Raw genomic sequence first — 144,179 nt, forward strand, 5'->3', positions numbered from 1 at the left:
AGCTAAAGTGCCGTCGTAGTCAGTGGGATGTTAAACTCTACATTTGCTTTCTTCGTATTTTAAGAGCAAATCTGAACCTGGAGGCAGGTCGTTAAATTCGATGCGGCGTATGTCGATGGATCTTGTTACAGAATTAATAGAAGATCGACAGAGACAGTCAGCTCTTAGGCGGTGGACGAAGTGTACATATTTTATGTTAAATACGCTGCAGATTAGACGAATGAATTGGATGACGACTGAAGATATACTAAATTACATCGGAGAGTAAACAGTTTAATGGCACGACTTTATCAAAAGAGACGTAGGTTGATAGGACACAAATGAGGCATCAAGGAATAGTTGATTTGCTAACCTACAATAAAAAGTGCAGAGAGACCAAGCCCTGAATATTGTAAGCACTTTCGAAAGGATGTAAATTTCAGTATTCCGTTGGAAATGAAGAGACGTGTCTAGGATGGACAAGCACGGAGAGCTGCATCAAAACCAACTTCGGAGTGAACACTGCAGTAGATGGCTACGAAATCTATGACACATCTGATGTTAAAACTACTTCCCTTTTTAAATTTACACAAATCAAAAAAAGTTTTGCATCATCCCGGTTCCCAGAACTCATGACGATAGACGTTGACTGTGGATATTGTATCACAAACACAGCCCCTTTGACTGTTCAGAGATGTCACTAAACCCACCTAAAGCTGTAAACAACGATGCATGAGCAGCGCCTATTAGACGGAGAGGGTCCGACAGATGATCTGTTCCAGTCATTCCACCGGGAAGGAGGTACACGGCTCGTGTTGTCTGTAGTTCAACCACGCCTAGACGGCCTATACCGCGGTTCGATCGCGTCCGCATTGTTACTTTGTGCCAGGAAAGACTCTCAACAAGGGAATTGTGCAGGTGTCTCTGAGTGAACCAAAGCGATGCGCAATAGGCTGCATGATGCGCAACTTCACTCCCGACGAGGTCCATCATTGCAACCACGACACCATGCAGCACGGTAAAGATGGGCCCAAAAACATGACGAATGAACCGCTCAGGATTGGCATCACGTTCTCGTCACCGATGAGTGTCGGATGTGCCTTCAACCAGACAATCATCGGGAACGTGTTTGGAGGCAACCCGGTCAGGCTGAACGCGTTAGACACACTGTCCAGCGAGTGCGGCAAGGTGTAGGTTCCCTGCTATTTTGGGGTGGCGTTATGTGGGGCTGACGTACGCCGCTGGTAGTCACGGAAGGCCCCGTAACGGCTGTACGATACGTGAATGTCATCCTCCGACCGAAAGTGCAACCATATCGACAGCATATTGACGAGGCATTCGTCTTCATGGACAACAATTCGCGCCCCCATCGTGCACATATTGTGAATGACTTCCTTCACGGTAATGACATCGCTCGACTAGAGTGGCCAGCATGTTCTGCAGACGTGAACCCTATCGAACATGCCTGGGATAGATTGAAAAGCCGCGCGGGATTAGCCGAGCGATCTGAGGCGCTGCAGTCATAGACTGTGAGGCTGATCCCGGCGGAGGTTCGAGTCTTCCCTCGGGCATGGGTGTGTGTGTTTGTCCTTAGGATAATTTAGGTTAAGTAGTGTGTAAGCTTAGGGACTGATGACCTTAGCAGTTAAGTCCCATAAGATTTCACATACATATTTTTTAGACTTAAAAGGGCTGTTTATGGATGACGTGACCCACCAATCCCTCTGAGAGATTTATGCCGAATCGCGGTTGAGGAGTGGGACAATCTGGACCAACAGTGCGTTGATGAACTTGTGGACAGTATGACACAACGAATACAGGCATGTGTCAAGGCAAGAGGACGTGCTACTGGGAATTAGGGGTACCGGTGTGTACAGCAATCTGGATCACCACCTCTCAAGGTCGCGCTATATCATGGGACAACATGCAATGTGTGGATTTCAAGAGCAATAAACAGGACGGAAATGATGTTTCTGTTGATCTCTAATCCAATTTTCTGTACAGGTTCCGGAACCCTCGGAACCGAGGTGATGAAAAACTTTTTTTGATTTGTGTATTTTGTCTTCTGACGTATAGCCGAACACCTATCAGCTCAGTCTTGCCATCCCGCTCAATCCCCCTCCCCCCCCCTCCCATATACACACAAACACGTGTGTTGGGGTGGTAGGAGGGGGGGGGGGAGGGTAGGGGTGAGAGTGTTCGTTTGTCGTTTCGTGGCAACAATAAGTTAATAGCTGCTGGTCTACAAAGCGGAAGTCATTATATACAAGGAAATAGTTGTAACCACAGTACTTTTGCAGACTGTGCAATATTTTCTGATTATATGTCCTTAACGAAAAATTCACGCATATCGACTGAAGCTTTCGCAAGATAGGGGCCTAATGCCATGAACGCTAAAGAGTGGCTATCAGCGCAAAAAACTGCAGAACTTTTGATAAATGAAAACTTTCATGCTTTTAGATTGCACTATTAAAGCTGGTTCAAATGGTTCTAAGCACTACGGGACTTAACATATGAGGTCATCAGTCCCCTAGACTTAGAACTACTTAAACCTAACTAACCTAAGTACATCACTCACACACATCCATGCCGAAGGCAGGATTCGAATCTGCGACCGTAACAGCAGTGCGGTTCCGGACTGAAGCGCATAAAACCGCTCGGCCACAGCGGCCGGCGATTGCACTATTAACGGCCCACAAGTAGAATCATTTTCTCTACATAAATTTTCTGTGTGTAACATAGCAACGTGGAATGATCACGTAGTTTCAGTTTCGGTGCATTCACTATACTTTTAATGATAAGTACACTGTTCCTGTTGCTTCACATAATCCACATAATACATATGTATACGAAAACATGCAAACGGTTTCACATTGAACAGATAAAACATAGGCGGTTGGATACATATTACAAAAACGGCTTTTGTGGTAAATGAAGCACAGCTTTTAAAATTGTGACAGAGTTCTGTAATCAGGACGTCGCTCGAAACAACTTTAGCGTCCTGACCGTCTGCTGTGGTGACGCTGGAACAGACCACATGACTGGCAGAATGCAAGAGCCCGTCTCAGCCGAAAGTGAAAGCGGCACAAGGTTGGACTAAGCTCGGCCGGCGGGGGTAACGGTGCGCAAGCTACGGAGTTTATACAGTGAGCTGGCTCATTCACATCCCAGCGTACCACATAACAAGCAGGGCTGAGTGCCGCTGTTATTTCCCTGGCTACTTGTCAAAGGCTGAGCAGAAACGTGAAAGCCGGGCCATCGACTTAGCATACTTTTCTGATTCCATCCTCAGTTCATACTGTTTCTGTACCACATTATACGGTCGTAAGATATATAAAAGTGTTACAAGTCAGTTTCAAAATTCATTAGATTCTGTGTTTATGATCTCTCTATGTGCTGTGTAACTAATTATATCTTCCCGGATCTATCTTTTCTGGAACTTGTGATGTTAACACTTGACTCATTCATTGCTGAAATAACGCAAATGACGAGATGAAGGTATGGATATAGCGGTGCAGGTAAGAAGTTAACTTTTTCACACCTTAGTCTACTCCACTGTGGAAATCAAATTCGGAGATATCTTTTCAAGGGGATGATAACTATCGGTTACACATGTTGAGTTCTTATGGCAAATTTAGTAATCGCCAAATCTTTGCTCGAACTGTATATTTTAGCTACATTGTTATGGTTCAATTGCTTTCACTGTCACTCAGGACAACTGTGACGAATCATACTTCATAGTCGATTCGGGAGATCGCTTGTGAGAATATCTGAGACCACGAAAGTGGTGCGAATATATGTAGCTCATCTGAGAATGTTCCTCAGACGCCAAATCAATGCTTTTTTCATATTCTAAATACTGTGTGAATAAAATGTTTAGTTAAATATGTTTGGGAACACACTATTAAAAATTTTAGAAAAAGTTGTGTAAATATTTTGACATATGCGTTGTAACCAACAAGAATAAAGTTCTCTTCCACGAAGCATTCTCTATCCTTGATGCTGTCCCAGGTAGACGTGTAATTGAAAGAACACTCGCGGTTTCCTTGCCGCGTTAAATTTGAATTTTAAAAGGACAAACTCCTACTTATTTACTGAAAAATCTTCGTCTGGGAGAATTCAATGTCACAAACGCACATGACATCGGCGAAATGGAAGTGATTTACATTTCATGTGCTGATGAATAGGGACAGCTTCTTCCCATGTGTATGTTAATCACGTCGATACTCGCAACGCATGCTTGCTTGTTGCGTCACCTCAGACATCAGAATGTAAACTGCTGGGTGTGCTCTTCTCAGACCTCAGTTCACGCATTCTCTCTTGAAGGTATTACTGCATTTTCTATGCAGATGGCCTCTTCTACAGCAAACTACTTCTCAATAATTTGATATTACATTCACAATTGTCGTTAGGTGTAATAATTAGTTGATCCGTACTAAGGCTGATATTTTTTGTCTACATATGAGAACAAGTGAAAATCACATAATGCAGTTAACAAACTACTGGTTACTAAGGGTAATAATTATTAGGACTTCCAAATGATTCACGAATGAACAAAAATTAAAGTCACATTTCATTTTGGCTTCCCGTGGAGAGAGATACAACCGAAACTGCCCCAATAAGGTTATTTTAAATAAGGAGGAAACACTATGCTGTAATATATGCAGAGCTTGATCCAGTTTGTCGTCTAGGTGACTTTTTCAATCATTCAGATAAATTTAGGTGGAATCCCTTCCTCTTTCCTACTCGATGGCTCAAATGCCTGTCCAGCCATCCAGATTGGGGTATTCCGTGATTTTCCTAAATCGCGTAAGGCAAATGCCGATATGATTCCTTTGAAGGAATACGGCCGATTTCCTTCTCTATCCTTCCCATATCCAAAGCTTCGTCTCTAATAACCTCGTTATGGACGGGAAGTTAACAAATAATATTTTTCCCCCAAGTAAGAAGCAGTAAATATAAAATACGCCGGCCGTTGTGGCCGAGCGGTTCTAGGCGCTTCAGTCCGGAACCGCGCGGCTGCTACTGTCGCAGGTTCGAATCCTGCCTCGGGCATGGATGTGTGTGATGTCCTTAGGTTAGTTAGGCTTAAGTAGCTCTAAGTCTAGGGGACTGATGACCTCAGATGTTAAGTCCCATTGTGCTTAGAGCCATTTTTCTAAAATACGTCTCAAGTTGCTTTATGTGGATCATGTGATTCACATGGAGAAGGGTCAACCAAAGTCAGTTATGTTCCATGTAGTGCGTATCATATTGATTTCTATACGTCTTTTGAAAAAAATACAGATACATCTTATAAGTCGGAAAAATGTAGGGCAATGTACGTGAAATTTCAGTGTTGCTCCAAATTAATTACTCCACATACCTACCACTTGCAAAATAAGGACACTGTAACCCACCAATCAACATTCGTCATTGGCTCACAGCATCAATAACGTGGCTGAGAATTCAGTGGAAGATGAAGCTATGGGAATTAGGAAAGGAGAACAGAGATGGCCAACGTGGACTACGAACTTCTAATCATTATTTGACATGACATGGAGGGCGTCGCTTCACGTTAGAGGCAGATGAAGCATACTGGAAGTATACTGTGGTGTTCAGACGGCTAAATGCTGGCCCTTGTGCTGTTCATAGTTTGTGGAAACACTTTCTGGCCGCAGGTTCGACATCCAGATGTTCCGTCCAAAGCCGATAATGAGATACAATTTGTTACGATGATGATAAAATTGCTGAAAGGTTCAAAGAAAATTTGAGTTTAATTTCTAACACGTACCCGACTCATACAGTTTTAGTTGGTGGTGACTCACGTTTGCGAAAATACATGTTTAAATCCGGTAGTAAGCATGAAGCATCATCCGAAATTGTGCTAAACGCAGTCTCAGAAAATTATTTCGAACACGCGAATACTAAACGGTTGTGAAAATACACTTGGCAACAAATAGTCCTGAGCTAATAACGAGCATCAAAACGGGTACAGCGATTAGTGAACACAGGGCTGCCGTAGTGAGATTGAATATTGTAACCCCCACATCCTCCAAAAATGAACGAAAAATATACCTATTCAAAAAAGCAGATAAAAATTCACTTGACGCCTTCTTGACAGACACTCTCCACTCCTTCCAAACTAAAAATGTAAGTGTAGACCAGATGAAGTTAGAATTCAAAGAAATAGTCTCGACAGCAATTGAGAGATTTATTCCAAATACATTAACAAACGATGGAGCTGAGCTCCCATGGTACACAACATGGATCAGAACACTGTTGCAGAAATAACGAAGAAAGCATGCCAAATTTAAAAGGACGTAAAATCTCAAAGACTGGCGATCCTTTACAGAAGCTACAAATTTAGTCCTGGCTTCAATGCGAGATGCTTCTAATAGTTTCCACAATGAAACTTTGTCTCGAAACCTAGCAGAATATCCAAAGAGTTTCTGGTCGTATGTAGAGTATGAGAGCAGCAAGACGCAATCAATCTCTTCTCTGTGCGATAGCAATGGAATTACTATCGACTACAGAGCTGCCAAAGCAGAGTTATTAAACACAGCCTTCAGAAGTTCTTTCACAAAAAAAGACGAAGTAAATATTCCGCAATTCGAATCAAGAACAGCTGCCAACATGAGTAACTTAGAAGTGGATATCCTTGGGGTAGTGAAGCAACTTAAATTATTTAATGAAAACAAGTCTTCCGGTCCAGACTGCATACCAATTAGGTTGCTTTCAGAGTATGTTGGTGTATTAGATCCATACTTCACAATCATATACAATCGTTCGCTCGACGAAACATCCGTAACCAAACACTGGAAAGTTGCACAGGTCACACCAATATTCAAGAAAGGCAATAGGAGTAATCCATCAAATTACAGGCCCATATCATTAAGGTCGATATGCAGCAGAATTTTGGAGCATATATTGTGTTCTAACATTATGAAGCACCTCGAAGGGGACGGTCTATTGAGTCATAGTCAACACGGATTTAGAGAACATTGTTCTTTTGAAACACATCTAGCTCTTTACTCACACGAAGTGTTATGTGCTATCGACAAGGGATTTAAAGCTGATTCCGTATTTCTAGATTTTCAGAGGGCTTTTGACACCGTACCTCACTAGCAGCATGTAATCAAATTTTGTGCTTATGGAATATCGTTTCAGTTATACGACTGGATTTGTGATTTCCTGCAGAGAGGTTACAGTTTGTAGTAACTGACGTAAAGTCATCGAGTCAAACAGAATGATTTCTGGCGTACCTTAAGGTAGTGTTATGTACCCTCTAATGTTTCTTATGTATATAAACGATTTAGGCGACAATGTGAGCAGCAGTCTTCGGTTGTTTGTAGATGATGGTGTCGTCAATCGTCTAGTAAAGTCGTCAGAAGATCGAAAGAAATAGCAAAACGATTTCGAAAAGATATCCGTATGGTGCGAAAATCGGCAAAAGGAATCCGTTAAATTTCGGTTACACGATAAAACTATCAAATCTAAAGGCCGTAAATTCAACTAAATACCTAGGAATTACAATTAAGAACAACTTAAATTGGAAAGAACACATAGAAAATGTTTTGGGGAAGGTGAATTAAAAACTGCGTTTTATTGGTAGAACACTTATAAGATACAACAGGTCTACTGAAGAGACTGCGTACACTACAGTTGTCCGTCCTCTTTTGGAGTACTGCTGCACGGTTGGGGATCCTTACCAGATCGGATTAACGGAGAACATCGACAAAGTTCAAAGAAGAGCAGCACGTTTTGTATTATCTCGAAATAGGGGAGAGAGTGTCACTGACATGATATAGGTCTTCGGTGGACATCATTAAAACAAAGGCGTTTTTCATAGTGGCGGAATCCTCTCACGAAATTTCAATCACCAACCTTCTCCTCCGAATGTGATAATATATACTGACGACGCTCTACATAGAGAGAAGCGATCATCACAATAAAATAAGCGTAATCAGAGCTCGCACGGAAGGATACAGGTGTTCGTTTTTTCCGCGTGCTGTTCGAGACTAGAATAATACTGAATTATAATGAAGGTGGTTCAAGAAAACCTCTGCCAGACATTTAAGTGTGATTTGCGGAGTACCCATTTAGATGTAGATGTAGTTGTAGACGATAGTCATTGTGTATTCGATGAAACAGATTAAAACATCCTTTCATCTACGTTCAGGCTATGCTGCAGCTACCGTAACGATGGTATAATTGAGTACGATGCGTTGAAGTCTTGATGGACGTGATATATATGTGAGACTACCAGCCACAACGGTATCTGTCGCCTTTCGAAGTAGATGATGGCATTTTCAATTGTCACTGGACTCTAGATCATCACAGTTGGATTCTATTCACGAATGATTCCCGTTTTAGCTTGCAAATTAACAACACGCCTGCTTTTCCTTTTGGCGAGAATGCAGAATGTATGAAATATCTCATTCCGAGATGTCTCAGGATGAAACAGTGTCTGCGTGTTCGTTGCTATATAGTAAGGTGAGATTTTGAGAGTACAGAATTACAAGTATAATATCCTTGATGCTCATGTTGGTTCCTAACCCAGTGAATAGGTATCAACACTACCCTCTCTCGACTTTATTCAACAAATGTTTGCGATCTTGTCGGGAGCCATGCTGCTGTTCCCAGTTATCCTCTCCAGATCTTCACACGTGACGAACAGTTCCCGAGAAGACCTGTAATCAAGTTCTACGAAGCTCATAGAATCCATCGACAGCAGCTTTTATCTCAGTTCGTACTGTGTTGCCTGTTGGGTAGTTATCCTATTTCATGGTATTGCTCGTGCTTTATCTAACTGAAAATTCGTTTAGAACATTTATTAAGTGTTCTGGGTTCGCATATAAATACTTTCTCTGGATTATGTTTCTGTTTTTTATTTATACCGTGTTGTTGGTTTCACATATTGGCCAAGTTGCGACACTTCACCTACATAAAAGTTTAATCTGTTGATTTTTGTGATTTTCTTTTATTTACGAAACCATTGTAAATTAGATAAAATGTTTATGGAAGAAAGTTAAATTTCGGTACTCCCAACCATTCCACAGTGTGATATGGACATGTCACAAACGAGCGGAGGTAAAGAAGGAAGATTAGCGTTTAACGCCCCATTGACATCGAGGTCATTAGAGACGGAGCACAAGTTCGGATCACGGAACGATGGGGAAGGAAATCGACCGCGTCCTATCCAAAAGAACAGTCCCGGCATGTGTCTCGAGCGATTTAGGGACCTCACGGAAAACTTAATTCTGGATGATAAGACGGAGATTTGAGCTGTCGTCGACTCAAAAGCGAGTCCAGTGTGCTAACTACTGCGTCGCCTCGCTCTGTCAAAACGTCCGGAGGTAAAAACTATGACACCCAACACTATCTGAGAGGTGATAAAGTGGCAAATACTCTGCTGTAAAACTATGCAATGGCGTAATTGATGGCCTTACTCAGCACAATGCTGTCGACTGTATTGCCTCTAATTTGCGTTACTCACACAGAAAATCGCTTTACCAGCTCATTCTAATATGGACAGCATCTAACTGACGAGGCCAAGTACTCAGTACTATTCTTGTAAGGAAACTGCCTCATAATACAAGATCTTTGATTTCCAAAGGGTTTCTTCCAAATCGCAGCACACATTCCGAAATTTTGCAAAGTCCCTGTCCACTTAAGTACAGCATTACATATGATTACAACAAAAATTCCCAGTAGTTTGCGTCATGTGACATAAATGGACCTTGGATGTTGGATCTTGTTTGAGTTTCTTCCATTTGGGACATCAGATCGTACTTGTGTGCTTCAGACAGGATAACCCCCTTCAGTGGGCAGATGGCGCCAACATGTGAGTGGCAGTTGGCAGATCTAGTCATCCGCATTTAAAACACTGAGCGAGAAGCATGTGATATCAGGAACCGAACCAGATATCAGTAATAAGTATATTGGTCAACTACAGGTGCACAGCGATTAAGTGGGAGGGAAGAGGAAGGGTGCTAGAGGTCCATGCTAATGACTACTGTAAAAAGCCTGTGATAGTAATGGCTGCATCGCTGCTATGGGAATCGTTTGCTACAGTCTTTGGATCTACAGCTACATCTATGTTCGGCAAACCACTATACGGTGTTTGGTACTACAATCACCCGCCTCCCTCCCACCCTCCCCCACACCCCGACCCTGAACTTTTCTCTATGTTAGTTAACGTCGTGTATGAAGAACAATTACAGCTAAACCCAGTATTAGTCTTCATTTCTCTGATTTTCTCAATGTGGTCATTTCTAGAGGTATATGTGGAAGGAAGTAATATGTTGCGAGACTTACTGGAATGCAGGCTCTCAAGAATAAACGTCATGTAGCATATGCCACTGGAATTTTTTGAACATCTCCGTACAGCTCTCGTGCCGATTAAAAACTCCCGGAACGAAAGGCACCTCTCTTCATTGTGTAAGATGCATAACTTTACATGAACGTTGTTTATCCTCGTGTAAGTGCCAGATTGTCAGTGCATCTCTCGACAGACCAAAACTGGTTAACCAGCTTAATACTGGAAAAATAATAGTGGCAGGAAACGTGAAACACGAGTTCAGTAGCTACATTTCCGGGTTCCACATCAGACCCGGTGGAAGTTTTGGCAGTTGATATAATCGTTCAGTTTGCGATGGTATTCTGGCAGACGTATGAGAGAGGCGAAACACCCTCAGAGTTCAAAAAGTGTGTAATCAGCGAAAAAATGCTCCTATTAGAGCTCAAAAAAGGGGATACGCTGCTGTTAAAAGACTGACTGAAATATGGGGTACCAGCTGCCTCATTCTACCTTCTTAAGCAGTTCTGACAGGTGTGATTACAAAATACTGAGACTAATTATTTCCAGAGGAATGGAAAAACTAATAGAAGCTGGCGTCAGAGAAGATCAGTTTTGGTTCCTGAGAAATGCAGGAACATGAGAGGCTATACTTCCCTTGCGATTTATCTTAGAAGATGCTTCGAAGAAAGGCAAACTTCATTTGTAGCATTAGTAGATTCAGAGAAAGCTTTTTACATTGTTGATTGAACTACACTTTTAGAAATTTTGAAGATAACAGGGATTCATTGCAGGGAACGAAAGGCTATTTATAACTTGTGTTGAGATCAAGTCGTACTTACAAGAGCCGAAGCACATGGAAGGTAAGCTGTGGTGGAGAAGGGGATGAGACAGTGCTGTAGCCTGTCGGCTGTGTTATTGAATCTGTACATTACGGAAGCAATAAAGGAAACCAAGGAGGAATCGGAGAAGGAATTAATGTGCAGGGACCAGAAATAAAATCTTTGAAGTTTACCGATGACACTGTAGTGGTGTTGAAAGAGCAGCTGAACGGAAAGGGCAGTATCTTGAAAAAAGGTTATAAGAGAAGCTTCAACAAAAGTAAAACAAGGATATTCGAATGTAGCGAATTAAGTCAGGCGAGGAATTAGGTTGGGAACTAAGACACTAAAACTAGTAGGTTACTTTTGCTACTTCGGGGGCAAAATAACTGATGATGGCTGAAGCTTTTCAGTTTCGGTGCCAAATAGGAATGCTGAAGATTAGACGGGCAGATCGAATAAGTAATGAGGAGGTACTAAACCGAATTGTGGGAAAAAACTATGACACGACTTTACTGAGACAGGACTCATCTTGGGCATTGTCGAACAGGTAGTTCGGTAACGCAGAGAAGTGTAGCGGTGGAAATATCGTAGAGAGACGTCTAGGCCTTTCAATGTTTCTATGCTTACGAGTCCTACGTATTCTCATAACCGGTTCAAAGTTCTAGCTGACTCCTCTCTTGGCCCAAGGATTGATGATATCGCTGTTTAGTCACTTAACCGCAGCCAACAAACCAGTCAACCGAGCAACCAGTAATTACTGAACTATATAAAAAAATTACATTAGTTACAAACTATGGCGTGCACATACTTTATTCAACATGTAAACGTCTCTACCGATATGCTTGCCGTCATGGGCGATAACGTGGCGCAGACGAATAGCGAAATTCTGCGTGACGCTCTGAAGCGACGGAAAACCGATGCCGTCGATTACGTACTGAATAGCTGTTTTCAACTCTGCAATGTTTTGGGGTTATTGCTGTACGTCTTGTCTTTAATATAACGCTAAAAACAGAGTATCATGGGTTCAGATCCGGAGAATATGGCGGCTAGTCGAGGACAATGGCAGTGGCCTCTGGGGAACCTCAGAGCCAGGATGCGGTCCCCAGAGTGCTCCTCCAGTACATCACCCTCTTGTTTCGATGGGTTGAAATGGCTCTGAGCACTATGGGACTTAACATCTGAGGTCATCAGTCCCGTAGAACTTAGAACTACTTGAACTTAACTAACCTAAAGACATCACACACATCCATGCCCGAGGCAGGATTCGAACCTGCGACCGTAGCGATCTCGCGGTTCTAGACTGAAGCGCCTAGAACCGCTCGGCCACAAGAGCTGGCTTGTTTCGGTGGAGTCAAGATCCGTCTTACATGAACCGTATCTTGTCAAAATCATGGTCACTTTGGATAATGGTGACGAAACCATCTTCCAAAACCTTCACATACCGTTCGGTAGTCACCGTGCCATCAAGGAATATCGCACCGATTATTCCGTGACTGGACATTGCACACCACACAGCCACCCGTTGAGGGTAAGAGACTTCCCGATCGCGAAATCCGGATTCTCAGTCACCCAAATGCACCAATTTCGACTACTGCCGAGTCCAACCAAATGAAAGTGGGCTTCGTTGCTAAACCGAACCGTGTATGCGCATACGAATTCCCGTCATGCCACGCTACCAGCCGTGCAGTTTGTACAACCGTTGAGAAGTTATAACAATTTTATTTCATATAGTTCAATAATGGTCACCCACTGTATTCTAATGACCGTTATTTGAGTAGTTATTCAGAGATGAAACGGCCTGCACAAGACTGATTGGCGTGGAGAGCACTGTCAAACCACTCTTCGGTCTGAAGAGCATTAGATTAGATTAGATTAGTTTTTCGTCCCATAGATCTGTGTTGAGGAGATCCTCGTGGATGTGGAACATGTCAATTTTTTTTAAGCTGAAATAACAATACTAATAGTATGAATATATACAATACATCATTTGTTTCTATTAAAAAATTCGTCAGTGGAGTAGAAGGAGTTGGCCACTAGTAAGTCTTTCAGGCTCCTTTTAAACTGATCTTTATTTGTAACTAAATTTTTTATGTTTGCTGGCAAATTATTTAAGATGAGTGTTCCTGAGAAGTGGACCCCTTTTTGAACTAAAGTAAGTGCTTTTAAGTCCCTGTGCAGATCATTTTTGTTCCTGGTATTGTATGTATGAACTGAGCTGTTTGTTGGAAAGGCCGGCCGAAGTGGCCGTGCGGTTAAAGGCGCTGCAGTCTGGAACCGTAAGACCGCTACGGTCGCAGGTTCGAGTCCTGCCTCGGGCATGGATGTTTGTGATGTCCTTAGGTTAGTTAGGTTTAACTAGTTCTAAGTTCTAGGGGACTAATGACCTCAGCAGTTGAGTCCCATAGTGCTCAGAGCCATTTTTTTGTTTGTTGGAAAAAGAGATATATTATTTAGGACAAATTTCATTAAGGAATAAATATACTGAGAGGCAGTATTTAGTATACCCAGTTCTTTGAAGAGGTTTCTACAAGACGGCCGTGAGTTTACTCCACAAATAATACGTATTACACGCTTTTGGGCTCTGAAAACTTTTGTTTGACTTGAAGAGTTACCCCAAAATATTATACCATATGACATTATGGAATGAAAGTAGGCAAAGTATGCAAGCTTTTTCACTTTCATGTCACCTATGTCTGCTAACACTCGAATTGCAAATACAGATTTGTTAAGGCGTTTCTGCAGTTCTGTGGTTTACTCCTCCCAACTGAATTTGTTATCAAGTTGTAATCCCAGGAATTTAAGACTGTCAACCTCTCCTATCTGCTCTTCTTCTTACTTTATGCATATGCTGGGTGGAAACCTCTTACAGGTTCTGAATTGCACATAGTGAGTCTTTTCGAAGTTTAATGTCAGTGAGTTGGCTTTAAACCATTTATTAATTTCCACGAAAATATCATTAGCAGATCTTTCTAGAACTACACTCGACACACTATTTATTGCAATACTTGTGTCATCTGCAAACAAAACGAATTCTTCTTCTGGCAGTGTAACTGATGAGAGATCATTAATGTACACAAGAAAAAGCAATGGCCCTAAGATGGATCCTTGTGGGACACCACATGTAATTCTGATGATGACAGATGACTTAATTCACTAGTCCCTTGCACTGACACACTTTGTTTCCTGTTAGCTAGGTATGACTTGAACCATATTGCAGCACTGCCCCTGACACCATAGAATTCAAATTTATTTAAAAGGATGTTGTGGTTTACACAATCGAATGCCTTTGACAAATCACAGAAAATACCTGCTGCTTGTAACTTGTTATTTAATGAATTAAGTACATTTTCACTGTAGGTGTAAATAGCCTTTTCGATATCAGAACCCTTCAGAAATCCAAATTGTGTTCTTGATAATATGTTATTTGTGGTCAGATGGTTGAGAAGCTGCCTGTACATTACTTCTTCTAAAATTTTTGAGAATGCTGGCGAAAGTGAAGTCGGTCTGTAGTTAGCTACGTTTTAATGAGAAACGCAAATCTTGGGGCATCCCGTGGCAGGCGATGGTTCGAAAGGGAAGTGGTACAGCAGCAGTGGTTAGCGCGACGGCTTAAGCAGCAGAGCGCGAGAGGCGGGTGCGGGGCGGCGGCGGCGCGAGACGGCGGCCGGCGGCTTTCACCGCGCCGGGTAGTCGGTGTCCAGCGCTCAGCCATGGAGGCCGGCGTGCTGCGCGTCGTGGTGCTCGTCGCGCTCTTCCTGCTGCTGACGGCGGACTACTCGACGCTGCTGGCGCAGCTGCTCACCGTGCTCGGATCCCCCGCCGTGCCCGCCTTCGACACCAAGCCTGCCGAAACGGCGCTTGCCGCAGAACACGAGTCCTGGGAACTTTATCGTGAGTACAGCTCGTCAGCTGTCACAATGTCAGCAAACAGAAACCGTTCTCCCGAACAATCACATTATTCCTCCGTCGTTGACGTCGGGGATCAGGTAAATATGTCGAGAAAAGCTGACTCGACCGAGACTTTTTCAAATCCTAAGGACCAAAAATCTCGCTTCATTATTAATGCATTTAATAAATTATTTTGGCGTTGGAAACTTCGCCTTTACGGCCGTCACTAAGTGGTCAACGCTATTACTGAACAGACTTTAAAGGGAAGTAATAAAATTTTTTTCTTCTTCTTTGTTGTAACCTTACGACACCGAGGGCACACGGAAACTAATTTAGCAGCTCTTCCGTACTTTTCGCATCTACGTGTGTATCGAGAATTGTTCAGCAGTCCATTATTTCTGTCCGTCATACACGAGTCAGTAGCCTAAATAAAGTATCAGAACAGTCAGCCAACAAATATTTTACTCTCATTTTAATTTTGTTAAGAGCAAAAGCCACATTCGCGTTTTATATTTAAAAAGTAAAGCGTTCCTAAAAACGCTCTCGGATTCGAACCTTTTCCGTCCTTAGCATTCAGTTGTAGTGGTTTAACTAAACTTTAAGTGAAGATGGTCCTACAAGAAATCAATTGCATTGCCACTTCACACGACGCGTAAGTTCTAGGTGTCGTTAATTTTTTCATATGTTTATTGCAGTAGTGATAACGCCTTTGTTATGCTCTTCCAACGTCAAGCAATGATACTAGCCACTGAATCGATTTAATGCTAAACAGCGAAGTGAAACAATACTGTTGTCTTTGACAGTATGTACTTTAAAGACGCTGAAGACCGGCCCGCAGCGTTTATTAATCTCACATGACTTCAAAATGTGTCTGAAATGAATTCCTATAATTCAGTTTCACTATCGACAAATGTATTACAGGTAATTATTTTCGCCTTCTAGACACCGAAATGAGAGTAAGTGACGACATACTTAACATCTACTCACCGCATTGAATGACTGAAAATTAGTCATTTGTGGAAATCGGGCCGGCCGAAGTGGCCGTGCGGTTAAAGGCGCTGCAGTCTGGAACCGCAAGACCGCTACGGTCGCAGGTTCGAATCCTGCCTCGGGCATGGATGTTTGTGATGTCCTTAGGTTAGTTAGGTTTAACTAGTTCTAAGTTCTAGGGGACTAATGACCTCAGCAGTTGAGTCCCATAGTGCTCAGAGCCATTTGAACCATTTGTGGAAATCGAGGCCATGTTGTATTTGTCCACAGTAAATACAGCCTGGAGAAAAATTTTCTTCAGATCGTCCTTCCAAACTTCGCGAATACTCAAAGACAAGACTCGAAAGTAACTAAGTAAAGTACCGAAATTATAATTTATTTCAAAATGTGACTGCCAGATGCAATCGTAACGCATTCGCTGTTTTAATTAACCGATGTTCGCTGCTTCAGTCATCTAGTGACACTTGAAATACGTCTCTTAAATAAAACTAATTAGTTAGGGGGTGTTGTACTAAATTCTCTCTCAGGTGCTTCTGAATTTCAAACTGGGAAAATATATTTGTTGATGCGTCACCAGTCTATACGAAATATTACGATAGTTTTGTAATTAAATCCAAATAACTCTCAAAAATATCAAAACTAAACAGAAACTGTTTTTGTGATGATGTAAGAATATTACTGTTTTAAGTTACAAGGTCTTTCTCTTTTTCTCTTAGTTTCACTTTACACTCAAGTTCAGGACAAAATTGTACGAAGTTATCTAAGACATGCAATATAAAGCTGCACGTAATACATGTTTATACACAGTTTATGTCTGAGACACGCAGAGTTACAGACGGTAGTGAAGTGTCAGATCGATCTCACTGCCCAGTGATTTTTTTCTCTTTTTTTGTGGCCACGATATACGAGACATGTGCAAAACAAAGTGAAGTTTCGATTTCAGTAAGAACATGGCCGCCTTATTGCTATTCCCCGGGAGTGGAATCGCCGACCTTGACGATGTTGTTGAACAGGATCAGGCAGTGGAAGGTCGGCATCGCAGGCTGTCTCAGCAGACAGAGTGGCCTGCTTGGCTTGCTGCGTATTCACTAACCAATCTTTCATCAACAGACCTACTTAACGAACGAAAAATTTGGATGGTACTAACTGCGGTATCGAAAATCGGTTTAGATTATGTTTGGTACATAGAACACAGAAGAAACTCTGAGTTTAGCGGTGTGTATAACCATATGCCATAATATAACAATTCTTGAAAAATTCATTTCTCACATTAAATTAGAATAGCACTTTCAGCATACCCATAGTCAGCTACTTAAATCATATGTGTGATTTTATTCTATCATACAATGGAGCAAGAACCTTCTGTCCACAAACTAAGTGTTCAAATGTAACAACATTTATTTCTTCCAAATAAAGTAATCTCTATAATTTCAACATCTGCGTTTCTAACACGTGTAATTGGTTTTAGTAAACGAAATAAGACAGCTGTGTTGAGAACTTTTCCATATTAAAGTGGATAAATGCGTTGTCGTTTTGGAAGCTATAAGGAAAGTATCATTACCTATATTAGCCGCGCTCGATGTAGCGCTCCAAAAATTTGGGTGATATATTTCTTGGCCACCTAAATTTTAAATTGAATATCAGCTGTTGCTTTGCGTATTTGTTTAATCCGCACAGATATTATATTTTCACGGAATACCTGCGCTCTGTAGTTTGCAACTGTTCACCATAAATTAATTATTAGCTTCCACAATAGCCATGGAATATATACTGGTAGTAGTAACATATGTAGTAGACAATTATAGAAATTTTGTTCTGGTCAAGCTTCATGAAGTAAAAATTTCGTCGGTAAACCTTTAAAGGAAATTGTGGGCACACTTCTTGCAACATTCACCACTGATATATATTAATTACACGTTGTCTGGTACCTAACCTCCACGTTCAGTGTCCCCTTAAATTTAAGTTATGAGCACAGAATCTAGGAATCATCAGAATAAAAAAATTTAAAAAAATATGGTTGTGCAATGGTTTCATTCAACTTTAAGGAAATAAAATTTTCTGTTATACAGGGTGAGGCAACTAAGTCATAACACCCCTTGTATCCCCCCAACAGTAATAGATACAAAGATGCATTTTGGAAAGTGAATTTCAGGGACAAGGGCTACTTGAATACATCACATTTCATGTTTGTGCTATTTTTATTACAGAGATATGAGGCCATCTTTGGTTTTTTTAAATGAAACCCTAAGTTAAATTTTAGCGTAAGATGATGGGCTAGAAAAGACGGTTTCAAATATGTGTATATCATAATATTTTGGCGAACAGTTTTTGAGACATAGATATGTTCCCGTTTCGTATTCGTCTTTCGAAGCGGCATTGTCCAATGCGACCTTTCCTGTTGACCACTGAGGAACTTAACAGGGAAGGTGTTGTTTTCCTGCTTCTCGATAACGCCGCAAGGTGACGCACGAGGTAGCTGGAGAGAAGGCCATAAACGTGCTACTGGGGTAATGAGACATCGCATTTCTGTCACAGTTTCTTTGAGCAGACATGTACAACAACGAAAAAAAGTTAGATATGCTTCTAGTGTATGATGAAATGCAGAAGAAATGCTATTAGAACAACAAAGCGATATGAAGAGCTTTATCCTGATCGTGAGCGTCCTACGCGCCAACTTCTTGCACGTATTTGCAAGTAACTACTTGAATCGGGATCATGGGAAGCCATACAGAGGACAAGGCAGAAAACTGCAACTGGCGAGGTACATGAAGAGGGCGTTCTAGCATTGGCGCAGAACGATCCTACTATTTCGTCGCGACGTACCGCCTCGGAATGTGATATAAGTCAAAGAAGTGTTTCATTGCAGCGGCCTAGATTTCACCCGTTTCACCTCTTATTACATCAAGCAGTCTCCGGTGTGGATTTCGAACGGCGCCTGGAATTTTTCCGGTTTGCTCTTCAGCGCGTACAAGATGATCCAACGCTTTTTCAACGGGAACTTTTAACGATGAAGCGACTTTCACTAACCACGGTAATGTGAATTTGCATAATATGCATTACTGGTCAGTAGATAACCCTCATTGGCTTCGACAGGTACAGTATCAGCAACCGCGGAGTGTTAACGTGTGGTGCGGCATCGCCGGAAATGCCATTGTGGGGCCGTACGTCATGCCGGGTACACTAAATGGCAATAACTATGCACAGTTCCTGCGAAACGTTCAGCCCATTTTGCTGGAAGAGGTACCACTAACTACGCGTCAGTGCATGTGGTTCCATCATGACGGCTATCCTGCTCACTCTTCCCGTGTGGCTACAGAGCCCGGTCTTCTGATTTGACCCCTCTTGATTTTTTTCTGTGGACAGCAATCAAACATAAAGTGTATGCTCAAATACCAACTACGTCAGACGATAGGAAGCAACGTATCATCGAAGCGTGCGCTGATATCTCACGTGACACCCTGGCAGCCGTTCACAAGTCATTCGAAAGGCGACTACAGATATGCATTTGCAGCAGAGGGGAAGCATATTGAGTGCATGCTTCAGTAAAGTTTTGTATCGTGTACAGTATGTATTTTGCATCTTTCTATTTGTTTCGTATTGTGATCAATAGTAAATATTTTCAAGTAAATAACAAATACGTACGAAATAATTGTGACCAATAAGGGCCTCCTCATTTACATTTATATTTCAGTTACTTCAAATGTATTAACATCTTTTAGTATGTTATTAAAACCAAAGATGGCCTCATATCTCTGCAATAGCAAATAGCACAAATACGAAATGTGATGTGTTCAAGTAGCCCCTGTCCCTGCAATTCACTGTCCAAACGGCATCTTTGTATCTATTACTGTTGCGGAGATACAAGGGGTGTTATAACTTAGTTGCCTCACCCTGTATGTTTGCCTTCACTATCACACAGCCGGCCATAGTGGCCGAGCGATTCTAGGCACTACAGTCTGGAACCGCGAGACCGCTATGGTCGCAGGCTCGAATCCTGCCTCGTGCATGGGTGTGTGTGGTATCCTTAGGTTAGTCAGGTTTAAGTAGTTCTAAGTTCTAGGGGACTGTGACCTCAGACGTTAAGTCCCATAGTGCTCAAAGCCATTTGAACCACTATCACACTAGTCGATCTATAAGGGATAATTCTGAGAAGTCTGTGCACGATACAAGCGAAATCCCTCGATCTAATATACACTCCTGGAAATTGAAATAAGAACACCGTGAATTCATTGTCCCAGGAAGGGGAAACTTTATTGACACATTCCTGGGGTCAGATACATCCCATGATCACACTGACAGAACCACAGGCACATAGACACAGGCAACAGAGCATGCACAATGTCGGCACTAGTACAGTGTATATCCACCTTTCGCACCAATGCAGGCTGCTATTCTCCCATGGAGACGATCGTAGAGATGCTGGATGTAGTCCTGTGGAACGGCTTGCCATGCCATTTCCACCTGGCGCCTCAGTTGGACCAGCGTTCGTGCTGGACGTGCAGACCGCGTGAGACGACGCTTCATCCAGTGCCAAATATGCTCAATGGGGGACAGATCCGGAGATCTTGCTGGCCAGGGTAGTTGACTTACACCTTCTAGAGCACGTTGGGTGGCACGGGATACATGCGGACGTGCATTGTCCTGTTGGAACAGCAAGCTCCTTGCCGGTCTAGGAATGGTAGAACGATGGGTTCGATGACGGTTTGGATGTACCGTGCACTATTCAGTATCCCCTCGACGATCACCAGTGGTGTACGGCCAGTGTAGGAGATCGCTCCCCACACCATGATGCCGGGTGTTGGCCCTGTGTGCCTCGGTCGTATGCAGTCCTGATTGTGGCGCTCACCTGCACGGCGCCAAACACGCATACGACCATCATTGGCACCAAGGCAGAAGCGACTCTCATCGCTGAAGACGACACGTCTCCATTCGTCCCTCCATTCACGCCTGTCGCGACACCACTGGAGGCGGGCTGCACGAGGTTGGGGCGTGAGCGGAAGACGGCCTAACGGTGTGCGGGACCGTAGCCCAGCTTCATGGAGACGGTTGCGAATGGTCCTCGCCGATACCCCAGGAGCAACAGCGTCCCTAATTTGCTGGGAAGTGGCGGTGCGGTCCCCTACGGCACTGCGTAGGATCCTACGGTCTTGGCGTGCATCCGTGCGTCGCTGCGGTCCGGTCCCAGGTCGACGGGCACGTGCACCTTCCGCCGACCACTGGCGACAACATCGATGTACTGTGGAGACCTCACTCCCCACGTGTTGAGCAATTCGGCGGTACGTCCACCCGGCCTCCCGCATGCCCACTATACGCCCTCGCTCAAAGTCCGTCAACTGCACATACGGTTCACGTCCACGCTGTCGCGGCATGCTACCAGTGTTAAAGACTGCGATGGAGCTCCGTATGCTACGGCAAACTGGCTGACACTGACGGCGGCGGTGCACAAATGCTGCGCAGCTAGCGCCATTCGACGGCCAACACCGCGGTTCCTGGTGTGTCCGCTGTGCCGTGCGTGTGATCATTGCTTGCACAGCCCTCTCGCAGTGTCCGGAGCAAGTATGGTGGGTCTGACACACCGGTGTCAATGTGTTCTTTTTTCCATTTCCAGGAGTGTAATTTATTTGTATTAATTTCATGTATTCTAAGGGCAAGCGCTGTAACAGCAAAAAATTTATTCACATCGGAGGATTAGCCGAGCGGTCTTAGGCGCTGCAGTCATGGACTGTGCGGCTGGTCCCGGCGGAGGTTCGAGTCCTTCCTTGGGCATGGGTGTGTGTGTTTGTCCTTAGGATAATTTAGGTTAAGTAGTGTGTAAGCTTAGGGGCTGATGACCTTAGCAGTTAAGTCCCATAAGCTTTCAGACACATTTGAACATTTTTTGATTCAGATCGGAAGTTGACGTATGTGTTGAACATGTTTAGTGCAAATGGAAATTTGCCAGTGTTTTTCCAAAGAACGCATCCATACATGAACGGCGATTATGGAAGTATTTCGTATCGATATTTGTCGTGCGAGTTCGCCCCCAGTGCTTCCTTCGAAGTCATATATGTGCACCACTTTATACTGTACCGCAGTCTAGGAAGAGGACTGTCATTAGTCTAGTCCTTTAGTACGCCTCCAAATTACTGTAACACAGTGTACTGAAAGGGGGAAGCTCCACTCTTTGTTAGCAACAGTTACGGTCATATTTATCAAAAGACTTTTCGTTCTGAGTTTGAGATGCTGAACTTCTTAACCTATTTAGTGTTCCGTAACGTGTAGATGAGGATGTAATTTACCAATGCTAACTAACAGTGGCAAGAATGCATGAATCTACTGTAGTTCCGTTGAGAAAGATTTGTTGAGGCCGACCTCTCCAGCCCTGCTGCATGTTACGTGAATTGCGTAAATACTCTGATAAACCAAAACATTACGACCACTGCCCACTGCCAGGTTGTATGCTCCCGATGACGCTGGGGGGACGTGACGCGGTAAGAGAAGTATATGAGCGGAGCAGAGACGAATGGGGAATCATTCTAGAGACGGCAAGTTGCAGAAATTCGGAAATCCACGGGCTTAAGCGACTTTGACAAAAGCCAGATTGTTGTGGCCCTGCGCCTGGGAGAGAGTATCTCGGAAAAGGCGAAGATTGCTGTCTGTCCACGTGCTACTGTCGTGAGCATCTACGGAAAGTGGTTGAAGACTGCTGAAACCAGGAGTAGGCGACAAGAAGTTGAACCTCCATACCTCATCACAGAACATAGGGACCGCAGGCTTGCCCCCTCTCTAATGCAGGATAGACGCTGATCTGTGGCAGATTCTACGACACTGTACAGTGAAGGCGCGGGCACAAGCGTTTTGGAACACACCGTTCAGAGCACAGTGTTGAACATGGTGTTCGGCAGCAGAGGATCCCTACGTGTGTTCCCATATTGACCCAACAACAACGTCAGTTGTGATTACAGTGGGTAGGAGATCATCGAGACTGGACTGCGGATCAATCAAATCATGTAAATGGTCAGATGAAATCAGTTCATTGTTAAACCAGGCCGATGGTCGTGTCCACATACTCTGTCATCCAGACAAACGGCTGCTCGAAACATTCAGCGCGTCACGGACGAAGGCCGGTGGGAACAGTTTTATGTTATCAGGGACATTCAACTGGACTTCCATATGATCTTCGGTAGTAGTGGAAGGCATCATGACTGCACTGGACTACGTGAACCTATCAGGTACCGCCTGTATCCCCCTATGCTTGATGTCTTCCCCAACAGTGATGGCATTTTCGTGCACGATAACTGTCCGTCTCACAAGACCAGAATCGTGCGGCAATAGTTTGAGGAGCTTGATAGTGAACTGACTTTGATGTCTTGGGCATCAAATTCACCTTATCTGAATCCGATGAAACCCAGATGGGACGCTATTGGGGCGCCTGCTCGGCGCTCACAAACCAACCGCCCGTGAATTACAGGAGGTCTGTGACCTGTGCGTAGGCATCTGGTGCCAAAAACCTCTGGAAACCTATCGAGTACTTGACGAATGCATGACACGCAGTATCACTGCTGAATTGCGTTACAGATGTGAACGAACACACTTTTAAGTAGGTGTTCATAATGTTTTGGCTCGTCAGTGTATATTGTTTGGACAACTCTAAAGGGTAGCAGGTATAGTTTCAGTTGGAGTGTAGTCCTGTCTTACTGTTACTACGTATGAGTTTGGAAACGAAAAGTATTGCTTGAAACCCATGTACCTTAATTCTCATAGAAAATACCGAAGGAGCCAAAAACCTTAACTTCATTCAGTAGATTGGACATTAGCCACTTCTTAATTCCACACTTCTGCAACAGCTGCAGTCCACAATATGGCCTTGACTTTCACAAGAATCCCTTTAAGTGCGAGGTCACAAATTCAGTCTTTAGTATAGCTCATTTGAAAGTTTTGTGTTAACAGTTTTGAGAAGAAAAATATTAGCTGCCGATGGGATTCAGGAGTGCGACAGAAACTGAGTGTAAGGGAGGTGCAGAGATCAACCTTTTATGGGATGGATGTATTACACTTAGCAAAATTGACATTGTCGAGATTCAACAAATGTTCAAAAGAAACCACTAATTTGCGCCATGAACACCGAATGAAAAGCGATGCGCCACAATGACCACGAAGGTTCGCTCCACCAAGATCGAAGACGAACTGCTTACGAGTTACAAACCATGCAGGACGTTCAGCGAGGTATTCATTCTTAAAGAATACATTCAGAGTGATGACTGGGTGTTGTGTGATGTCCTTAGGTTAGTTAGGTTTAAGTAGTTCTAAGTTCTAGGGGACTGATGACCATAGCTGTTAAGTCCCATAGTGCTCAGAGCCAATACATTCAGAATCATATTGATGTCGCGGTGTGATGAAAACTGATGGGATGTGGTGGCTTGCAACCTTATGTGAAACAATCTGTCGCAGAGTTTGTCGTGAAACACCGTATATCCATCATTTTAGCGATGGTTGCAGGACTCGGCTGTTCGATAGAGGATCTCAAATTGAACACCTTTGAGCCGTTAATTTTCAACCTTATTTTATTGGGCAACCAGTTTCAGCGTTTTACTACTCCATCTTCAGTCCTCTGACAGACATGTGAGAATAATCTACCTCGCTTGTGATCAAAGCAGGGGCCAGCAATACTGGTATTATTAGATACTTGTTGCAGTGACCACTTCAACCTTCACCTGATATTCCTGACGAAATGTCAACTTCGGCTACTTTTGTTGCTGATATAATGCAATGTTTGCCTTGTTTATCGTTGCTATTTCTCTGTTTTGTGTTAACACCAGGGGCCAGCAATACTGGTATTATTAGATATTTGTTGCAGTGACCACTTCAGCCACCAACTGCCATGGGCAGGTGATGGTTGAAGTGGTCACTGCAACAAATATCAACTAATACCAGTATTGCTGGCCCCTGTTTTGATCACAAGCTAGGTAGATTATTCCTAAACATCGGTCAGGGGCCTGAAGATGGCGTAGTAAAACGCTAAAAGTGGTTTCCCAATAAAATAAGGTTGAAAATTGACGGCTGAAGGGCGTTTAATTTGACATCCTCTATCGTGAAACTGGCTATCCTTTAAGGCGTTGCTGCAGATAGTGTCATAATATGTTTTATAGACACAGAGGAAAGAAAAATCCAAATGCCGAATTTGTTCAGTGATTGCAATATCACAAACTTTTCGTGAGGGATAGTTTGACTAAAGGTGTATGATTTTTATACGAAGACCAGAAATCAAGCACAAATATGTTATTTTGATCACCTATTGGCAGAGGCATACCGTAGTTGCCCACTTTCCCTTGCTGTGACGTAAATATTCCCTACTGCCCTTGCAGGATCACCACACGAGAAAGAATCGTAGTAGGCACAGTATCTCCAGCTTTTCGCAGCATCATAAATAACTTTCCAGCCATTTTACCATCCTGATTGAAAGTCGGAATAATTGTATATGGATGCGTTAAAGCACTGATGTTAGTTGATCTTGATACAACACTCTTAGTATCTCTAATTTCAAAGGTTCTGTTCATATCCATTTCATCTTCAAATTCCGATTGGTCGGAGTTGATAACAAATTCCTTGCTGAACTATGGCGTAAGTTTGTTTATTTCATCTACAAATTTTCGGGCCTAGTCCGCAGTTTGCTGCGCGTTGTTCAGTTGACGTTTTGTTTGAAATTTCGTTATGTGACCTCTTCCAGTTCTGTAGCACTGTTTGAAGTTGTGCAACCATCCACTGCTTCCCTTCAAATCTCTGTAATTTATGTCGCGTGGATTGTAATGTGCATAACGTAGTAGGTGATACACATCCTGTAAATTATACCGAGCATCCTTGAAATGCAAAAACACCACTTTCTGCAACAAGTGCTCCTTGCCCCCTTCGAATATCCTTAGTTTTCCTTGTGCACTACACGGTTGTATTGCTGAGGACTTAACTGAAATCTGTTCGTAATTGCGTTTTTACTATGCTCCGGATGATTTTCCACGTACGTAATTCTGTTTAGTACCCGCTGCTAGGACAGCAATTGTGCTTTACTGCGTTTCACCGGTGACGGAGGATGATGAGCTGCATGTTTCAGTATCAGTTTCACTTGTTAAGCACGTATCGCCATCATTGTACTCCTCATGTACATTGTCCGCACAGTCGAGCGTATACTACACTGCACATTCCACTGACTCATCTTGCGGAAACGTTAATATTTCATTTGCCTGTTCTTTTTCACTTTACGAAATTCCTTGGCTTCCTTTCTGACGAAATGTTGACTTCGGCAACTCTTGTTGCAAATATAATGCAATGTTTGCTTTGTTTGTCGTGGCTCTTTCTCTCTTTTGTGTTAACACCAATCACTAGCACTGTAGCACTGGTGTGAGTTACTCGTACTCGTCGACCAAGCAGTTCAACTACGCTCCGTCACCTCATACTGCGCTGACCACTGGATACGTCCAGTCCCGACACCTGTTGCCATTAGCATCCAATATTGTAGTTGTATGGTAGACAATATGTGGCCGTTGAATGCTGTAAACATCACTGCCCTTTTGTGACCTAGCACTGAAGGGGTTCCTTGTCAGTGCATCGATCAGCAACTAAATGCAACATAACCTCCTCTTCTTTGAGACCTAATCCCACCAAATGGAACGTACTCTATTATCGAGATGCGACTTCATCGAATCCACTGGTATCGCGGCATATAGTTTTCCTACCTATTCACAGAGAAAGTACACGATCTCAAGAGCTTGGCTGAGATTCCCTTAATACCATCTGACTGTCTGACTGCCAGCCGTGGTGGCCGTGCGGTTCTAGGCGCTACAGTCCGGAACCGCGGGACTGCTACGGTCGCAGGTTCGAATCCTGCCTCGGGCATGGATGTCTGTGGTGTCCTTAGGTTAGTTAGGTGTAAGTAGTTCTAAGTTCTAGGGGACTGATGACCTAAGATGTTAAGTCCCATAGTGCTCAGAGCCATTTTTGACTGTCTGACTGGAAACCTGTTTACTTCCCCTCTCTTGTTACATTTATTTTTTACCGTATGTACGGCCTTCCACTTAGTATTCAACTGCCGCCTCTACGTCCTAAATAAGCAATTACGCTGAGAGCATCACTGGCCTATATTCAGGGTTGTAGAGCAGCCTCTAGAATTGTCTGTCACCGACAACCGCCTTGTTCTTTTATTTTGTGCTATTTGTAAGTTAGTAATATTACTAAGACTTCTGTTTCGGCTCCACCCCGATGAAGCACAAACTTTTTAACTGTATGGAGATACAGGTCACAGATGCTTCTAAAGTTTATGCGCGTTATGAATGATATTTATGAAATAGTAGAGGGTTCGTTGGTGCAGCGTCTTAGCTGTCCTCAGGACCTTTGAGTCAAGGGTATTTAACTGATTTCCTGCCTTACACTGGGTATTTCAACGCTTCATATGCGTCATGAAACGTGTGTCCTCACGAATACACTTTTCATGGGACGAAATGCTGTCAGCGGCTTTGCTGCCGCACGCCCCCAGAGTTAAGTTATTTAGCATTAGTCATATACATCTACATCTGCACTCCGCAAGCCACCTTGCGGCGTTTGGAGGATGGTCCTTCGTGCACCAGTGTCACTTCCCCATTCCCGGTTCGTCACGAAGTGTTTGCGGTAAGAACAATTGCTGGTACGCATCTGTGTGGGCTCAGATCTCTCTAATTATATCTTCGTGGCCTTTTCCAATATATATGTTGGAGGTAACAAAATACTGACCGACTCTCTTGTATACGTACGCTCTCGGAACTCTAACAGCAGACCATACCATGATGCAGAGCTCGTCTGTTGCAGCGACTGACAACGGTGTTGGCTGAACATCTCCGTGCCGATTTCGTGCTTACTAACTGAACCTGTAACGAAACGTTTCGCTGTTCTTTGGATCTTCTGTATCTCCTCTATCGCTCCAACCTGGTACGGATCCCAGATTTGCGAACAATATTCAAGTATTGGTCGAACGAATGTTTTGAAAGCTACCTCTATTGTTGATGGACTACATTTCTTGAGGATCCTTCCATTGAATATGTCTGGCATCTGCCTTACCCGTGATTAATTTTATGTGATCGTTCGACGATCCGTACAAATATTCCTAGAAAAAGAATGGAAATGAGCGTATGGCATCGTTGGCCGGGAGGCCCCTATTCGGAGTAGTTCGGCCGCCAAGTGCAAGTCTTATTTCATTCGACGCCACATTGTGCGACTTGCGCGTCGGGGATGGGGATACAATGATGATGAGGACAACGTAACACCCAGTCCACGAGCGGAGGAAATCTCCAACCCTGGCGGGAATCGAACCCGGGCCCGCTTGCATGGGAGGCGAGCACGTTACCACCCAGCTAAGCAGGCGCACGTATTCCTAGATATTCCGTGGAAGACACTGCTCCCAGTTTCTGTTCCGTAATGTGTTAATCATACAGTAGAGATCCTTTCTGTCTGTGAATTCGCATTACGTTACATTTCTTTATGTTGAGCGTCAAGTGTTAGTCAGTGCACCAAGTGTCGATCCTCTGCAGGTCTCCTCAACTTCACTATAATATTCTAGCATTGCGACTGCTCTGTACACAGCGTCATCCGTGAAAAGTGCAAGCAAAGTGCAAGGAAGACACACAAACCCATGAAGAAAATCGAACTACTTGAGATCAGAAAAGCAAAACAGGAATCCAACAGCATCAGAAGCACACCTACAATACCATGTCCGTGTGGAAAGGCTTTGTAAGAAAGATGATCCATCAACACAAGGGTTTTTAAACGTAATGAGCATTCCTCGAAGGATACACGAAGATATCTAGCGTGCATGCGTACGTACTATCAACGACCACAAGCATAATGTAATGAAGCTACAGTCAAATGCTTGCTAGAAGAGGAACTGTCACGCACATTTATTCAGACAAGGAATTGAGTTTCACAGGTAGCAGTTCCATCATGAAAAAGGAAAGTCTGAAAATAAAATAAATAAGAGTAGATATTACCCTCCCTAATTAGGGCGAACTTAGGTCGCAGGTCATAATAAATCGGAAACGACGCAAGCATTGGCAGTGAAAAATCCCATGGAGAATGCAACTGTGGGTACCTGTACACTAAGGTAGCGTTCTCGATACCAGTAAGCCACTATTAATAATGGGTTAACCTTAGACGTAATCCACTTGTGCTGCCAAAAGCACAAGGAAACAGTGAAACTCCTATTGGCCGAAAATACCGACAACAATGCCAACAATGAATATTAAACCTGCGTTTCCTGCATGTAAAGTGTCCCCCCTCCCTCCCCCAAAAGAAAACAACAAACTTGATGGACAGATTCCTTATGTCGTGTCTAGACAAGACAGCCCAGACACAATGAGAGGAAGCCGAAAGGCACGCGCTACGCTCACGCAGATGGGCGTGAGGTCTGAAACAGGATACGTAATGAATGCTATAAAGAAAAGTACGTAGCTTCTGGAATACTCAACTTTAATCCATCCTTTTGGTACATCTGGAGATTGTGGCGATACAAGTGAGACTCTTTAGATACATGCAATGTTACTAATGGCGCCTTGCTAGGTCGTAGCCATTGACTTAGCTGAAGGCTATTCTAACTATCTGCTCGGCAAAGGAGCGAGGCTTCGTCAGTGTAGTCGCTAGCTACGTCCTCCGTACAACTGGGGCGAGTGCTAGTCCGTATCTCGAGACCTGCCTTGTGGTGGCGCTCGGTCTGCGATCACACAGTGGCGACACGCGGGTCCGACATGTACTAATGGACAGCGGCCGATTTAAAACTACCACCTAGCAAGTGTGGTGTCTGGCGGTGACACCACACCTTATGCAGAAATAAGTAAAAAATATTTAATAAACGTGGGCTCTAAAATGTATACCTTAAGAGCTGTGAGCACTTGTTCATCTTCGCTCGTGTGAAACACATTTCTTCTACCGAGCAAGTGCTCGTATCTTTTTAGATATGCGCTTTAGAGCCCTTAGCCCTTGTTTACTAAACATTATTTTCTTGTTTTGGTGGAAGGATCCTGTCCCTAAAGTATTTTTTTTTCCATTACGGTCGCAGGAAGGCAATGGCAAACCACCTCCCCTAGGACCTTGCCTAGTACAGCGGTGAGGGTCTTCCTCATCGTCCCCTACGCTCCTCAGAGTATGGGACCCCATCATCATCATCATGTATGTGCTTAGTCGTCTCCACTGATAGTCTGTGGCTTAAATATATTCGTTTGTAAATCATTTATTGAATGTAGTCATTAAGAAGTCGAGTACACATATACCATTGTTCTTCTAAATACGGTTACTTGAAACTATCATAAACTGTGCACTAGTATACAGCGTCTTTCTTTAACATTTGACCATATTAGGTGTCAATGTTTCACCTTTTTTTTTTTTTTTTTTTTTTTTTGTGGTATGAGGGTGGAGATGAATACGGAAAATACACTCCTGGAAATGGAAAAAAGAACACATTGACACCGGTGTGTCAGACCCACCATACTTGCTCCGGACACTGCGAGAGGGCTGTACCAGCAATGATCACACGCACGGCACAGCGGACACACCAGGAACCGCGGTGTTGGCCGTCGAATGGCGCTAGCTGCGCAGCATTTGTGCACCGCCGCCGTCAGTGTCAGCCAGTTTGCCGTGGCATACGGAGCTCCATCGCAGTCTTTAACACTGGTAGCATGCCGCGACAGCGTGGACGTGAACCGTATGTGCAGTTGACGGACTTTGAGCGAGGGCGTATAGTGGGCATGCGGGAGGCCGGGTGGACGTACCGCCGAATTGCTCAACACGTGGGGCGTGAGGTCTCCACAGTACATCGGTGTTGTCGCCAGTGGTCGGCGGAAGGTGCACGTGCCCGTCGACCTGGGACCGGACCGCAGCGACGCACGGATGCACGCCAAGACCGTAGGATCCTACGCAGTGCCGTAGGGGACCGCACCGCCACTTCCCAGCAAATTAGCGACACTGTTGCTCCTGGGGTATCGGCGAGGACCATTCGCAACCGTCTCCATGAAGCTGGGCTACGGTCCCGCACACCGTTAGGCCATCTTCCGCTCACGCCCCAACATCGTGCAGCCCGCCTCCAGTGGTGTCGCGACAGGCGTGAATGGAGGGACGAATGGAGACGTGTCGTCTTCAGCGATGAGAGTCGCTTCTGCCTTGGTGCCAATGATGGTCGCATGCGTGTTTGGCGCCGTGCAGGTGAGCGCCACAATCAGGACTGCATACGACCGAGGCACACAGGGCCAACACCCGGCATCATGGTGTGGGGAGCGATCTCCTACACTGGCCGTACACCACTGGTGATCGTCGAGGGGACACTGAATAGTGCACGGTACATCCAAACCGTCATCGAACCCATCGTTCTACCATTCCTAGACCGGCAAGGGAACTTGCTGTTCCAACAGGACAATGCACGTCCGCATGTATCCCGTGCCACCCAACGTGCTCTAGAAGGTGTAAGTCAACTACCCTGGCCAGCAAGATCTCCGGATCTGTCCCCCATTGAGCATGTTTGGGACTGGATGAAGCGTCGTCTCACGCGGTCTGCACGTCCAGCACGAACGCTGGTCCAACTGAGGCGCCAGGTGGAAATGGCATGGCAAGCCGTTCCACAGGACTACATCCAGCATCTCTACGATCGTCTCCATGGGAGAATAGCAGCCTGCATTGGTGCGAAAGGTGGATATACACTGTACTAGTGCCGACATTGTGCATGCTCTGTTGCCTGTGTCTATGTGCCTGTGGTTCTGTCAGTGTGATCATGTGATGTATCTGACCCCAGGAATGTGTCAATAAAGTTTCCCCTTCCTGGGACAATGAATTCACGGTGTTCTTATTTCAATTTCCAGGAGTGTAGTATATGGTGGTATGATGAAGATAAGTTTTGCAATACACAATTTCCAGTTTCAGAATTCCTGAGTTACAACTACAAGTATTAAAACATCAAATCCAATATGGTAGTCAAGTTAGAATCGAATCATTGCTACAAACGATCCGCGTAGAAAGCTTACTAACGTCGTGTATTAATCAACGAAAAACCCTCGCCGCAGCACACGTAAAGTAGAAGCGTAAGTTAATAAATCGTTGAATGGTAAAGTTTACAATGGCTTACTAGCAAAGAAGCAATGTATTTGTGAGGTCAATAGCAAGAAAAGATTAGATTCCGAAGGAAGCTGCGTTTATAAAGAGGGATGGATGGGTATAAAATATTTGAGGAGTGGACGAAGGTAAATTTAATGTCTGCAGATCCGATGGCAATGTAAATGTGTGGAGCAGCGTCAACAAATACCTGCAAAAGAAAACCATTCAGCCCACAATAACGAACGGTGAGGAAAATATAATGGAGACGTGCTCTTCAGCTTACGTTGGTGACGATGCTGTGACTAATAATAGTTACAAAAGGATTTTCATAGGAAGTGCTGAAATTCTCAGTGACATGTAAATATACGTATTACAATGAATTACGTCCGAAACAGAAGGAGGATATAACCCCTTTTGTGGCTACTATATAATTACCCTGACATTGCTGAAATAACTTCAAAATATTCGGATCTATACTTACTTGAGAATTCATGGAAAACTCTGAACAGAAGCATTGGCCAGTTTGCTCATGAGCGCATATGAAGAAGTTAAGAAACATTGTTGTGGATTGGCAAGACCGCCAACCCACTATGAGGAAGCCGAAAGGCACGCGTTTAAACTCACGCAGGCTGGCGTGAGGTCTGGAACAGGACAAGGAATTGAGACTAGCAAAAAACGTACGTATCTTCTGGAATACGTAACTTTAATCCATAATTGGTGAACATCGCTCTTGACGGTACAGGTTTTACAGCATCAATAGTAACTGGTAATGGCGCCTTGCTAGGTCGTAGCAAATGACGTAGCTGAAGGCTATGCTAACTATCGTCTCGGCAAATGAGAGCGTAATTTGTCAGCGAACCATCGCTAGCAAAGTCGGCTGTACAACTAGGGCGAGTGCTAGGAAGACTCTCTAGACCTGCCGTGTGGCGGCGCTCGGTCTGCAATCACTGATAGTGGCGACACGCGGGTCCGACGTATACTAACGGACCGCGGCCGATTTAAAGGCTACCACCTAGCAAGTGTGGTGCCTGGCTGTGACACCACAGTTTGCACTTCTGTCACGTCAATGTATAAGAAAAGTTACAGAAAAGTGTAGAATGTTTAAAAATAGTCATAACAAGAGTATGGTCAGACTTGCCACGTCTAAATCTGCCGTAATTTTTTTGTCACTGGGAGAATGCCACTAAAATACACAATCCAAACTTCAGCTACTAATACGCACTGCAAGTTAGCTAAGAAAAATCGCGAGAACTGAGGCCTGTGATCAAGAGATGGATATCCCCGGATGTCGCTAGCTGATGTTACGGCGCGTAGTTGGAAAAAAGCGGCCTGCCTGGAAGTGCCCTTTCAAAAGGAATCTTGGTTTAAGGCTTTGTTAAAAACTAAAGCTGAAATTCAATTTCTTCGTCTTACTTTCTGGTAACTGTTAATTTACTTTTTGGTAAATATTTGGAATCATTTCCTATAACCAAATTTTTAAATTCCAATACATTTCATTTGCGATCAATTTCGCTGTCTAGGTGATAGAAACAGTGAGTATTTCTTTCTGTGCACCATGGAGATCTATTAGATATGCCAGCTGAAGCCATCAACAGAAAACGAGTGAAGATTTTCATGTACTAAATGGTGGCTAAACTTTCAGACGGACGTTTAAATAGTGCACACTTGCGCATAGAAAGAACTGAAGCATTCAATGTTACAGACTGCAAGTCCACTAGCGGCGAAGAACTAAATATAGTTATACGCCTGAAGAATTAGTCAGTGATATTGCCACTTATAATGAATTATTATCTCCAGAAGGGAAATCTGAAACAAAAATTACCGCGTTCGACAAAGATAAAGCGGTGGTGTAATGGATGAACTACGGTGGTTGCTACAGATGCAAAGAGCACTATTGCTGATTTTAATTAATCTTGCGGGTTCACAGCAGACAAGCCTAAATTTGAGAATGAAATGCAGACTACAACAACTTTCACATTAAAAGGTGGAAAAACACGCAAAGATGACTGCAGGGTACATGTCTGCACCTACCCATTCACACACAATAATATCCATGATCGATATGGATGGTTCATTGTTATCTGTGTTCAAGAATCGACCGGAAACTTTGCGATTCGTGTGAAAAGAGCGTTTTTTTGTAGCACTCACATCAAAGTTTGGGATAATGGAGAATGAAAATTTTACATTTTGTAATCGTCACAATTTCTTCCATTTCATGTACTTCAGCTGGCTGAGAGAGACTTTTTTTATCAGTGGGGTGCATTTAGCAAAATATTAGCAGGGTAAATTATTATGGACAGATCACTACACTTTTAGTCTTCCAACATGAAAAAATTCTGAAGCTGCAATCACAAGCACATGTATTAACTCCCCTTCCCGCTTTCAAAATGTGATTAAATATGCAGAGCAGTCTTCAAAATACGCTGACATTAGACAGAACTGATTTCAAATCGTGGCCCCGTTTCCTTTAAAAACGTTGAAGTCTGTCTGATACTGAGAGGACTGTAAATTATCATAATTAATTAATTAGCACAAGAAAATGTATGTTTGGTGCACTGTATCGGTACCTCACATTCTCGCAGCAGAAGAAATAAAATTAATGCAGACGTGTTGAAAATTTCGTGATTATAGGCTCGTTTCCCATAACAATGCCGTAAGGAAGTTATAGATAAAATAGTTGTATTTCTGTAGGCATAGTTAGTTATCGTTCGATCGCTTTCAACTGCGAATCAGCACTATCATCGCTTTGCCGAGGCCACCGCGTAGTCCCTGGGTGACGTTGCCGTAGCGCAGCAATAAGTTCGGGGGCTGTACACCATGCAATTTCAAGAGCGAAGACCAAGCGAAAAATGCCATATTTCATAATTATTTTGACTGACGTCCAGTTCGTAGCAGCACATAAAATTTTGCTTACAGACTTTTTTCGAAGCTGAGCAACGGCGATGAAAGAAATCAACACATTTTTCGACATGAGACTGATCACACCCTTGTTAAAAGGAGAAGATGTCAGCCAACCGGCGGATAAACTTTTTATTTTTATAAGGTGGTATTTACTTGACCGGAGGAAGATGTCCAAGTATTGAAGTGGAATCGATTTCAGTTCTCTTTCAAGGGATTTTTATATTTATTGAGGTAATTTTGGTAGTGATAATTGTGGTGTGCCGAAACAGGAATTTGTTTTCTTGGAGCATTCGAATTCATTAATAGTCTTTTCTGTATACGTAGCGTCACGCTCTTTCAGGTTTTCTCGGCGTGACTGGTTAATGCTGTACTTTCGGGTGTACGGCCTAGTTTTTGATTGCATTTAATCGCAATAATTCGATGACCGACCCTTTCGTTCTCTTAAGCTGCTGGGAGTTATTGTTATCACTGCCTGGACAGAGTGTAATACGTAACAACATAACAACGTAGCACATGAAAAAGACTGGGTCGCTGGCGAAATATTGCGAATGAAATGTAAAATGGAATCGACAACTCTGCCCTAAACACGAAACACGCCATTTATTTTCTGTCTTTTAGTGGCTTACAGCTGCTATGCTAACCTGACAGGCGATTTGTCTTCTATCTGGTCGGTGTATAGGGCACTGGCTGACCTTCAGTGCCGCTAAAAGCTGAGCCTCGAGGCTTCATTCGAAGCGGTGGAATGCGCAGCAGCTGCTGGATTAGGGCGCGCCGAGCTCCAAGGCAGGCTTTCGCTCGTGACGCAACGCTTTCGTTTTCCGCCGCCATTGTGCTGTCGCAGGCAGCCACGCCGTCACCTTGAGACACTTCAGACGAGGCGGTAGCTCTGGCTGTAGGTTGCGAGCCGTTTCCTCCAGTGCTTGTCGAGAACTCGTTTTCCAAACTCCCTCCGATTATAAGAGGAAAGCGGCAGTTTGTTTGACCACTACTCATCACGCATAGTCGAATTGCTGTTACACACCATTTGCTTAAACCACATATGTATTAGTTTAGCTGGCTTATGTGCAAAGTACAACAGAGTTTCGAGCGATCCATGATGCTGCGACCACAAGCTACACCCTCACCAGACTGAATATTAGTGACCCCATTAAAAGTGCACACTGGAGCACTGCAATAGTGACGTAGTAATGTCACTATCCACAGCTGACGCAAGTCGTGGCAGTCGATTGTATGGGATCAGCGCAACAAAATTGGCCAGTATGGAGACGTGGCAAAACGACAGGAAGGAGCCATCGCGTTCCGATGTGCTCACAACCACACCGACGATGCTCAATAATACGTGGTATACCGCCAGAAGCCATGTAACACGAAGCAAAAACTGTGCTCATAAGATAGATTCCAACCGACAGGGTCCAGAGACTGTGTCACACCTTGTGAGTGACAATCGGTTTCAAAACCCGTAGGAACTGATGCTGTTTCTGAAAACTGGTCCTTCTCAACGAATTTTCTAGGGAACGTAACGAAGAAAACTGCATGCACTGGACAATAGCAGTCGAGTACCTCGCGAAAGGTGATGTCTCAAAATGGCTCTTAAACCTGTACGTCTTCAGTGGGCCAAACAAGTCATAAACTAGACAGTATCTGACTGGACACATGGAGAACAGTCCGACGATTAGCGCTTTTCCTATTTTTCAATTAAGCAGGGCGCCAAGTGCACGGACGACCCAGTGAGGCCTTTAACTTACAGTCTGTGGAAGGCTTACTTCTGATCGAAGGTGGTTATGTGATGTTTTCGGGGTGTTTTACGTAGCACGACGTGGGCAACAGTCTTTCATCTTATCGTGAACGTCCATCAGGTTGCTTATTTCGATACCCTCGAGGGGCCAAGTGTTGCCCTCCCTTCTACATTTGGCCGGCCGGAGTGGCCGTACGGTTCTAGGCGCTACAGTCTGGACCCCAGAGACCGCTACGGTCGCAGGTTCGAATCCTGCCCCGGGCATGGATCTGTGTGATGTCCTTAGGTTAGTTAGGTTTAATTAGTTCTAAGTTCTAGGTGACTGATGACCTCAGAAGTTAAATCGCATACTGCTCAGAGACATTTGAACCTTCTACATTTTCATGAAGAGTTACTGTGGACACTCGGATCCTCTAAGTTAACAGCCGTGTTGAAAGGTCTCAACGCATACGTTCCCGTACGTACTTAAGGCATTCCGTCCTACCTCGACTGACTCATTAAATCGTCCAGTTTTAATACCATAGAAAATTTCTAGGACTATCTGGATCATCGGGTGAAACTTAGCAGTTAACGTCCCAGTAATCTGGTAATTCTATGGAACCCAACCATCAGTGTATAGGTTCAAGTACATATTACATGTGTTAAGGCTGTAGTGGGGGGCCGGGGGTGTGGGAAGGGGCGTGTTACACTGTATTAGTGTCATATCTTCTAGGTGTGACTACATTTTTTGTCATTTGTGCTTATTTGCTGGTGGTTATCCCGGCCGCAAACGCTATTCGTGTGCTATGAACGCTGTGATAAGTACCTATCACGATAGCATATTCGACTGTGAGCCTTCCCTAAATACTCCAAGAACGACAGCCTCTCTCCTTCTCCTAGGTCATGGGTCAGGATAGGGGGTTATTAAACTAATAAATTGATTTAGACATTATGGAGAATTGTCGAGTTTAGTTACCTGAACATTACAGTGCAGACAGACTTAATAAGACTATAACACTCCTAGCGAACCTCACCTAAGCGTATGGAGATCCCCAGCGTTGAAGCCCAAGACTGCACCAACCATTTCGCTGGTCTCTTGATGGTTTATCTACACCCCAGATCTATTTAGGATGACCCTATAGTTTTCAACACTGGCGTATGTTTACAAAATTGCACACTAGCTAGTCACAAAACCAGATCGTGGAACTCCAGTCACCTTCATAAGTACCACGGTTACTCATCAACAATGACAATTCAGTAAAGTTACTCACATCATTCAGTTAGTTATCTGTGAGCCTCACCATGATATCTCGCAAGGAAATGCTTCCACTGATACTCACTTATGAACAGTTTCAAACACGTTTAGCATGCGTGGAGACGCGCACCTCTCTCGTTAAATGTCAAGCAGTGCATAGAATGCCCCCATGAATGCTCATACCGAGTACTGGCACACGGCATCCGCCCTATCTGTCACTGTAGGCGTACTTTAACATGTCAAACATTTCCTGATGATACCTGTACACGATACTGTGCCAGCTCAGTCGTAGCACAGATTAAAAGAATCTTACAAGAAGTCGTTCCACACTGAAGTGAATGAAGTAAAATAAGGCAGGAGTAACATCTGAATACGCTTGTCACAGAATGCACTTTGTAATGTTAGCGCATAAGGAGGCGGGACCGGAACAGTGGCTATTTGTATCATTGTTCTCAGAAGATTTAAATGTTCATTTTTCCAGCATGCTATTCGAGAGTGGAACGGAACAAATGTAGCTTAAAGGTGGTTCGATGAACCCTCTGCCAGGCGGTTAATAGTGAATTGCAGAGTAATCATGTACATGTAGACATTTGATTAACCACCAATTATTTTTATCATTTTCTTTGGCCCTTTGGCCCGCTTCAATGTGGGGCCGGTCCTGTTACTATGGATTTGGCGGTGTTAGTTGCAGAGGGTGGCCGGATGCCCTTTCTGTCGCCTCTCCAAACCTCCTGGACGGAATTAGTGTACCCCAGCTGTCTGTGTCTAGCGTAAGCCATGAAATAGTGCGAGCGTGTTCAAATGTCTGCGAGTCGTGTAACTGAGGTGGAACGTGGGGACCAGCCCGGTATTCACCAAGAGGGATGTGGAAAACCACCTAAAAAGCACATCCAGGCTCGCCAGCAGACCGGCCCTCGTCATTAGTCCGCCTGGCGGATTCGATCTGGGGCCAGCGCACCTACCCGAGTCCAGGAAGCAGTGCATGAGCGCTCTAGGTTACCCTGGCGGGTAACCGCCAATTTTTTTATATTTAAACTAAAATCTTCATCGACTACTCACGTTTCTCTTGCTTTCTACATTACAGTATTTTTGATATAGGATTCTTCGTCACTTTATTCGTCCTCTGATGAAACCTTCAAAAGAATATTCAAATAAATTCCTTTGTCAAAGTTCCACATAATTCATATTTTCTTATGATGTAGATAACAAATAAATATAATGCTGGTGCACTAGAAAATGTACTAATGATATCAAATCTAGGTAATACAAAACTGAATTTTGAAAAAATTGTCATAAAAAGTGTATACCATTCTAAATTATTACAATGATACACCAAATACCTATAGTGATTTCAAATGAGAAAAGAATTTAAATCATTTCCTACATCTTGAAGAAAATTAAAATAAATAACTACTCCTACAAGGCAGAGTTACGGTTTCCTTGGCGCATTAACCGTTCATTCAGAATCTTCTCGGGTTTACAGCCAGTTGATGATCAAAAGAGTACGTGATGTTTCGCGGACAACCACTCGCTACATGGCATTCCGAGGAATAACTACAATGAATATGGGATTACAATGTGACATTAGATGAAAAGCGATGATAAGCAATGGAATTTCAGTGCGAAGTTATTTTTAATGTTCCCTCTAAGGTTTCCTCGAAAAATATTGTGTTTTTTTCCTTTGTTATATCCCATGATTCTTCAGATTTGATTACAGGATGCCAACGAGGAGGGACAACAACACTTAAAAATTAAAACGTTATTTTTCTTCTTTTCAAAATAAACCGACAGCCTGTTATTCAATCTTTTAGTTTTATACTAAAATGGGAGTACATAATGAAACGATAAGTAGAAAGCGATTTATCAGAACTTCCTACTTGATGCTCGACCGTACTTCCTGGAAATAGCGGTTGTTCGAACTGATTACTTCTGGACTACAGACACTGCTGTTTTTCTCATTACGGTACATACATAGGTGAGAATTGAACGTGTATTTAGTAACTGTTTGGCACGAATCAAAACTTCAGTTTATGCACGAAGCGACCGGGATCTGTTGAGATATATGCCGCAGATGTATTCGAATAACGACCTAAATCTTAAACCAGGTTTGCTGGATGAGGATTAAAACTCAACTCTTCCTGAAGACTAGTTCAAGGGCATAATTACATCACTGTACAGAAGCAGTGAAAATACCCGAAGGATGAAGAAAGGTAACAAAATGGCTCTGAGCACTATGGGACTTAACTTCTGAGGTCATCAGTCCCCTAGAACTTAGAACAACTTAAACCCAACCAATCTAGGGACATCACACACATCCATGCATGAGCGGTCGCGCGGCTCCAGACTGTGGCGCCTAGAACCGCTCGACCACTCCGGCCGGCGAAGAAAGATAACATTTCATTTTGTTGGATAGTCGTCATACCTTATCCGCCAGAATGTCAAACGGCAAAGTTGCAGCCGAGAGGTATAACGTACTAAATGTCTTTAATGCTTTGTATTGTTCAGCCAATGAAACGATAACACTATAAGACTTGCTGCGCAAGGGCACTGAAACGTCTGACGTCCTCAGTTTCCACAGAACGGCACATTCTGCTTTCTCAAGCTGTCGCATTGTGCCCGTACGTGCTACGCTCATACTCCTCTCGACGCTTCTGGTGATTTCCTTTTGTTACCAAGAACTGTATTTCGATGAAATTCTATGTATATCGTGGAAAATACCATAGCATGTGTTCCCAACTGGTCATCCCTTGTTTTTAATCAGTCACATTCCATAAATGGCGTTGTTCATTCGATATGTCTGTACTCAATTTCTTTTCCTCGCCTTAGTCAAAGTTTTGAGGACCTCGAGTCAGAGAAAACGCTACGGGCTTTCAGAACGAATCTTATTCACTAAATATAGTAACGTAAGGAGCTGTCAAATATAAATGACAATTTTCTAACACCGTTGTGTAACGTGCTAGCAGCCCGTGTTGTTTTTAGTAGGTTCTCACTCTTTCTGTTGTCCGATTGTTTCTGCGGTCATGTGTTTACGAACTGTCGCAATGAATCATCTTGAAGCCCGCCTCTAAGTTGCGCAACTCTTGTTATTGGTTTTTAGACCTCGAATGTGTTAAACGTTTGCACAACTGTAGCGCACTGTTCGGTAGTGATTAGCACTACCTGCCTGAATGCTCAGGTGGTGAAGTCCCTGTTTTATACTGTCAAGGTCCACAAACTGTTGGGCACCCAGTTTTCCACACCGTTATTGCATATTAACGTGAACTACTCAGTTTCAAAAAAGGATATCGACGTAACTGAAGGATGTATTACACAACATTTTACTGATTTTTATTCTTGTGTTTTAAGTTAAAAAAAAAACAGTGATAAGAAACTGGACTCGTATTCGGGAGGACGATGGTTCAAATCCTCGTCTGCGACCCAGATCTAGATTTTCAGCGATTTCACTAAATCGCTTAACACGAATGCCGGTATGGTTTCTCTGAAAGGCCACGTCAGCTCCATTGCCCAAGCTGACTTTTGCCTCGTCTCTAATGATATCGTCGTCGACGAGACGTAAATCCTAATCTTCGTTCTTTGTTTCGGCTAAATAAAATGGTATTACAAGACTTTCGCTTTAGTGAACCCAATCTGTTTCATGACCAGCACTGAAACTCTTATCTTTTAATCAGTACGCTTTTCCAAACAAATCTCCTGAACTATCTTCATAATTGCTTTCATTATCTCAGGAATATTATTTGTAAAAGAATCTTAACATGAAAAGATGTTGGCAAGTAAACAGAGCATTCCTACTGACTAATAAGCTCTGAACTGAAATGTTGCTCCAGTTTTGACCGAGGAATGCAAAGATTTCGTCTCGTACCGTCGTGGATAAGATAGATGCAATCTCTCAGAATGCTTCAGTTGCTAAAATAATTTATATTTTTTCATTGAAGCATAGCTCTGAGGTACTACAGGTTTTTCAGTACAACGATCTTCAACGAACGGCTTTCCTGACTGCGATTTACCCCCGGCGTGCAGTGGTTGATCCATCTTTCATTCATATTCACGCAGTGACACCAAAATTCGAGCGGACTATGCTTATTACCAAATGACTGTTTCAGAATCATCTGTGGTGATGTAGATCCACAAACGCGGTAACTGTAACGCATATTGTTTCTTCATATGCAGGGCTTCATTCAGAATGTTACGAATCCGTGTATCCTTACCACCTCAACACGCTCTAGAATATTCGTTCATAGAGCTTCCCTGACTATGCCTTGATTTTTAGCAATCATTTCGTCAGAAAGATTCTGAATTGGGTGTCTGAAAAATGCAGTACCTACAGCACTTAACATACAGTGTTTAGGCACAGTTATTCAGGTGTAAACAGTATTGAGAGCTGGGCAACAATGCCCGTGAGTTTCTCTCAGCCTGTCCATAGTCTTAGCTTTAAAGTCTAAATGTTTCATCATTGCAAGATACTAATTTTTTCCCATTTTTGTGGTGCAGGTGTCACCTATTATTTAAGATAGGTGCCACTTAACAACTACGGGTTGTTCCAGAATCTGAAAAACAGCTTAAGCTACTCACCACCCAATCAACCAGCCACACACTCCCAAACCACAATCCCAGTGATCACATTCATATCCACAAAAGAATTTCACAACAGAATTTTCATTGCAAAGTACTTTGTTTTCCTTATAAAATTGTAGCCGTAGGTTCATATAACTAGTATATTTTACGTTTTTATTTACTATGTTCGATACTACCCACCTTGTAAACTGTAATTTAACACGGTTGCTGCATAAAACGCGTGATGAGCACACGATCTGATATTTATTACCTAAGGTAATGAACAAAGTGTGTGTGTGTGTGTATGACGTTAACATTTACCAGATATACGCCAGTCTTCCAGTTTGAAAGCAATTGTTCTTGATTTGCACTACGATATCTTACGATCGACTGTGAAATCCAAACACGAGCTCCGACGGACAGTGAAAAGGGATGCGTTACTTAATTTTGATGCAGAAACATTAGCTGTCAAGTGCTCCTTTTGTCATTTCAATGCCGAAACAACTTTCTCATTTTTCTAAGAGCAGCATCTGGTAATAATGACATACTCCAGAAAACAACAACCTGAAATGATTTTCTTACATATTTTGAAGGAAAATTTTTACAGAATGAAGTGATGCAACTTTAACACTGTATATTCACCCTCAGGATATAACCGATTCTGTAAGTATTCTGGATTCTGTTTCAAAAAAGTTTACGCTACGATCGGTTCATGAGAAACCAACTAAACCGTCTTCACTTACTCCTTTCACTGTGGCCAGTAACACTCTTTGTGGAGTAACGTAACACTCGAAATGTAAAGGAAAGTGGCATTTTCTGGACGTACATTCTAATTCTGATAAAAGTAATGTTTCCATTTACTGTATACATTCGCACAAGAGATGGTATTCGTCTCTTGACGCACAATATGCCACTGTCTTTAGGACGTGATACATAAACGGAAACTGGCTTCTGTGCCCAGAATCGGTAAATCACCGTAATATGCTTACAGTCTTCCTTACTTGATCTTTATAGTGAGCTGCGCAGAATTGGTAAAAGTAGGAGTATTGGCATGGCAGGCGTCTGTTACGTACGTTATGCCACGCAGTAGGATTGGAAAATTTGTCATCTAACGAGATGCCACAACGTTTAATAAATATCAAGTATTCAGGAGGATTTTCAGTGTTTCAGTAGTTACTCCGCAGTTCTGTTTTACGTTTACGGTGGTTTCTCCGTATCACTTCAGATTATTACTGCGCTAGTTCCTTCAACAAGGTCTAGAATGGTTTGATCCCCCATCGCTGTTTAGCTGAACTAGTCTTCTGAATTTTTCTACACTTAGACGACACCTTAAACTCCATCCCATCGAATCTTTTTCAAAACTCTGGCTGATACTTATGAGTGAACTGGAACTTCATATACCTGAAACTTCCTGACAGTTACAGGGAGTGGACAAAAATATGAAAACACCAAAAACATAACACATTACCATACCTAATAACGTTTAGTAAAATCAAAAAATGATTCAAATGGCTATGACTACTATGGGACTTAACATCTGAGGTCATCAGTCCCCTAGAACTTAGAACTACTTAAACCTAACCAACCTATGGACATGACACACATCCATGCCCGAGGCAGGATTCGAACCTGCGACCGTAGTGGTTGCGCGGTTCCAGACTGAAGCGCCTAGAACCGCTCGGCCACACCGGCCGGCTGTAGTAAAATCGTTAGGATTCCAATCAACTCGCCAGTCACCAATGAAAGGACAAATACAAGTCCTGTATGGTTTTAAAGGACACCTTATACCATACTTCCTGCAAAATAGTGACAAGTTCAGATAACGCTGATGGAGGTGGATAGCGATCTGGCGCCTTTTTCTCCAAAGCAGACCCCAAATGGTCCATAATATTGAGATCTTATGACTGTGTTGGTCAGGGTAGGTGTGGCAGTTCATCCTCGTGCTAAGAAAACCAGTTCTGCATAATGCGACCTGTGTGAAGAGGGCCCTGGCGTCTTGGAACACAGCATCATCACTGGAAAAGAAACATCGTAACATCTTATGTACCATATCAGCCAAAATGGTCACGTAAACATTAATGCGACATTGCAGAGTAACCATGGGGCCCGCTGAATACCACGATGTGGCTGCCTAAATCATCACCGAACCCCTTTTTTCTCTCTTGGGACGTGAACTCAGCCAGATGATGGAAATAATGTGAAGCAAGACTATTCCGACCAAACGAATTTCTTAGAATCGAATGTTCCATAGTACAGGTTTTATGGCTTCTGCGCCACGTTTTCCTGTCACAGGCAATCACATCACTATTGAGTAGTTTTGGAATTTCACTCGTCCCACAGTTCGCTGCTGCTGGAGCTCCCTCCATGTTTTGGTGCTGACAGAGTTCGCGAATGGGAGATTCAGCTCTACAGTGATTCTTGCAGATGTCGGTCTCTTCTTTTTCATCACAATCCTCTTCAATGACCGACTGTTACGATCACTCAGCACACACTTTCTACTGCGTTGTGGATTAGCGGATGATGTTTTACAGTTTTATGTGTACGCGGTATAAATCTTCGAAGCACTTGTGCTCCCTTCGTTACTAAAAACTCCTCCTCCCGAGCAGGCTATGAAGGCCCAACGGTACTGACCGGCCGCCGTGTGATCCTCAGCTCAGAGACGTCACTGGATGCGGATATGGAAGGGCATGTGGTCAGCACGCCGCTCTCCCGGCCGTATGTCAGTTTCCGAGACGGGAGCCGCTACTTCTCAATCAAGTAGCTACTCAGTTTACCTAGCAAGGGCTGAGTGTACCCCGCTTGCCAACAGCGTTCGGCACACCGGATGGTCACCAATCCAAGTGCTAGCCCAGCCCGACAGCCCTTAGCTTCGGTGATTTGACGGGAATCGGTTTTACCACTGCGGAAAGGTCATTGACCTTGCTTACAGAAGCACCCACCAAAAGAGCACCAACAACTTTTCCGACATTATGCACTCACAAGTACACGGAACACTGTTCTGATCAAGACTGACACTTAAACATATAGAGAACATAGCACAGGTTCCGTTCGTACTGAAAGACAGTACACTTTGGATATCAAGCAGCATTCCAGTAACGCGTTACGACTCTTCAGATTAAAAGTCTGGTGATGTTAATAGCTAGGAATCACAGAATTCTTACTTGGTTCACTCATTTTGTAGCACTACAACCACGAATTGCGTAATTATATTAAAACAGAAGGAAGGAAGATTGTGTTTAACATACCGTCGACATCGAGGTCATTAGCAACGGAGCAGATGCTTGGGTGGTGTCAAGGATGGGAACGGAAATAGCCCGGGCCCTTTCAAAGGAACCATTTCATCATTTGTCTAGAAAGATTTAGGGAAATCAAGAGAAACCTAAATCTGGATGGCCGGACGCGGGTTTGAACTGTCATCCTCCCGAATGTAAGTACAGTGTGCTAACGACTGCTCCACCTCGCTCGGTGCCAAATTATATTATTCAGATACGCATATCCGATTGTGAACTGTGTTCTCATCGTTGACTACTTACCTAGTGTTCTTGCACAATGTTAGTAGTGGAAGGGGAAAAGTATTGGCAGGTACAGAGACAATTGATGGGGACCGAGTCAGTGGTAACGTCTGTTAAGCATTAGGCATGCCGCCTGCGACATTCATTAAGAAAATTACTTGCATTGTAGCCCACGCACTGGGCCTCTGCTGCATACAGCTGGCTCCGCGTTGCCAGTTGTGGGCTAGCTGTCTCGTGGAGATCGCATGAGGCTGCCTTAAAGTCCCCCTGCACTTGTCGAAGCAGGCAGACCTTGTTTGCATCTTGAAACAAATTTCGCAATGACTTTCGGCAGATTGTCGGACCTGTGGGAATTTCCAATTCTGGAGTGACGTAAAATATGTCTTCAAATTTATAGTCATGTCTTTGTGGCACATTGTTTTGTAAAACACAGCATGCTTTTGTTATGGCAATTGTAAATTCTTCTCGAACGTCCATTGGGCATTGAAAAATTCTCCGTTCTCCATTTATTTTCCAGAATCCCAAGTGCATTTATAAACCGCATAGTCTGAGACAGTAGGTTTTCAATGGCTCGTTTATTGTTTGTTATATGCCTTCCTCCACAAGGACGCATTAAATTTTCAGATAAACCAAATGCCTCATCTCCGACTATGACGCATAGCATCCGAACTCCCTCTTTTTATATGGGGCTTTCCTTCGATATTCGTAAATTTTTACTACCGAAATTCTCATGCAAAACTGACTGCTTAAAAATAGACCAGTCACTATATTTTTCGTTTGCTCTAACTTCTGTGTAAGTGAACATACAATCGGCAGTGCATAAGGCAAGTAAAACGACGGAAAAGTAATTTTTATAATTATTGTAAAATACGTTTGTTATGAGAGAAAAAGGCATAACATATTCTATATCCATCTTGCTCTGCTGATCGGTCATGACTGACCGTCAGCTAGCTGACTAAATTTGCTGCTCAACATTGCGGCTGCCTTGTGCGTTGTAGTCCAAATTGCTGAAGCCGTTCGCCTATAAGCATGTTTATCTTTTCATTTGTTACGCTGCAGATCAAGTAAAGCTGTGCTCAATTTGAAGGATGGTTTTACGCGCTGCAGAGCTTTACTAGGCATGGTGGTGTGCCCTTGACTTCCTCCCATCTCTGAACAGACTTATACAGCGAGTTAGAAGGGGATCTATATTTCAACACGTACTCCGAAAAGCAGTGCAACCTGACTTGGCATTACTGTCATTGTTATGGGTGAAAGAAGCGATAATAACAGAGAAAATCGCAGGAGAAACCAGGTATCGAACCTTTAACCTAACTTTTGTAATCTGGAGTTTAAGCCGCAGAGCCACAAAGGCACATTTCTGGTCAAACCATTAATGCAAGTAAGTTATTTATGAAGCAGAAAATTCACTGAGGCAAGGGAATAAATACTAATTCTGGACAACAAGTAAACAAAGAAAATACGCGGGTTCAAATGGTTCAAATGGCTCTGAGCACTATGGGACTCAACTGCTGAGGTCATTAGTCCCCTAGAACTTAGAACTAATTAAACCTAACTAACCTAAGGACATCACAAACATCCATGCCCGAGGCAGGATTCGAACCTGCGACCGTAGCGGTCTTGCGGTTCCAGACTGCAGCGCCTTTAACCGCACGGCCACTTCGGCCGGCCAAAATACGCGGGCATTATATGTTATTCGTTCTATAATTTACAGATAATTTATTGGTGAATAAATTTGTCTGAATAATCTACTTGTAATAATACCAATCTCTATCCACCGATGCACCCTACGCTTCCTTTCTCATTCTGTTCATATTATCAAATGTAATGAGTCCTAGTTTTTCATCTGCTAGATTTATTCACGAAAGCCTACGGTGTATCTGATGTTTTTTTGCTAACTTTAAACGAACATCTACATCTACGTGAGCTACGTATAATCGAAATTTAGCGGATTTCTTTTAGAACTCGTGTGAATAACTTCACACTTTTCTTTATTCGGGGACAATTGCCACTTTTCGCAACATACAGATATTTTATCTAAACCATTTTGCAATTCGTTTTGGTCATCTGATGACTTTACAAGGAGCAACATTTGCAAACAATCTAAGACGGCTACTCAGATTGTCTCCTACGTTGTTATATAGATCACGAACAATAGAAGTCCTATAAGACTTCCTTGGGGAACGCCGGATATCACTTCTGTTTTACTCGATGACTTTCCGTATATTACTACGAACTGCGACCTTTCTGACAGGAAATTACGAATCCAGTCGCACATCTGAGGCGATATTCCACAGACACGCAGTTTGCTCAACAGACGCTTGTGAGGAACGGTGTCGAAAGCCTTCGGGAAACATAAAAATGTGGCATCAATTTGACATCACTTGTCGATAGCAGTCATTACTTCATGAGTATAAAGAGCTAGTTGTGTTTCGCAAGAACGATATTTTCTGAATCCGAACTGACTATGTGTCAATAAATCGTCTTCTTCGAGGTACTTCATAATGTTCGAATACAGTATATGTTCCAAAACGCTACTGCAGATTGACGTTAGTGATATGGGCCTGTACTTCAGCGGATTATTCCTACTTCTCTTTTTGGGTATTGGTGTGACTTGAGCAGTTTTGCTGTCTTTAGTTACGGATCTTTCTGTGAGCGAGCGGTTGTATATAATTCCTAAATATGGAGCTATTGTATCAGCATACTCTGAGAGGAACCTGACTGGTATACAATCTGGACCGGAGGCAATTATAGTCTGTTGCCACACTCCTCGACAGAAATCTTTTTAATTTGTTCTGTTCAAAGTACCGGGTGTCTCATAATAATGTATACACTCTCTCGAGCTGAATACCTCTTTGATTTCAAAAAATAGAAATGAAAAGTTTTTGGTGTTGTCTACATTAAGGCGTAACTTATGGGGCCTACTTGAAGTGATCATCTTCTACCGCAACGCATCGTCGACAACGACTTGGAATACAGCGATACACCAATTGTATAGTTTCTAATCGATTAGCATCACAGACTTGCTCAATTTGCTCTTTATTACCATACAGTGTTTGTGGTTTTGCGGCGTGTACTGTGTTGCCGACAGTATCCCAAAGATAGAAGCCAAAAAGGTTCAAATGCTGTGATCGAGATCGATACTCCATAACACTTCCTGTTCGTCCTACCCTTTTCGAGGGGAAAATTCGACTGACAACTTCCGTCACATCAAGTTGAAAGTGTGATTCAGCCCATCATGAGAGAGTAATAATCTTCACGTCAAAAATGTCGGTGAGGCCTGGAGTTATCAAGAGCAATATTTCTGGTAAGAATCACCTGCGACGGCCCCTTCGAAGAAGTACGACACCATTAGCTCTCAAGACGACAGAGTACACCAAACAGATACTTCTGGCAGATTAACATGTGTTTCATTAGCGGAGTACACACAATTACGGCTTGTAATTGTTCCGTTAAATTTAAAAGTCGCTTCATCCGACCGAAGAATTAGATTTTGGAAACATTCTCTTCTTCACGCATGTTGCTTAACCAATTACAAACATCAGTTCGCCTATCGGGATCATCTTCGTTCAGGGCAAGGAGAAGCATATGAATTTTGAGGCTGACTCAGCATTTGAGGCTGACTGCAGTACAATTTTACTGCCGCCAACTTATATTTCGTGGAAAGATCACAAAGTTAAGAAAAGAGAGATTAGGGCTCGTACAGAGGCATATACGCAGTCATTTTTCCCTCATTCTGTTTGGGAGTGAAACAGGCAGAGAAGATGCTAGTTGTTTTACGAGGTACCCTCCGCCACGCACCGTATGGTGGATTGCGGAGTATGTATGTAGATGTAGATGTAGATGCTTCCATCCCTCATTCCGCGAAAGGCTGTGAACCAGTGGTTTTCTGAGCGCAGTCTCACACGAGCATGCCTCGCATTCTTTTTCGGGGACTGTGTGTGCTCCTGAACACTGCATCAATCCTTTGGTTGTCTGTTGAACAACTCTTTCTTCCGCTACGCCTCTCTCCACAACACGCATCAGAGCATCGACTACAAAAAGTCTCGGAGTGTTTTAATTGTTAACTGTGAAGGTGGAGATATTCTCAATTCGCCCCTTCAACGTCGTCAAATCTCATCGACATTCCCTTTTTTCCAGCAACACTTTAGCACTCGCTTCCGTTCTTCAAACGATAACACCATGTTTATTTACAATTCTGCAGCAAATGGAAGCATTGTCAAGCTTCTGAACTACTACTTACAAAAAGTTATTTCTATCTCCTCTAATTAAAGAGAAAGTCAGATTCGAACAATGTATACATTATTTTGAGACACCCTGTATATCTAAATGTCAGTACGATTTTAGCAGCTGAAAGCGAGCGTTAATTCATCAGCTATTATTTCATGGAAATGTACAGTTCCACAACCAGAACGACATTCAATATTCAGTTATCAGTTTTTTCATTCTACTATGGTAACACTTGATGAATTTCAGGTATTTAGCACACATTTTCACCATAGAAAACATGGAAGATCGACACATAAAACGATTTTCTAATTCGAAATACATTGTAACGCTTGCCGCGCCTATTAATGCTGCTACGATGGGTCGAAGCTGTACATGTAGAATCTGTGTTTCCTTACCCGCGTGGCTGTGGTTCAAATGGCTCTGAGCACTATGGGACTTAACATCTGAGGTTACTAGTCCCTTAGAACTTAGAACTACTTAAACATAACCAACCTAAGGACATCATACACATCCATGCCCGAGGCAGGATTCGAACCTGCGACCGCAGCAGAAGCACGGTTCCAGACTGATGCGCCTAGAACCGCTCGGCCACACAGGCGGGCGCCGCGTGGCAATGACAGGCGACTGCTGCTCGTCACTCCGTGAGTGAGCACCACGTGGTACCGAGTGAGTAAACCGCCAGCCTCCTGGTTCCACGTGTGAGTGCATAACGAGTAATGTACACGGGCGCTACTGACGCGGATGTACCGCGCGGATGCAGTGCTCTAACGGATCCACTCAACACTCAGCGAACAGCATATGCAATGCCAAGATTGCCACCGGTTCCCAACCCAGAATGGACAAAGCTAAGTCAGGATGAGACTGTTGTTTATTACAATTGTCTCACAACCAACGACATTAAATTACTGATCTACTTCTCAGAAGCATTTTTTACATATTGTGATAATTATTTACACTAAAATGGGTAGGCCACGAATGGTTCGTGGTTAGCGAAAAACGAATAGTGGAGGAAGGTAGATAATCCCCATCATATCACTAATGATGTGCACCACTATAGTCAACCCCATCCGCCAGCTCAGGCGTGTCGATGAAGTCTTGCTCTTCCACCACTCAAGAGCATCTTGGACGAGGTGTCCTTTTGGATTGGTATCGCCTCTATACTGATGTGTCCAACAGATTTTTGAGTCATCCAATCAGGAGCCGGTGTATCACTTCAAGCTACTTTAGCTTTTAACGTCATTTTATGATATCTACAGTTTGAAAGAAGTAATTTTTCTTTCCAGACAATTTGGTTTGAAACTAACCCTCTTGTTTTTTTTGTCTTGAATTTAGTAATTGTTTTCACAGAAGAGAGGGCAAACAAAATTTAAATGATTGGCTATGATTAGTTTGCTGCACTTTGTGGCAGACTCCAGAGTTTTTAGCGGAGCAAGGTTGGCTGGATCGTTGACGTCTACCCCCAGGCAGACAGGGGCTTCGCATAGCGCCCTCCCGTCTGTGAAGTTCGACGGTCCGCATTCCACCTGCCCAATTAAAAAGAGCTCTTAAGTATATTCAAACAACCGACAAGACTGGCTAGCCGCTTTCCTGTCCGACATCTGCCCTAGCTTTATTTCGTAGTAAACTACAGCACCTGATAATTAAGTTGCTGTATCGTTATAGCCTATATGTGCTCCGCTCCATAACAGTTGTCACTCGATTGTGCTCTCCAAATTTCATAATTATTGCGTGCAAATAATCTCTCAACATGGGAATTGCAGCAGTGTGAGGTATGGGGACGGTAGGTCTTTCATTTCATGTAATGAGGATATGTCGCTTATGAACATTCAGTAAAAATTCCGTGAATAAATGAGCCATTGATTGCCAATGCAAATTTCTTTTTTCTTTTTTTTTGTCCAGGAAACATGCTTTAATTAGCTACTAGTTATCTGGCTGTTCGTAAAAAGCAGGAAATTCGGTTTCGAGCCTTAATGGTGACACAGTTCTCAGGTTCCAGTTTAGATGTAATCAACGCGGTTGCTGCGGTAAGTGGCGGAACAGGTACCCTTCAGACAATGAGGACATCAACTTTGGGCAGGCCACGCATAAAGCTTTCTTATAGTCAGATCTCCGTTTACCAACTAGCCGTATAGCGATGGAATGTCACTTCCTTGACAGCTAACGATAACAGTTCTTCACATTGTTGTGCACTGTGATTCGCCATCTGTTCACGTCTCTCATTGGCTGCTTGTTAGCGCGTCTCTGCGATACCTACTCAGTGTTTTGACTTTTCCCTTTAATGCCGTCTAGTAAAGAAATAACAGGAATTTTAGAATTTATCTTGCCATCGGTGTGGTAATTAGAAACGTAAAACATCTTCAGTTTACAAGAATAGAGAAATCAATCGAGTGTGGCGTTTCCAAAAGAACCATTTGCCAGATGTGTTTTCGTGATTTATAAAAACTACAGAAAATTTTACCTAATTGACATGACGAGGGATTTATCCGACCAAATACGAGTGCAATACCTTAATTATTGCCCAACTCGCTTCAGCTTAGCGTAAAAGAGGATGTCATCTGTTTTCTTTGAATCTCAATACAGTATTTAAATTTTTTTTGTCTTGAAGATAGTGGAGAATCTGTCTTGATTTGTCAGTTGCGATTGTATATGTTATTGAATTAGTTGTGTCCAGGAGTATCGTAGAGATAATTTGCTCTTACTTATCCTGTGTATAGTTCCTTCAAAAGTACATTACTATAATTTATTCTGAAAGTGGGACAGTTAGTGATAACGATCTCTTGTCGTGAGCGTATCCTGGCTTCTTCACTTGCTGATAAGAGTCTCGTTGTCACGACTAAACAACTTTGAGTTTTACGGAGATTAGGTGCTTTCTGCAGCTCCTGAGGACTGATCCCAGTTACTGGTGGATAACTCATCTCAGCAGTGAATCAGATGCCTCCTGAAGACTTGGTGACCCTTGCGTCAACCTTTGGAGATATTTCACTGTACCTCATTTTCTGGCTGACTTGCAAACTCTTTATTGCCCAACATGATACACATGTATTGCTGCTAAGTAGCAGCGTAACCACGAAAATATCTGTTGTTGTAAGTATCCATTTTAAAAATATAATAATGAAAGTCCATGTAAAATAGCAAATTCACCATAAGTGACTCATGTATAAATTCAAATAGCACCCGTTCGAAAGGCCAGATCTGAAGCAGAGGCTAATAAATGAACAGTGACGCGTTAGAGGCGGCACAGTGTCACATGGCGTCTAATTTAGGTTGGATAATCTCAGAAACACAGATCTTAAATTCCCCTTTTGATTTCAAGTAAGACCAGTTGTCAGTGAAAGATGGAAATATTTCTGTAAAATTCAATTTAACTTCTGCAAAACTGCAAATGGAACCCTCGCAGCAGTGTTCCCACTTGAATTAAGATTTATTCACATATTACATAGGTTGTTTGGCGTTCGGTTATAATCAAAGCGTCGTACACCGAGGTACTGTTTCTCTTGGTCAGTAATGACAGTATCCTGTATAGACACCTCTAACAATAAACAGCTCTGCGTTCGTGCATAGACGGTCACAGACATGTCGAGTGTTATCATGGGAGATAGTTCCATGGTATTTTCGTCTGTTGTCCCCAGTTAATCAAGAGGCATTGTCGCTAATGCAGACTAGACCAGACTATACGCTGACGCATTTTATTCCATATATCCACAATTTGGAGGAGGGAGAGAATAGTACTGATAATGAAAAGGCAATAGTTAATTAACAACTCGAAGAGGGCGTGGCTAAGGCGAGAAGTCGATCCATCGGAACCTACAGATACCAGATATCTGCTCCGTCCCATGACTAATGACATGGCGTGTGGTGCCAACATGTGCACATTCACAATCCTACTCGAAGAGCACATGCCCCTGGCAATGTGATAACGACAACAAAATGGGTAGGATGCTACTTTGGCTCTGTCATAAATGGTTCGAAATGTCTTCATTGAGCGCCAGCGGTTTAAAGTTTTTGTAAGTTATGCCTCCCCATAACATAATGCTCAGAAGTGTACATGTGCATCGCTGCCTGACACGCTGGTAATTTCAGCTATGCTGACCAACGCCACATTCTGAAAGACCGTATCTGACACCAAGCAAACAATCTAGTCATCACTACCTACAATTTTATACTACTTTTGCCGTCAGTGTTTTCTTTCGCTACTAAATAGGAAATTGTGTTCAGCAATGTCTCAACTCGAGGTGTTAGCTTTGGTTCTATCAGTATCTGCTGTTTTTATGATGTGAAAATCCAGTGCTGTTTCTGTTTACCCGCGCAGTCTGGGACCAGGACGAGGAGGATTTAAATCTTCCTCGGTCAACCAGCAACGACAATGGTACACAGTTGCCACTCCACGTCCAACCCTCAGGGGTCTCACCAATCGTTGGTGAGTACGTGCTTGGATGCCACGGGGCCCCAGCCTTTGTAGCGCTACTTCCGTGCTGCTTGTCTATCCCGCTGCTATTCTTTTTCCCTCTTGGCTAAATCGAAGTTCATGATAAAACTGTGCATGGATTCGTCTTGTCCTCTCATCTCTCTTTCCCTGCCCTTCCTTGTCTTACCCTTCCTCCCCTTTGGCGTTTGAGGTCTCTCTTTATCCATTTCTTCTTCATCATCATTTCTGTGCTTGCTTGAGGACGAGACCACGTGTTTGACGAACAAAAGCTGACCGGGTAACACGTAATTTCCGGGCCCAGATTGACAAGTAGGCCTCAAACGTACTCACTAGTACAGACCAGGCCCAGGGAGTGGTGACTGCCTTAGCTGGTACCTTTCTTTAAGCCGATTGGTCTCTCTGGAATCCGGAAGGTGTGACCTGAGATGTGGACAATCACCTAAGGTGGGTGAGGCCCGCCCTGAGGAGGGGCCCCCCAGAAATTCCTTCCAGCTACCATGTGATCTCCCTCATCAGAAGCATCTGCCAGTTGACACAACATGTGATTAATGCTCGCCTAGTGTATTGGCTCGTGTCTCGGAATCTCCTCCCTAACGCCCACTGGGGATTCTGTAGGCACCTCCCTGCAGTTGATTATCTCGTCATCTTGTAAACTCATATTATGAACAATTTTTTGAGGGAGTCCCAGACTGTGACCATGTTTTTTTTTTATTTGAAGAAGGTGTATGACACCTGCTGGAGGACTGGCATTCTCTGTATCATATACGAGTTGGGCTTCCGGGATCGCCTGCTCCTTTTTATCTGGGAATTTTTAAAAGACCGTATTATTGAAGTATGTGTGGGCTCGGCTCTGTTGGATACGTCTATTCAAGAGAACGGGATACCTCAAGGCTCTGTGCTCACAGTCGTCTTATTTGCCATAGCCATTAACCTTATTATGGATTGCCTCCTGCCAGGTATGCTGGGGGCCCCTTCCCAGAGGAGGGCTCACCCACCTTAGGTGATTGTCCACATCTCAGGTCACACCTCCCGAATTCCAGAGGACCCAATCGGCATAGTGAAAGGTACCAGCTACGGCAGTCACCACTCCCGGGCCTGGCCTTTAGCAGATGGCACGTATGAGGCCTACCTGTCTATCTGGGGCTGGACGACAACTTTATTTTTCTGTTTCTATCTGACTCGATTATCCTCTCTTTTCTTCGTGACGGTATTTAGTATGACATAATTTTTATAACACCATATGACAAAAAAACTCAACTCTGGTTAGAAGCATAAAGAACACGATTTGAATGTAACTGCGCAGATCCTCAAGTACTAGCTTGAAAACACATTTTATCGAATCATTGCTTTTGAATTTCTAAAATACACACAATTGAATTGACTTCCTTTTCGACCGACAGAGCGAAGTGGAGCAGCGGTAAAACCCCAGCCTTGTTTCCGGGAGGACGTTGGTTCAAATGCCCCTCCAACCATCCAGATTTAGATTCACAGTGACTTGACATCATCATGTATGTTTAGTGCCGGAAAGGTTCCTTTGAAGTGGCACAGCATATTTCCGTCCCCATACTTCCCCAGTTCGAACTTGTGCTTGCCTCTAATGACATCGTCATTGATGGAAAAGTAAACTCTAATCAAACCTTTTTCCTTTGACATTGAAAGTGAAGAGTTTCCTATCTGATTCTAAGGACTACCTTTCATAAAACGTACTTGGACTGTTTTCGCATGATAGTATTGGACACTGTTTTATACGAGGTGCGGCTGGAAAAAAACCGGACTGATGCTGGAAAAAACATTTATTTACAATTATTTACAATTTCATGTTATCTCCTTCAATGTACTCTCCTCCTCGGTCTCTACACCGCTCCATACGAATTTTCCACTGTTCATAGCAATGCTGCAGATCATTTTCGGTAAGTCCATACATTACTTCCGTCGCTTTTTCTTTTACTGCTTCAACAGTCTCAAATCTAGTTCCTTTCAAAGCTGACTTGACTTTAGGGAAAAGAAAAAAGTCACAGGGGGCCAAATCAGGTGAGTAGGGTGGATGATCTAAGATGGGAATGTTGTGTTTTGCCAAAAACGTCTTCACTGACAACGCACTGTGAGCTGGGGCATTGTCTTGGTGAAGGATCCATGACTTTTTTCTCCACAAATCGTTCCGTTTTCTCCGTACTCGCTCACGTAGGGTAGCCAGGACGCTAATGTAGTAATGCTGATTCACTGTTTGTCCCTCTGGTACCCAATCAATGTGCACAATCCCTTTGATGTCAAAAAAAACAATCATCATTGCCTTGAATTTCGATTTTGACATTCGTGCTTTTTTTTGTCGTGGAGAACCAGGAGTTTTCCAATGCATCGATTGGCGTTTAGATTCGGGATCGTAAGTAAAAAACCACTATTCATCGCAAGTAATAACATTTTGTAAGAAGGTGGAATCACTTTCAATGTTTTCCAGGATGTCAGAACAAATCATTCTTCGGCGTTCCTTCTGTTCAATTGTGAGACACTTTGGAACCATTTTTGAACACACTTTGCTCATGTTGAAACTTTCATGAAGAATCTGCCTAACACTTTCCTTGTCAACTCCTGTTAACTCAGACACTGCTGTGATTGTTAAACGGTGATCTTGTCGAACAAGTTTACCGATTTTTTCAATGTTTGCATCAGTTTTTGCTGACAATGGTCTGCCAGTGCGAGTGTCATCACTGGTGTCTTCGCGGCCATCTTTAAATCGTTTAAACCACTCAAACACTTGTGTTCGCGATAAACAATCATCGCCGTACACTTGTTGTAACATTACAAACGTTTCACTTGCAGATTTTCCTAGTTTGAAACAAAATTTGATGTTAACACGCTGTTCTTTCTGTACACTCAACATTTTCCGACGCACAGACAAAACGTCAACTACTTAAAGCAGACGCCACGGGCAGACTGAGTGCAGGAGGCAGATGAAACTCGAGCAGTAGGCAGAGCGAGAGTCACGTGACAGGCCACGCGACTTTCAGCCTTATTGCATTCGTTTTATTGTTTCACCAGTACTAGTCCGGTTTTTTTCTAGCCACACCTCGTATGTACACTACTTCTTCCTCTTCCTCTTCTTCTTCTTCTTCCTCGGCACTGCAGCGCTTGATGGACATTGATCTCCTCAACAAACTGTCTCTTCCATACGACTCTGTTCTTTGCTTCTGCCTTCCATTCTAGGATATCCATCTTGGTAAGGTCAGTCAACACATTATCCAGCCACGCAGCTCTTGGTCGGCCCTTCTTTCTGGTGGAATACATTCTACCTTTCATTATTCGTTTGGGCATCCTGTCATGTTCCATTCTCTCCATATATTCTAACATGAGTATTCTTTGATACATAATAAATATTACTATGTAATTATTTTGTATAAGCTGTTGTATTTCATGACTTTGCCTTATTCTCCAACCCCCTGCTACTCACAAGCCCATTAATTTTTCACAGAATTTTTCTTCCAAATGACTCAAGGTTATTGTTATCCGATTCTTTCATCGTCCGCATTTCCGCCCATTCGTCACAACTGCTCGTCCAAACGAATACAATTTCTTACGTGGCTGTCGACGGCTGTTAAGTATTTTGAAGAAGGCATATTTGCACCAGCAGTTGTACAATTGTATATTTATTCTCTACCGATTTCAATTATAGCGACCATCTTGACAGGAGAAAAACAATATATATATATATATTGCCCGGCATAGTGCTGCCAGTGCACGATTTTGTGCTCGAATTGATCTCTCGATTACGTGCTGCATATTTTCTGTATGATTAATGTTGGGAAATCGGTGTCGGCAAATAATGCGATCGAACCGCTCAGAATGTTCTTCAAACTAATCGCGAACACTTGTCGCATTGTCATCCATAAAAAATCCATTGTTATTTGGGAACATGAAGTCCATGAATGGCTGAAAATGGTCGCCAAGTACCGAACATAACCATGTCCAGTCAATGATCGGTTCGGTTGGACCAGAGAACCCAGTCCATTCCAGGCAAACGCAACCCAAACCATTATGGAGTCACCACCAGCTTGAACAATGCCTTGTTTAGAACTTGGGTCCACGGCTTCGTGAGGTATGCGCCACACCCAAACCGTGCCATCTGTTCTTACCAACAGAAACCGAGACTTGTCTGGCCACGGTTTTCCGGTCACGAGCCCATGAGAGGCGATGTAGGCGATGTCGTGCTGTTAGCAAAGGCACTCATGTAGGTCGTTTGCTGCCATAGCCCAATAAATACGAATGTCGCCGCACTGTCCTAACGTTCGTAGTACGTTACACGTTGATTCCTGAGGTTATTTCACGGAGTGCTGCATGTCTGTTAGCACTGACAACGAATCGAAGAGGCCGCTGATCTCGGTCGTTAAGTGAAGGCCGTTGGCTGCTTCGTTGTCAGTGGTGAGAGATAATGCCAGAAAGTTGGTATTCGGCACACTCTTGACTCTGTCGATCTCAGAATATTGTATTCTCTAACGATTTCAGAAACGAAATATCCCATACGTGTAGCTCCTGCTACCATTCCTCGTTCAGACTCTGTTAATTACTGTCGTGCGGCCATAATCACGTTGGAAACCTTTTCAAATGAATCACTTGACTACAAACGACAGAATCGCCAATGCACTGCCGTTTTATACCTTATGTTCGCGATACTAACGCCATCTTGTATGTGCATGTCGCTACCCCTTAACTTTTATTACCTCAGTGTACGTAACTGTTATCAGAGCCAGTCTGAATCATAGTCCATATAAACGAGTTGTGCATAGGCACAGTTACAACATAGTACGTTCGTATGTATTATGTTTTGACACACTCTTATGACAGCTATATATGCTCTTCATATGGTTGTGTCATATTTGACGAAAAAGTATTCTTGATCCATTGATATATATACTATTTTCCTTCTGGGAAGATGGTGGTTGTAACTGAAACCAGTAGACAGTATATATACAACTGTGCAGTTGAAAGTATCTATGATATGAAGGCTCTGATAACTTTTCTCTGTCACAATTCCAGAAAATCTGTGACAATTTATCATGTACATAAACAAATGGAACGTATTGCGTATACATAGTAAGGCCGATTATTGTATGATTTCACGACTGCAGAACAATCGCTGGAACAGTTACTTCCATAAAATATCTGTGTATGCGTACTGAGTGATTTAAACTAATCGCAGGGAAGGCAGATGCCCAGCTAAGATTCATTGGAACTATCCCCAGGAAATGTAGCCCGTCAACAAGAGGTAGATGACACAACCTTCGTTCAACCAATACCTGAATATTCCTCGTCTGTATGTGAATCTTACCCAATAAGATTGATAAAGGAAATAGAGAAGATCAAATAAAATCAGCACGTTTCGTTAGGGGTTCATTTAGTGAGCGTTAAACCGTCACGAAAGTATTCAGCCAATTCCAGTGGCATATGCTGGAAAAGAGGGTTCTGCATCACGGTTTGGTTTACTGTTGAAGTTCCAAGAGCGTACGTTCCTAGAAGTGTCAACAAATTACTGCTTCCTCCTACGTATACCTCGCGAAAATATCATGAAGATAAAATTAGAGATATTCGAATCCACATGGAGGCTAACCAGCAACTGTCCATCCTGTGAACCATTCACGGCTGCAACAGGAATACGGAAATATGGTGATCGTACACGAAACACCCTGCGCCACATACCGCAAACTGACTTACAGAGTATAGATATAGACCTATTCATTTTCCTTCTAATACCGTCGGTTGTTAAAATACATTTGCGTGTTGTAAATCGCTTGTGTCGTTGCAAATTCTAATTCATAAGTAGACGAAGTGGATGTGCTGCATGCAGGATGTATCATAGTTAATAGACTAAAGGCATACAGATGAAAGTATACGACACTACAAGCAAAAAAGTCAGAGTAAAAATAGCTCCGCAGGCAAACTGTTTGGGAGATAATTGTCACTTTGTGGTTACCACCCACTAGTGACTTGTTTCTCTGTAAACACCCCAGTTAGGAAAAGGTAACAATAGTGTACGACATTAAGAAAAGTTGATAGACAATGACTGTACTCTTAGTCAAACGAGGTGTTCAAAGAGTCATCCTAGCGCCTTGATGCCGAAATGAGTTTGGAATCATTACAAACACGGCTGGAGTATTTCGAAAATTTTGACAAGCACTGAGAAGTCTCTGCTCCACTTCTTCAAGAGTGTTAACTGGAGTGGCGTTCATACACGTTTAAGATGCCACCAAACTCAGAAATTCATAACGTTCAAATCAGGTGGCTGGAGGCCACGGTAGAGATCCTCTCGCCCAGTCCACCTCTGGCCATATCGGAGCGTTAGATGTCGTCTCACCATAGCAAAAGGTGCCGGTGTCCCATTCTGCATGTACCACAGCCTCTGAAGTTCCACTGTGCCAAAAAACTCGATGCAAGAGATACATCCGACCAGCCGGAGGAGGACATGGCTATCTTACGAACATCTACGCACTCTACCAGAACAAGTGTCATCTACCAAAAACTCCAACAACATGGCAACACTATTGGAGGATGGAATTCGGCAACGGATCTGCAGCAAAGCACAGGTGCGCGGCGAAGGTGCTGAGATGGCCCATGTGCTCAGCTTTGAAATTACCCTAAGTTCAACACGGGCTATGGACCATAAAATTGGTCTGACGAAAAACGCTATTGGGATCTATTTTGTGGGAAATTTTAACCTCTTCATTTTCATAAATGGTCAGTCTTGCCAACAATTGCGTCCTTTCCGAGTTATGAGGGAAAATTGACCTATTTTGATGAGACTTAGAAAATTTTGGATTCAGCACCCCCGAAAACATACAGAAAACTTGTCCAAAAAAAAAAAAAAAAAAAAAAAATTGGACTGGACCATATGAGCCAAGCGGCGTAGCTTGTACAGAACTGGCAGAGGTCATTGACAGCTGGTAGTGACTAAACAGTAAAAAGTTTTTGACGGTTCTGAACCACAGCCATGCAACACTTTTTAAAAGATTAAACTACCATTTGACTATGTATTACTATATCTATTTTCTGTACAATCCAGATTTCGGTTTTTATGCCATCACCACGTACAATGGTAAAAGCTATTAGACCATTATTAAGTCATATCTGTTAAGGCAGTCCGAAGCAGGTAAACAAGGTGGTGGTGGTGGTTAGTGTTTAACGTCCCGTCGACAACGAGGTCATTAGAGACGGAGCGCAAGCTCAGGTTAGGGAAGGATTGGGAAGGAAATCGGCCGTGCCCTTTCAAAGGAACCATCCCGGCATTTGCCTGAAACGATTTAGGGAAATCACGGAAAACCTAAATCAGGATGGCCGGAGACGGGATTGAACCGTCGTCCTCCCGAATGCGAGTCCAGTGTGCTAACCACTGCGCCACCTCGCTCGGTAGGTAAACAAGGCTATAAGGCTTTATCTCAAAGCTTAAGCCATGTGTTAGCCTTGTTTGCTTGCTTTGAACTGCGTCAAGAGATATGGCTTTTTAATTGTCTAACAACTTTTAGCATTGTACTTGATAATGGCGTAAAAGCCAAAATCTGAATAGTACAATAGTACAATACGCAGTCAAATGGCGGTTTACTCTTACAAAAAGACTGCCTTAGTGAAGATAAAAAGCGTTGGCTACTGAGATCTGTGCAAACCAGGGCTGCTTTATTTCCTTAAACCTCAGCTACCTAGCGCAACTTAGACTAGTTTCTTCTGGCGTAAACGGGAACTTTGCACATTTGAACTAAACCAGGGACTTGTCGAATGTACCTGTTGTGAGGCAGCATCTGTTGAGAATAGCTTTCTGGCTCAAATGTGGGAATATGTATCACGGGCATTTGTATTACTGCTTCAAACATCTAAGATGTGAACTACCCTATAACGAGGAGAGAATTTTGTGTCAATAGCAATTTTAGCATAGCGCACGAATCGTTCGATCAAAAGTCTCGCTGCTGGTGCAGCGTTCAGCAGTGATGGGCCATTGAGTCGTGGTTTTGAGTTTTGGATGGTACCTCCCAGAGGGTTAGTGAAACCTGAAAGTCATCTGATGATGTCACATAAGAAGCCTGAAGTCTGAAGCTTGTTAGAACAGGGTAAAAACTGTACTGGAAAACAGAGACTGGAATACATCCAGCCGGTAAATGAGGACGTAGGTAGCAAGGGCTACTGCTAGATGAAGAGGTTGGAACGGGAGAAGAATTCGTGACGGGCCGCGTCAAACCCAGTCACAAGACTGATAAATCAAAAGAAAAAGTTAGAAGTGAGTTACACTTCGAATTCATAAGGTTCAAAAAAATGGCTCTGAGCACTATGGGACTCAACATCTGTGGTCATCAGTCCCCTAGAACTTAGAACTACTTAAACCTAACTAACCTAAGGACATCACACACATTCATGCCCGAGGCAGGATTCGAACCTGCGACCGTAGCAGTCACGCGGTTCCGGACTGAGCGCCTAGAACCGCTAGACCACCGCGGCCGGCGAATTCATAAGGAAGAATGAAGTGCTCGCATGAAATGTAGAAGTATGTTGCGTAAGTGTGCAGCACTAATTGTTTGCATCGTAATGGAAATAGAGAGAGCAGACGATTAATGAAGATCGTGATTAACACTTCTGATGGAAATCGCTCTAATTCGCTTACAACAGTTTCTGAGAGGTGTAGAATCTCAGATTGCAAGGAAAGGAAGTGGGCCAAACTGAGAAGCACAACATACAAACAAGTTAATGCATGATCCCATATAGAACCGAATATACACCGTACATGCTCTACGAACCATTGATGTGCTTCCAAATTGAGATGACGTCCTGGTGTCAGAGAAGGCACGCGGCAGCAGAAGCAAATAGCAGGTCCTCCAGTGGACGGATAATACCACGGAAAAATTGAATTCGTTTCTAGAAGCTGACGTTATGTCTCCTCAAGTAGCGGGGTTAACGCAGCTTCTGAAAATATAATGGTGTCAGTAAGTACTGCAGTATTAATAACGTAGGGCAGTTAAGTGCCACCAGTTGTTAGATGTTAGTGCTTTTCTCTTAAGCTTTGTCTTCCATGATATGGAGACACCAAATAATTATTTTAACGTGGTGCAGTAAAATGTGGAATCTGCAGTTAAGTTGTCAGACAAATACAGAACAGACACGTATGGGGCTGTGAATGGTAGTAATACTATTTGCGTATCTAAATGTCAATAATGAGACGGGATTGCTTTGTGAGCAACAGCGAGGCCGAGTGCCATTATGAACGACAGACTCGTAGCGAGGTGAAGGAGACGGATTTGGCGCTAACGCGTACTTCCTCTCGGTTACGCGCCACTGCGTGTTACCCTGTCCTGACAAAGAGGCGACCTTGCAGACGTTGCAGTGAACCCTAGAACTTGCCGACTGGGATCAACAGCCGGAATTGCAACGAAGCAATTTGCTCACAATTTTATACGTAATTGCACCGTGAGAGTATAAAAACAACTCAACAAGCGTTTTACACTTCCTGCATATTTGCAAACGTGTTTGGTCTCAGATTCAAGAGGAGCAATGAATGAAATAATAGGCCTTATGAGACAAAAAATAAGTATAAAAAATGTCGTCTGTTTGAAAGCGCACATCTGCGAAATCAAAAAGTGCATCTGTGTAACAGTCAGTTCCATGTTCCTCTACTCGGTGAATTGTAACATGCCTGAACTGTCACTGGCATGCTATACACAACCTGGCTGACAGGTAGCTGTTAGTCTGTCCCTCCCTTCGACGACATTCCACCTGAGCTCATGAGTGTGAGTGGGAGTCTCTGTGGCGACGCGATACACCTTTCAAATACTTCCAACAATGCTCGATCGGATTCATGTCAGCATATAGAGTAGGCCATTCTGTTCGGTTGCGTCATGCTTTCTGGGGGAAGATGTTCACAAATTGGACGCGGTGTGCTCGTGTATTATTATCTTCAGTCACAAAGACGTCGCCGAAATATAGACCGTTAAGGTGGGCAATGGGCAGGAGAATCGAATCGAAATATTGCACAGCCCGCAGATTACCCTCGACAGCAAAGAGTGAAACGTGCGACATCAGTACATCATGCCGGCACAGAGTATGCTGGGCCCACGAGCCTGTTGAGTACGTTGGATTGCATGCATACCTAAGCTATGATTTGATACCTAGGCACCTTAACACTGTTAGACATAAATTTTGGATTCGTCGGTGATGATAACCCGATGACATTGATACAGATTTCACAGGTTTCATTTCAGGTGTTCCCACATTCTTCGGGCTTGGGGTGTTAGTCCTGTTGTCTGCAAAGGATGACTAGAGGTTAGTTTGAGTATGTGAAGACGGTTGCGTGCTGTTTGCATGGGCACAGCCCTCCAGTCTGCCTCCAGTAAGGCGTTGCATTGTCCTAGTGCTACTTACGGCGCACAATTCTTAAAGGTCAGTCAACTGTAATTTTTGATAATGAGGAACCACTATGAGGCGGATCTTCACTGTTGTGTGTCTCGCGATAGGAGTCGATTGTTCGAAAGATGTCACTGTGGTGTACTTAATTTGGCACGCTACTTCCTTTTCTGAGAACCATTCTTGTCGCGCCGCCCGGAGTGGCCGCGCGGTTCTAGGCGCTACAGTCTGGAACCGCGAGACCGCTACGGTCGCAGGTTAGAATCCTGCCTCGGGCATGGATGAGTGTGATGTCCTTAGGTTAGTTAGGTTTACGTAGTTCAATGTTCTAGGGGACTGATCACCTGAGAAGTTGAGTCCCATAGTGCTCAGAGCCATTTGAACCATTTTTGAACCTGCTTGTCGCAAAGTGACAACGCGTGCATCGTCCAGGCTTAAAATGATCCTCCGAAGTATGTTGAGAGATGAACAGAGTACTTCCGTTCACGATTGTAGACGCTGTATTAAATGACACTTGGGTAGTGGGGTTATTGTTAGTTCCATTACGCAACTGACTGTACGCAGCGGATTCCTATGGTCGAACGAGTACTGAACAAGAGAATTATGACCGAAAAAACATAAAAAATGCAATTAATTCGGGTGATGCAAAATTTACATTTTCTTTAGTAGAATTAAGATCAAAATTATTGCTATGAAATTCGATACAACATGCTCCTATGAAAATACACTTTGTTCTACACTAGAACAGTAACTGCGGACACACAGTATTTATTACACTAGTAGCATAACACATTCCTGGTTCACATTAGTGACCCATAGGCACAAAACCTGAACAGGAAATGGTCTTTGACGGCCAGCGCTATTATGGGTAAAAGGCTGGTTAAAGTTCAAAATGTTGTCGGCTAAAATGTCATTAACCACTGAGCACTGGGTTGTTAGGATATGGATTGGGAGAGCTGTCAACTGTGACCTGTTGGAGTAAACGTCCTGATATTGGCCAGACAGAAATTAGAAAGCCCACCTCTCTCGACACTAATCTGATGTGTGAAACATTATCTCAGTTTTGGTCAGTGCAGTAAATGTAACACAGAATGTTAAGGATATCAGGGCTCCTGTGTACATGGTGTGGGAACAGCTACGAAATTCTTCGTGTGTCAGAATTTTTTCTTGAGTAGATTTAATGTCTTATACTTCTATATTCTTCTCCTGTTCAGATTGAGGAAAATACATTCGCTTTTCCCTGAAGTTACGTAAGGAAACCACGGCAAAACTAAGTCAGAATGACGGGATGGGGATTTGAGAAAGAATCTAATACTATTGTCTGTTGCGTGACAGTGAAAAATGTTCGTCATATGTTACTAAGTGCAAATGTTAGACGTCGAATCCTTGGCCAGTACATTGACATGCGAGGTCAGTCGAGGTGAATGGTTTGCGAATTACGTGACTAAGCCGTCAACAATTGTTCTTGATAACGGGCGTAACTTTTCTGCTGCTGTTCACAAGACCCTCTACCATCGAAAAGTAAGGGGAGGATATGACTAGCTTCAGTGTTAAACTGTCAAAGTTAGTGGTAAATTTAAAAAGGTGGAGCTTAGCGACCTATAAAAAATAAACCACTGTACCTCACATACGAAATCGACGAGCTGGAAAAAATATACTTACATACAGTCATTAGACTTCCACATTGTTACCGTCATTTCAACGCACTAGAATGTATGTCGGCCCGAATTAAAGGTGAGTTGTCAGCAATAAAACGAATACTAACAATACCAATAATAATAATACGAGGGTTGGTCGGAAGGTAAGGAACGATCAGTCGCGGAATGGAATCCACAGTGAAAATCAAAACGAGTTTCTTTGCACAGCTACACCTTCCAGGTACTTCTCTACATAGTCGCCGCTCCTACTTAGTCACTTGTCAGAGTGTTATACCAAACTTCCAACACCTCCGTCATAGAAGGCAGCCGCCTGTACTTTCCGATAATTCTCTACGCTGGTCTACAGCGCGTAGCCTGCGTCCAAGTGTTGTCTTCGTATCCAGCGTTTCATGTGAATGGAGATGGTATTCAGGACGAGCCAGTTAAGGCTGTGTTGTGGGTGATAGAACACTTCCCATCGAAAAGGCTGCAAGAGCATCTTCATTGCCCCTGCAGAGTGCTGCTGAGAATCGCCATGAAGATTGAAATGGGTGGCAGTTGTGTTAGGTGGGCTGCATTCATGAAGGCGAAGCCTCTCAGCGGGCCCTCATACTTGGCGGGAGACATTGTTGTTCTAGGCACCTTTACTCGCTCACAGTGCGCTCACAACTGAAAAAAGCGTCTTGGTGCGATCGACGGGCATACTAGAGACACTATCCAAAACGTCTGTGAAAAGCCTCGTCGGGTTGGAAATTCATCTCTGAGAACTGAATGAATGCTCTCAATCATAGCAGTGCGTCATGGGAAAATCTTGGGAGAATGAATCTATTTAAAAATTTCGTGACAGGAAAAGACAGCGTCATTAAATAATGGCAGTGAGAGCCACTTCAGATATCCGTGATAGCTAACTAGTAATTTCGATAGAGTTTTCTTCATTTTCACCATAAAAAAGGTGCACAGATGAATTCAGCTGAATGTTTGGTGTATACAGTTTAAGTACACGCAGAGCTAAAATAAATTATTGTAAATTTTGACGATTAAAAAAGTAGACCCTTATCAATAACCAAGCCTGAATGAAGTTAATCTCACTTCAATATTAATCACACAAAAGAAATCCCTCGTATTGTTTCAAATACTGAGGTTGAGTATTTCGTATCACTATTTCTCTATCTCCCAAACCGATAGTTCCCTCACCACAGTTAAAATGCCGAATTATTTGTTTTTTACACATAACTAGAAAGTTTCACTAGAGGATGTAATAACTGGTTAATTTAAACCTAATTCTGTTTCTCGAATTAACCAGACGGGCGGGCGCTGAGGTTTTCAGGCGCTAGTGTTGCATCATAGGTCACATTTAACTCAAATTGTGTCGAGTTCGAGATCTCCGACAGAGTGTTGGTTTGGAACAAGTGGAAATATGATACACACATAATGTTTCGTTCACATAATATGTTCACGTAACTTCAACAACCAGAAGCTTCCGTCATTTCGAAAATTTGTATAACTTTGTTTCTTAAGTTTTTGGCTAAAAAATTGGAACCACAAATAAAATAAAGGCATACTGCAGCTCTTATAGAAGACAGTGATGCCAGTTGAATGAACTGCAAGATCACGAGTGTGTTGTGTGTAGGACGTGCAACTCAATTCGTTTGTTTAGAAATAACTTTTCTGCCACTAATCACAATTTTATTCTATTTCTGTTTCCCACGACGGGTTTCAGGAAATGATTCCTATTTTCCAGCTCGTTTTCCTCTGTCTACTATGCTATTTTTGCATAATGTTTTGATGTGTTAGGTTCTGCTTTGTTCTGTTAAATTAACTGCAACATTTTTTTTAAAATCATAATTTTTAGTTGATTATCGACCTTGATACGTAGTTAGTGGCGAAATTTGAAACAGCAAGTTATTATTTGTTCTTCTATTCTTTGGAAGAACTTGTCCTTAAAATTTCGCCACTAACTACTTAGAAAGATCGATAATCAACTAAAAATTGAGGATTTTTTATGTATTGCAGTAAAGTCAACAGAACAAACCAGAACCTCACACATCAACAACAGTACGTAAAAATGGCATGGTACACAGAGAAAAATGCACTAGAAAATGAGGATCATTTCCCAAAAGGCGTCGTGTAAAATTTAAATAAAAGACAATTGTAACGGGTAGTAGAAAAATTATTTATAATCAAACCAGTTGTTTTCGCAGTCACAGGCTTTCACAAACCATTTACGGCGGATCAAATCAGACGTGCAACTCAGTTCGATGCCTCCAGATTTTCCTACCCAAGTGTGAATCCTATAAAGTAATCTTGAACAGGCCATAATTTCTTACATAAATTAGACGCTAATCTAATGCGTGAAAAAGATAACCGTGGCCTTAGATTACTTCAGGATTTCTCCAGCCTTCTCATGGACAACGGTAGTATTCCTATCGTCAAAAGTTCGCTGTTGAGACACTACATCCAGTAAAATTTAACAACTCTGAGAGCCTCCCTCCACAAGAAAATGCCGTCGTTCCCTCCGCTGTAGGAACGCAGTGAAGAGGCAGATACGTTCGAATCTCGCCAGCGCGCCAGCCAGCTTGAAGCGGAGGCCGTTACTTTCGGCGGCCTTGTCTTACTTTCGTAGCACAGCTGGACGTGACGGTCTGCCGGCCACGTCCGACTTTGCGTGCGCCTGTTGTGAAACGCCGCCACAATGAAACTGCCTCTCTCAGCTGATCGTTACGCATGCCAGACGCCTGCAGCTATCGCTTTCTACTGAGACGACTGTGACACTTGGAAAGAAGAGTATTATACCCCTGCCTCCCGTGTTTTTAGTACACGAGACTAGTAATGATTTTGCTGTTTAACGATTTCGCGTACCATTTGGCGACAGTGCAGTAGAAAGTTTCCTGCGGTAAAGAGTAACTGCGGATGTGTGTCTGCTACATAAGATATCGGCATTTCACGCAAATAAAACGAAGTGTCGAAAGTTCCCCGTTGGGACATCGTCACCAGTAAAATTTATCAGACCGGACTAGCGCGGCTTTTACAGGATGTTCTCATACTCATCCTGTCGACAAAAATGGTTCAAATTGCTCTGAGCACGATGGGACTTAACTTCTGAGGTCATCAGACCCCTAGAACTTAGAACTACTTAAACCTAACTAACCTAACGACATCACACACATCCATGCCCGAGGCAGGATTCGAACCTGCGACCGTAGCGATCGCGCGGTTCCAGACTGTAGCGCCTAGAACCGCTCGGCCACCCCGGCCGGCATCATCCTGTCCACAGGTTTCATTTTTATCTCCATATGTATATTAAGTTTTCTGGCTTACATATGTTATTGATGCACTTTCCTATAAACTTGTAAGTGTATGGTGAAGAATGCTACGTTCCTTCTGGCCCGTACACCGAACGCCGTGCTGCTCGGCTGTCTCCCGACCAGTACCTACTCCCACTCAGACTTCACTGAGAGCAGTTGCGGCAACATATCTTGGCTGTACTGCGTACTACGCAGTCTCGCTTCCGCGTTTCAATTTACTGACGATCGGCTTCGAATGGCAAGCATGCGTTATAAAGTTTCCTACCAAAAGAAAAAATCTAAGGTTATTAATAATGCTCAGATCAAAGAGAAAGCTACTTCCATATCGATTTGGTAAAGTGCTTAAATTAGTGACGAATCTATCAGTTTTTCGCAGATATTTCACAAAAACATTCAGAGGTTGTCTCGCTAGTTACTTATGTGATCCTTTTGTGGCTCATATTTGCGAACTGAATCCTAAGGCCTACTTACCCCTGCTTCTTTAGTAAACTTTGAAATGCGGAATAAAAGCCAATTCATTTGGCACTCGTACTGTTAATTGAGTAGTTATTCCGGTTCCCTCCTTTTTGGCAGCAAAGATTTTTGTCTTCCCAGTTGCATCATCTAATTCACCTTTTCCTACTCTGTGCCGTACTTTTAAACCATTCTGCACGCTTTCACTGCCGTGACATAGGTTTTGGAGTTGCATACCATAGTGCATCTTTCACCTTTAGTACACTCTGTGTACTCATTATATCGTATATATTTCTAAATCTCCTTCCTGTTAGGCAAATACTCATTCATCAGTACCTTCAGTTCTACACTATACACACCCGTTTATTGAAAAGGATCCTCATTTCTTCTCCTCACAGCATTCCTTAAAATGGCACTTAATTAATCTGATGAGGAAAACACAATCTTCACATCTATATTTCTCGAGATTTTGGCTATATTATTGGATACTTAGCCTTCCCAGGCCAGCTTTACATAACTGTCTTCCACTCTACTTTATCTGCACATCTGCGACTGCGCTGTTTTCAGCTTTATGCTAGCAACAGGCATCTGTTTAATGATCTGAATCTCTCTCTGTTTCTGAAAATCCAAATAGATAAATTTTAAATCTATTCAGGACAGTACTGAAGGCGTCATCATATTGGAATGAACGTTGTAATGCGTTACCATACTTTGTCTGAGGTAGTTGTTAGCTTGCGGAAGAGACGAATCTTGTGTTCACCACTTCTTATAACGCACAGTTCTAGAAAATTTATGGTATTTTCAGGTTCATATTTTGCTTTGACGCATGATTTGTGAATGAATGCTGCTCATCATTTTAACCATCTGCTGATCTCGGATTTTCTTTTTCTTTATGAGACCATAACGTTGTCCACGTACTTTGAACACTGTGTCTCTCAATAATGAAAGACTAATTTTTAATTATGTAAGTACACCTTTAACATCCGGTTCAATGCCAAATTTTTCAGATAACAGTGTTCGACTATGTAACATACAGCAGAGTGAGGCTCAAGTAGTAAATAACAGTTATAAATTTGAAAAAGAAAGAAATCCGAAATATGTTTATCATTGGTGATGAGAAACAATAATGTTAATGACGGGCACAAAAGCACTCCACTCTGATAAATGCAGGCAGTTACGAAGATTTTCGTCACTAATGCTCGATCGAAACCTTGATTTATTCATTTTCATTGTGGGGAAAAATCTTTCTCACGCATTAGTAGATCCGAACGTGGACATAACTCTTTCACCTTCGTGATGCAGGCGTGGAAATTCATGCTATGGGAAGTTTTCGTAGAATTATTTTGTTCTTCTTACTGCAAAGAACTTGTCCTTTAGCCGTGTATCGCACTGCAGGTCGATCAGTTCTATCTGTAGATGATTTGGAGCATGTTCAAATGATGCTGAAAACGACAGTGCATAGCCACGAGTGATAGGAGACACACACGTAGCATCTTCATATCGTGTTCGAAATTGCTCCTTGATTTTTATGATTATTGACACGTATTCTTCAAATCTAGCACTTTCGTGGGCGAAACCAAGACAATAGTTGGCTCTCCCAAAGAGCAAACTTCATTTCCAAATCATTTACTTCTTTCAACATGTCAGAAATTAAATTATTTTTACCTTGCAAACTGACGTTCAGGCCGTTTATGTGAGACGTAATGTCAACGAGAAACGCATGGTCTGATATCTAGCAAGGGTCTTTTAATTTCGGTTCACTCTCCCTTCTGATGTATGAAATGTACTACGGCCAAACATAAATCAAAAAAACTTTTCAACATTTTACCTTGACTAAACCGGCGTACTTCGGTATAGTAAGAAATGTCGCCGTACTGCTCTCTTGAATCGTCCAGCAACTGCTGAAACTGACTACGCGTCAGCCCATGTGTTTTCAGATAGTTTACAGTGCGCACAACAATTTACATGACATTTCTAACGTTACTGATTTTGCACAAAGCGCCTCTCGATGCAGAATGCAGTGAATTCCATACAGCGTCTGTTCTGTGCGTCCAACCATTTTTCACATCCGTGTTATGCGTCCTCTCTGATGGCCTCCCATTGCTGGTACTCCATCCGTGGTCACTGAGATTAACCGATTCCAATCCATACAATTAATTGCTTGCTCGACAGCTTGGAATAAGTCTACACCTGTCGTAATCCCCTTCAAAGGAACTAAGTCCAAAACGTCCTCTGTTACACACGGAGCGTTATCGACACCTCGAAAGTATATCACTACCTGAGCTGTATCTGGAAGAGCTGTTGCCTCATCTCACCCAATAGAGAAAGCAACAAAGTCCCTAGCCTCATTTACACTACTCGCCATTAAAATTGCTACACCACGAAGATGACATGCTACAGATGCGAAATTTAACCGACAGGAAGAAGATGCGGTGATATGCAAATGATTAGCTTTTCAGAACTTTCACGCAAGGTTGGCGCCGGTGGCGACACCTACAACGTGCTGACATGAGGAAATTTTCCAACCGATTTCTCATACATAAACAGCAGTTGACCGGCGTTGCCTGGTGAAACGTTGTTGTGATGGCTCGTGTAAGGAGGAGAAATGCGTGTTATCACGTTTCCGACTTTGATAAAGGTCGGATTGTAGCCTATCGCGATTGCGGTTTATCGTATCGCGACACAGCTGCTCGCGTTGGTCGAGATCCAATGACTGTTAGCAGAACATGGAATCGGTGGGTTCAGGAGGGTAATACGGAACGCCGTACTGGATCCCAACGGCCTCGTATCACTAGCAGTCGAGATGATAGGCATCTTATCCGCATGGCTGTAACGGATCGTGCAGCCACGTCTCGATCCCTGAGTCAACAGATGGGGACGTTTGCAAGACAACAACCATCTGCACGAACAGTTCGACGACGTTTGCAGCACCATGGACTATCAGCTCGGAGACCATGGCGGCCGTTACCCTAGACGCTGCATCACAGACAGGAGCGCCTGCGATGGTGTACTCAACGACGAACCTGGGTGCTCGAATGGCAAAACGTCATTTTTTCGGATGAATCCGTTTTCTACTTACAGCAGCATGATGGTCGCATCCGTGTTTGGCGACATCGCGGTGAAAACACATTGGAAGCGTGTATTCGTCATCGCCATACTGGCGTATCACCCGGCGTGATGTTATGGGGCGCCATTGGTTACACGTCTCGGTCACCTCTTGTTCGCATTGACGGCACTTTGAACAGTGGACGTTACATTTCAGATGTGTTACGATCCGTGGCTTTACCTTTCATTCGATCCCTGCGAAACCCTACATTTCAGCAGGATAATGCACGACCGCATGTTGCAGGTCCTGTACGGGCCCTTCTGGATACAGAAAATATTCGACTGCTGCCCTGGCCAGCACATTCTCCAGATCTCTCACCAACTGAAAACGTCTGGTCAATGGTGGCCGAGCAATTGGCTCGTCACAATACGCCAGTTACTACTCTTGATGAACTGTGGTATCGTGTTAACACTGCATGGGCAGCTGTACCTGTACACGCCATCCAAGCTCTGTTTGACTCAATGCCCAGGCGTATCAATGCCGTTATTATCGCCAGAGGTGGTTGTTCTGGGTACTGATTTCTCAGGATCTAAGCACCCAAACTGCGTTAAAATGTAATCATGTGTCAGTTCTAGTACAATATATTTGTCCAATGAATTCAATCTGTATATTGAGCAAGCAGTAAAGGAAACAAAAGAAAAATTCGGAGTAGGTATTAAAATTCATGGAGAAGAAATAAAAACTTTGAGGTTCGCCGATGACATTGTAATTCTGTCAGAGACAGCAAAGGAATTGGAAGAGCAGTTGAATGGAATGGACAGTGTCTTGAAAGGAGGATATAAGATGAACATCAACAAAAGCAAAATAAGGATAATGGAATGAAGTCGAATTAAGTCGGGTGACGCTGAGGGAATTAGATTAGGAAATGAGACACTTAAAGTAGTAAAGGAGTTTTGCTATTTGGGGAGCAAAATAACTGATGATGGTCGAAGTAGAGAGGATATAAAATGTAGGCTGGCAATGGCAAGGAAAGCGTTTCTGAAGAAGAGAAATTTGTTAACATCCAGTATTGATTTAAGTGTCAGGAAGTCATTTCTGAAAGTATTCGTATGGAGTGTAGCCATGTATGGAAGTGTAACATGGACGATAAATAGTTTGGACAAAAAGAGAATAGAAGCTTTCGAAATGTGGTGCTACAGAAGAATGCTGAAGATTAGATGGGTAGATCACATAACTAATGAGGAAGTATTGAATAGGATTGGGGAGAAGAGAAGTTTGTGGCACAACTTGACCAGAAGAAGGGATCGGTTGGTAGGACATGTTCTGAGGCATCAAGGGATCACCAATTTAGTATTGGAGGGCAGCGTGGAGGGTAAAAATCGTAGAGGGAGACCAAGAGATGAATACACTAAGCAGATTCAGAAGGATGTAGGTTGCAGTAGGTACTGGGAGATGAAAAAGCTTGCACAGGATAGAGTAGCATGGAGAGCTGCATCAAACCAGTCTCAGGACTGAAGACCACAACAAAACAACAATGAATACCCGTTTATCATCTGCATTTCTTTTTGGTGTAGCAATTTTAATGGCCAGTAGCGTATTAAGCCGGCTGCTGTGGCCCAACGGTTCTAGGCCATTCAGTCCGGAACCGCGCTTCTGCTACGGTCGCAGGTTCGAATCCTGCGCCGGGTATGGATGTGTGTGATGTCCTTAGGTTAGTTAGGTTTACGTAGTTGTAAGTCTAGGGGACTGATGACCTCAGATGTTAATTCCCATAGTGCTTAGAGCCTTATTTATTAACTGTCTGTGCACATCGCTTGCCATTACATCCACACGATGTTTCGAAAGGTAGTTCTCTTGAAACTTGCTAACGTTAGTGGGAGACAGAAGCTCTGCAGCATCAATGAAAAAGGCTTTTACAAACTCCCTTTCGGAAAACGGTTTGCCGAATCTTGCTATTCGTAATACAATTTCGAAACTTGCCCGCAGCGCAGATGTATTGTGATTGTCAGTACAGAAGACTGAAAACACTATGTTGTGTAGTAAAATAGATGGAAATGTAACACAAGAAATGAAGAGTTCAAGAGGTATCAATTATTATGACTTACAGTAAAAAATTGTTGATGGGCCTTATCCATTTTCTCAACCGCACTTAATTTGGCTTGCCGTTCTTCACTGTTCAGTACACCACACTCGTTTTCCCCTCAGGGGATCAGCATTCATTTGCTGAGTACGGGCTTGGCGACCGCGCTGTTTCTGAGCTGAGGACTGGTAAGCGCCGCCTGTCCCCTGTCACTGTAAGCTCTGGGTGCTACACCGACCACTGCACGGCACGGCGGTGGAATATTGTGTGCCTCGCGAACGGGGAGCTTGGCTTGACCGCTCGGGTCGCGAGGTTGGAATAAACCTCTATAAAAACCCGCAAGCTCAAGGAGTGATATCCGCTGGCGCTAATGAGGTGTTTGGCTGCTAAGATGAAACAGTCGTTAGCAGGCAACCTCTAGGGAACCTGACGCACCTCAGCTGTGTAAAGCTTACTCAGGCACAGGAGGCTCTGTTTGAGTGGACCCTCCTTTCCCTAGCTGGACGTGGGATTGAAAGGGATCCTCCGAAACTTTCTTTTCCCTACCCAGCAGTAAGGGTGTACCGCTGGAAGTTAACAATATCCAGTCTATCAAGAGGGCTCGTATAACCAGCCCTGATTCAGTCAGTAGTAACAGAATGTTTGCTGTTTCGCAGACTGTGTTTCTTATAGTTAAAAGAACAGAGAGTGGTTTTGAGAAACTTCCACCTTTTTACACACGGAAAGGCTTAGATGACATTGCCAGCACCTTAAAATCTGTTAAGCGCTTGCACAATGGCACTCTGTTGGTTGAAACATCTAGCTCCCAACAAGTACAGGACCTTCAGAAAGCTCAATGCGTGGGAGAGTATGAGATAGAAACTCATTTGCACAACACCTTGAACTACAGCAAAGGTGTTATGACCTGCAGGGATCTAGTTTACATTCCCTGAGAAGAACTGAAAGCCGGGTAGCCCCGGGAAGGCAATGTGGATGCGCAGACCGTTCTGAAACGGGTAGATGGTCATCTTGTAAAACCAGAATCTTTTATCCTCACTTCTCTCTAACATTGTTGCAACTACTGTTAAATCTCTTTCTGACACTGCAACAGATGAACTGACATGTTTCATCTCTTGTAAAATGCGCTAAGTCTCTACCATATAGCAATAACTGGACTGTAAAGTAGAGACATTTCCTCATATCAAGAACAGCTCTACTATATATACCGTGGGTGGAGAAATATTGACTTAAACTTGAGCTACAGTTCTTCTGCATGTTTCTGCCCATAGGTAAATGAACGGACAAGTTTCATCTCACGTAAAATGCGCTAAGTCTCTTCGATATAGCAATAACTGGACTTTAAAGTAGACACACCTCCTCATATCAAAAACTGCTCTACTATATATATACCGTGGATGGAGAAATACTTAAAACTTGAGCTACAGTTCTTCTGCATGTTTCTGTCCATAGGTCCTCCTTGCTTGATAACTCTGGACTGCCTCTTTTTTTAGATAACCGACGGCATATGCCACCTGAGGAATAGTAGACGTATTGATAATGTTTTCTGCGTCGTCCGCCAGCAGGTAGTGTATTGGCATACTTACCAGAGCGCCATGTATGTCTACCCTGTAATAGAGAATGCCTAGTGCTAGAAGGCTCACTGTGGTGCAAACGTGTGAAGCAAGCAGGCAATTGTGCCACTGAGACGCACTCGTGCTTCCTACAGCGAACTGTGCGAGTTTGGAAGGGGCCAAATTGTGACCTTCTGAGTGGCGGGATGGTCCTCTCGGAGAATTGTCGCACAAGTTGGACGTGCTGCGTCAGTTGGGCAACGGTGCTGGTATCAGTGGTCACTTGAACATTCTCACACCCTTAGACGAGATTCAGGACGTCGACGCAGCACAGACGATCGTCGTATCGTAAGGGCAACAGTGGCAGATCGTATAGCTTCCACAGCACAGATTAGAGTGCTTGTGAACCCAGAGGTGTCAACACGAACTGTTGCTAACTGGTTATTAGCAGTGGACCTAGGGGCGTGCACACCTCTACCTCGTCATCCTCTCACCCCACAGCATCCACGTACTCGTCTCAGTTGGTGTCTTCAGAGGGTCATTGGAAAATGAAATGGCCCAGTCTGGACTCCACCAGTGAGAGCAGATACGGTATGCATGCAAGTGATGGTCGTAGACCTGGTGGGCGCTGTCTCGTAGAGTGAATTCGTCCAAGACACACTAGCCCCGCCCAAGGCCTTTGGGTCTGGGATGCGGTAAGCTACAATCCTCGTTCACCTTTGGTATTTCTGGAGGGGGTGCTAACCAGCGCTCGGTAAGTGCAGAATGTTGTTATACCTGTTCTGGCAACATAGAAACGATGTGTTTTTCCAACGGGATAATACTCGCCCACACACTGCCCGTGAAACTCAATGTGGTCTGCAAGCACGTTCTCTGGACTTGTCTCCAGTCGAGGACGTGTGTGATATGATGGTGCGAGAAGTGACTTGTGAGACTGGTCAACCTGCAATTCTTACAGAACCACGTAACCATGTCGAGCAGTCTTGGATTAACATAACCCAGGACAGTATTCGCCTTCTATACGACGGACTAGATGCCAGAGTCAGCGCCTGCATTTCCGCCCGTGGACGCTACACCACGTACTAGTATGGATGCTTCAGCATGGGTCGATACTTGGTAACTTAGAACCGTTTGTGCTATTGATCTGTAAATGTAATCATTTCATGCAGTCCATATGCACTGTTCCACAATGTGTCTTAAGTGGATTGTAAACCTGTAAAAGGATGTGCTATTTTTTCCGGCAGTGTATTAACTATATATTCTGTTCATCATGTTTGAAATTTATTAATGAAATGAAACATGGTACAGAGTGATAAATACTCATTTATTTTCAATTTTTTAAAATGTGGTTTAAAATAGTAGGGTACAGGTATAAACACAAATATCCACATCATTCCCTAGGAACGTCAGGTAGTGATGATGCAGATGCATCGTACATACTATGGACTGAAGCACAGCAACGAAATTCGTAGCGAAGGTTTCCTCTGAAGTGTTCCGATGTATAAGCTCTGTAAGCGCATGCCAGACATTTCCAAAATATCGATATACACATGGGCAACATTTGCCACCCTCACACACTACACTCTGGATGGCTGAAATAGTAAACATCAAGTTTCTGAACGTAGATTCCTGAAACTGAAAGCACAGTGTGGTATTCTCGTCGTTATATATTTTCACTGCTGTTGTATAGTCCCCTACACATATTGTATGGAAATCTGATAACACTGCAGGTGTTCGAGTATTGAACGTAGCAGTTATTTTCATTGAATTCTGACATAACTGATACCGTTCACAGTTTGAAAGCTCTACATTCATGTCAGTAAATCGTGGAATCTCAAAAACTACCATTACGTTTAACTCATGATCTGAGGAAATGCTTACAGCTAAGCGTTTACTGTCACTAGCATTGAATTTCTATGTCGCAGCGAATAATACCGTTTTCATAGCAGCACTAGACAGTGTTTGACGTACGTCATGTGGTTCGTACCATGGTGATAGTGAACACTGGAAGACTGGAAACATTTCTGCGTGCTGTCATGATTTCCACCCCAGCAAGTCGGGAGCTGCTCAAATGGCTCTGAGCACTATGCGACTTAAATTCTGAGGTCTTCAGTCGCCTAGAACTTAGAACTAATTAAACCTAACTAACCTAAGGACATAACACATCCATGCTCAAGGCAGGATTCGAACCTGCGACCGTAGCGGTCGCTCGGCTCCAGACTGTAGCGCCTAGAACCGCACGGCCACTCCGGCCGGCTCGGGAGCTGCATCAGGGAGCTTGCCTGCACGATGATTTCATTTCTGCTGCTATTCAGATGTAATTGATTTCCAATACAGCGCATTGGGAAGTGCATGCTGGCTTGATAGCTCCTGCTGCTGGTCCAATAATGTATCAGACACAGGATCAGGAAGCTCTTGAAATTGGGGCGGGGGGGGGGGGGGTGAAATAAAAGAAGATTATGAAATACACACACAAGTAATAAACTTGGAGAGAGAGAGGAATGGTTTAATACTTACAGTCCACTGTGCAAGTCAGTTTCATCTGTGTAGAGGTCGTAGATCCCGCGCCCGGGTTCCCGGGTTCGATTCCCGGCGGGGTCAGGGATTTTCTCTGCCTCGTGATGACTGGGTGTTGTGTGATGTCCTTAGGTTAGTGGTAGATCTCTGACGATGCTTTATGAAGAAGATGATCGGTCTTTCAATATGGGGTACAGAGCACAAGTGGTGTGTTCGCTTTGTGGCTAGTAAGCCTCCACTGAGGATGAATGGTGCGGGTAGGCAATCGCAGTGTCATTCGATTTGGAACAAATATTTTAGACTGCATTCACATTACTTGGCCAGACATCTTGGACTCTGACGTCATCGAAGACGTAATGGATGCTAAACTTAGGACCTTGCAAGTTAGAACCTGCAGGTTTACATCATAGATATAGTGTTATTCTGCTGTGTGGTTTCCTTTGTTAGAATATCAGATGTGAATAACATGCTGAAGATTTGTAGCATGAACTTCTTTATTAATGGGTAGTCTGCCTGGACGCTAAAGGTCAGTAGTGAATAGAAATCTGCTGGAAATGGTGGTGGTGGTTAGTGTTTAACGTCCCGTCGACAACGAGGTCATTAGAGACGGAGCGCAAGCTCGGGTTAGGGAAGGATTGGGAAGGAAATCGGCCGTGCCCTTTCAAAGGAACCATTCCGACATTCGCCTGAAACGATTTAGGGAAATCACGGAAAACCTAAATCAGGATGGCCGGAGACGGGATTGAACCGTCGTCTCTGCTGGAAATCTTAGATGTGCTATGTGAAAAGTAAAGCTCTTATAATTTATGTGAGCTATTACTTAAAATGCGGTGCCAACGCAGACATTAGATCACATTCTGTTAAGGATGACTGGAGTTGAACATTTCATCAACATCGATATCAAATTTGCAACACACCAAGGCGTGTTCACAGCAAAAATCGGCGTTAGTTACACTGCCACCCATCTAAAGATTGTTTGGGTCTCTACGGTGCAGCTGGCTGAGAATCCTGCAATTTGTTTGGAACCTATTGTGAATGGAATTCCTTGTTGTGCCTGCTGTTTAAATCTATTGAATCGATTACTACAGATGCTAGTATGGTGCTAATCGAAAGTGGAAGCGAAAGCGACCCACACGTTTGTATGAATTATTGCAGCGCATTATTCTGTACAGTGCCAGCATCTTAGAACTTGGATTTATGACCTCATAGAGCCTGTCTCAGGATTCAGAATCTTGGATTTCCTGCACAAGTATTCCACGTCGGTCATCTTGCATTGTCATCTTGTATTCGGACTTCACAGACAGATGCACCAGTATTCCAAGTCTTTATTGTGATGTCATGTTAAAACTAAAACGTAATTCCAGCTTGGCCATCTTCTATCTCCCATATTTTATTCAAGTCAGCCTTCTTGCATAACCATCTTGTGTTCTGACGTCACAGAGCCTGTCCCAGTATTCTAATCGTCAGATTCCCTGTGTCAGTATTCAAAGTCAACCAGTATGATAATGCGCTGTTTTTAATTTCCCGTCAAGTTATTCTTAAGACAAAAGCTCTACTTCAATAGTTCAAATAGAACCACAATTTTGCTATTTTTGAATTTCCTGTCAAAATTTGAACTCCCGCAATATTATACATAGTGCAATTGGTTTTTATCAGGTGGGTTGGGTGTGGGGAAACCACATGACGTCATCGATTACAGTGCACTTCAGCCGACTCAGCATATCTACTAACGGCCTAAACCGAGATGGACAAACAAAAAGAAGACGCGGTGTCTTCTGGAGAATGAAGAAAATCTGTTCTTCAAAGAAAGCAAAGTACAGTGCGACATGTTACAAGACTTAGCATAATCCCAGGTGGCCCCAGCGCTGGTAGTTAGTAGTAGGCTGTGTTGAGGAAATTATGACAACCAACAAAAGTGAGTTCCGCTTTGGTTACTGGCCTGTTTTGGTTCCCTTCTCCTCCATATGGGATCCCTGAAAGGCTAATTACGTCAGTTCTTTTTATCCTCATCTTAATTGTATGTTGTAATCTTCAGGTGTCACTTAAATTTCGACTATGCGTGGGCGACGTGAACAGTAGGACAAATCTCGCGTGGTGCCAGTCCTGTTAAGCTGTGACATTCCAGAGAGTAAATTTGCAGCTTGTCTCACCACAGCAGCGTCATTTTATTGAGGAGTTTTCTGCTGCGGGCTACATGCAGAGCCCCGCCCGTAGAAACCGGTTTGGAAACGGCACCAGACGTCGAGTGGCCTTCACCACCATCCTTGTGACTCGGCCCGCCGCGCCAGCACAAATAGAAAGAGATACTCCTCAAACAGGCTGCCTAGATCAAAGAAGCATGTGCCTTTCACGACAAACTACGAAAGCACTTTTGTTTATTCAGAGATAAGGGAGACAAATTAAGCCACTGGCATCATTCTACACAGCTTTGTGATAACGAATTCTGTGTGTTTCGTCTCCCTTAATATTCTACGTAACATAAAACATTATTGTTTCTTCTATAATCGCTTTCCCTGTCATTCGGATAGTAGGAAAATAAATTAGATCATCTCGTCATATGCGCCACATATCACTTAACGTTATTTTCTGATGTATCGTATTTTGTTAATCAACTGTGAAACGCTCAGAAAATACAAACAGTACTTACAATGATAACATAGATTGCTTGATCACTTTCTACAGTAGTGATTACTTCTGAGAATTTTATTTTAAAAATGTGTAAGTTGTTTGCATGTAGTAAATAATGGTGATACATTTTACAAGTTAACTGTAACACGTATAAAGAACTATGAAACATGTAGGACTGTCAACAAAGAAAATGATTTTTATCTGTCGTCTGGGTTATGACACTCCTGCCGGTGTTTCCTCGTTATCAACTGTTATAGTCCAATGGGTGAACTGAGTAAATGAGAAATAATATGAGGAAATGTAGGTTGTGTCGAAGTGGAGAGTCCGCAGCTCGTGGTCGCTTTCTCGTTTCCCGAGCACACGGTCCCGGGTTCGATTCCCGGCGGGGTCAGGTATTTTCATCTGCCTCGAGATGACTAGGCGTTTGTGTTGTCCTCATCATTTCATCATCATTCATGAAAGTGGTGAGATTGGGCTGAGCAAAGATTGGGAATTAGTAAGGGGGCTGATAACCGCGCCCCACAAACCAAACATCATCATCATCATCGAAGCGGAGAGAGGAAAAAATAAAGAAGAGCTCGAATTCAAAGAAAAGGTGAAACATTTCTTGCGGTGCGGAGCAATCAACTAGCTTGAGTTTAGTAGCAACAATGCACGATCACACCTGACAGAGCCTAAAACAGAGGTTCGACTGTGAGCATTAAAATGCTCTTGAGATAATACATATTTGATCCAAACACACGGTGCGTGCGGTATTACGTCCCATCCACTCTAAGCATCCTTTCCAGGTTTTTCTATGTGTCATACACATTACGATAGCTGTCCATCAGTTTCGACTCTATTAATCGAAGCACCACCCATAATAAATTGCCAATAAACCAACCGGTTGAACAAGCAGAGGATATCATTACATATCTCAGGTGAATCTACGTTAATTCATGTGAAATTACACCACTGTTGAAGGGCGTTAATATTAATTTAAAAAAGTGGTAAAATTTTTTCTGAATGTATTTGTGTAACCGCTCGAAATAAAATAGACCAGAGAAAGAGTTGACACGCCTTTGGCTGCTCGACAGCATGTACAACAAATGCGGTGCCGAGTGAGAATTTGAAATACAACTTTTAACTTAAGAGTTTGTAAGGGTGCTAGAGGCTATTTGTCTGGTGGATTATGTAGAATGTGCGGTCTGTTGTTGTGTGGCCTTGACATACTTTTTCTACGTGAAGTCAAGCAAAACAAGTATTTCACAAGTTGAGGTAGTGTTGCTATGCAAAGTGTAGTGGTTAACTAATTTACCAACAGTTACTATTGCTATGCAAATAGTTAGGAGCTTAGATGTTCATCCGTTACGGCGTAAGGAGACCACTGGATGAAATTCGACAAAGAATTCTAATCGCTGTCTGGTCGAAGGTTCCACTTTCATTCCATTTTTTTCAATTAACCTTCGTCTACTGATAAACGTTAGTGAGCAAGAATAATGTTGTCAGACTGCAGTGGGCAGCGACGCACTACTTCATTCACCACAGACAGCCTTTTTTCTAATATTTGTTTGGTTCTCTAGTGAAAAATTTTTCAGGCTATAATATAGTTGAAGCTTTCTCATCTATAGCTACATGTTGCAGGAATATGCCATAGCCACACAGCAGTATTGAGAATTGTGCGCAGTATTCACTAGGAAAATATTTCCTAGACCCCTTGAAAATTTCTGATCAAACATGAAAAAAAATGTGTTTGAAATTGCTACACAAAATCAAATATTTTAATATTTAAGAACAAGGAAAGTTAATGGTAGCAGCCGGAAAACTTACACTATAGTGACGTAGAAAGAGTACTAAGTAGAATCTGCAGTTCGATTATAACTGTTTACAGTTCCAGTTTTATTGAATGTTTCATTTATTTTTTATCGGGAATAGTGAATGAACAAGATCAGTGATGTCGAAAGCACTTGTAAGAAATACATAACGTCCTGCATCACATGCATTCTCCCCCCTGATATCTGAAAGATTCCCAACTTCGTGAGACTGAAAAATTGTTGTAAGTTTACTACACTTTGGGCCATAGATAATAGAAATACGAGTATGTCAAGTGCACGCTACAGCAGACAGAGCGATCTGCGTAATCCACCAGACAAATATCCTCTAGTACGTCCTAAAACTCTAAGTTAAACACTGAACTTTGAATTCTCGATTGACATCTCATTTGCTCTTCATGATTTAGAGCGTCATTCAAAGGCAAGTAAGATGATTTTCTAATCGATTTTATTTCTTATTATTACGCAAGTCTGTTCACAAAACATTTGACGGTTTTTCTTCTTTCAAATTTTTTGTTTTATGTTCAACTTATGCTCAGAAAACATGAAATATGTATTTCAATATCGATCGTTTTTTTTATCATTATTAAGAGGATATAGATAAAGAGAAAGCATAGCTATCAGCAAGTGTTAATGAAATGTTCAGGTTTTCCCTCAGATCACTAAGTTTTCCTTACTTACCATGATTATTCGGAAGTAAATTAAATGTTTGTAAAGCTAGACCTCATGATAGTCCACTTCATACCCCATCTGTCCATATCCCACTCATCGGACAAAAATACGTTATGTAATTACTAGGGAGTCTTGTTTCTGCTCTGCTCAAACATTTGATCAAAAAGTTAATGTGCGACACATGAAACAATAATGCATCAGTATAAAAACTAATGTCTGCAACGGACGTACGTGCTGTTTATATAATATAGTACAGATTGACAATAGTTGTCATTTCCTTATTTTAATGACTCGAAAAAAGAATTCCTTCACTTTTTCTTCCACCCTACTAAACTTCATCTGCTGCACTGACCAGTCGTTGTAATACAGGACTGGACAGAGGTGGCGCATTGGATAAAATGCATGACTCATTTTTAGAAGGATCAGTCTTAAGGCCATACATGGTTATCCAGATTTACAGTTACCTTGAATAGGTCACGATCAACTTTCTCAAATTCGATTTTCTGCTACCTTCCTGATAACGTCGAAGTCGACAGGACGTTAAAGTGTGTCTTCCTTTTCAGAATACAATGCCTTCTCTGAGAATGAGCGTATCGAAAAATTTGCCATCGTTAGTAGTACTGTTCGCTGCACATAGAACCCATAAATTTTCCATCTAAACTTCTTGGGATTATCTTCCGCTAGAGATTACCCTTGCTGAAATAAAAACTCAATTACTTCGCAAAAGCTCTCACTTTCTTTGTGTTGTGCTGGCACACTCGATCGTTTGTTTGGCTTGCTCCAGGAGGAGAATAAATGGAACTGCAGCACACGAAATAGTAGTTCACTTTATTACAATATAGATATGAAGTTTTAGTTAAATGTGTACAGTCCATTTCCACAGGAAGGTTCTGTGTATTTACAACTGTCCCTGAATACTAATGTATGACTTTATACAGAGAGATTTACAAGACTCTTCAATTGAAGAACATCTGACATAATGTTCAACTAACAATGAACCCCATTAGTGCGACGCCTCAAGTTCAATCTTCAGTAAGGCTCATTAGAAAGTGTTGTGTTAACAATATTACGGACAGGAAACATATTAGCTGCTAATGACACATGTGCATCAAGAGGGCAACACAAATGAGTACGGGAGGACGACGGTTCAATCCCGCGTCCGGCCATCCTGATTTAGGTTTTCCGTGATTTCCCTAAATCGCTCCAGGCAAATGCCGGGATGGTTCCTTTGAAAGGGCACGGCCGACTTCCTTCCCCATCCTCCCCTACTCCGATGAGACCGATGACCTCGCTGTCTGGTCTCCTTCCCCAAAACCAACCAACCAACCAACCAACAAATGAGTATCCGGTAGGTACAATGATCAACACTACAGAAAATGGACATTGTCGACTTTTAGGAAATGTTCAAAACAAACTATTAACTTGCACCACGAACACCGATTGAAAAATGGCGCGCCACAATGATCACAGAAGTTCGCACCATCAGCTGCTTGGGAGTTACAAAGTATGCAGGATGTTGCGCTAGGTACCCCCACTTGAAGAATGCATAGACAATCGTATTGGTGTTACGAGATAACTAGAATTGATGGAATGTGATGGCATGCAACCGAATACAAAGAATTTGTCGTAATCGTGAATTTAGCTAACCTTTAAGGCACAGCTGCAGATAGCGCGATAATATGTTTTAGAGGCACGGAAAAACCAAACATCCAAAGGCTGAATTTGTCCAATGGTCCCAGGTGGTATGAACTGCAATGTCACACACTTTTCAAGAGGGATAATTTGCTCTAAAGGAGCATGATTTTTATAAGCAGACCAGGAATCAAGCAAAAGCATGTTATTTTGACCAGCTACTGGCCAGAAGCAGTGCTCATACCACATTTGTAGTTCTGTTACGCCCATTTCCCCACCCTTGCTTGCTGTGACGTAAATATTCCTTACTGCCCTTGCAAGGTCACGCGGACGAGAAAGAACCGTAGGGGGCAGAGCATCTCCAACTTCTCGCAGCGCAGTAAATAACTTTTCAGTCAATTTACCATCCAGATTCACTTCGTCTCCAAATTCCGGTTAGTCGGAGTTGATAAAAAATTCCATTCTGAACGATGGGATAAATTTGTTTACTTCATCTACAAATTTTCGGGCCGAATCCGCAGTTTGCTGTGCATCGTCAAGTTGACACTTTGTATGAAATTTCGTTATCTTACGTCTTCCAATTCTGCAGCACTGTCTGAAGTTGTACAACCGTCCACTATTGTCATTGATATCACAGTAATTCATATCACGCTCAGTTTGATGTGCATAACGAACTAGGTCACTAGCATGCACGTCCTGTAAATTGTATCGAGCATCCTTGAAAAGAGTTAACACCAGTTTTTATAACAGGTATTCTCCTTTGAACACTCGTAGTTTTCCTTATACACTGCACTGTCGTATTGGTGCAGACTTATTCGACATCTGTTCATAATTGCTTTTACTACGTTGTGGATGGTCTTCAATGTACGTAATTATGTTCAGTACCGGCTACTTGGACAACGATTGTCCTTTACTTCGTTTCACTGATGACGGAATTTGTGGCTCCCTGTCCGAAAAGGATGATGAACCACATGGATCGACAACTGTTTCAACATCGCTTTAACATGTTAAGCGCATATTTACTCCTCATGTACATTGTCCGGACAGTCGAACGTATACGGCACTAAACATTCTACTGACTCATCTTTCGGATACGCTAATGTTTCATATGTCACTTCATTCTCACTATGCGAAATTGCTTGCGTTCCTTTCCGACGAATTGTCAATTTCGACAACTGTTGTTGAAGATGTAATGCAATGTTGGCTTTGTTCATCGTTGTCAATGCTGTGCGTTGTATCAACACTACTAGCATCATAGCGCTGTCGTGGAAATGAAATGAGCGTTTGGCGTCATTGGTCTGGAGGCCCATCGCGGGGAAGGTCCGGCCGCCTTGGTGCAAGTCTTATTACATTCGACGTCACATTGGGCGACCTGCTCGTCGTATGGGGATGAAATGATGATGAAGACAACACAACACCCAGTCCCTGAGTGGAGAAAATCTCCGACCCAGCCGGGAATCTAACCCGGGTCCGTAGGACGGCAATCCGTCACGCTGACCACTCAGCTATCGGTGCGCACATAGCGCTGTTGTGAGATATTCGGACTGGACTAGCATTTGGCCGGAAATCGGCAGCGGCGTCTTCCTTCGCATGAAGGGATTTAGTGATGCCATAAAAATGATAATGCGAGTCATTTGCCTCAATTACTGAACAACTTGAATCAGCTGCATTTTTCGTCGTCGTAATAATCAATCACACTCCATTTTCATCAGCCTCGTACAATTGGTGATTACCCTTATGTCCTCGCTATCCTCACTATTGGATACCTCCAGTCCCACCCCCTGTTGCCCTTAGCGGCCAATATTGTGGTTGCATGATAGGCAACAGGTGGTGCGTCGGATGCCGTAAACATCATTGGCCCTTTGCACATCGTACTCAAGGAATTTCTTGTAAGACATTTAACACACTGGTGGCCTACCCAAGACGATGTTGCCGTTTTGATCGTTGAGTGAGAACTGGCCCGAGTGTTCCTCTGCTCAGCCGGAAGTGGACCATCGGTTACGGCGGCTGTAAAATCCTAGAGCTATCTCTTCCTTTTCTTTCTTCAGTGTTTTTGGTAGTTTTTTCGAAGCGCTTGTGTCGTTCGGTCCGTAGGTCTTCAGTTCTTCACTGAAGATAGATTGCTCCCATCTCTCAAGTCTTACATATCGTTTGTTTCTGGTAGCTTTGTAATGTAACGTATACAGTGCTAGGCTCTTGCTGGACTCAGATTTTGGGGAAACCTTTGGGCCCCACCAATGACTTTCGACCTGTTCCTGTGCTGGTAGGGCAATGGCTGCAGCACAGTTCTTGCAATAGATGCATACATGTTCAACCAGCGAAATTTATTAGTGACCCATTATTTCGATGCAGAGGTGAGCGGGGTTACTGTTTGCTCTTTTAATTATAACACAATCGTAAAAAGCGTTACCACAGTAGCCCACAGCAAAGTTAAGCTTTGGCAATATTTTCCGGTCTTTCCATATGCGTGATGTTGACTACCAAGATATGTTAATGATATAACAAACTCGTTATACCAGTGAGTTTTCTTTTCGTGGAAAAAGAACGATTAATGTGTAAGTCCCGATGACGATGGAGTCATTAAAGACCGGGTATAATTACACACGGACTGGACTAGCATTTGACCGGAAATCGGCACCGGCGTCTTTCTTCGCATGAAGGGATTTAATGATGCCATAGAAATGATAATGCGAGTCCTTTGCCTCAGTTATAGAAAATCTTGGATTAGCAGCGCATTTTTTGTCGTCGTAATAAGTAATCACACTACATTTTCATCAGCCTCGGCCAATTAGTGATTACCCTTATGTTCTGAGCACAAATCTCAAACGATCTTCCTTTCCTTTCTGATCATTTACTGTAACAACCGTTTTAATTCTCTATATTTTAACTGAAAAATTGGCTCTAATAATTTCTTATATATTCATGTCTAATTTTGTGCCATTTAGATACATAATTTATGGCATATCGTGCAGTTCATGGATTTCGAACTTTCTGTATCATATTTGTAGTTAAATTTAATTCTAGCCAGAAGTTTACTTACAGAAGTATGTTTATCATACATTTTCCTTCTTTTTTTAATCTGATTCACTTGCTAATAACAATCAACTCACAATATTTCACCACAGGCTACACCAGCTATCTGCGACAGAAACTACTTTTTAGTAATGGGCGACTTAAATGAGACTTAAGTATAATACTGAACGAAGCTAATATAGAATTATAACTACAATAATTGCTTCTAACGTGCAAGTGCCACTAATAACTATATGCTGAGGTTTTGTTTATAGTCTAAGGTTCTGCTTGGTGCAAGCACAAATACTTTATTTGTTCGCAAATTTATGCCCACAGCAAGCTCTACACGCGCCAAACTGCTGTCAACGATCAAAAACTCGTGTCTTCCGAAGCTGATATGTGAAATGAATGCCATGCCGTCCAAGGAGAAACTTACCGAGTCCGAGAAAGCCCTCTTAAATCTTATCCGGTAAGTACAGTGAAGCTGTATTAGCTGAAAGCATACACATTTCGTACGGATAAGTACTGAAGAGTATCAACACAGTTTTCTAAGAGATCATTTCTTTTGTGAGTTGTGTTACATTACGACTGCTGTGACACTGTTCATTGACGGTAAATGTAATGTTTACAAGCCTGTTTCACTGAGAAATCAAAATAAAGCTTCATATGAGATTTCGTTTCATCTCTATAACTGAAAATCTTGTGATGAGAGAGAAGATAATTTTCATTCAGATGAATCAGGCAGATAGTGATGCGTTAGTAAATAATGACGTCGTACATGGTGGCTATGTAGTATAATAGGAGAATAGTACACTTTATGCAAGGACCAGCGTTAATACTCTCCCCACACTGTCTCATAATTGTCAAGCATACAAATAGGATTCTACACTCAAGTCAACTGATGACCTATACTACATTTACTTATATAGAAGCAAAAACGCAATTAGCGAAGGAAAGGATGTACAGTGCCCGGAGAAAGAAACTTTTTCCAAGTGAGTATTGGAACTGTCCTTCGGAATCTCACAACAAATAACACCACACAGCTGTGTGTTAGATTAACCAGAGAAATTCCAAAGATTAAAGGACTGACGTGAAGCTATAGCTGCGCCATTTCGCGCATTTTATTTCTACCGAAAATCACCAGAAACGCAACTTTGTTCTTTAACTGTTAGACTGAAATTCACTACTATATTTTTATCGAATTTACAAGACTCTTTCCCAGCTCGCCAACATAAATGTCTACTTAGTGTTTACGTACATGTGCTTTTAAGAAAAGCACCACACACCATATTGTCTAGTACACTACAGAAATAAAACCGTGTGTCAGAACGAGACACGGATATGTTCCTTTCAATGCCAAATGTCTTCCATCTGGTCTAGCCTCTAGCCCCGAATAAGAAGTTCAAGCAAACCCAGCTCGGCAAGCATCGATGGCCTTCATGTAGCCTAGGACTAGGTCCCACATAAAAATTTCACACTACAACGGCGAGAACTCCAAAATGAATCTTTCTCGAAGTTTAAAATGGCGCAGTACACTAGATAACTTACCATTAAGGCTCATTACAGAACGTACTTCTCATCGCCAAGGCAGCGATTACGTCATTATTTACCCTAATTGCTGCACCAGTTGCAGGAGCCCGTAAGATAAGCAAGGAACATCTTCAGACTTATGAGAAGCAAGAGAGCGGTTAAGGCTGACTAAAACTTTACGCGATTATGGCAGTATATTTTGAATCTACCAATCGTACTGTACACATTTTAAATTAATTTCAGTACTTTCTCCACTGCACTTTTAAAATTTATTTCTGGAAAACGTAAAACAGTTCGTTTCCTCCTTCTTCCTCGGAAATCCGTGTTTGTGTGACTTACCTCATACCAACACGGTTTTGTAAATTTGGTGTCCTAATTCCTTTAGGTAATTTTAAGCTTATTTGTGTCAATCGGTTATGGTAATGTTTTCTTCTAGAAAAAAGGGCAAGATACAATAGGCAAACACTTACTCGTTACTCATGAAAGAATACCGGACGAAAAGGAACGCAAAAAATGATTATTTCGCCTAGTCGTAAGTGACTTATTTGCGAAAAAAGAAAATAATTTCCATTACTACCAACCAACAAATTCATGTGAAACTACTAGTTGAGTGGACATTGGCAAGACACATTAAGGATATGTATAACTAACAACTAATCTGATTATTGAGAGAATAAAACGTATGGAACTCTCTAAGCTGTTAATACTTTTAGTTTGTACTTCCTCACGAGAGGTGAGATTATCTTTGTACTGTCTTTGGTTCTGGGTATGTCCATAATGCCATCAATAAGAGGGTAATTACCATCCCACAGTTGCTTTTCATTCATAAATGTTCAAAGCTTCTTTGCTCAGAACTTTGTTACACAACTACTTCAAACTTCTGTTATTCTTTATTTAAATCTAAAATTTACATTTTCTGATAGTCGGTTCGGCAAGGGCAACCGCTTTCAGATCTGTTGAGTTTGTATTGCATTGTTTATGTATTTAACTCGTCAGTTTCTGTCACATATGTAAGAAATTATGAGCAACTACTGAGGCACACTATCAATCAACGTTTGGTGAAAGTATTATAACTGCCCACTGTAGTATTCGAAAGGCATTATATGAATGTTTACGAAGCTAAACATTCTGTGCATTGGTCCTGCGGTTTCGTATTTAAAGTAACTTTTACCTCTGGAAATGTTTTGCATTGCCATTAGCCAAGTATTATGGTCTTCACACAAGCCTTAGCGTTTGACGACTGGCTTTTGTTTATGTTTATCATAAATTCCTTACAGCTATTTATCTTTCTTACTTTACGCTCTGAACGAGGGAGATTTGTCATAGCACGGAAGAGTAAGAAATGTTCTGGCGAGCACATATATCCGTTGACGGGTTACACGAAACTGAAAAATTGCCACGAGCTTACAGGAAATTAAATACGAATTACTTAATGTTAGTAAATTGGTCATCGAACTAAAGCGTCGTTTGAACACCATAGTGTTTTCTTGGGGAAACCCCTATTGGAGATGATGTGCATTGCCTTCCTCTGACCTGTGAACTGGGTACCAGCCCTTTATAAGGATATCTGTGGTTCAAAGTGCAATACGAAGCATGGTGCGTCCGCTCTCACATAAACAAAATGTTGGATTAATCAGAAAACGTCCTAGGATGAACAGCAGCATGTTTTAAATGTGGGAAAATGTAAGTTAATGAAGATTAGTATGAAAAACAATCCTGTTCTATTCGAATACAGTATAATTGGTGTGCTGCTTGACAGTCACTCCTATTAAATATCTAAGCATGACAAAGTGAATTGAAATGGAACGAGCGTATAAGGTAGGTTGTAGGGGAGGCGAACGATCAAATTCGATTTATTGGGAGAATTCTACGAAACTGCATTCATTTATAAAGGAGATCGCATATGCTCACAAGCGCGACCCGTTCTTGGGCACTGATCGAGTGTTCGTGATCACCACCATGTCGGATTAAAGGAAAGACATCGAAGCAGCTCAGGGGCATACTGTTAGATTTGTTACCAACAGATTCGATTGATCAACAAGCGAAAAATACCGAAATGCTCCGCTAACTCCAATTGGAATCCGTGGAGGCAAGAAAAGTTCATCTACGAAACACTACTGACAATGTTTTGAGAGCCGATATTTGTGACTGACTGGAGAACGTACCTACTGCTAACACTATACATCTCGCATAGAGGCCACGATCACCGGAAAGAGAAATCAGTTCTCCCATGGAACCACACAGATGGTCGATTTTCCCTCGCTACCTTTGCGAGTGGAACAGGAAACGGCGTAACTCATACTGAGACAAGGTACTAATACATTTAATTAAGTCTGATTGATGAGATGTTATGAGATGATGCCTTACTGACATTGAAGTACTGTTCTTTCACTATGTCTGTATGAATGATAGACTAACTGCCACTGTTATTAACCAACATATGAACAACTACCTCAACAACTGCTACTGTTTTATCGAAATAAATCAGAACCAATACCTACACTTGAACTGACAAGTGGAAACATCTCACGTCTAGACTTGCAAAACCTACGTATACGCACGCACACACGCACAGACAATTGTAACATTACAATAGTTATTAATATTTAAATAGGTAAAGTTGATTGCTTGTCGTCTCATGCAAAGCTTGAGAGAATTAATGTCAGTAATGCAAATTTCCCTTCGCGAAGTTATAAATGTTTGATCTACTGTGACTCCTTTGAAGTTATATTAAGCAGTCGGTGCGTAATTAATCACAATGAACAGAAATTGTATGAGAAATAGCTAAAGAAATGTTACTACTGATTTGTACGTAATTTTTGCGCGGTTATTCTAAATGATGGAACTATTTTCAGAACTTCAAAATGAACAATCTTTGTACCAATGAAAAGAGGAAGTTTGAAAATTTTTTTCGTAATGTTTGACATCAATTTAATTAATTTAATAATTTTAAATAATTTGTAATTTATTAGTTTTTAATAATTATTTAATAATTGGAAGTGTGATAAATGTTATAAATGTTCTATGTTGCCACCGTTGGCTGCACGGCAAACATCGACGCGGTAGACAAACTCGCCCCACACACACGAAAGCATTAATGCTGTTACTGAGTGCACAGCAACAGTGATCCTTTTCCGCAGATCGTTCAGAGTGAGAGTGGTTGGTAGAGGCAGGACGTAAACAGATTCCTTCACATAACCCCATAAGAAACAGTCGCAGGGCGTGAGATCAGGAGATCTCGGTGGTCAGAAGTGCAGAGCCAGGTCCTCAAGCCCCTTGCGTCGACCAAGTGCTGAGGAAGGGAGTAATTCAAAAAGCCTCGTACATCACTGTGCCCATGGCGCGGAGTTCCATTCTGTTGAGGGAACAGCCATTGTTCCTACATGTCCCGTAATGAGTGCTGTCGACAAGGGATCTCAGATCGATTCCATATTCCTAGATTTCCAGGAGGCTTTTGATACCGTTCCTCACAAGTGACTATTAATCAAATTGCGTGCATATGGAGTATCGTCTCAGTTGTCTGACTGGATTCGTGGTATTCTCTCAGAGAGGTCACAGTTCGTAGTGAAAGACGGTAAATCATCGAGTAGAACAGAAGTGATATCTGGCGTTCCGTAAGGTAGTGTCATAGGCCCTGTGCTGTTCCTGATTTACATAAATGATCTAGCCGGCCGCGGTGGCCGAGCGGTTCTAGGCGCTTCAGCCCGGAACCGCGCGACTGCTACGGTCGCAGGTTTGAATCCTGCCTCGGCATGGATGTGTGTGATGTCCTTAGGCTAGTAAGGTTTAAGTAGTTCTAAGTTCTAGGGAACTGATGATCTCAGATGTTAAGTCCCATAGTGCTCAGAGCCATTTGAACCATAAATGATCTAGGTGATAATCTGAGCATCATTTAGAATAACCCTGTGTATGCGAAGTGTGGTATTATATTAATGTATCAATGTTGGGCTACAATCGTGCACGTCACTAAACAAAGTTATGTTGTCAGATAAATGAATTTTTTTCAAATGTTTTAACACTTCAAGTCAACAAGGCTCTCTTACAAAGGCTATATAGCGATGCAAATTTCCCAACTGCGAGTAGAATCTTAACTGCCAGATTTTGTAATGCGCCTGGTTGTTACTGATATTAAAATACTCTCAGTGTTATGTTGCAGAGTTCACGTGCACACACCCGTCTGTTTGATATGAAAACCGCGTCACCAGAGTGTACAGCTTGCTTTATTCCTCAACTGAGATTGTAGCGATGGCGGCGGCCGAAGATGGCTGTTAATCTGGGCTGCTGCAGGTGTGTCCACTGACCTCGGAAGCTGACAGTGTGGCTGCCGACAATTTCGTAATTGAATAAATTACCTGAGGAATTGTAACGACTCATACTATGGCTTCTCCACACTATCTTGCTGATATATCATTACCAATACGTTTAAATAGCACAAAAGATTGCTTAAGACACACTTTATTTTGTATTGTCAGCTGTCGCTATAGTTTGCCATGTCTCTCCTACTCTTGATGGAAGGAAATGGCCATTATTTTCCCAGACTCAGTCACTTTTATTGTTCCCTACACTCAAGCTTCTTTGATGAGGACCCATAAAATTCTCATTCGTCCGATATCTTGAATTCTTCGTTCTTCTGTCGACTTCTGTGTCGATCTTCTTGACGAATCTTCTGTCTGCTGCTATGCTGCTATTCACTCTCGATTCTTCTGTCTTCTCCTTTCCGCCTTCACCCTCGATAGCCCTTTAGGTTCAGTCTTAATGTTTGTTAATTCATTACAATAATAACGCAGTCACACATCTCTGGCAATTTCTTCATTCTGCTCGTCATCGAACTTCGAACAAGCGCTTCCTCTGTCCCAATGGTTCGGCCCTGCTTTCGACTCTGTTCCATCCTACCGCTGCCACGTAGAAACTACTTCCCTTTCAGAAACTACATTTCTTACACCACTAACAAACTGCCATGTTCTCTCCGTCTATTGTCCCATTTCTAACTCCCATCGGCAACTCTCTTCCTTCTCGATAATATTACAGAGGTCAGAAAAAATGGTTCAAATGGCTCTGAGCACTATGGGACTCAACTGCTGAGGTCGTTAGTCCCCTAGAACTTAGAAATAGTTAAACCGAACTAACTTAAGGACATCACAAACATCCATGCCCGAGGCAGGATTCGAACCTGCGACCGTAGCGGTCTTGCGGTTCCAGACTGCAGCGCCTTTAACCGCACGGCCACTTCGGCCGGCACAGAGGTCAGTTTTTGCCTACTGGACCAAAGTACTTCCTATTAAACATGCATGGAATTTACGTTTGCATGTGGAGGAAATATAGTAAACTTACACACTGACAAAAAAGAAATCGGAACACCAAGAAGGAGTTGTGTAACATAAACGAAAGTTTACGATGTCTATTTTAGTTTCGTTCCAGTCGCGTAAGAATGGCGCTAGTAATGCCACTATCAGGATGCAAATCAGGTTTGCTTTAAGTACACACTGTGACGGTCGTGAGCGTTAAGTATCTTTGAGACTGGACGTGATGAGTCGATGTTAGTCAAAAATGCCTTTAAGGCGACAAAGACGCCATTATCAACACCTCGCTGAGTTTGAACTAGATCGTGTAACAGGGCTAAGAGAAGCAGAATTTTCTTTCTGCGCTATTGCAGGAAGACTTGGCAGGATGACTGCGAGAACACCGGGCTCCGGACGGCCACGTGGCATTACATTACCGAAAGGGAGGACCATCATGTTCGGCGTTCGGCTCTGGCGCGTCGTACTGCTCCTGCGGCAGCAATTTGAGTAGCAATTGATACCTCTGTGACACATACTAACTGTTACAAATCGGTTACTTCAAGGATAGCTCCGAGCCAGACGACCTGTAATGTGCATTCCACTGAACACAAACTACCACCATTTGCGACTACAGTGGTGTCAAGCGAGAGTTCCGTCTCGGTGTCAATAATGGTCGTATGATGGTTAGGAGGAGGCCAGTTAGGGACCTGCAACCAACCTGTCTGCGTGCTAGACACACTGGACCACCACATCTGTAATTACAGTCCGGGTACAATTTCGTATGACTACTGCAGGAGCACTCTCGTGGCTATTCCAAGCACGCTGACTGCAAATTTGTACGTCAATCTGGTATTTCGAGCAATTGTGCTGCTATTCAAGAATAGTATTCCACGAAGTTGCTCCCCAACCGGATAACACTTATCCACATACCGCTGTTATAACCCAATATCCTCTACTGAGTGTCAAAATGTTGCCTTGGACCGCTCGTTCACCTGATCTGTCTCCAATCGAATACATATGAGTCACCATCGTACAACGTCATCCACAAACAGCATTAACTGTCCCTGTATGACCGACCAAGTGCAACAAACATGGATGTCTACCCCACAAACTGACTTCCGGCACCTGTGCAACACAATACATGTACGTTTCCATGCTTACATTCAACGCTCTGGCGTATACATCGGTTATTAATGTACCAGCGTTTCACTTTTGCAATGGCTCATCCCGTTCTTACATTATCATTGCCGCGCCGGATTAGCCGAGCGGTCTGAGACGCTGCAGTCATGGACTGTGCGGCTGGTTCCGGTGGAGGTTCGAGTCCTCCCTCGGGCATGGGTGTGTGTGTTTGTCCTTAGGATAATTTAGGTTAAGTAGTGTGTAAGCTCAGGGACTGATGACCTTAGCAGTTAAGTCCCATAAGATTTCTACATCTACATCTACATCCATACTCCGCAAGCCACCTGACGCTGTGTGGCGGAGGGTACCTTGAGTACCTCTATCGGTTCTCCCTTCTATTCCAGTCTTGTATTGTTCGTAGAAAGAAGGATTGTCGGTATGCCTCTGTGTGGGCTCTTATCTCTCTGATTTTATCCTCATGGTCTCTTCGCGAGATATACATAGGAGGGAGCAATATACTGCTTGACTCCTCGGTGAAGGTATGTTCTCGAAACTCACACACATTTGAACATTTTTTGAACATTATCATCTGGTCTTGCAATGGTGACCTCTTAAATATGTTACCTAGGCAAGTATATTCCCGAAATTTCATTACATGAATTATTTTTTTTTTTTTGGTATTGCAACTTTTTTCCGTCAGTGTTTCTAGATGTAACATTGAACTCTTGTACAATTAGGTTTATGCTATAATTTGGAATTTGGGTAGAAATATGTGAAAAGAATCAGTCAAGTACAAATTATATTAAATCTGTGTTAAATACATAGCCCATGACTGAAAATCTGTTGTGCTAACTTACAGTAGAGAAACTGTCACAATACTCTCCGCCATGCATCGCAAGGTGGCTTGTGGATTACGTATGATGTGAAGAATTAGGCTTTGCTTATCTAGCCCTTAGTGATTTTAGCTATGATAGTGAGGGTGAGTTTCTGATGTGTTCTGTGTTTCAGCGACACGAGCATCAGCGTGACGGCCGAGGTGACGTCGCGATACCACTTCGCGGCGCACATGGGGCAGCTGATCGCGGGGGTGGACGGCGCGGGCTGCCACAACTTCTACCCCAACTGCCCGTTCCCCGGGCTCACTGCGCTCCAAATGATCAAGAGCGCCCGCGCCAAGCGGTAGTCGCTGCTCCCCGCACCTTTTAGTTTTGTGCACCGACAAGGTTTCTGGCCAGTGCCGCCAAACTGCTGCCACTTCACGTAAGAGTGGTACAATTCGCGTGGCCAAAAGATAACTCTATTACGAGCTGTGATGTGCTTTCGTGTTCCATGTTTTCTTACTTTTATACTGACGATTTTCGAGGAAGCCACTAAGACAGTATAGCTCATTTTATCTATACACAGTGAATAATTATAAGGCCTGTGCAGTAGTGGAAATGGATACTAATGTTCCTCATCTGTAACAAATTTAATGAAACTGAAGACCTGTGACGATTATGTTCACAATTATTTCACATAAAATACAAGTGTAATGGCGAACTAATGAATCTGGAGTACACTAAATCAATTTCCAACTTATTGAACTTCCAGATATCGAAACATGTTAGAGTATCCCGGTGATGTGTAATTCTCTAAAGAGGGTGTTACCAAGTTTTTGGACATAAGTTGCCAACAGAGTTTGCTTGACAACTCTTTTCGCATCTGACCGTTTGAATAACATAGGTCGCTTTTTGGCAATCTTGACTTGTTTACGGTGCCATTTCTAACATGAGGCCGTAGATCGCTGAGAACATTTTATGGGAAACTCTGTGTCTTTCAGTACTACTTTAACCTGCTAAGCCGGGAGTTTTTCCCCTCTGTGGCTGAGCGCTCAGCATGTCTGGGCTACACACAGAGGAACGAAAATCGAGCTCAGTTATTTTTCCTTAGTGAGAGGACTGTAACGTGGCCTGTTCAGTCTGGTCAGAAACAGTGATTTCACTTTTGAAACCCGTCATTAATTATTTGAAGCACAAGGTGCTGATCACACGCTCCTCCAATAAAGCCAATGTTTCACACGACTACAGCTCTACGATGTTGTTTTCAAAAAAAAAAAATTTGGTATTTATCCGTCATTTTGGCGTACGATACTGTGAAAAAGAGAATTAAGCTGTAACGGAAATTATTTCATCACTATAAGAATGAACTATTTACGGACAGAATTATTGTGTAAATTACTCTAGTTGAACTTGGCTCGTAAACTGGCATAAAAGTTCAAACATTCTATGGTGTCACACATTTCCTTTGTCGGAGGAGCAACTGACTGTCACTGAGATGGGGGGAATTCAGAGGTATAGATGACGTGAGGTGTCTCAGCGACCGCTGATTCTTGCCACGACAAATATGGATCAAAAACTTATGTAGTGTGTCGGCATCAAATGCTGGCTTCTTTGCACTACGTAGGGCGTAGTCTGTACGTCTATTAAAAGCTATTAATGCACTTAATTTCCCTGATTATCTTGATCACTGAATCCTAGTGATTTGAAGCGCGTCCCAGAATCAGAGTCTACACGAAAATGTCTTGTTCTTAATGGATAACTTTATTTTTGCGTGCCACTAGGTTTCCCAGATATCTGTCATTCGTCTTCCGCTTATGTTCGGTGCAGCATTGGTAATTATTTCGAACTGACAGTCCCACGTAGCTAATCTCACATCCACACATGCAGATAAAAATTCTCGGAATATAAGAATATAATAATCCTTCACAGGGCAGATCATATGTTAGATTTTCTTCCGCGCTCGAAAAACTGTTTTAATCCAATTCCTGTTTAAAATTAATCCCATTTTTCTTTAAATTGCTGTACATAGGAAGAAACGCAAGGTACTGACCGTGTTGTTGATTGACTGGGTGTACGTTTCGCGTTTGCTGAAAGCCTTCATTTGTCACATAGCTGTTTCGTTTCAACATATGTTTTTTGGTTTATTTCAGCACCTTGATGCTTACTGTTGGATATTATTTCAGCTCTGGCTATCACCGTTGTGCATAGCTCTCTTTCTGACAGGATGATATGTCTGTTGGTTAAATGCCAAATTACGATTCCAAAGTCTAATCATAATTATCGATGAACTAGGTATATATTTAATTTAATGTAACTTCATCCTACGTCAAACATTGATGAATTTGAAAAACTGTTAGTAGTGCAATATTATGGTTGCAAGGCAAATGCAGGTTCATTATTATAAGACAGGTGAATTGGTTCGCAGGGTTGAGAAAAACAAAGACATGCCACCTCCAGGAAATCGATTCAGGTCGATGACTGATTTAGGTTGGTAATCTTCGTATAGTTTGTCGTAATAGCTTCCAAGCTACGAAATAACGTTTACGTGGTTTCCAATGTTTCTCTGTAAAAAGGAAACACAGTGATGCATATCCTTTCGATGATCGCCTTCCGTGGCAGTTCACATCCGAAGCTAGCAGTTGCAATTTCTTTTTCGTTTTCTACAGTCCAATTTGAATTGTAATAGTCTCCAATATACAGTCCCGTCACTTCAGTGCAACACAACAGTACTCCATGTGAACTTATCAACAAGGATTCTTAAGTAATTTTACTAACGTTGAGTATAGTTGTCGAAATAACGTTATGAGCACTTACGTGGAGTTGATGTCAACTATGATAATGAGTAGCTACGATTAACGTTGTACTTGATATGTGTAACGAATATGAAATAGATTCATTGCTTATGGATACAACGCTGTATAGTTTGGTTCATCATTTAATTTTTGTTTCCCTTTGCTTCTTTGTTAGAAATGCGATAAACGGTAGAAATCAGAAAGCCTCGGATTTATTCTATTTTCATTCTAACTAGTCTGTAAACATTCACCTATCACATAATGATTAGAACCGAGAGATATTTTTGTTAATCCGTTAAACAGTTAAGAGAGTATCGCAGATATTAATAAACAGACGGTCAGTGATTAGTGACTTCATATCACCCAACGCTCATCTTGTATTTAAGCAGGGGAGCTATTTCACATCACTTTTGGTTTGACCTGGGAAATACAGTTTTAAAATTGTAAGTCAGTGACATGAAATAGAGTGATCTCTAGCATAATAGCTGGCACAACAACGATATAGACAGCTCTGTGTTTCGTACTGTGCAAAAGTTACACATTAAACGTATCCGTGCTCTTTAGCATCCCTTAAATAAATCTCTAGGGGGCAACTTATTTCAGTCTGCATTAATGTTTCCATTAATTTTGTCTGTTTTATAGCCTAGTGGAAAAGTATTTAGGGTAATTAACACACAATACTAGGATCCAAATTTCTAGTGCTAATGCAACCTGCGAAGGCTCACACAATCCGATTTATGTGATCACTTTTTATTGTGATAATTGATATTATGTTTACTTTCCATGTGTTCAATAAAATCAGCAAATACTTAAAAATATTAAAATTTTTAATCATTATTGCTTTATAAGCAGAAAGGTGTTGCGCATTCCATATGCCTAAATCTAACTACACTCCTGGAAATCGAAATAAGAACACCGTGAATTCATTGTCCCAGGAAGGGGAAACTTTATTGACACATTCCTGTGGTCAGATACATCACATGATCACACTGACAGAACCACAGGCACATAGACACAGGCAACAGAGCATGCACAATGTCGGCACTAGTACAGTGTATATCCACCTTTCGCAGCAATGCAGGCTGCTATTCTCCCATGAAGACGATCGTAGAGATGCTGGATGTACTCCTGTGGAACGGCTTGCCATGCCATTTCCACCTGGCGCCTCAGTTGGACCAGCGTTCGTGGTGGACGTGCAGACCGCGTGAGACGACGCTTCATCCAGTCCCAAACATGCTCAATGGGGGACAGATCCGGAGATCTTGCTGGCCAGGGTAGTTGACTTACACCTTCTAGAGCACGTTGGGTGGCACGGGATACATGCGGACGTGCATTGTCCTGTTGGAACAGCAAGTTCCCTTGCCGGTCTAGGAATGGTAGAACGATGGGTTCGATGACGGTTTGGATGTACCGTGCACTATTCAGTGTCCTCTCGACGATCACCAGTGGTGTACGGCCAGTGTAGGAGATCGCTCCCCACACCATGATGCCGGGTATTGGCCCTGTGTGCCTCGGTCGTATGCAGTCCTGATTGTGGCGCTCACCTGCACGGCGCCAAACACGCATACGACCATCATTGGCACCAAGGCAGAAGCGACTCTCATCGCTGAAGACGACACGTCTCCATTCGTCCCTCCATTCACGCCTGTCGCGACACCACTGGAGGCGAGCTGCACGATGTTGGGGCGTGAGCGGATGACGGCCTAACGGTGTGCGGGACCGTAGCCCAGCTTCATGGAGACGGTTGCGAATGGTCCTCGCCGATACCCCAGGAGCAACAGTGTCCCTAATTTGCTGGGAAGTGGCGGTGCGGTCCCCTACGGCACTGCGTAGGATCCTACGGTCTTGGCGTGCATCCGTGCGTCGCTGCGGCCCGGTCCCAGGTCGACGGGCACGTGCACCTTCCTCCGACCACTGGCGACAACATCGATGTACTGTGGAGACCCCACGCCCCACGTGTTGAGCAATTCGGCGGTACGTCCACCCGGCCTCCCGCATGCCCACTATACGCCCTCGCTCAAAGTCCGTCAACAGCACGTACGGTTCACGTCCACGCTGTCGCGGCATGCTACCAGTGTTAAAGACTGCGATGGAGCTCCGTATGCCACGGCAAACCGGCTGACACTGACGGCGGCGGTGCACAAATGCTGCGCAGCTAGCGCCATTCGACGGCCAACACCGCGGTTCCTGGTGTGTCCGCTGTGCCGTGCGTGTGATCATTGCTTGTACAGCCCTCTCGCAGTGTCCGGAGCAAGTATGGTGGGTCTGACACACCGGTGTCAATGTGTTCTTTTTTCCATTTCCAGGAGTGTATTTGCGTACGAGGGGTTGGAATGTGCGTTTGTGGCAGAGGAATATGCTGTGTCCTTGAGAAAAACAACATTTGAGAGGCATCCAGATGCGTTTCTCATACTGTGGCATCAAGCAGTCAGGCCTGCAAGATGAGTGGTCTGCCAAGCGAGTGGATTCATTCGTATTTATCGAGTAACATGGGCTCTAGTACTCACAATTAAGTTACAAATTATTCTCCTGTTTGAATATTACGCAACGGAAACGGATAACGCACTTCTGACTATTAGTAATTTACACAACTCTGACTGTTCACTACGCACTGGCAATACCACATTTTCTTTCTTAACCAACGGCTTTGATCAACACGCGGCCATCGCACTGAATAGGAATGGCGCACACATTATAAATTCTGGATATCATGACAACATACTATTCGAAGGAAAAGGCCACCAATCTTTTTCTTTTCACTATATTTTATTATTCCGATAAATTCTATAACCTAAACATGCCATTACATTTTCTACAACAATTGCACATGAGAAACTCCGCCCAGTGGGCATGGCTTTACATTGATGATTCTCTATCCTATGGTCTCGTAATTATATAACACTACAGTGCACTTTCTAGATAGGATGGTGGATCTTTTGCTATATCTCACACTTCGACTCTCACACCCATCATCACGAAAATTTCCTCCAGACCGAGCGGTACAAAAGGGAACATGCATAACCCACTACCTCTGAACCTGTCTTGCTACTCTCCCATGCAAACCACACATACTTAAATTACATGAAATACACCACACTGGCAACATGGAATACAGCACAAGGAATAGTCACAACGTTATAATTACGTCACTTTCAGCTTTCCCACTTCAATTAGTATTCATCCCAGTTTCACACGACAGTGCCCCACTTCGTAACTTTTCTTTCCCACGATGAACTCTGGAGGATATATGCACATCTTCCTGTGCAATGGAAGCCCAGTGGCGTTGCTGGATAGACGGCTGACTCACCTTGCTTCACTCTCAGAGTATTATAGTTTGAATCAAGCGTCACACGGAAACATAACACGCAAAGTAATATTAAGAACATATTCATCACACACGCGAGTCCTCAACTGATACTACGGACGAGTACTTCTCCTTATCCTTTGTCTCATACACAGATTGAGACTCTCACAGTACTCACCACATGGAAGTACTCGTCTCTAATTTCAAGTCCTGCACACACCATTTCTTAAATATTTACAACTTATAGTACACATGCCAGTAATTCAGCTTAACTTATGCACTCGGAAGTATTTCAACTTATTGCTACACGTGGTTTCATTGTGACCGTTAGTCACTTCCGAATATTACTACGATCCCCTTAATATTACCTGCCTGACATTTAACTCTCCCCACAAAAGTTCCAGAAATAGAGAAATTATTATTCCAAACTACTCTTAAGTATTCCACATGCATACCATTCTCTCCACTCTTTTGTCTTTATGGAGCACACCTAAGACAGGTCTTACCAACACGAGATCCAGCGCCCGAGTGCTGAAAACACTGCCGTTCTTCAGGTCAGCTCGCACCTCCGTCAAAAGTGGGGGAGCACCTTGCTACCGTATTTGTCAGCCACATTTCAGGCGCTCAGAGCTCAGGTAAATTTCATGTCTTTGGTTCCACCAAAGGTGGCCAAAGGACCGTCTCAAAGATGAACATATATAGCACATTCACTATCTACGGTTAGCAGACGACCATGCATTCATTCATTTCACAGATCTCACCAAATTGGATGTAGCGATTTATTTTGTGGGAGTGCACATGTGATCAGTTAAATAAATAAATTGTCATTCTTTCCTACACTGGTATTAGGCATCGGTGTATTAAGTGTAATTGAGTTATTATTGCAAAAAATATGTTGTTCTGACAAGAATAACGAAGAATGTTGTGCCTATTTTCAATGTCGGGCGGTACTGTACCCTTTCACATTTATGGTCGGAATCAATGTAGTTCAGGTCGACAGATCAGCATAGAAAATTGCAAGTCTTGAGGAGACAATGCTGAGGAATTTAATGGCGCTGGGAAGAACACAAGCACGAGAATGCACTAGTCCTTACCCATGTTACTGAAAACCTAACGTGTACTACAGTATCAGTGTACCTGAAGACAGAATATATTCATAAGGAATCGATTTTTATTATTGTTGTTACTCTCATGCTTAAGGAACCTTCATCTACATCGACATTCCGCAATCCACGTCACAGCACGAGGCGGAGGGTACCCCGCACCAGTACTAGTCATTGCGTTTCCTGTTCCACGCACAAACGGAACGAGGTATAAACGACTGTCTATATATATCCTTATGAGCCCTAATTTCTCGTATCTTATTTTCGTGATTTTACGTGTAATGTATGTTGGAGGCAACAGAATAGTTCTGCAGTCAGCTTCAAATGCCGGTTCTCTAAATTTTCTCAATAATTTTCCTCGAAAAGATTGTCGCCTTCCTTCAGAGATTTACCATTTGAGTTCCGGAAGCATCTTCGTAAGACTTGCGGGGTGTTCGGACCTCCGAATAACAAATCTAGCAGCCCGCTTCTGAATTGCTTCGATGTCGTCCTTTAATCAGATATGGTACGGATCCCAAATACTCGAGCTGTACTCAAGAATAGGCCGCACTAGCGTCCTATAAGCAGTCTCCTTCACAGATGGACCACACTTTCCTCGAATTCTCCCAATAAACCTACGTCGAACATACTTCTCCTACCATAATCCTCACATGCTCGTTGCATTTCATATCCCTGTGCAGCGTTACGTCCATGTATTTAAATGACCTGACTGTGTCAAACACTACACTACTTATTATGTATTCGAACATTTCGGGTTTGTTTTTCCTACTCAACCGCATTAACATACATTTTCCTACATTTAGAGCCAGCTGCCATTCATCCCACCAACTAGAAATTTTGTCTAAGTCATCTCGTATCCTCCTACAGTCACTCACCTTACACACCTTACCGTACACCACAGCATCGGGAAACAACTCCAGGTTGCTGCCCATCCAGTTCGCTAAATCATTTACGCGATCCTATCACACCTCCATGGGGCAACCATGTCAACGATCATACAGAAATTTAGGGAAATTGTGCACGTCTACATTCTCATTTTAAAATATGAATGACAGTGATTCCACACCTGAAACCTTTAACATGTCCATATAATATCAAAAAAATTCCACTCTCTTTCTCATTTTATAAGACTATACAGTTTCTGATTATTGTGGTTTTGTAAATAGTTTTATCGATATATGACATCTATCTTCAAATGTTTCGAGTTTCATGTTTTTCAGAATTTTAAAGTAGATGTTTCGCAAAACGTATCTCAATTTCTCAGACATTATAGGCATAACTTACTAAACGAGACTGAGAACTTTTGACTTTGAAATCTAACTAAACATAAAGTTGAAATTTGTGCAATGTCTAAATTGTATTATTAATCTGGAAGGTCAGATTCATCTTCTGGGCGTAATATAATCAGTCAGAGAGCGTCATTATGATGAAAACGCGGTGGAATGATGTAAATAAAGATTATAGTAGTTTAAATGGATAAATATGAAAAAATGACATAACTGACAGCGAATATTTTAAACTCCTCATGTACTCTTAAACGGTACTGCTTCCTTACAAGTGACTTATCGATGTAGTATCTTCCTCATTTACTCTGCAGGCATGCTGTTATATAAGCATAGATAGTGTGGTGTCACCGCCAGACACCACACTTGCTAGGTGGTAGTTTTAAATCGGCCGCGGTCCATTAGTACATGTCGGACTCGCGTGTCGCCACTGTGTGATCGCAGACCGAGCGCCACCACAAGGCAGGTCTCGAGATACGGGATAGCACTCGCCCCAGATGTACGGACGACTTTGCTAGCGACTACACTGACGAAGCCTCGCTCCTTTGCCGAGCAGATAGTTAGAATAGCCTTCAGCTAAGTCCATGGCTACGTCATAGCAAGGCGCCATTAGCCTTACATAGCAATTGATACTTATCGTATAAAGCATGTCTCATCAAGAACGATGTATACAACAAGGATGGATTAAAGTTAAGTATTCCAAAAGCTACGTACTTTTCTTTATAGCATTCATTACGTATCCTGTTTCAGACCTCACGCCATCCTTCGTGTGTTTATAGCGTGCATTGCGGTCCCCTCAAATCACACTGTGTCGGCACTTCTGTCGACACATCAGATAGGAAACATGGTACAATAAACACCAGGAAAATTGTATTAGTAATCTGGAAGGACAGATTCATCTTCTGGGCGTAATATAATCAGTCAGAGAGCGTCATTACGATGAAAACGCGGTGGAATGATGTAAATAAAGATTATAGTAGTTTCAATGGATAAATATGAAAAAATGACATAACTGGCAGCGAATATTTTAAACTCCTCATGTACTCTTAAACGGTATTGCTTCCTTGCAAGTGACTTAGCGATGTAGTATCTTCTTCATTTACTCTGCAGGCATGCTGTTATATAAGCATAGATAGGAAACATGGCACAATAAATACCAGGAAAACTAGAATGTAAGTGACTATCCGTGTTCAAAGATTACAAAACAAAGTACACGAGATCCAATTCATTCCATATTCAAAACAAATTTACAAATGATTATACTTAATTGTTTTCTGTGGTTAAATTTTATCTCATATTGCTTGCCACTAGACCTTTAATACCCAGATATTGAGTATTAATTTTCAAAAGCGTAAATACAGTACAGAACAATGACCATTCTGCTGGGAGGATTATATAGTAATGTGTTTGTGAACACTATAATACGTAATGGGTACTGGGTACTCATTGGCAGAATAACTTCACAGAGTAGTGAAACATACAGGAGTAGAGGAAGAGAGAGAGAGAGAGAGAGAGAGAGAGAAAGAGAGAGAGGCCTAGATGAGAAGAAAGTAAAAGAGCAGGACGACATCTGTAGAAAGTGTGGTGTGTTGTTGTTGTGCCGCCGAATTTTTACAGTCTTTTCATTCAAAGTGAACTGAAGTGTGATATGAGATGCTTATTTAGTTAAATGATATTTGGAATCTATAACCTGTGTGTCTTTTTCTGGTATACATCACCTTTCAGATACAATGCAGTCAACTTTATGACCAGTTTGGAGAAGATGGCAAGCTACTGCAGACTTAGTATTTTGATTTGGATGGAATGCCACACCGTGTTCCTTAACGGCATACATAAAAGAAGTTACAATTGTGCGAGGTGATTTTTTTCAGTCTTCAGGCTTTAGTCATAGTAATTTGATTTATGCTTCAAATGTAAAACATTTTTTTGGTGTAGAAAACTAATCGATTTTGTACAGTTTGGAATTATTTACTGTTTTATAAGAAAGTGTACTGACAAATCTGGAACTGTAATACTTACCCGTTTCACTGTTTGAGTCACGTAGAAGTGTACTTCAACAATATGCACGATATGTGTTTCTGGAAAAGACAGTTCTTCAACTAAACTTCTTTTCAATTTCCTTGTTACCTGCTATTTTCGCTTTTGCAGCCCTCGTCTCTACATTCATTTTCATTCATATCAGCCAAATTTTCAAGCTGCTAACTGGCATCATCACTACACGCAATTACTAGGGCGCGCAAAAAAGTAATGTCTCCGAATTTTTTATGTGAAAACGCTTAATCTTTTGAAAGAAAAAAATTATTAACTTTGAAAGTAATAGTAACAGTTTAGATCGCAATGCGCATTTATTCAAACGTGACCGGGTTTGATCATTACATGATTATCTTCAGACTTAGCCATTTTGATGGACAATGGCGATGTGTGGAGCTGAGTGACGGTAGTCAACAGAGCAGCTGACTGTCGTCATTCCGCGGTTCCTACTCCATCCAGAGCCATTGTCCATCAGAATGACTAGATCTGAAGGTTACATAATCATCGATACGGGTCACCTTTGTATAAATGTGCCTTGCGATCTAGACTGTTATAATTTTCAAAGATTGTAATTGGATCGCTGATACCTCCAATAATGTTTTCAAAATGAACTTTATTAACATTCTAAATTTTTATTATGTATATCTACATACTCGTATGTATTTCTCAACATAGTCATCTTGGCGACGAACACATTTCCCTCAACATTTATAAATGTTAACATCTTCTGACGGAAGAGATAAGTTTCGTGATAGATAGATATTTTTGTATACGGGGAGTTATTACATATTGTGTTCTCAGAACAGTTGAACATTAACACCTGTAATTACGTTTTAAAGTATGTTTTTAGTTGGCTGACATATAACCTGTCATGCAATCATTGAACAAGGATCTTGTGCCCGCACATCCTTATGTTCTTCGAACTTACAATATAATTTGTGGAATCAATGTGTACAACACATTATTCCTATTGTGTAAATAAAAACAGGAAGAAACTACCATGCGATGAGAGGCTTCAGCAAGGAAGCTGTACCATACAATCATATGTTTAATTTAAAAATTCCCTTTACCTATAGCACAGTTTTCGTGCATCTGTCTACTTAAATTCATAATAACCTCCTGCAGACATGCTTCACCACTACGTTTGCATTGAAATTAAAGTCTTCAAGTAGCTGTAGGAATCCATGAACACAAAACAGTGCTCTGTAACGTGCGTTTACTTCAGAATTATTCTTTTGTGAGCAAGTACAAGGAATATAACATTTATCTCACTATTTCCTTCAATGTCTTGAGTTGTCAAGCAAAGACACTACAGATACTGTAACTTACTCTTCCTATGTTAATCCTCCATAGATTTCCTATTTGTTTATGACGAGAAATAGGGCCAGGAGTTTGCCCCATGTCCTTTTTGAAATGTACTAACTTAAGTTTGCTTTGGTTTCTTCAGCTTTATTCCTAGTGTCGGGAAACAGTGATTTATAGTTGGCGTTATATGACAGTCTCTTTGGCACATATGTGTTGCAGTGTCCTATACATATGTTACAAGGAATGTTATTCAGTTGACAAACCTCCATTAGGAGATCAGACTCAATGTAACTTTCTTCCGTGTTTACAACGAAATAGTTTCCCTTTTCATCACAGGTAATGGTGAAAAAGATAGAACATAAGGTGCATTTCTATAATTCTGATAGATTACGTAGAAGACCAGTTGTATATCCATACTGACTGACAACTTCAGAATCCGAATTCAGGTGACAACGTTGGGACTGCAGCCCGTTTCCTCGTGAATACCACACCAACATATTTACAATGATCAGGAGGTATTTCGGTTTCTGAAGGATCCGAATAAAGCTGTTGCAATACTTTGTTGACCTGCCAACACAACATTTTAATTAAAAACACCCGTGTACCTACTGTATCAAATGGAATCAAGGACATGGTTAGGCAACTGCATGGTGTTTGTCACTTCCCTATTTCGTTAATATGTTATTTCTAAAAGAATATAATTAAAATTGTGTAAAACAACAATGTTGTATACAAATTTAATAAAATGGATGATGTATTGTGTGAGAACTTACATTCTACTGACACATGATATGAAAGTTAGTTACTTGCTTCAGGAGTATCATAATCATCATTATCATTGTCAGCCAATTCGATCACTTCGAGATGTGTTCTATTTGAGTCGACGGGCAACATATACGGGATGCCAGCTGGTTCTTTTATTTCTGCCGATCTTGAGCTACCCTTCCCAATTCAATCCTGCTGTGTGCCTTAAGTCTCTGTCCCATCTGTCCCGTAGTTTTCCTCTTGGTCTTTCTTGGTAAAGTGGGCTCCAATCTAGTAATTGTTTTGACCACCTGTCGTCTTTCTTAGCGCTACATGACCATCCCACTGCTATTTCAAAGTATACTCCTCCCGCATGTCGCTGACATTTGTTGCCCATCTGATATCTGCTGTGTGTTTTCTTTCATTCCTTCGTTCTATCTTTTTTTCTGTCTGTCTTTCTTTATGCTGCCCAATATCGATCTTTGCATTCGTCTTTGGTTTACTATTTATTTTCTAAAAATGAATTCATTTTATGTCCGAGTCTCACAGCCATAAGTTACTATTGGCAGTATACATCAGTCGAAAATGTTTTCCTCAGCTCAATCGACATCTTAGACGTCAGAAAACTGAAGAGTATCTTACAAATTGACCCTGATACATGTATTCTTCGACCGTCCGCAGTTGTGTACCTTTTACAGGTATTGCCCTCCGGTCTCAGTTTATTCATTTGATGTTGCTCGTATCACATTTCATATTTGGACAAACTTCACAGCAAACTAATGCAAATTCGCTAACCAGTATTGAAGTTTTTATATATTGTTTGCAAACAGAACAGCTCTTTGTTTATTTAATCTCTTTCTCGGTACATTTTCCTATTAAATTTAGACGTTGCGTTTTCTAGGACTAATGTAAATAAGTTTGGACATACATAGTCATCTTGTTTCTTCAACAACACTTGCAAACTCTATGGGGCTTTGTATCTGTTATAGAAGATTTTAATATGGACCTGTTCTACTCCTTGTTTTGTTAGAGCGTCAATCACAGCTGGGTGACTGATGGAACTAAATGCCTTTTCTAAATCTATAAAGCCAAGGCAAGGAGGTAGATAGTACTCATTTGTTCTACCAATTGTTTCGTTTAGAGTGAGGATATGATGAATTGCACTGAATCCTTTGCGGAACCTAGCCTGTACAGTGGTTTGAGCCAGGTAAAGTGTAGTGCTCAATGTTGTAGTGAAAATTCTAGTACCCATTTTGTACTTTAGAGACAGAAGGGTGATAGAGCGATAGTTCTTTACGTCTTTAGAACTACTTTTACCATGTATTATTTTGGCTCTGTTCCAGTCTCTTGCTAATTTTTCACTGTGCAAACAACTTGAAAATGTCTTAGGTAAAAGCTTTATAGCTTCCTCGTCCATCAGCTTGAAAATATCGATTGAGAGCTCAAGCAGATTTACTTCCGAGGGGGATTATTTCTGGGATTTGGGAATCAGAAGCTACTAATTCATCTAGGATTAAGATATCGTCTTTGACCTTACTGTACAGGTTACTATAAAAATTCAAAATATATTTGAGTATTTCTTTCTTGTCTATAATTTGGCCTTGATCTGTGTCCAACACTATAAGCTGATTCTATCGAACCATAATCTTCGCCTTCGCCTTTAAACTAGATTGATTTTCAAGACTGACTTTTATCACATCTTCTTTATACTTCTTTCTTCAGGTGCTCTTTCATGCTGTTTTCCATCTTTTCCATAGCATTCCGTAGTTATGCACATTCCATATTACCTTACATTGCTTCTACTTTCGTATTTCTTCTTTTGTCCATCAGATTGATCTTTTTATTTGTCAGCTTCTTTGACTGGTTTTGAGACTTGTAATTCTTTCTTGAAATTCCTGTATCTACTCTTCTAATTTTTTAAATAAACATTTTTTCCTTTAATTAGACTTAATCTTTCATGTTTTGCATTTAGTTTTAATCTTGCACTTATTAATCGATGACCACTGATTTTATTTAACCTGTTCAGCACAGAGATATCTAACGATTTTAGATCTCTTGCTAAGAATGAAGTTTATTTCATTTTCCACATTAATCTTAGGGCCCCTCAAAGTCGAATTGTGACTAGCTTGCTTCTTGAAGAGCGTATTCATAACAGATGTTAATGTAAATTCTGCAAACTGAACCCATCTCCCATCTGTGTCGTTTCTTTTATCTATTTCACATTTGCCAATAACTGAATAACCTTCCTTTTACGTTCCAAATTTGACACTAAAGTTAGCAATTATTAATTTATAACTGCAGGAATGTATGATGACAAACTGAACAAATGAAACACATGTCACAGGTAAGGGTGTCGAAAGAATCCCGTCAGTACACAGTGTATCCTACTCTGGCAGTAACGCCGGAGTGTATTCTTGCATGCAAACGATTGTAAAGGTGACATATAGGATCATGCAATAGTGTGTCCCAAGCATCTTGTATCCTTGGTTGCAGTTCGGCAATGATTCTTGCAGCTTCTGGAGGACGACTAAGTTTCCACCTCATCACGTCCCAGATGTAGTCAATAGGCTAGAGATCTCGTGATCTTTTTGGCTAGGGCAGTTGTTGTACACCTCGAAGATCACACTACGTTGCAGCAGCCATATGTGATCTGCAGAAAAAACGTCACCCTCCTCTCGAAAAAATGGCAGTAGCACCTGTGCTGTGTAACGGGCATTGATTACTTTACCCTGCAGAAACATCAAATGTGTCTGTGAACTGTAACTGATGGCTCCCCAGACCGTGAATCATGGGGTGTGGGAGCTGTGTGTGGTGGCCGAATGCACTCCAGATTAGGCTACTCACCAAGTCTACGTCATGGACATGTACGCCCATCACTCTCATATACACCCAACCTGGTCGTCACTGAAGACGACAGATCGCGATTCCTTCCACCAGTCGACTCTTCCATGACACTAGAGTAGCCATGTTTGAGGTGTGGTGATGCCAGTTGCCTGATCAGAGGCACACGTGACCTGAATTCTGCTGCAAGTAGACAGTTCCCAGTGGTACTCGGTGACATAGAATATGGAAATGTGCCCGAATTTCTTCCCTGGATGATGCTCGGTCGGCCATTGCTGCTCGAACAATGCATCGATCTTGGCGTGTGTCTATTCTACGTGGTCGTACAGAACACGGTTTACGTATCTGGAAACGTTGCACTGACCACTACTGAAAGCAGTGACACATTACCGATACACTGACGCACAGCAAACAGTCGAGGCCTACAATGATACCTCGTTCAAATGGCTGAAGTTGTTCAACAGGAATATGTACGCGCCAGTGGGGCACGGGTGTACCCTGGAATGAATGCTTCAATCATTGTTTGGCCCTACACTCAGCACAGCTACTGTCTGCAGAGAAAAAATAGAGGACGCAGTGACAAAGCTCCTGAGCTCTAGCTGATCGTTGATGGAGGTGGAAATGAAACACAAACACTACAACCCTTAAGTTCGCACATGCTATACGCTGGTGCCACTGAACACAGACTTTAAGAGTGTTGCATTTTTACCGACAATTTATACCAGAAGTTACACAGCTTCAGGCACTGCGGTAATATATTATGAACAGCAATATACACACATCAAAAAAAGTCTTGCATCACCTCGGTTCCCAGATTTTTGAAACCTGTAAAGAAAATTTGAATGGAGATCAATATAAAAATCATTTCCACCCTTTTTATTTCTCATGAAAACCACACATTGTATGTTGTACCACCATACAGCGAGACCTTCAGAGGTGATGGTCCAGATTGCTGTACACACCGGTACCTCTAATACCGAGTAGCACGTCCTCTTGCATTGATGAATGCCTGTATTAGTTGTGGCATACTATCCACAAGTTCATCAAGGCACTGTTGGTCCAGATTGTCCCACTCCTCAACGGCGATTCGGTGTAGATCTCTCAGAGTGGTCGGTGGGTCACATTGTCTATAAACAGCCCTTTTCAATCTATCCCATGCATGTTCGATAGGGTTCATGTCTGGAGAACATGCTGGCCACTCTAGATGAACGATGTCGTTAACCTGAAGGAAGTCATTCAAGAGATATGCACGATGGGAGCGCGAATTGTCCTCCACGAAGGCGAATGCCTCGCCAATATGTTGCTGATATGGTTGCACTATCGGTCAGAGGATGACATCCACGTATCGTACAGCCGATACGGCGCCTTCCATGATTACCACCGTCGTAAGTCGGCCCCACATCATGCCACAGCAAAACAGCACGGAACCTACATCTTGCTGCACTCTCAGGACGGTGTGTCTAAGGTATTCAGCCTGACCGGGTTGCCTCCAGACACGTCATCGGCGATTGTCTGGTTTAAGGCATGTGCGACACTCATCGGTGAAGAGAACGTGATGCCAATCCTGAGCGGTCCATTCGGCATGTTGTTGGGCCTATCCGTATAGCGCTGCATGGTGTTGTGGCGGCAAAGATGGACCTCGCCATGGACGTCGGGAATGAAGTTGCGCATCATGCAGCCTATTGCACACAGTTTGAGTCGTAACATGGCGTCATGTGGCTGCACAAAAAGCATTATTCAACATGGTGGCGTTGCTGTCAGGGTTCCTCCGAGCCATAATCCGCAGGTAGCGGTCATCCACTGCAGTAGTAGCCCTTCGGCGGCCTGAGCGAGACATGTCATCGACAGTTCCTGTCTCTCTGTATCTCCTCCATGTCCGAACAACATCGGTTTGGTTCTCTCCAAGACGCTTGGACACTTCCCCTGTTGAGAGCCCTTCATGACACAAAATAACAATGCGGACGCGATCAAACCGCGGTATTAACCGCCTAGGCGTGGGTGAACTGCAGGCAACATGGGCCATGTACCTCCCTCCTGGTGGATGACTGGAATTGATCGGCTGCCGGACACCCTCCGTCTAATAGGCGCTGCTCATACATGGTTGTTTACATCTTTAGGCAGGTTTAGCGACATCTCTGAGCAGTCAAAGGGACTGCGTCTGTGATACAATATTCACAGTCAACGTCTATCTACAGGAGTTCTGGGAACTTGGGTGATGCAAAACTTGTTTGTAGTTGGAGTTCCACTGTGCCCGGCTGGAAACCAGTTCACGGCATCAGTGCCTTTGCAGATAGATAGTAAGTAGGATCTTACTGATCTAACAGTATTAACATTCTTACAGAAACAAGCTAAAGAAGTAAATGTATTACTAGAAAGAAGTGGAACTTGATCCACTTGTACCCATTTTACTATGCCATTTACAACAGTGATCTTTGGCAGTATTCCATTTTTACTCGAACCAGTCAAAGGACAAAATGCAGAAACATTTCTGTATAAAAAGTCGTCGTGAACGCTGTACACACTCTATATCCGCTAATTAATAATTACATACATAATACTTAGAATAGTAGATATTTTAATGGCTAAAGCCCAGAAGATATTATTTACTGCGTAAGTATGGACAGTACATGACTAAATACCCATTCAGTTCATTTTCTGAATGTGATTGTCTTTTCTGTGTATCTAATTTTAATTTGCATAAAATAGTTCAAGCATTTACAAAACCTGTTCCAACTGATTTAGGCCCATCAAGATAGTGAAACTACAAGAAAATGGAGAGACTGCTATCTGGTTGTTTTTCACAAATAGGTATAATTTATTTTTAACACCAAATGGCTTCATACTCATGTCATGAGGGGACAGCTCCTTACATTTCTTTCTGCAGTGTTGTATCACAGACAATTGCACTGTGCACCTGAAAGCCTTCTTCCATATTTTCATTGTCATCTGTTATCTACTCGGACTTCATCTTTCCATATTATGATGTAGTATGATAAATGAGCGTACATTAGGCTTTATTAAAGGTTTAATCATGTACATACATTTAGATGTAAAACATTTTAATTAGAATAATGTACTATATGCTCACTTTTGAAAAAGTTTGTTTATTTTGGTTCTGACAGGTTGAGCATGGAAGGGGACGAAGGGGAATGCAAATAAGTTTGTTTTCCTTGTAGATGATGTCAGAAACTGCTTTTGTGCAATATTTTACTCATAACACCATTGTGTTCCTTGTAGATTCTGGAAATGTCATAAAAAGTATGAAGCCAGTATTTCAGGACTGTGGTCGTACAGTATTACAATCTTAGATGATCTGTGATATCAAATAAACATAATGGCGCCATCTTCTTGTCTCTCCACCACTGCAGTATGGTGTTAGAAGAAATCTGGTTTTGTCAGCAGAAAAATCATATTACTTTCTACATCTTTAGCACTATGTGTAACAGCAACTGCCTACAATGAGAGTCAGTTTCCTGTTCCAGAACATTTTTAAATATCTCAGTGTGTTATTCTAGTGATTTCTCAGCGCATTATTATGCAGTATTTCAAGTATGGCTTCCAATAATAGTAGTAGAATTCCTTTCTATGACATTGTTGGAAATGAATTTTGTCTGTTGGTTACAAAACAGTTTTTTATCAATAAATGTTTGTTTAAAAACCTCAGTGTTATAATTCTGTGTTCTTGTTTTCCATGAATAAAAATGTAGTTTCAAGTCTGTATTACAGTTAAAGATTATTCTTTTATTCAAACAAGTTTACCTGTATGATCTATTTTGCATATCGTTTTGGAAACAGGTTGTGACCAGAATCAATGATGACCTAGTAATTATACTTGGGGTAATAATACACTGTACCATACACAATTCTTGTCAAATCTTTGATGTTAGGATAATGTGGGATTTTAAAATTTATGTGTTGTTTACCATGAAAAAAATTGTAATACTTAGACATGGAACATTTCAGAGGTTACTGATTCACTGATATATTATATACTGTTGAGGAATGTATTTGTCATATCAGCAGGAGGACATCGGTTTAGATTTGTAATATCTCTTAGTTGGCCATCCAGAATTTTTTATTTGCAAGATGTTTAATCACACTTTCTATCTGAAACAGAAAAGATAATAAAAATGAGGGAGAATTGTCAGAGCATGTGCTTCGATAAGTGCCGAAGTGATAAGGAATACCACTCAATCCATGTCAAGAAGATTGCAGCACCGTATTGATACCAATGGTCATTACTTCGTAGACCTTCCGTAAATGGACATTCATGCCAACGTTTTGACCTTCGTTGACCTTCAAAGACCTTACTGTTACACATCATTGGATTCGTCTCGATAGCTGCTATCAGAAATAAATACCAAACTATAGCATCCCACTTAAAAAAACAAAGCTTACCTTCGTTCGTCTGACGGGACCTCAGCTAGCAACAAAAAATCAACGTCATATTATGGCCCCCGTTGTCCCATGCATCATTTGTCGCACAAACTTTTCAGCTACTATCATACTTTCTGAATTATTCTGGGCGGCAATAGTTAGTAACTCACCCTGTATTTAGTGTTAGAAGTACACGAAATTTAATTCTGGTTTTATGCCCAAGAAAGGAAAGGAAGTAATTTATTACTGTAGAATTTTTATGTTACATGAAATGTCACCATCATTTGTACTGAGGAAGAGAATATTGTTCATGTAATACATATTAGAAGGGAAAGTTCACTGTATCTGCTTTTTTTATTTTGTGGGTGTTAAACTTAACTCCTGATAGAAATTAAGTATAATGAGTCCCTATTAAGCGAAAGTGTCACAGAGCAACAGTTAATAACGACTTTGTTTTGATTCAGCAAGGTTACACATTAAACATATCACGATTATTGTAGGCGAAAGCAGTTGTCTCCCAAATGAAGGAAATAGGGCCACTACATATGCAGAGTCCAGCTGAATGGTGTATTTAGCTTACATCTAGCATTTTCGTATTTGCACAACGTCATGGTGGAATTGGTTACATAATTCTGTTCCTGTACTTGTATAACCGTGAGCTACAGACCTTGCCAACGCGTGGTGGCTTTTGTGCCTCAGTGATACATGTAGCTGTATCGTAAGTTAAACCACAGTAGAGGGGTATCTGTGGGGAGATCAGATTAACCCATGGATACCGAAGAGTGGCAGCAGCTTTTTCAGCAGGTGCAGGGGCAACATTATGTATGATTCACTAACCTGGCCTTCTAATACCAGCCAAAATATTATTGCTATGCAGTTACTGTGAATCTGCTGTGGACAGCTGAAAGCATGGGAAAACTACAGCTGTTACTTTTCCCTAGGGCAAGTTCTAGCCTATTGCTAAATCATGGATTCATCATGGATAAAATATTCCGGAGGGAAAAGTCCTTGTTTGCATCTCCAGACAAGCCCAGTCAGGAGGAGGCCATCACCACAGAAAAAGAAAATTGGCATTCCGTGGGTAATAGCATGGACTTTTACATCTCTTAGTCAGGCTGGTAAGTTATAAACATTCAGAATTGGATATGGAAACGTTAAACCTAGAAGTAGTGGGAATTAGTTACGGGTTAAACAATACATCTGGTCAGGTGAGTACTGGGTTTTCAAAGCAACACCAAATAGGTAAAATGCTGGGAATGGTCTAATAACGAATACAAAATTAGGAATGCAGTTGAGCTACTGTTGTGCAGGCAGAATAATTTTATTGTTCATTTTCAAAACTTTTGAAGAAGACTAGCTCTGGGTTTTTGTGCCAGTGTGAATGTCAAAAAGATGTTCTGTCAATGTAAAGGACTTCGGGGTATGAAGAGAGCATTGCCACATAACCTCCGAGCGAGGAGAGCAGTAACATAAGGCGCAGTGCTACATAACAAGATAGTTTTAAGTACCACTTCCTAACTTCAGTGTCAGAGCTCCATTGCAATGTCAGAAGTAGCTAGAAAGACCTGATTTCGGTGACCTAGAATACTTACTGAAATACCACAACGAGACAAGGAGTGCTGAAGGGACTGATAAACCAGGCCAAATGCGTTCATACAACCAGTTCTTTAAATACGAGGCTTTCGGAGCTTAAAAGACATTGTCATGTTGGCATTCTGTCCTTGTCACTAGAACCAGAGAGAATGATGGTCTATAGAGTTTCAGTGAAACCACAACAAGCTGATCAATGATTGTCTGTCTGGTACCTGCTTACTGACTTCAATATAGAGACATAGCCAATATGATTCATACCACATGCGGTCTGTCGTCGCTGCCTACTGGGACGTCGTGGATGAGGAGAATACTGAAGTTTGGCCAGTCTTCCTACGCTATGGGTCATTGCGGATGATCTTCAAGCTGTCACCTCCACACCACTTAGAGGTGACGCGTTCATGTATCCCCCTGTTTGACTCATGAACATCTGCTGCGGTCTTAGTCGACCCATCGTGGAGGACCAGGGAATAGTCTTAACGACAGCTGACATCCTGGACCACACTTGACTGTCCTCACCTGAGTGCACGACAAGCTGTCTACGAGAGCACTGAGGTGGGAGCAGCACTCTACCGCAGGACGGGTGTGTGCAGGCGACGCCTTCTCATCCCCATGCTGCCGCCAGTACAACATCCAGCCATGACCCACTGACGTACGGGGCGACGTCACGTCATACTGACGATGCATCTGCACTTCTTTGCAGCATGCACTTATGCCCAGGCCACCCATTACCCTGAAGACACTTTATAACTCTCTAAACTCAACACGAGAAATAAATACTATTGCAGATTCCACTGCGTCACTGACTCCCTTAGGTGTAAACTGTACCACTCACCCTCACCCAGTACCTGGCCTGATGCACATGTTGCGACTGCAGCTCTCTGGGTCGCAACATTAGAGTCAGGACTGGTTGTCGACGCAGGACTTCAGTGATAGTGGAGCTACATCTACAGTGTCGATCGTCGTCTAGCAGTACCAGCACAATGTGGTGTGGTGTGAAGCTTTTCTATGTTGATGGACATCTTAGTGTATATGTGTGTCTGTTTCAGCCTTGTCAAGTCGCAGAGGCAGCCTTAAGGTGTCATTTGTGAAACCACAACAGATTATGGATTCGTCCTTGTTTAAATGGAATGTTAGAGGAAATTACTTAACACTCGTTTGATGCAAGTTTGGTAACCTGTCAGGGCATGATGCGTCGAAAGGATTTGTACATAATTTTTCTTTATGTGGTGGAAGTGCAGTTTCTCTGTTTTTACTTCTTGTTGTTATAAACGGCAGTGGTAGATTGCGCGTTCTGCTACTGTGGATGAGATAGTTTGCATTTGGAGGACAGGTAGTCACAGTATTCAAGAAGGGTCGTCGAACAGATGCGCAAAACTATAGACCCATATCTGTGACATCGATCTGTTGTAGAATTTTAGAACATGTTTTTTGCTCGCGTATCATGTCATTTCTGGAAATCCAAAATCTACTCTGTAGGAATCAACATGGATTCCGGAAACAGCGATCGTGTGAGACCCAACTCGCTTTATCTGTTCATGAGACCCAGAAAATATTAGATACAGGCTCCCAGGTAGGTGCCATTTTCCTTGACTTCCGGAAGGCGTTCGATACAGTTCCGCACTGTCGCCTGATAAACAAAGTAATAGCCTACGGAATATCAAACCAGCTGTGTGGCTGGATTGAAGAGTTTTTAGCAAACAGAACGCAGCATGTTGTTCTCAATGGAGAGACGTCTACAGACGTTAAAGTAGCCTATGGCGTGCCACAGGGAAGTGTTATGGGACCACTGCTTTTCACACTATATATATAAATGACGTAATAGATAGTGTCGGAAGTTCCATGTGGCTTATCGCGGATGATGCTGTAGTATACAGAGAAGTTGCAGCATTAGAAAATTGCAGCGAAATGCAGGAAGATCTGCAGCAGATAGGCACTTGGTGCAGGGAGTGGCAACGGACCCTTAACATAGACAAATGTAATGTATTGCGAATACATAGAAAGAAGGATCCTTTATTGTATGATTATATGATAGCGGAACAAACACTGGTAGCAGTTACTTCTGTAAAACATCTGGGAGTATACGTGCGGAACGATTTGAAGTGGAATGGTCATATAAAATTAATTGTTGGTAAGGCGGGTACCAGGTTGCGATTCATTGGGAGAGTCCTTAGAAAATGTAGTCCATCAACAAAGGAGGTGGCTTACAAAACACTCGTTCGACCTATTCTTGAGTATAGTGTCGGATCCGTACCAGGTCGGGTTGACAGAGGGGATAGAGAAGAAGAGCGGCGCGTTTCGTCACAGGGTTATTTGGTAAGCATGATAGCGTTACGGAGACGTTTAGCAAACTCAAGTGGCAGACTCTGCAAGAGAGGCGCTGTGCATCTCGGTGTAGCTTGCTGTCCAAGTTTCGAGAGGGTGCGTTTCTGGATGATGTATCGAATATATTGCTTCCCCCTACTTATACCTCCCGAGGAGATCACGAATGTAAAATTAGAGAAATTCGAGCGCGCACGGAGGCTTTCCGGCAGTCGTTCTTACCGCGAACCATACGCAACTGGAACAGGAAAGGGAGGTAACGACAGTGGCATGTAAAGCGCCCTCCGCCACACACCTTTTGGTGGCTTGCGGAGTATAAATGTAGATGTAGATGGACGGAGCAGGTACAGGTACTGGCAGCATCAGGAAACGGGGAACTATGTAGGCAGGTCGAGCAATTGCAGTCACAGTCAGATTAAGCCAACGTAGTAGTGTGTGTACTCTCCCATCTTCATCTCGATACAGCGGCAGCTTCCTTATTAACGCCTTTTTCTGCTAAATCAACGGAGAACGTAACTGCGTCCATTGATGGTGTTGACGCTGTCGCTGCGATGAGTGGTTTGTCAGACGAGATTACTCTAGACGTGGCTAATTTACGATTGATAGGTGAAAGAATGACATACGTTTTGTACCAAGAAGTTCTCAGTAAGGCAGAAACATTACAGTAGTGAAATGACGGTTTACTACAACGTTATAAGAAGCAAAACAACAAACTGTTTGTCCGGGAAAAATTGAGTACCTTAACGAACAACCATAAGGAATCAGTGGAAACCTCTTCAGATAGGATCGAGAGGATTAAAAGATAATTAAATCAAGACCCTAAGAGTTCGGACATGTCCGAAAGAAGAGATACCATCTTCATATAGTTAAGGCTAACTCGCCATTGACCTTCTTCTGTACTGGATTCACACGCATTGCCCGAACTCTTACGGGACTCGGTGAGATTGTCTGCCACGAGTAATGAGTGTAATGGGCAGGGACGCTACGAATGTAGTGTGTGGACTTTAAATTGGAAATGTGGGCCTCATGGGGAGCGTGCAAGGGAGCGTGCCCTCGGTGACTCAGAAGGATAGAGCGTCTGCCATGTAAGCAGGAGATCCCGGGTTCAAGTCCCAGTCGGGGCACACATTTTCAACTATCCCCGTTGACGTATATCAACGCCTGCCGACAGCTTAGGGTCTTGATTTAATTATCATTTCATTCTAAGAGAGCTGCATGGTCACCGATGGTATGTGTGCTTTCGGACGTGTCCGAAAGAACAGATACCATTTCATATATCCAGAGGATTAACGCCCAGACATGCCAGCTGATGCAAAACGGAGAAGAGAAAAGTCTTTCTGCGGGAAGGTGAGAACAGGGATTTGAATGTTTCTCTGCATGGTATCCCCGCCAAGATGTCACGTAGGTTGAGGGTGGAATATTCTGGGGCTCGGCTGTGCAATTAGAGGAAATCGACATTCCTACCAGATTACGTACAGACATGGTTTTTTTGTGCAAAAGTGTGATAGATGTGGGCGTAAAGGTCAGGTATGGAAACTGTGTCAGTAATCTGAATGCAGTAAGTGTGGCGAAGATGGACAGGAGCACAGGATTGAGGGAAGCGAAGGCACGGAAAACGTCAGCAGAAGCATCCGTTAAACGCAAACGGGAGTGCTTCAAGCATCGTCAAGCATTTCCAATAGGACGCAACACCACACAAATAATTGCACAGAGGGACCATTGCTTGTCAAGCTTTGTGAGAGGCCACGAACATAAATATCCGCTAGTCACAGTTTTGCACTTGTCAGTTGTCAGTCTGGACCTCGTAGGCGGGAGACTGGGGTCCCAAGTCACAAATAGCGTGGAGTGGGTGGTGATAATGTAGAGTCGTTGCTCGTTTTCAGGATCGGAACCACAAATTATAATGAACATATGGAAGTATTACAGTAGATGGGTGAAAGATCTTCAGCAATTGCTGGGCTAGATTTTCTCTACAAACATCATGCAAAAATCGATCTTTGGCAGTATACGGTAGAACTCAGTGGGACTGTATGTCCATTGGGGGATATAACGGCAAGTGAAACATTGTCACAACACCCACCCCTCATGAAGGTGTTGTCGACTAAAATGTGAACACATACACTAATAATTGGTTCTCATGATAAAATACCAGCGGCTACTTTGATGTCGATATACCACGTGAAGCATCGTACGTCGTAGAGCCACAAATGGAATATGAAGAATTAGACAAAGTGTACTGTTTAGCGCACAGAAGCATGTGGGAGTGGTACCAATTGTGGTTGAAATAAGGTTGGACAACATCAACATGGAATTAGTCTTTCGAAGGGCTTTGTATGGTACATTAAAGGAATTATATAAACAACATATTGATATGTCATTTGCTGATAAGAGCCGAAAGCAAACTATCACTGCAACAGCGTTACGTGAGATACTGAGTCGCTTACGAGGCAGTGATTTTCAAGCAGTACAAGTGTTGCTGCTACGGTTTATGCATTTATTTACCACTTGTTAGTCAGCACTGTATACATGCAGATAATAATGTGTTGATTTACAGAACTGATACCACATAGCGAAGAATCTCCAAGTCATAATGGAGGTGTTTACAGATCAGCAGTTACTGGAAGGGATAATACAGTTAAAACCGATGGGGTAAAAATGTTGTCGACATGCCGAAAAACTCATTCGGCGGTACTATAAGTACAGATCCTGTTGAAATTACCGCTACCTGGACGCGAAAACCGTGGCTGATGCATATCCCATCCCTAAACTTACGGAAACGTCTTGGACAGTGTCACGACCTTAAGACAATGGATTTAAGAAGCGCATATCTCCTGCTAGATGTAATTTCATTAGATAGACCAAAGAACCCAATCGTGGACCCATGGGAACTTTACCAGTATAAAAGGAAAACACACCAGTCACATTCCACAAGTCATTGGGTGCAGTCTTTGGTTTAAAGCAGAAAACTTGCAGGATATACACTCCTGGAAATGGAAAAAAGAACACATTGACACCGGTGTGTCAGACCCACCATACTTGCTCCGGACACTGCGAGAGGGCTGTACAAGCAATGATCACACGCACGGAACAGCGGACACACCAGGAACCGCGGTGTTGGACGTCGAATGGCGCTAGCTGCGCAGCATTTGTGCACCGCCGCCGTCAGTGTCAGCCAGTTTGCCGTGGCATACGGAGCTCCATCGCAGTCTTTAACACTGGTAGCATGCCGCGACAGCGTGGACGTGAACCGTACGTGCAGCTGACGGACTTTGAGCGAGGGCGTATAGTGGGCATGCGGGAGGCCGGGTGTACGTACCGCCGAATTGCTCAACACGTGGGGCGTGAGGTCTCCACAGTACATCGATGTTGTCGCCAGTAGTCGGCGGAAGGTGCACGTGCCCGTCGACCTGGGACCGGACCGCATCGACGCACGGATGCACGCCAAGACCGTAGGATCCTACGCAGTGCCGTAGGGGACCGCACCGCCACTTCCCAGCAAATTAGGGACACTGTTGCTCCTGGGGTATCGGGGAGGACCATTCGCAACCGTCTCCATGAAGCTGGGCTACGGTCCCGCACACCGTTTGGCTGTCTTCCGCTCACGCCCCAACATCGTGCAGCTCGCCTCCAGTGGTGTCGCGATAGGCGTGAATGGAGGGACGAATGGAGACGTGTCGTCTTCAGCGATGAGAGTCGCTTCTGCCTTGGTGCCAATGATGGTCGTATGCGTGTTTGGCGCCGTGCAGGTGAGCGCCACAATCAGGACTGCATACGACCGAGGCACACAGGGCCAACACCCGGCATCATGGTGTGGGGAGCGATCTCCTACACTGGCCGTACACCACTGGTGATCGTCGAGGGGACACTGAATAGTGCACGGTACATCCAAACCGTCATCCAACCCATCGTTCTACCATTCCTAGACCGGCAAGGGAACTTGCTGTTCCAACAGGACAATGCACGTCCGCATGTATCCCGTGCCACCCAACGTGCTCTAGAAGGTGTAAGTCAACTACCCTGGCCAGCAAGATCTCCGGATCTGTCCCCCATTGAGCATGTTTGGGACTGGATGAAGCGTCGTCTCACGCGGTCTGCACGTCCAGCACGAACGCTGGTCCATCTGAGGCGCCAGGTGGAAATGGCATGGCAAGCCGTTCCACAGGAGTACATCCAGCATCTCTACGATCGTCTTCATGGGAGAATAGCAGCCTGCATTGCTGCGAAAGGTGGATATACACTGTACTAGTGCCGACATTGTGCATGCTCTGTTGCCTGTGTCTATGTGCCTGTGGTTCTGTCAGTGTGATCATGTGATGTATCTGACCCCAGGAATGTGTCAATAAAGTTTCCCCTTCCTGGGACAATGAATTCACGGTGTTCTTATTTCAATTTCCAGGAGTGTATTTGGATAATATCATCGAATTCTCGAAAGATGAGCCAGAGCGTGTGAAACGCTTGGAAGACACGTTCAGCAGGCTACGGTCAGCATATCTGACGCTTAAGAGTGGATCACAAATGCCAGAACCAGATTTCGCAGAAACTTCAATCAGTGGAAGAGGAGCCAAAATAAGCGAACACGTGTCTCGGCTTATCCGTAGGTACTCGACTATTTCTGAGAAAACGAGTGTCAACGTTTTCGAGGTACGGTACATGTCTTTTTGAGAGTCTAATGGAAGTGGGACACAGTGGCTAGCGTCGCCGTTGCACCATTTTGTGCCTCGTGTGGGCAGCCCGATATTGTTTTCATTTTATTTTGCCTTTATCTACCCATGACCGTAAAAGATTAAGACACGAATGGTTTCCAATGTATATTGAAATAACGTTGTCCTTATTCTCCTACTAACTGTATGTGTGGTGAATAAATTAAAAATAAAAAAATGAGTGGAAGAATTATCTGAAATTGTTTTTCCTGAAATTCTCGTGGTGTGTCTTGAATTCACAATCAGTCGCAAGCGCCACGGAAACATGATCAGTTTGTATGGTTAGCCGAACACTAAATTATTGACAGCATGTGAAATCTCAGCAATGGCAACGACGTTTCTTTCCCGAGTGAGATTCGTACTGAGAAATTTCTCCGTGGCAAACTTGCCTTCACGCACTGCTCCTGGTGCTTGCAGATTCTACGTTTCAAATGTTCCTACAATTAGAATCATCCAAGGTAATGCATCAAATCTTCGTGAACAAGAAACATAGGAATAAAATGTATGAATTAAGAACTGATATGAGAATTAAATATATGAATATGAAAATTTAAAAAGATTGTAATCACTGTAATTACCATACACACATACATTGTATAATGAATATATGATATTTATTGTGAAACCCAGTTGGAATTTTACAATAAAGATAACGTCCTTGTATACCCTAATTTGATAAGAAACATTCCTGTAGTAATCTTCTACGGGCGTGGATAGATAAAAGAAAAAACTACAATAAAATAAAAAGAAATAATCGGGTTTCGAACACGGGACGCAAAACAGAAAATCTGCAACTCTAGCCACTATGGTACCAGTTGGGCTGAGCTTCCTATGCGCTAGCTCACATCTAAATTACGCCAAAAACTTGAGAGTCATTTTCTCAGAAACCGTCGAATTTCTACGGATAATCCAAGACACGTGTTCGCTTATTTTAGCTCCTCTTCCACTGAGGTAAGTTTCTGGCAAATGAGTTATGGCACCTTCCATGTTCTCCCGGTTAGCACATGCAAGTGCTATTTAGCGCAAACTACCTCGGGCATTTGATTAGCAGGAAATGTTTTAAATCTATTCTATCCTAACAGATGCAATCTGTAATTTCGCAGCACCGCAAATCGCAAAAGAGCTGCAGTCATTCCTGGGTTTATACAATTATTATTGCTGATTTGAAAAGAATTTTGCACAGATCACAGAACCTTGAATGAATTATTGAGGAACAGCTTGACATTCCAGTGGTCAGCAGAATACCAAACAGCTTTTCAACCACTGCAGGCTGAATTAGTTTCTGATCCAGTAGTAGACATTCCCGATATTTAGAAGGAATTTATCCTCTCATGTGATGCCAGCAATGGACTGCTTAGTTATATTTGCTACCAGAATAGCATAGTTTAGTAGTTATTTATGTGGATGGAAGTGCAAGATTGTCACAGGCCATGCAGCAGTAAAGTGTTGGGTTTGAAAAAAAAAAGAGTAGTTTAAGGAGCTGGGCGCTAAAACATGGCGAGTTTGATTAGAGTGCATAGGAAGCTCACAAGTACAGACACACTGAAGAGGAAGGTTGCAATGCTGAATGCTCTAAGCATATGTTTATCAGAGTGGCAGAGAGCACAAGCGACTGACATAATTGAAATGCATTCAGGTCACAACCACAGTTCAGGATGCATGAGGGCTTCCTCTGCAGAATGACGAAATGTTGACCGTGCGTAGTGGCTCCGTCTGTGCTCAAGGACGAAGTATTGCGACAGGCGCATTACCATGCGTTGTCAGGTCATTGAGGACACCGAACAATAGACAGACGAGCAGTGGGAATGTTTTGGTGCCGAGCAAGAAAGTGTAACGTCGAGCAAGAAACGTAAAGGACTGTGTGCCTTGTGGAAAAAGAGTTGATTTTAGTCGTCAAACAACCCCTGTGCGAAGACTATAACAGTCGTTTAAACTCTTTCAAGTGACTGCACTTGATACCGTAGGACTCTTTAATAGAACGCCCACCGTAAATAAGTATGTACGAACAATTATAGATTATGTTTCAAAGTTATTGATAGTCGTGGCAATTTCTTACCAACAGGCTAGTACAGTAGCCCAGGCTTTAGTTAACAGCTGGATACTTACGTGTGGTGTACCTTATACCTTAGTTACTGATCAGTGTACGAATTTTGTATCATGAAACAGTTACGTCATTTACTTCGTATCTGGAAGTTGTGGACAAGTCTGTTCCACCCACAAACAAATGGCACAAATGGAAGACTGCAAAGTCTAAAGATTAGATATGATCAGATTACATGTGCTTTTCGTTCCAGCTGATTCACAGCGAGGAGATCCTCTGGTAGGTGGAATATGTTAGAAGACAAGAATACACAATAAATAAAATGGTAATGTACCTTTCACAGATACGAGTCCCTAATGAAATTGGTCTTATAGATGTGGTATCGGTCAAAAAAAGTCATATTAACATTTAAAAGAATAATAAACTTGTCACCAAATATGAAATATCCAATACATTCAGGTGCATATGACAGTTCTTAGGTAATTGTAGCCTCACGTCCTCAAATAAAAGATATTAAATTATAAAAATAGTGTGCAGCACTTATTTACAATGATCATATTACTGTACAAAATTTGTACAGAAGTCAGACTGTACGCAATATTCACATTATATGAGATTATTAATAACATACAAACTTCAGTCGGTTCTGCTAAGAAACTCATCAGTGCAGTAGGAGGAGTTGGCCACCAATACATCCTGTAGTCTCTTCTCAAACTGATCTTCGTTATTATTTAAATTTCTTTATGGCTGCTGGAATGTTAATGGCAATGTGTATCGCTTAATAATGGACACTTTTCTGAACCAAAGTAAGTGGCTTCAAATCTTTTTGAAAGGTATTCTTATTTTTATCATTGATTGCATGAACTGGGCTGTTGGTTTCAATAAACAAAAATACACTTTTCATGAAAAATTTCATTAAGGAATAAATATATTGGGAAGCAGTAGTCAGTATCCCCAGTTCCATAAACAGCCCCCTGCTCCACTTTCTTGAATTCACCCCAAAAATAATTCGTAGTGCACCTTTTTCGTCTCGGAAAACTTGAAATTAGCTCGACGAGTTACCCCAAAACAGTCCCGTATGACATTAGAGAATGAGAGTAAACATGGAATGCCAACGTTTTTTTTTTTTTATTTTTACATCACCTGTGTCTGACAACATTCGCATAGCAAGTAGAGATTTGTTTAGCATTTCAGCAGTTCTGTGATATACTACTTTCAGTTAAATTTATCATCAAGCTGTAATTCCAAGAATTTAACACTATCAACTTCTTCTATATACTCGTCATATTTTAGCCATATATTGGCAGGAAACATTTTAAAAGCTCTGAACTGCATATAGTACGGTTTTTCGAGCCTTAGTGGCAGAGAATTGATAGGAACCTTTTATTAATGTCCATGAGAATTTCGTTAACCGACCTTCCTAAAGCTGCTGCTACGGTCGCAGGTTCGAATCCTGCTTCGGGCATGGGTGTGTGTGATGTCCTTAGGTTAGTTAGGTTTAAGCAGTTCTAAGTTCTAGGGGACTAATGACCACAGCAGTTGAGTTCCATAGTGCTCAGAGCCATTTGAACCAACCAAACAAACTTGGCATCTGGTAATGTTACTGATGAATGGTCACTGATATACACAAAAAATTAAAGGACCTAAGATGAAACTTAGGGGGACACCACATGTTACGGGTTATCAACTGGGTAATGCTCGATAGTTTAATACACGTCTCTTTCCCATCAACATCCTTTGTTTTCTATCAGAGATGCGGGATGTGAGCAGTTTTGCAGAGTTTCCTGTTACACCGTAAAGTTATACTTTACTTAAAGGCATATTGTGATTTATACAGTCAAATGCCTTTGACAGATCGCAAAAAATACAAGTAGCCTGTAATTTGTTGACTACATGCTCCTCTTCATGTCTGTTTCTACCAGTCTCTTCCTTCACTATATCCCATACTGTCTTTATTTTGCCATCCGCTGTGACTGCTCTTTTTCTGATAATGCATATGCTTTCATGCTGTTTGGTAGTACTACGCCTGGCGAGAAGCGCAAGTTTTGTGCTTTCGTACACATAAATGATTTAGAATTAAATAAAAGTTTAACACCGATAACTGATGAAATAAGTGTATTAGTGTTTTTTTCATGCTTACCACCTTTTCTTTGCGTATTATTCAAGAAAATGCGAAAAGATTATGAAGTAGGGCTACAGTCGTATTTTTATTTACGTTTTGCAGCAGTGATGTTGAAGAATATCGTTTGACTGTTCTTTTTCTTTTCCAGTAAGTTAAATACAGCATATCCATTCATTGTTTTAATTCGTATCAGCAGAACGCAGGCTATGTTTCAGTTACTGCACCCCTAAACTATGCACATAGTGGCTTTGTTTACATACAGTTGCGGGTAGATGTAATTTTCGTAAATGCGTTTTCTTGTTTTTCTGTAATTTAACTGACTTGTTCTCACTAAATTATTGTTTTTACCATGAGTGAAAAGTGCCTGACATGCGATAGAATTGTTAGCTCCGCGTTGTTTGGTGCGATGGATGCAGTAGCTTTTTCCATTGGGGTGACTGTAGTGGTATGGGAATTGGGGAAGTGAATCAGAGTTATCAATGTTTCTGTAGGACAGGTGGTAGAGAAAGGAATGTAGTGGAACAGGAGGGGAAAATCGCTGCCCTGCTGGCTCAGTTAGATCAGGCTAGGAGAGGTTAAGGAGGGATAAGGGTATAGAGAGATGTGGGAAATGGCAACAGGAAACACCAGGAACAGAATTAGAACTTCGTCAGACAGCTTTGTGGTGAATGGAAAAAGTAGCTTCGACCTGTTGCTTCAGTTAGGGACTGATGGGCCCCATTCAGAGGTAGGTGTAGACAGGGCACAAGAAATTTTCAGTAGAAAATTGAGTAAGAATGTAGGGAAGCCAGCAAAGAGAAAGAAAGTTTTTTTGTTAGGTAGTTTTCATGCCAGAGGTGTAGGCCAACTTATGTAGACTGTATTAGCATCAGAAATACCATTTTTTTAAACCTAGTGTTCGTCTGGGTCAGATGACAGAGGACATAGGGTCACTCTGTAAAGCCTTTACCAAGCAAGAAACAGTGGTTATTGTATGTACATGGGGAAACAGTACTGACAGAGATCCTGACTACAGTATAGAGTGTGCCCTCGTAAAGATTGCATCAGCAGCGAGACATACAGTGTGGAGTTACTGTCTGCTCTGAGGCGTCATTTGAAACCTTCCTACCAGGGGAGCTAATTTGGAGTTGGAATAGCTGCTTGGGTTGGGTGCAAGGTCACATATTGATGTGGTTCCTGGTGATTCTCTCAGTAGGTGGGATTATACTAGGCATAGCCGACATCTCAATAGGAAAGGGAATGGTAAACTGGTTGGGCTAATAGCAGGAAACAGAAGGGAGAGGGGGAGGGGGAGGGGGGAGAGGCACTGCCATGAGTGATAAAATACCTGTGGCTTCAGATATTGGAACTGCAACTTTTTTAGGATAGATAGGACATAAAAATTCTAGTTCTAAGAGAGGTCAGGACTGAAACGAATATTCAATTAGAGAAAGAAGCTAAACGGCACAATCCTGGCACATAATATCAGCAAACACAGCTGTTGGTAACTTTTTACTAATCAGCAGAAATTTTATTTCCACCTAGTTTTATCTCAGTCAATATTAAATGGCAGCTGTCTTTCGTGCATAAAAATATTCGAGGGATAAGAAGGAAAACTAATGAACTACTTATCTGCATTGATGAATTAGTCCTTCAACCCTGCTAACATAATGTGCCTCTCTGAACATCATAGTATAGATTTGTTAAGTGCCGCAGGATTTAGGTTAACTTCTCACTTTTGTAGAGCAGGAGTGGAGGAAGGGGGAGTTGCCACAGTCATCAGGGATTGTCATAAATTTAATAAAATAAACGATCATAAATGGACCTACAGCACCAAACGGAAGCATGTGCAACAGAAGTAGGATTCCATATGCATATTTAGTACCGGCAGGCAATTTTAATCTGTTCATAAATCACTTTGAAACTCTATTGAGCTACCTAACGACAAAAAAGAAATATAGTTTTGAACATGTCTACCATCCAGCAACCGTATGTAAGTTTCAGAAGAGATATAACACGGCCGTCCGTTTGCTAATAATTGTTAAATACATTGACCTAGGTTTCGACTCCTCTAAGGATGCCTTCATCAGGATGAAATTTTAAAAGCCCTATAAAATAATACATAGAAAAATAAGACTGACAGGAACATTAACCAAGATGAAAAACGTCATCACAGAAAGGTTACTTACGTAAAGATATATAGCGAAAAGGCAACGGTTAAACTTTATAGCAGACATGCTTATGTCAGAAACTGAAAATTAAAAGCATTCCAGCATTTGGTACGTATATCTTGCAAGAACAATCAGACTAATCGGCCCAGTGGCTAACATTGCTGCTCCAAAATCAAACCGCTAACTGCTCCGCCTATCGGGGATGGACAGTAACATGTTCCCATTTGAGACATTATAACAAAGATAAACGAACTGCGCAACAATTAATTTTAAAAAGATTCAAAGGGTGAGAACTTAATTTTTGAAAACACAACGAAGTCAAGTAAATGAAGTACAACTAAGAGTCATCTATTGGCCTTTCCAGAAATGCCCATTTCGTAAAATACAGACTATTTTAGAATATTCCCACAAACAGCTGCACAGTTCAAGAAAACATCTACATGAAGGAAACTTTAGTACTACGCATCTATATGAGATCTGAAGAAAATGAAGTTTGAGAGCTAGAGGCAGGAAACCATAGTAAAAAATAAGGACATCAATCTTCCGCCAGTAGTAGATTAAAGGCATTAAAAAAATTTTGTTACGTAATTGTAACTCTTAACTGAGGATGAGGCCATCATTCTGAGAAACATGTTTGAAAATCTCCACCTCTTCAAGTACGTCGAGGCTGTGCTTTCTTTGCCCTGTATAAAACGAAAATTTGCTCAGCACTTTTCTGTTTGTGACGGAAATTAACAGATGATCAGCCAAAGTAGAACTATGTACATTAGCGCCTCTGTTTCTCTATAAATGTTTCTTACACCTGAAGTTGGAAGCTCTTCCAGTTTGTCCTCAATAATAAACAGGACCTATATCGCAAGCGATTTTATAAACTAATGAACTGTGTATAGGAGCTATTGTGGACTTGAGATTGTGAATAAAATTTTTCTGCACGTTATTGTTTGTAGAAAAGGAAACTTTCTATCCATATTTTTTAACTAGAAGACGGTTAATTCTATATGAAATAGGGCCTAAAACAGGAGTGAAAAAGATTTTTATACTCGTTACTGTCAGTAACAGCACTGATGCCCAAAGGAGTCACTTGAGTGTCAGTTTTAACTTTGATGATGTTTTCAACTAACGAGGGATCATAACCGTTATTTACCTCAATAAGTTTTGTTAAATTCATCTTATCATTAAGCTTATCAAGATCTTATTCACAAGCTTATTCACAATCTCAAGTTCACAGTAACTCCTATACGGCTCAGGAGTTTATAAAATCCCTTGCCATACGTGTCTTGTTTATTATGTAGGACAAACTGGAAGATCTTTCAGTGTCAGGTATAAGGAACAATTTTTGGGGAAAAGAGGACTAACGCACGTAATTGTACTTTTGCTGATCATCTGTTAATTTCCGTCACAAACCGAAAAGTGCTGAAGAAATTTTCATTTTAGACAGGGAAAAGAACATTCACAGCCTCGAAGTGCTCGAAAAGCTGAAGATTTTCAACCATATTTCTAAGAGTGATGGCCTCATCCTCAACGAACTGTTACGATTACGTATCAAAAATTTATTTCAATGTCTTTAATCCGCAACTGGCGGAATTTCGATTTCTTAATTTTTTGCTATCGTTTCCTGCCTCTAGATCCCAGACACCTTTTTCTTCAGGTCTCATATAGATGTGTACTGCTGAAGTTTCCTTCATATAGATGTTTTATGTTTTTTTGGACTGTGCAGCTGTTTGTGTAAATATTCTTAAAAGTACTGTATTTTACGAATTGGGCGTTTGTGAAAAAGCTAATAGATGCCTCTTAGTTGTACTTAATTTACCTGACTACTTTCCATTTAGAAAAATATATTAAGCACTCATATGCTGAAATTTGTTTCGTAATTAACTGTTGTTTAATTGGATTTTTTCTGTTTCAATGTCCTAAATGGGCTTATGTCACTGTCCACACCCGATAGGCGGCCCAACTTGTGTCTTGTTTTCGTAACAGGAATGTAAGCCACTGGGCCAATCAGTCTGATGTTGTTTCTTGCAAGATATATATACCAAATGCTGGAACGTTTTAATTTTTAGTTTTTGACTTGAGCAAATCTTTTCTAAACTTTAACTAATGCCTTCTCGTATTGTAACTTTACATAAGTACCATTTCTATGTCATGAAATTTTTCATGTTGGTTAATGTTCCTATCAGTCTTATTTTTCTGTGTATTATTTTACACAGCATTTAAAATTTCATTCTGATGAAAACATCCTCAGAGGTGTCGAAACGTAGGACAACGTATTTAACAATTATTTGCAACTGGTTGGCTGTGTTAATTCTCCGTTGAAAAAAGAAAAGTGACTGCTGATGATTGTAATTTTCAGGAAATCTCTTCCAGTAAGAGCTTACTGCAGTAAGTATCGTTGTTATCCAACTTAATTCGTACTGTTGACTTTTGAGCTAGATTAACTTAGGGCTCAAAGACGGCCATTGATGATATGTTTATAGATATGTCTAATTAACAAATTTATATTATAAAATCGGTAATAAGTAGCCCCTCTGACTATGACTTGCAGTTCCTTTTGCTAAGTGTTAATACTGATCAGGACAGAAAATCTACTAAATATTAGTTCAAGAGGGTTGTCAATAAGCCAATAATAGACTGTTTTTGGAAACTTCTCAAAGACATGATTTGGAGTGACGTGTACAAATGCCGCAGCATGAATGACAAATACAGTACTTTTATTAACAACGTCCGTAACTTATTTGAAATCTGTTTTCCCCAAAATTGACACAGGTTAGACCCAAGTCTATAAAAAGCCATGGATTTTTCAGGGAATACAGGTACCCTATAAGACAAGAAGGAAGTTCTGTCTATCAGTCAGAAACAGCTCTGACGTAAATGTTATTGCAAAATACTGAATATCGAATTATTTAGTTAATAGCCCGCGTAGTGACTGGAATACATATCTACAATATGTAGTTTGCGCATATAACTCTAATGTACATACTGGTGCGGGTTCGTCACCTATCGAGGTGATGCATCCTAGGGTTGTGATTTCGAAATTAGGACCTAACTGCAAATCGTTCAAACAATTGCAGAAATTCGTGGGAGGCATGGTACAAAGTAAATCGAGCCAATACTAAGGCTTTGGAACGACCGAAACCGCCAGCACAACGTGTAGGAAAATTGTATCAGTATTGAGTCGGTCAGTTGGTGTTAATCACGAAGCACTACATGCCTCAGGGAAAGGCAAAGAAATTCTTGACTAGGTGTCGGGGTCCTTATGAGATCATCGAGACGACCTCTGTAGTGAACGTGAAAGTGCAGTTTCCGACTAAAACGTCTGTTGTCCATGTAAGTAGGGTAACCGTATTAGAGGAATGGCGGATAGATCGCCCCAAGTCCTGACGGTGGGCTTAGGGTGCATGAAAGCGACTAAGTTAAAAAAGCATATACTTATAAACAAGCACTTTCTGCATACTGTACCCTATATATTGAGGTCAAACAAAAAGTGATATTTCAGTTAAGTTGTGTTGTTTCCAAGAGCTGTTCAGTTTGTGTGTTATTCTTGTTGGAGTGCGTTGTGAATTTGTAGTAGTTACCATAGTTTGTGACTGTTGTATATTGATTATGTAATTTCAGTTGTTTCGTTTTGTACACGTACTTTCGAAGAAGGTAGGGAATGACGAAAGTTCCTTTCTTCAGCTAACAGTAACAGTGTTTCCTCCAGAACTGCGACACGTTAGAAAAGTGTCTGAAACGAACTTAGCGATATTATACAACAGAGCAAGTCTGTATGTACTGGTCTGACTGCAAGTGGTAGGGATGACGTGCAGTATCGGTGCTATTCAGTAAGACGAGAAACGGTAGGTAAATGGATACGAGTAATGATGCGAGAGGTGTCAGTAATTTCTGAGCGTGAAAAAGCTCACACTGTTATGTCACTAAGGGACCTATTAGAGTTTCTAAAGGAAAATATCACCATATTCCCAGCCACAGAAGCGCAAATAGATGAACAGACATGCAAAGTACAACTGTTTCTGGGGAAAGCAGAGGCAACGGAATGTCAGACAGAAATATTAGCACCACAACTTAATTTGCATAAGGCTGAGAGCATATTGTATCAACTCAGTTTTTGGACAGGGAACTGTGATCATTAACTGCTAAAAGTATTGGAAACCTCATCCAATCGCAATTTAGAGTCAGTCAGTAGTGATATTTTGGTGAATGCCAGAACTGGTGAGACTGTCGGGATGAACTTCCGCCACCCAGCTACATTCACGGGTATGACTGTACTTCCATTTGGTTAGAGAAACCGTTGGAAGCACTGCCAACGCAAAATCTAACCTACCGTAACAACACCTCGAATACTGATCTCATAAATTCTTTAGATACACTAACTGCGTCTCAGCGAGGCAAAATTTCCTTGGGACAAATGTAGCGACATATTTAGCAATGTCAAGAGAGCAGAAGCTGCAATGTGGTAAACACAAAAATTATGGTCACCGGCCTTGCCGTGTTTGCGATAGCAATTAAAGCAATTTACTTATGTTTTGGATGTATATGTATCCATTCTCCAGACCTACCGACAAATCAGATATCCTCTCGGGTGATTACCCCAAGAAGAGTAGACTAAGCGACCAGTAAAACTGTTATGGCTTGTAACTGTTGTGTCTGCTATTGTAGGAGTCAGCACGGACACCAATAAGGAAGGAGGCAAGTTGGGATGGCTGGTAGCACGAATCCAAATCATCTGTACAAAACACTTGAGGATTAATATAATTCTTTGTTTAAAAAAATAAATAAGAAAATAAAAATAACAACCAGAGATGCTGCTTGTGACTTTTACAAGCAATTACTGTTCACTGTTACTACTCGCAGAATGCAGGCCTGGTATCGTCTTCCTATAACTCAATACTGTGACCGAACTGAGCCGCGGCTGGTTAAATCAGCGTTGATAAAGGTCACTGGACTCTGTGTTCCTGGTGGTGTGGCGCTGCCTCCTCTTCCCACTGGATCGCGGTTCAGTGCCTTCTTGATGCCGTTTCGCATCGCCACGCTGGTCGGTGTGCAATGGATGCTTTAGGACTACATAGCAATGAGGGAAATAAGAGTTCAGCAAACCAAAACTTAGAAATAATTGTATGCAACTGGGAAACAAAGAGAACACCCATGTGAGCCATTTCTGACAGGCAGAAAAGTTGGTGAGAGCTCAAGGTGTACAATTATGTAAGTAAATATATGGGATTGTAGCAGAGGACAATGAAAGGGAAAATTTGAGTCAATTCTTTTTCAATTTATTTGAAACAAGAGAGGAGCAATCTGCAGCGGGAACACTCTTATGATTCATGCTTAAGTTTTTTTAAGGTTCTGCCAGCTCTGGGCCGGTGTGTCAGTCGGAGTGTCAACAAGACGTACAGTTGTGTAACAGACGCGAGGACATGAGGCGAGTATTGTCACACAACCTCCGAGCAAGAAAAGCAGAAACGCAAAGGTCGCAATGCTAGGTAACAAGGTAGTGAAAGAGCGCCACTGTAGAGTTAAACGTAGGCAGAAAGGCCCGAGCTTGGCGACTCAGAATAATTACTGAATTATCGTAGGGAGGCAAGGAGCGCTGACGGAACCGACAAAAGGGGGAAAATGCTTTCATACAACCAGTGTCACTGTGTCATAGGCGCAGTCAAATAACGAGGCTTTCGGTGGTCAAAGACATATGCAGTCGTGCTGCTACCTGCTTGCTGACTTCAGCACGGAGACGTGCTCAGTCTGATTCATACCACATCTGTGGCCTGTCGTCGCTGCCTACTGGGACACTTTGGATGAGGAGAAGGCTGGTGTGTGGCGAGCTCTCCTCCATTGCAGGTCGTCGAGGATGACCTGCAAGCTGTCATCTCGACATCGACCAGGGGTGGCACGCTCAAGCAGGGCCCTGGACGACTCATGAACATCAGCTGCAATCTAGATCTGTCCATAATGGGTGACTTAGGCCTAGTCATCATGACAACTGGTATCCTGAACCACAGTTGTCTGTCCACACCTGAGCGCACGACGGACTTTATTTGAAAGCACAGAGGCAGGAACCGCACTACAGTGCCAACGTCTGTGACGCCTTCCTGTCTCCCCACTGCCATCAGCATAACACGCAACCAAGACTCACTGATCTGCGGGACGGCTTTACATCTAGATGACGCCGTGTCAGCACATCTTGGCAGCATGCACTTGCACCCGGCCGCGGCCCACCACCCTCAATACACTTTATATAACTGGGTAAACTCAACATGAGAAATAAATTTTATTGCAGATACCACTGTGTAACTGACCCCTCCAAGCAAAAAACAGGACCACTTACCATCATTCCACGCCTAGCCTCCTGCATACATAGCGATTCCTGTCCTCCGCGTCACACCACTACTATGAACAGCACCGTCAACGCATTATCATAGCCAAGACAGACATGAAACTAACAGCCACAACCGTAATGAACGTTCTTGTGCCCATTAGCTAGTAGATGATATAGAGATTGAAAGACAGTATCATGAGATGAAAGGGATTTTTCAGATAGTTCAAGGCTACGAAAATTTAATCTATGGGTAACTGAAATTTGGTAGCAGGGAGAAGAAGAGGAAAAATAATAGAAGAAAATGGATTGGGGGAAAATGAATGAAAGAGGAAGCCACCTGGTAGAATTTTGCGTACAGCATAATTCAGTCACAGCTAACTCTTCCTTTAAGAGTATTCCCTCGAGGCTACTAAAATCCTTATGACAGCCAGACGTGACAAAACTAATCCACCTCCCGTGCAGGAGGTGTGAGATGCAGGACATACCTTTACATTTCAATAATGATGTAATAATTTCAGTTCTAGGGAATGCAAGTGCTGAGAGTTGTGAATATTACTGAAGAATCAGTTTAATTATTTATGACAGGAAGATACTGACACGAAGTTCTTGCAGGAGAATGGGAAAAGTAGTAGACGTCAACCTCAGGAAATATCAGTGATGGTTCCAGAGAAATGTATGAATATGTGATTCAGTACTGACTCCACGACTTAGAACATAGATTCAAGAAAGGCAAAACTAGGTTTACAGCATTTTTAGAATGAGGGAAACCTTGTGGTAATATTAACTGGACTACAGTCTGAAATTCTTAAGTTGGAAGGGATAACATATGAGTAGCGAAGAGTTGTATATTATTTGTACAGAAACGAGATGGGAGTTATAATTGTCGAGGGACAGAAAAGGAAAACAATGGCTGAGAAGCCTGAGGCAAGGTTATAGCCTATCTCTGATGTTTTTGAATCTGTATATTAAGCAAGCAGTGAAGGTAACCAAGAATAAATTAAGTTAATATAGTTCAGGGACGAGAAATAAAAACTGAGATCGCCAATTGCGATATCCCTCCCCTCTATTATTCTGAAAATCAGTTGATATGTTCAAACTTCAAAAATGTCAAATCAAGTGCAGCTTTTAACACTGGCAATGCTGGTATAGTGCAGCTAATAAATACAGTAGAAAGATTATCATGCAATAATAAATTACATTACTCATCTGTTTCTTGTGGCTACTCGACAAAAACATGACTCTCTTATAAAACATGTCTCGTTACGAGAGTAATTCGTGTCTTGGAAGTATGATCGAATGTTTTGTCTTTCAGTTAAGAACAATGTGTGGTTATATAAAAACAATCCTTCCATTTATTTCCTTCGTTTCACACGTAATATGTTTACGTTTCCACATTGATGAAATCGCAACTATTCCACTTGGGACTATGTGCCAGCAACAACCACATCAATCTCCCACAAGTGATTGTCCAGCATCATCTTACAACCGAACAGAACAATCTCCTTTTTAACGCACGCCAACAAATGTTACACCAAGGAAACCAGAGCGACAAAGACACGCAGCACAGTGATCTAACAGAGTACCGACTTCTACATCCAGAGAAATTTATATATGATCCAGAGAAATTTATATGTGATCAACTATTTCTCGTGCAATTGTTTACCCAGAATAAATTAAAGAAATAACAATGATTACAATAATTTGAAATGCAATTACAGATTCGAAATACACCAAAAATAAGGGAAACAATTATATTACTTGACAAACAATCAAACTAATAATAATTGCTGTATTCACTAATTGAACATGAATTTTATGTTTGAATGTAAATGAAATATCTTAGTCTTTATTTATTGAAATACTTTAATTTACGTGACTTCAGAAAATGTCTATATATCATGTGATCTGGCTGTTTTAGTGTACTGGGCACTCTAAATGGTTGAACGTATCAAGTACTCAGATTGCATGACGTATTGTCAAGCACAAAACATAATGAAAATGGACGACTGGTAAGTTCCATTACAGGATGACATTGCAATTCTGTCAGACAGACTTGAAAGAGCAGCAGAATGCAATGGGCAGTGTATTGAAGGGATATAAGATGAACATCAACAAAAGCAAAACAAGGTTAATGGAATGTAGTGAATTATATTACGCTGTGCTGATGAAATGCGTATAGTAAATGTGATACCACGACTGGCAAGTGAGCTCTGCTATTTGGGATGTAAAATAACAGACAGTGGCCAAAGTGGAGAAGACCCAATATGTAAACTGGCAATAGCAAGAACATCGTTTCTGTGAAGTAAATTTGTTCACACCGAATATAAATTCATGCTTTGGGAAGTCTTTTATGAAGGCATTTGTCTGTAGTGTATCATTTTCTATGGATGTGAAACATGGACAATAAGTAGTTCGGACAAGAAGAGAATAGCAGCTTCTGAAATGATGTGCTACAGAATAATGCTGAACAGTAGATGGGTAGATGCTGTAAGTAATGAAGTACGGAATGAAATTGTAGAGGAAAGTAATTTACGACATAAAACTGACTAATAGAAGGGGTTGGTTGATAAGTCAAATCCTGAGCCATCAACGAATCGCCAGTTTGGTAATGGAGAGAAGTGCAGGAGACAAAAATTGTGCAGGATGGCCAAAGCCTGATTACAATAATCAGATTCATGCGGGTGTGGATTTTAGTAGTGATTCAGAAACCCAGTGACGTGCACAGATTTGAGTCACATGGAGATCTGCTTCAAACCAGTCTTCAGAACAAAGACCACAGCAATAGCTTAGATAACGTACGAAGTACAGCACAGTTCAAATAATGTGCGTCTATTGCCTGTTTCTGAGATACTCTCGATTGTATAGGATTGAATATATTTACAGATAAAAACAATCAACTTCTGTGTTACAATTATGTCTTAAAAAAGTAAAGTAACCCATGTTACACCACTTGTAGACTTGCTACGATTCGGGTTCCTATTCTGTATTTGGAGTTTGTCATGCACAAGGTATTTTTATAAGTTAATATTCTGACTTCAATCACACTGCAAAGTATCTAAAGCTCGCTGTTCAACATCTGTTAATTATATTCCTGGTCATCAGCAGTTTAGGTTTCTCAGTTATTTTGAAAACGTAGGCATGATGTATTCCTAGCGCCAACCAGTAGCTTCTGATCGATTATCTCTGTGTTCTCTGCTGGGCATTGGTGCAACTGGTTGCCTTAGCATGACTCAAGTAATTAATTATATTCTTTGATGATACGACATAATTTGTTATTGATAGGAACTGAATACCTGAGTGAATATATGGGTTAGAGTGCAGTAAATCACCAAAGCACACAAGTAATAGTGTATTTGGAAGAGATTGGCCACTGTATCAGTCCTAACAGTGAATGACATAACAAGCGTATCTGTAAGGGTACTTACTGAACGTACTACTTACAATTGTGTGTAAATCATCTAAATATTCATTGGGGAAAAAATAAATAAAAGGAAACTGACTGCCTGAGTAAATGAATATGGTTCTTTTGCAAGACATAGATAGCTACCTAATGCCTATTTTAGACACATAATGGAGACCTTGTAAATTTACATTAGTGAATACCAAAACCTAAAACTCCTGTTGATACATTTATCTACTTTGTTGTTGTTTGTCCAGAATTGCCGGTCTACAGCTTTATTTGTAGCCAATGTATTACTATGGCTTGAATAACAGGGAAAGCCTTAAAAATGTGTTCACTTTCAGCACAAATAAACAAAAACATATACATGAATTACACTCTGGTTGAATATCAACATAGGTGCCATGAATGTTTTCACCACAAAATTATTTAAAATGAAATTGCGATTCCATCTCAAGTGACACAGTATATGCTAATCTTTCTGGCTGCTGTCAGGCCAATCGCTTCTAGCAGAATGTCGAGTCAGCATCCTTGGAAATCAAACAAGTGATACATCATAGCTACATGATTCATTCAAACTGTATAATTTATATTGAGTTCAAGACCAAATTTGATGCAGCGTTTATCGCATAAAAATGGGAATACATAACATAACACCAGTTATGTCTGCAAGCAAATAATGCTAGTAATGTATCTATTGAACTGGGCTGACATTGGCATAGAAGTGCTAAACAAATACAAAACCAAAACTCACAATAAAATAACAAAAAACAGTGAGCAAAACGTGTTTTGTGTATCAAACAACGGCATTTTATTTGGAGATTATTAATCGACAATGACATTTTGTTAAGGCAACGTTACGAAACATTTTTTCTGAATGTAGATATTTTGACCCTATGCTTCGACAGGGATAACTCAAGTGCTTCAAAACGCTTTGTAAAGGAAGTGTCAAAAATAAGCAATGCTAATGTAAGCTATCTCTGATACAACTAATTATATAGCTGCAAAGAAAACATGCTTTGTCTTTATATAAATATTAGTAATCTCAGACCTAATTCCTGAAAAGAAAACCAAAAGCAAGAACTTGAATCACATGATGTTTAACTGACAGAGTAAATATATGTAGAATGACTGGTATGAAATCTAAGAGTTAATTCCAAAAAGTTTAATGTTGTAACTGAAAGTGTATTATACTACTTCACAATCAACTTCCATGCAATGTAAATTCACTTTATGGTGAATAAATAGCTTTCGGTTTGAAGCAATTAATCTCAGATCGATGAAACGGAGAATTCATGCATGTCAGAGAATAATTACAATGAACGAATGGAGTACCTGTTAACAAAGTGTTGCAGAAGAATTATCAAATAAGGACAGTGTAATGAAAACTACTGAAGTCTTGTCTCAAGCGAGTGGTTTTGTGGACTCTTCAAGGTTTGCAGCCAAGAAATCACAAATTTTCTCTATTTGGCTAATGACCTTACTTATGGTAACCTTTGAACAACACTTCATTTTCAAATTGACTCTTTACACTATTTACACTAGTATTGCCAAGAAAAATCTGCAGTGGTAGCAAGACACAGTCTGCAGTCACAAATAACTACTTTTCTTATGGTTCTCATCACAGATCCGGTAGCGTGTATGTATGATTTGCACTAAAATGCGTGTGTTATCTGATTGTAGGCGTCCA

At 42.2% G+C, this 144,179-nt stretch overlaps 1 protein-coding gene across 1 annotated transcript; it reads left to right on the forward strand.

Moving 5' to 3' along the window:
- Nucleotides 1-14,773: 14,773 nt before the first annotated feature.
- On the forward strand, nt 14,774-101,684 carry LOC124554829. Its single transcript, XM_047128493.1, has 3 exons — nt 14,774-14,973; nt 89,665-89,797; nt 98,265-101,684. The coding sequence occupies exons 1-3, from the start codon at nt 14,793-14,795 to the stop codon at nt 98,437-98,439; spliced, it is 489 nt and encodes a 162-aa protein (XP_046984449.1). The 5' UTR covers nt 14,774-14,792; the 3' UTR covers nt 98,440-101,684.
- The last annotated feature ends 42,495 nt before the right edge of the window (nt 101,685-144,179 follow it).

The sequence above is a fragment of the Schistocerca americana genome, chromosome X, assembly GCF_021461395.2.
Source record: "Schistocerca americana isolate TAMUIC-IGC-003095 chromosome X, iqSchAmer2.1, whole genome shotgun sequence".
In the NCBI taxonomy this organism is placed as follows: Eukaryota; Metazoa; Arthropoda; class Insecta; order Orthoptera; family Acrididae; genus Schistocerca; species Schistocerca americana.

Coding starts and splice junctions, on each gene's coding strand:
- LOC124554829 (XM_047128493.1), top strand. CDS start 14,793: ATGGAGGCCGGCGTGCTGCGCGTCGTGGTGCTCGTCGCGCTCTTCCTG. Junction 14,974..89,664: donor CGAGTCCTGGGAACTTTATC/GTGAGTACAGCT, acceptor TTATGCCCACAG/CAAGCTCTACACGCGCCAAA. Junction 89,798..98,264: donor GCCCTCTTAAATCTTATCCG/GTAAGTACAGTG, acceptor TCTGTGTTTCAG/CGACACGAGCATCAGCGTGA.